The sequence below is a fragment of the Gobio gobio genome (assembly GCF_949357685.1).
Source record: "Gobio gobio genome assembly, chromosome: 8".
Taxonomy (NCBI): domain Eukaryota; kingdom Metazoa; phylum Chordata; class Actinopteri; order Cypriniformes; family Gobionidae; genus Gobio; species Gobio gobio.
The window spans coordinates 14,415,884-14,536,123 of record NC_137114.1 but is presented as its reverse complement, the minus strand read 5'-3'; the positions used below and the strand labels follow the sequence as shown (position 1 = coordinate 14,536,123).

The window sequence follows — 120,240 nt, the reverse complement described above, 5'->3', positions numbered from 1 at the left end:
ATATATATATATATATATATATATATATATATATATATATATATATATATATATATATATATATATATATATATATATATTAGGGGTGTAATATTCAAACCGAACCTAAAAACCGTGATACACCACCCACGGTGCGAACCCCGATACTCTCATGAGGAACCGAGCGCGCCCCGGCCCAGCTCTCACTTCACCTTATGCCACTAAATAATTTTTTCTTCCTTAACATTATATTCAATAGTAATTAGTACACTTTTAACAACTATTAAGAGCTGTATTTTTACAAAATGTTATAATAATAATAATATTATTTACTAAATATACACTAACTTTTGTCTTCCAAGTGTATGTCACGTTACTTGGGTGATCGCTCAAGTGGTGGAAGGACAAAGAAAGCCAGTTTATCACGCCGTATATGTGCAAGAGAAACTACGATCATGCAATGTTACGATGCCAATTTGTAAGTCATGAAATAAAAGTAAAGGACCAATAAATCCCGTAACTGGTTTGACGTGTGTGAGCTGGGAAGGATTTGCATGCAGTTATGATGTTCATTCTGTTCATCAGGAGCAGTTTTCATGTTTAATTAACAGTTCATGAAGTATTGTGTATTCGCCAACCTGGTCTCACAGATTTCCGTGAAATGAACATGGGCCCCTTAACTCAAAATCCGTGGCAGTTTCACGGAATCTTCCGAAAAATCTCACAGAAAATTCAGTGATGTGTCCACGGAAGTGATGCCAATGTAAGTCAATGACAGTAAAAAGTAGACATGATTTTATGAATTTATAGGCTACTTTTATCTTTTGGAGCAACTAACTCCACTCCTACCCTAAACCTACCCACTCTCAACAATATAAAACACATAACAGGCAAATAAAAGTACAGTCACAGGTATTTATTGCAAAAACTGACCAAAAACAGTATAACAGTATTAACTCTTAAAGTCTTCTGAAGTCACACGATGTCTTCATGTAAAGAACAGAGTTGATCTTAATGTTTTAATCGCTAAAATGATGATCTCACCGCTCCGTGAACACACTCATTCATATCTCATTCAAATGATACACACGACTCTTTAGCGTGACGCACTCTGTCACGAGACACACGAGAGCCAATGGCATTTTACAATCAAAGCCGACGTAATGACGCAATTGGTCACGAGACGTACGACAGCCAATGCTGTCAAAGCTGACGTAATGTGTCTTCCGGCGGTAAAATTTGAAATGTGTTTATGATCTTTGGCGGATGGACTCGACGCTGCTGATCGTTTTAGGGGATTTACTTCACACAAATCAATCGTTTGGCCTCGGAACACTTGGAATATTTGTACTTTTTGAATAAATTGTGCCTGCAGTCGTATTTGCCTGTTATATCCTGTTTTTTATAATACACAAATGGGTAGGTTTAGGCAAGGGACTGGGTTACGTGTTCAAAACGTGTCTGAATACTTAAAAAAAAAAGAAAATTATTGTAAACAAAATTATTCTGGCTGATTACATCGATAATCACACTTCATGTCATAATGGCAAAATCATAGTTTCATGATGATAACCATGCCCAACGCATCTGTATACTGTCATTGACTTACATTGGCATCACTTCCATGGACCCATCACAGAATTTTCGGCGATGATGAAATTATATATTGGGTTATGATTTTGCCATTATGACATTGGAGTGTGATTCTCAATTTAATCAGCCAGCATAATTTTATATACTTTTATTTTATTTATTTTTTATATACGCTATTTAGACACGTTTGAACACGTAACCCAAACGCATCCCTAAACCTACCCATTTGTGTATTATATGATATAAAACACCGGATATAACAGGCAGATACGACTGCAGGCACAATTTATTCAAAAAGTACAAATATTCCAAGTGTTTTGAGGCCAAACGATTTTTCATCCAAAAAGCTGTCATTGGGGCGGTAACCCTTAAAAAAAAAGGGTGCATATTACTACATTAAAGGTACATATTGGTACCAAAATGGTACATATTACAACCTTCTTAAATTGTATCGTCCCAGTGACAGTTTTTTTTTTGTTTTTTTTTGTGGAATTCTGGCTGACATTAGGGAAGTATATTCAGGTACTTTTAAATCTCATCTTCAAAGATTTTGCTTCTGGTTTTTAATTCTGTTGCTTAGTTTTTCCCTTGTTTGCATATCCTTGTGTTGTTTGTTTCTTCTTGCTGTGCTTTTGTCTTTGTTGTAAAGTGCTTTAAGAAAGCAACTTTTAAAAGAGCTATTTAAAAGAAAAAGTTGTTATTATAAAAGTTGTCCATATGGCTTGTGTGCAATCCTCACTGTGTATCTTCACTAAAATTCCTCCCTCTGTTATTAAAATCTTTCACATTAATGAGAAACATCCAAGAAAAGTCTATGCTTACATAGGTGTAGTGTTGTGAGTGCACTCTACACCATATAAGGAGAAGAATGAGGAAATTATCAGGTTGCAATGTGAGGAAATAAATGAGATTTGAAAACAATGGACCCGCATACTTTGAGATCCTTGAGAAACGTTGTTTTTTTTTTTTTAAGGTATTGTCACTCGCTGTCCTCTTGAGTTGAAATTACGGAAGTTAAAAAAAGGACCGTGGTCAGGGACCATTTCCTACTGTGATCACAAAGACACATTTAAAGACCCTTTAAAGGTGGATAGCCTTGTCAAAAAAGGTCAGTATGAACAGAAATCATTTCCAATCATAACAGAATCAGTTGTACTAAGGTGAGGGCCAAAAGTAAAAATCCAAAACTAGTGTTGGTTGAGTATGCTGCAAATTTATGAATGTATATTTGACAGCTCAAAATGAGCTTGCTGGAAATACAGTTGGAATATGTGATGAACTCATCACTTTGGAAATTTCATCTCCTGATGTGTGTGACCTCACTCTGATCGATCTACCTGGTATAACCCGTGTACCTGTACATGATCAACCTGAGGATATTTGCGATCAGGTGAGCGAATAGACATACAAATCTAAATGGTTGTTTGAAAGCATGTAAATATTTGATCAGTTGTGTGAACAGACATTTAATGTGTAAAACCCGCAAAAAATATACATTGCATTCAGTTTCAAATCAGGGGATTTAATCAACTCTTGTTTTTCATGGTCTTAGTGTATTTGTAGTTGACATAGGGCCCTATTTTAACGATCGGAGCGCATGGTCTGAAGCGTATGGTGCGGGTGCACTTAGGGCATGTCCAAATCCACTTTTGCTAGTTTAACAATGGAAAAAACGGTTGGCACGCCAGGCGCATAGTCCAAAAGGGTTGTACCTAGTCTCTTAATGAGTCATGGGTGTGTTTTGGGCGTAACGTGCAAAAAATCAATCAGTCTCTCACCTCCCATTCCCTTTAAAAGCCAGTTGCGCTTGCACCATGGCGGATTCGCTATTTACATGACGGAATATAGACACCCTCAACCAGAATAGTCAGTTTAAATAAATGTGTGTATTGGTAAAATAATGCAGGTTTTTTTTATCTTTCTGTACGCAATAATAATCTTTTACATTGTAATCCTTTTATTTTTAATGTTTGGCATGTTTGTGTGCTGCTGTTGAAAGCGTATAGGAGCGTATTACTAACACACCCTTTAAATAACACAAAAAATACTGTGCTATTGACTTGATTTTTGTTGGTCAATGGCGCAGTCATTTTCAGTTCCTCAAAATAGCAGCGCGCCAACAATGCGCCTGAACACACCTGGTTTTCAGACCAGCACGCCCATGGGTGAACAGATGGGCACGAGTGCATTTGCTATTTAAACAACGTGACACTGGATGTGAAAATTATGACTTTGTTGGGCTGAAACTAGCAAAAAACACTTGTGTCGCTCCTGCCGTCGCATTGTGCGGGCCCATAAAGTTGACATGAACTAGAGCAGAGAAACAATGTATACTTTGTTAATACATTTACATCGTTCATCATACACATAAATACACCTTCACATGTTATAAAACATTTTTTTATCCTGTATTAAGGAAGTATAAAGTATTGTTTCATGGTGGCCTAAAGATTCTCACCTTCTTAACCAAAGAAAATTACCTTTTATCTTTTATTTTAGATCAAAGACTTGATACTGAAATACATTGGCAAAAGTGAAACCATCATTTTAGTTGTTGTACCCTGCAATGTTGACATAGCAACAACAGAAGCACTACGTATGGCACAAGATGTAGATCCAGAGGGATACAGAACTCTTGGTTTGCCAACGTTATTTCTATATTATAGTTTTTTGCATTATTGTAGCATTGTGATTCATGCTTACCCTAACATTTATCTATTTTTTGTTGAATGCTTGAGGTAGCAATTCTCACAAAACCAGACCTCGTTGACAGAGGAGCAGAGAGTGATGTTTTGAACATTGTCCAGGGAAAAGTCGTTCCTCTCAGCAAGGGCTACATTATTGTGCGCTGTCGCGGTCAGAGTGACATTAATAACAAAATCCCTCTTGCTGAAGCCATGGAAATAGAAATGGAATTCTTTAGGAACCACCGTTACTTCAGGTAATTAAAACTTTTATAATAATAAAAATAATAATAATACTAATAATATGTTTATTTTATTTATTTTTCCATGGCAGCGCTCTACTGAATGATGGTAAAGCATCTACTCAATGCTTGGCAGACAAACTAACCAAAGAACTGGTTGATCATATCAAGGCAAGGACGCACTAAATGATTATGCTCTTAGCTCTTGTTTAATATAATATTCAGTGATATCCATAACAACATCTAAACAGTGATGATTTTAGTGGGTCAAGTGGTCACAGTTTACTAATTTAATAGGAGGGTTAAATAATATGTTAAATAAGTCAGCTAATATATATAACATTATATTTTCTTACACAGAAATCGCTACCCTACTTAACTGAGCAGATCCAGACTAGATTACTCAGAGTTCAAAGGGAGCTTAAAAACTACGAACAGGGTCCACCTGTTGAAGAAGAGCTGATGGGACCTTTCCTCGGTGAGGTAATGGCTCTGAAAGTACAGCACATTATCTATCCATCCGACACTCTAAAAAATGCCGGGATAAAAACAACCCAAGTTGGGTTGAAAATGGACTAACCCAGCAATTGAGTTGTTTTAAGCAAACATTTAACCTAACCGCTGGGTTAAAACGACCCATTCACTAGGCTGAAACAACCCAATTGCTGGGTGTTTTAACCCAGCATTTTTTAGAGTGTAGCATGTTATCTATCCATATCAATCCCGTACACAATCATGCTTCTTTTTTCTAATGTATTTTTCTTCCTATATAGATAATAATGGAGTTCAGCGATCAAATAAATGAACTGAGTAGAACAGGACATTCAAAAGAGAAAAATATTTATGTACTTCTACGTCCCGTGTTCAAGAAATGGGACATCTACCTAAGAGGCACTGAAATATCATGTGAGTCAAGATGATAAAAGCATGTGCATTTTGCAGGACTGTACCAAATAACACACACAGTTTCTGCCAGTCTCATGTTAATCTTGAGTACCTATAGCGTAGTATTGCATCCTTCATATCTCCGAAGAGTCTTTAGTTTGATCATATTTATAAAGGACAGATACGCTGTACCGATTCTTTCTGAAAACAGCAGAGCTTGTGCAGGCATGCAGTGGGCGAAGCTAAAGAGTCACGAGCACACAAACCTATGACACACACAATACATCATAGTATTATCCCTGGATAACTTTTGATTCACTATACGTTGTTGTTGTTGACATTATATGCACTTACGCGCTGATTGCCAACAAAACGGACATTTGATGCAGGTTTCAACTCATGACTGGGAACAAACACACACACTTGCAGAACTCTGTTGCTGCTCCGGAAAAACAAGCTGCATCCACTGTTTCCTTAATGCTGGGTTATTTGGGAAGCTGAACAAGGTTATCTTTCTATAAAAGATATGAATATATATATATCTTTCTCTTTATGAAGCTCGTTGATGGACGTGTTCTCGCTCTAGTTGATGTGCTCTTACAAGGAATTCTGCTCGGGTTATGTATATAACCCATGTTCCCTGAGAAGGGAACGAGCACTGCGTCGGAACAACACTTTGGGGATGCTCCCTTAGCATCAGCGAATCTGAAGTCAGAATGACAACTAGGCCAATCCGATTGGCGTGCGTGATGACGTAACTGTGACGGCATACCCAGAAGTATAAAACGGGAGCTGGAGCGTAATGTCGGCAGTAATTGCTCTAAAGCATGCGCTCCAGGCGTGCCGAGGTGTGGCGACGAGACGCAGTGCTCGTTCCCTTCTCAGGGAACATGGGTTTTAAACATAACCCGAGCAGTTCCCTTTCGAGGGAACTCTCACTGTGTCGGAACGACACTTTGGGGAACGAGTACCCACTAGGCCACACCGAGGGTAGCGCCTGCCCTAGTGTGAAGCCGGAGACCGGGCACAACTAGGACTGGAGCACCCTAGCACCAGGCGTCGTAGGGAGATCCAGGCTATAAAACCTGATAAAGGTGTGTGGGGTAGCCCACCCGGTCGCCTCGCAGATATCCTGCAAGGGGACCCCAGAAAGAAGTGCCACCGAAGAGGCCATGCCTCTGGTGGAATGAGCCCTCACGGCCACAGGTGAAGGCAAACTGCCCACCTGGTAGGCCATGGTAATTGCCTGGACAATCCAATTGCTGATTGTCTGAGTAGACGCAGGCAATCCCTTCCTGGGTGAGCCAGAACACACCAAAAGTTGTTGAGATCTCCTCCACTGTGCAGACTTCGTCAGATAAATTCTGAGAGCCCTAACCGGGCAGAGTAGGTGAAGTCTCCCCTATTCCGCCGTCACGTGAGGCGGAGGATGGAATGCCTGCAGAACCAACGACCTGACCACCCTTGATGGCACCTTAGGCACGTAGCCCGGGCCTAGGGTGTAAGATGGCTTTTACTCTGCCCGGGGCAAACTCCAGGCAGGTTGGCGTTACCACCAAGGCCTGGAGATCTCCCACTCTCCTAAGAGAGGTAATGGCGAGGAGAAAAGCCACCTTAAGGGTCAGGTTCTTTGGTTCAGCTGACTTCAATGGCTCAAAGGGGGCCTCAGCCAAGCCTTCGAGAACCACTGCCAGATCCCAAGATGGAACTCTGGAACGAGCCGCAGGCCTCATCCTCCGAGCCCCACGGAGGAACTGTACAACCAGCTGGTGCCTACCCAAAGGCCCATCACCCATAGGAGCGTGGAAAGCCGCAATGGCAGCCACGTACACCTTGAGTGTGGACGGGGTTAGACCCGCAGAGAAGCGATCTTGGAGGAACTCCAGCACTGAAGCCACTGGGCAGTTAACTGGGTCCACCTCACACTCCCTGCACCAAGTGGCCAGTGTTGGGAGCGTCCTGTTGCCGGGAATCCATTTCAACAGACGCCTCCCTCACTGGTTGGGGCACGGCATCAGGGGGGTTTGAGGTCACGCCCTCTATGCAGACTGGCGCATCACATCCTCCTGTGGTCCCAAGGGAAACTGTTGTCCATCAGGGCAATGTATGTCCCGGGGGTCCAAAATCACAAAATCAGGGAGCAGACATCCTGTCGAGGCAGGGGCCGAGGCCCGGGGAGTGGCAACTCCACCCAGAGGTGGTGGAGGCCATGTGCGAGAGGTTCGGCCCAGTGGAAGTGGACCTGTTTGCGTCTCAAGAGACGTCCCACTGTCCACTGTGGTTTTCCCTCACGCATCCAGCCCTGCTGGGGTTGGATGCCATTGTTCAGACGTGGCCGAGGCTGCGTCTGTACGCATTTCCCCCGATTGCTCTGCTCTCGGGAGTCCTGGAGAGGGTCCGGCGACAGGGGGTCAGCCTACTTCTGGTAGCACCCCGTTGGCCGACTCGAGTTTGGTTCTCGGATATCATAGCTCTGCTAGCAGGTCAGCCGTGGGAGATTCCTCTGAGGAGGGATCTCCTATCTCAGGCGGCGGGTATGATATTTTACCCCCACCCGGAGATTTGGAACCTGTGGGTCTGGCCCCTGAGGGGGCCAGGTACCTAGAGGCCGGCCTATTGGCAGAGGTGATAGAGACCATACTCAGTTCCAGGGCTCTGTCTACGAGGAGATTGTACAGCCTCAAGTGGAATGTATTTTCCACTTGGTGCAGGGAGTGTGAGGTGGACCCAGTTAACTGCCCAGTGGCTTCAGTGCTGGAGTTCCTCCAAGATCGCTTCTCTGCGGGTCTAACCCCGTCCACACTCAAGGTGTAAGTGGCTGCCATTGCGGCTTTCCACGCTCCTATGGGTGATGGGCCTTTGGGTAGGCATGAGAATCCAGCTCTTTAACAGTGTAAATAAGTCAGAATGGATGAAATAGCATTAGGACCCCCCTTTAACCAGACCTCTTTTTGTTATTACAAATGTAGTCAATGCAAGAGTGAAGGAAATGATAGACCAGTATAATGAGATGCATCGTGGCAGAGAATTGCTTACATTCAATGACTTCAGTGAATTTGAAAATGTCATTAAAGAACATGTGGCAGCTCTTCAAGAGCCAGCTATGGAAACACTGAAGCATGTACGAGGTCAGTATGTATTTTCTAAATATACAGTATAGTTAGCCATTATTAGTAATAAACAACTTTTTTATGCACTTCAGTGTACCTCTAAATTAGGCTTCAAGTTTCAGGACTCATAAAAGTAATAAAAAAAAATGTCATGTCTCGAATTCTGATTGTAAATGTTAAGTTTAATACATTTTGTTTTATATAACAATTTTCCCTCTTGTCATAAACTAAAATTTTATTTCAGAGATTATTCAAAATGTGTTCAGAGAGATATGTTATTTATCTTTTGACCAGTACCCTCCACTGAGATACATTGTATCTGTAAGTACAACTTATTATTATTATTATTATTATTAGTAGTAGTAGTAGTAGTAGTAGGTTTATATATGCAATGCATTATGTTGTACTCCTCAGAAAATGATTAATGACATTCAGTCAAAACAAGAGGTCAAAGTGGAGAAAAGAATCAACGAGTTCATTAATATGGAGCAACTGGTCTTCACCCAGGACAAGGTGTTACAACAGAAACTCGATGTCTCTGACATCCCTCAGAAGACTGGGATGGACTCTAGTGATGAGAACCTCTATGATGATGACATCATTTTAAATTCTAAAGGCTGTGCATTATTGGATACAAGAAATCTAGTTCCAGACAAACTGGTTCTCTATTATGAGGTGGGTTGCAACTCATTCTCTGAAATGTATTAATTTAATGACAGTGAAAGTAAATATATAGTCATTAGTTACTTACTGTACAAATATGGTTAACTGCTAATGTTGCGTACGCACTGTAATATCTAAAGGGGCTTTGAAATTGAAGTGTGTACTTTCAACACCACTAGTGTCACCAAATAAAATTTCAAAGAATCAACCCATCTGGCACTGTTCTATCTACGAATGACTTACTTAAGCCCTATTCGGATGTGATTAGTTTAACTTGGAGAGATGGGGTAAAGTAATTATTATCAGAGCTTCTCAGTGATTTTAGTCCCGTCCAAATGTGCCATCTCAGTAATCATTACGGACAATGTCAATGAAGATTACGGCGACTTTTACCTTCTGTAAAAAGGTCCGGAAAAATTACCTCAATACTAATCCCGTCTGAATAGACCTGCTGTAAATATGTACGTAAATATTCTGTAATTTCCTGTTTAAAAGTAGTTTACCTTGGTTTTTCAAATATGGAGGGTGCTTGAAAAAGCATTCAGTTGCGTTCTAGCTGGTGGGACAAGTCTGTGGCAAACCTCAAGTGTTTTCTACTTACCATTCAGATAAAAAAACGGTCAAAAGCACTTGTCAGAGGCACAAAACTTCTTTTAGCTTTAGGTAAGTGCCTATTACCAACAGAATCCAATCAGAATTCCATTAATTTAATTAAAGGGGTGGTAAAACACAATTTCACTTTTCTAACTTTAGCTAGTGTTTAATGTTGCTGTTTGAGCATAAACAACATCTGCAAAGTTACAACGTTCAAAGTTTAAAGCAAAGGGAGATATTTCCTTTTAAAGAAATCAATTTCTAAGGACTAAAGCAAATGGCCGGTAGGGACTACAGACATTCCTCCAGGGTCTCTGACATCACCAGCCCCAATATTTACATAAACCCCTCCTCCGAGAATATTAAATAAGCAGGGCGAGGCCATTTTGTATTGCTGTGGGGAAGAGTTGTAGTGGTATAGTTAGTAGGCTGGAATGGTGTTGCCGCAATGCAGACGAAACGCTGTTATTTTCATCCGGATTGCAGGTCCACTTTGTTCAGCCTTCCTAGTTAGGGATCAATGGTTAAAATTTATTTTTAACTCGGTCCCCCATAATTATTATCCAAATCTCACTCTCTGTGCTGCACATTTCACGGAGGAAAGCTTCAATTCAATGTTCAATGCAGGATTCGCACAACGGCTTGTCCTGAAAGATGGATTTAAAAACAGAAGCTGTTTACGGGCCACAACCTGTAAGGATGATTTATTTTTCGTCTATGTGTTTTCCTGTAATAGTTCGTATTGTTAATTGTATGTTGTAGCAAGGAAGTAAACAAATGACAATGCTGTTTGGCTCTGCAAACCAGTTTGGTAAATGCTCATTCACACAACGTTATCCAACAAACACCTAACGTTACAAACTTTTTTTAAATCTCAACAGCGAACTTGGAATTAGTGTAAATGATTCTTTGATTAGAGCTTGTATGTATTGTTTATCTACATGCTTGTTTATCTACAGGCATGCTAAACATGATTCTGTATTTGATTTGGCTACTATGGTAAAGCCAATGTTTAGTGTTAATTTTGGGTTAATAGTTCTTGCGACAGATATTTGGCTATAATCGTTCTAAAAATACAAAAGTAACAGTGCCATTCAGTAGCGATCACTATAGATCCGCAGTCTTTACTCAAAAAATCCCTTTGAGGACTGAACAGGGTGAACAGGTTCTGCTCGATCATCTTCACTAAAATTGTCTGACTAATTATTGACGCCATTGTTTCTAATACTACCAAAGCACAGACTACCGGTAAAGGTAAGGGGCGTGACGTTTCCTAAAAACATGCACTAGACGGTTAGCGAATCACAACACACTCTGTCACACCAATCTGAGCCCATTGCGTATTTTTGAGGGACTGGCTTCATACAATCCGGAAACCATCAGACCGTTTTTACAAGGAGGGACAGAGCAGTGTAGAATAAAGGTCAAATATATGAAAATGTATTTAATTTTTTAAAAACGAAGCATGAACACATGTTACAGTGCACCCCACAAACACAATCAAGCCTTCGAAAGAATGTGTTTTACCACCCCTTTAATAAATCGTTCGACCGGACCTAACTGTTATATATAGGTTATATTTAGATTATATATGTTTGCATATGTGATATCAGGAAGCAACTTAATACGCACATGATGACAGGGAGGTGTTGGCAGTGGTGCGTAAATCAAGTTACCCCTCCCACTTCTGCTAGTTTTACTGAGATTTTTTATCCCGTGCGAATTGGCCATTAAAATTACAGATGTCCTGTGGTAATATTACTTTACTCCATCTACCCTTGTAAAACTAATCCCATCCGAATAGGGCTTTAGTAGTAATGTATAGTAACTTTCTAAAGAAAGGATCTTTCTATCAATTATGTTCCACGAAGGACATATCGGTTACATATTTAACTTTGGTTCCTTGAATAGGTTTACTCAATGCTGCATCAGTAGCTGACACTTTAGGAAAACCCTCTGGTGTCATGATTGTCTGAAGCTCCTCAGAAGCTGAGGTGACAGTAGACAAAAAACCATCCCCATCCAAACTAAACGAAGTTTAGCACTGTGAGCCTCCAGACTTTGACACAAATCCTTGGGGGTTAGCTGGTCTTCCTTCCTCAAAAAGGAGATATGAGAACAAAACACTTTCACCCTAAAGTTTTTTGCAGTGTGGACAAATAGATGAGTTGCTAAGCATTCAGTGAGCATGCTGAAAACCCAAGAACTTAAGTGTGTGAAGACAATTTGTGTCTTCGCTCATAATGAAGCTAGTATACAGAGCCACACCCTTCTGAAATTACATCCCAATATGTCGTTTCAGAAGGGTGTGGCTCTGTATACTAACTTCATTATGAGCGAGGACACAAATTGTCCTCACACAGTCAATTAAGTTCTTGGGTTTTCAGCATCCTCATGAGAAAAGAAAAATAATACACTTGATGGTCACAATGAATTCTAATATATAAACCAACTAGCATAGGCAGATAAATCTTCTTGAAGAAGAGAAATCTGAGCTCTGATGACATAGGCGGTCCCTTATGAGCAGTCAGTGATGCAATGCTTCAGTGATTCTTCAACCAATTGCCATAATTCTTTTCACTAAAAAGTTCTTCAAGGAAGCAACAATGAGTCTTCATATGGTATCACTGAGAAATTTTGGTTTTGTTATCTGGCACTTTTATGTTTATGATCAGATCAATAATTTTAAATTGAGTCAGTATGTGCAACCAAACCACACATTGCCAGTGCATTGGCACTAGAGATTCATCAAAGCGATCATTGTAAAGGGCCACCAACCTCAAAAGGTCGATCAAATGTCTTTATTTCCCAAGTGAATGTTATAGTAATGCATGTCCTATCTCCATATAGATTGTCTATCAGCGCCTTACAGACTATGTGCCCATGCTGATAATTCTGTTCATGCTGAAAGATGCAGCGAAGACATTGCGGCATCAAATGCTAGAATTCAGGAATGGGGCAGATGTGGTCAAACTGCTGAAGGAAGACTCAGAGCAAGGACACCGGAGAGCTGATCTAAAGAAACGTCTGGAACGCCTCACACAAGCTCAAAAACTGATAAGCAACAGACTTTGAGACATCTTTATCAAACATAAGGGATATGCATAAATTAAGCATCAGGCATGCAGAAATTGGCCACCAGATTTACTATAATTACCTTATAATTAGTATAATTTACCTTATTTCAGTTTAGTAATTCTATCAGTTAAATCAGTAACAAACAATGTAAGATACATTTTAGAATGGAAATTGTACAGTAGGCTACTGTAATGTAGTCTTAGGTTATCACATTGGCTTACATTATCAAACCAAACTGACATACAATCCATAACTTTTAAACTCTATTTTCACACTCTCACTTAGTGTTTTTTTTTTTTTACAAAAAATATCCAACAGCATATACAACAATGTGTATACATGAATCATAGAATTACGTCATTGTTTTTTTTTTTTTTTTTAATCATTTCTACTACAGGTATTCTTGTAGATCAAAGATAGCCACATCATGATCATATGTTTAATTCCCATGGAACACATGAACTGATATGTGTATCTTGAATGCACTGTATTTGATATTTGATTCAAGTTTCTGCCAAATACATCCATGTAAATCTCACCCAAATCTTAAATTATGTTTGTTTTTTAATAATATTCCAATACAAAAGTTCTTATTGAGAATTAACAGAAGTTAAGTTCTAGCTAATGTTGATGTTTTATTGAAATTGTTTTATTTTATCACCAATATTGTGATCAGTTGTTCCTTATTTGGGCACTTGTGCCTTGCGTTTTTATTATAACCATTTGATCTTGTTTGATATCAGAATCAAATGAGATGGTTACTTATTGATAGTGACAACAACATCATCATCATCATCATCATCATCATCATCATCATCATCAAGTAGCCCAATTAGCGCTAATCTAGAGTGTGCTGTGAATTAAAGCATGTGAATTTTGCACAAACAGCCCTGTGATACTACAGTCAATAAAGACAATAAAAAAATATCATTGCTTTTATTAAATTATTCCAAACATATTAACCCTTGCATACTCTTATCACAACCACAATAAGTGGATTCTGCCCCAACTTGTTATGCAACATTAACAGATGTGTGCCAATAATAAAGTTCAATTTGCACCATCAGGTGATTAGAGGGGGAATTTCGGTCGACCTCCTTAAAATGGGTTTGGTCAATTCAGCAAATCGTCTCGGTTACGTATTGTAACACTTTCCCTCTTACATTTTTGCTGGGGTGCCAGACAGAAATATATTCTGCCAATATTTCCTTATATTTGCTTAAGGGTCGTTAGTCAAGTCAGAAGGAGAGTGAACACAGGACTCAGTAAATTAATATGAACCCTTAATATGTTAAGAGTAAACCAAAGGAAAAACCATTCTACTACAATTCAAATTTTAGTGTATTCACCATGACAGTGTACCAATTTCATCACACCACATAACACCATTTGAATAGAAATAAACATACACAAAACAATAGTATAGGAACACGGCTTAATCATATCAAAACCCTCTTCAACACAGTTTAAATAGTCTTGGAGTAGAATAGGGCTCGGGCGTCTGACGTCATTACTTTGCGTGGTGGCCATGTTGATGGCCTCATTTGCTGCTACTCGGACTACTGTGCACTGTTTATAGACGTGCTCCCTCTCAGTCGTGTGTCTTAATTTGGTGTTATTATTGGAAACCATGGTAAACCGTTGCTGCATTGTGGGGTGTAACACTGCATCACATAATCGCCATGGGAAAAAGGTCGAAAATGGATTAACTTTCCACCGCTTTCCTGCTTGGAGATGCAACCACGGAGACCAAGTATCTATGCAGGAAACCAAACATTAAACTCAACCCCTCAGTAATGTGTATACATGACATATAATGACTTATATATATACGACAGTAAAGTATACAATCTGAATAGATATATATATATATATATATATATATATATATATATATATATATATATATATATATATATATATATATATATATATATATATATATATATATATATATATAGCTTAAGTTAACATTGAACATTGGAAATAAAGGAAATTTCCCGGTAGGGCTGGGCGATATATCGCATGACATTGTTAGGCGCATCTCGTCAGTAAAGCCGGTTCCTTGATTAGTAGTAAATCGCCATCACCTGCTTTCAGATAGAGCGGCATTTACTACACAGAGCTGTAGTTCACTGACAAGCTGAGCCATATCGCCTTAATTATCACGGACGTATCGCCGTATTTTGCCTGCGACAAAATCCCCCCTGGCACATGGTGAGACATGGTATGGCCTAATGAGCTGGCTCCCCGATATAGGTCTCCTCAGCCCTTAGCCACTCCTTTCGCCCAACCAGGAAGGGACCGCCCCCAACAGTCCAGGTAACTCAACACAAAGAAACATGTGATTAGTGCACTCCCCGTACATCAATGTAAAATGTAATACCAAATAAACAAAATCAAAAGACTGCATTGTGTTCGTTATTTAGATATCCTAGTTTAGATGACTGTAAATAATAATCAGTACAATAAACTAAAGAGGTGAAATAATAAAATGGTAATCAAATGTTTAGAACAGAGGTGATGTTACCCTGTGTGGCCGTAGCCATCACAACGGCTCAGAAGTGATGAAACTGCATAACCACTGCTCACAAAACTCTCCTTCAATATCCCCGCCATCACTCTTTTCAGTGTTGTTAATCCATACGTCATCTTGCATCCGGTATTCCCAAACTGGACTGACATATCCACCATCTTAGTTGTGGCACTCACTTAACTATATATTACGTCGTTCAATCCATCCCATTCCTCTAAATATTAACTATTATTATTGACCAATGCACACTATATAAAATCACCTTTATGTCAGACTTATTAGAAGATGAAAGTGCATTGTCACAGTATGGTAACCCTCGTTCCCTGAGGGAGGGAACGGAGACATACGTCAAACGTGACCGACTGAAAGGGAAACAGGGTTGATAAGGTGTCATAATCCTTTACCTTCAAAAAAGCCTGTGCCTACCTCATTAGTGCCTGCGTGGATCATGGCGTGGATCGCTCGAATGAGGAATCTACGTATACGTTTTTGGGTTAACTATCCCTTTAAAGTGTACATACAAATGTTTTCTTCTAGCCTAGAAATCTAGACGCAACCTAGAGGCAGCAAATCTAATTTGCAGCCAGGGTAGTCTAGCAACTCTCCATAGACTTGCGAGCTGGAAAAAACAAACTCTGGTCAGGCCAATCACATTGGCCCTCATTTATCAATCTTGCGTAGAAACTGGCATATATGTTGGCGTAAGATTATGCTTACACTCCTCTCACCGCCTGATTTATGAAGCTGTGCGCACCTCTGAAATCCAGGTGTACGCAATACCTGCCCTTGATAAATGCCGCGGATGAAAACAATCGTCATTAGAATAACACGCCCTTATATATTCAAGTCTCTGCCTCCCCCATGCTCTCATTTTACGCCATGGACACACGGAAGACGGCAATGAAGCGAAACTTCTCCGACGTGGAGATTGAGACCATCACCAGGGAAATGGAAAAAAACTAAATTGTTTTATTTGGGAGTTCAAAGAGTGGGATTAAAAGCGGTCCGGACACGATGATCCTCGTCGCGGGTGATGTTCTGCGTACAGTCTCGATCAGGCTCCTGAAGTCCGTCTTCAGAACCTCCATCTGCCGCAGCCTGGTGTCGTTCACCCCCGCGTGAAGCACAACAGCACCGATGCTCTCGTCACCATTCAGAATCGCCGGTACCTGCGCAGCGACATCGAGAACACAAGCACCAGGAAACACCTTACCTTTAGCTGAGGTAGCATGTACATGCCGGACAATCGAGTCGCCGATGATCACAGCGTCACGTTCATGTCTCGAGAAGAGGGGAGAAACAGTTGCGGGTGGAGATATCGAAGACTGGTGGGGGCGGCAGCGAGGTCCTCGCCCGAGGCTTCGCTCGCGGCTTCCGCTGCTGAATCACCCAGGGCCCCAGTGAAGGAGGCCTGGAATGATCGCGTTCTGGGTGCTCGTGCCCTGAGCAGGGAAACACAAGGAGTAGAAGACATCGGAGTGATAACATTACTTACTGCGGACTTGTGAGCGTCAGCCCGCGATGTCTCTAACGCTGATTGTCGGTCCCTGAGTTCGGCCTGTCTCTTCAGGAGGTTATCAATCTGCTTCTCCAGAGCCTCCAGCTCCAGCTGTACAGCGTGGTAACGTTAGACATATATCCAATGCATTCGCCATTAGAACACACAGTAATTTCTTGAGTTTTGCGAGTGTAAACAGCGTGGCGATATGCAAGACCACGCTGGTGATGCTAGCGGGCTAAGGCTAGTAGCGGATGTTCGGAAATGTGGATATGAGTAGCGATATCAAAGCAATCCGATTGTTTGAGATATAAAATACTATCGAGGATATGTTCACCCACTATAAAATGAGAAAATGTACGTTTATTGAGTTGATATAAGAAGAAAAAATCGAGGATTTAGAATCAGCGAGGAGGAGCTCCAAATTCAAACCACGCGGCAGATACGAACGGTCAGGATATGTTGTTGTTGTTGTTTTTTTACAGTGGGTCATAATGTTGCACTGTATCTTTGTCAGTGCGTTTTGTGGTGTTAGGAATTGTTTTTCTGCGCATTATCGCACAACTCAAAACGTGCGTACACCACCTCCTGAGCTGGCGTAGGATTTGAGCGTGCCATACGGCAACGTCCATATTGATAAATTTCAAAGTCACCGTGGTTTTGGGTGTACGCCAGGTGTACGCTGGAAATTTGGTGTACGCACTTTTGATAAATGAGGGCCATTGTGTATAGAGTCAGTGGGCGGGCTTAACATAATGATGACAGAGTTGCGGCGGTTCCGCGTGCTACTTGTAAACAAAGCAGCTGGCGAACAGCAGCCTTTCGAATCGGCTTTGGTAGTGACTCTGGAAGACTTGAAGTTATGCTTTTCTTTGAGAAAAGAACAAAGAACGGCACTGAAGTCATTCTTAAGAAAGGAAGATGTGTTCGGATGGAGTTTTCCCGACTGGATACGGCGAAAGTTTAATCTATTAACTAGCTCCACTTAACGTTGCTCTGGTTGGTTGTAGCGCTATCCTATTGCGTGCAGAGGGAATTTGAAAGAAAACCGTCTATCCCGTCCCTCGGATTGAGCCCAGCCTTGGGCTCATCTTGATGTGGGTCTGGCTTGTCAGGCTAGTTTTCTTCTGTTTTAGCTGTTAATTTAATTCTGTTGTTTCTGATGTTAAAGAGCACCTATCATGGAATTTTTAAATTTACCTTTCATGTAGTGTGTAACATAAATATATGTGAACAAAAACATCCTGCAAAATTTGAAATATGACAGTGCACCGTATATATATATTTATTTTCTTTCAAAAGTAAGAGTCGACTCTGAGTCATTTTTAAGAATCGTTAGAAGACCGAAGCTTTTTCTCTGACTAGATGACGTCAACTTGTCAAGTTATTTGAATTCGATTCGCCCACTTATTTCGCTCCAAGATGCCAGTGAAAACTAGAAAACATCATGGCGACGAGACGCTGTGTTCTGAAGTGCGACACAAAAAAGAAAAGTTTTTTTATCTGCCCAAGGATGAGCATTTGAAGACTAAGTGGCTTGAAGACAAACAATACATAGTCGCGATTGTGTGTTTATTAGTCTTCAAATGTCTCTATTTGCATGTTTTGCGATCTCAGGAAGCTTTTATTATGGACTTCTATTATGGCACATGGTATCTTCTTCATCTGTCTGTACCATATATGGACTACATGTGCACAGAGCGCCCTCCGGCTGCCAGTATGAATTGAAAACAACACATAAGAGACTCAATTGCTCATGATTAGGCTATCTGCGCATTTGGAGGAAGTATTGAATAAAAAATTCGTCTCAGGTTACGTATGTAACCATGGTTCCCTGAGAGGGAACGAGACGCTGCGTCAAAACGCTTAGAGAACGCTTCTGCGTGATTGCGTCTTGAAGCACTTGTGGAATCAGTCCAATGGACAGACGGAACGTCATAGACGGGTGACGTCATAGACCGGAAACTATAAAGCACCCGTGAACACAGACAGAACTAGCTTCTGAAAAAGCCTGAAAGAAGTCGCTCACGGGCACACAGGGAATATGGCAGGGTGACGCAGCGTCTCGTTCCCTCTCAGGGAACCATGGTTACATACGTAACCTGAGACGTTCCCTTTCAAGGGAACTCGCGCTGCGTCAAAACGCTTAGAGAACGCAATACCAACGCCGCCATAAGAGCATGTGACCGTATGTGTGAAATCAAAAGTGCACACTACTACGATAGCACCTGCACCCCAGGAGTGGTCAAAGCAGATTAGTTTCCCTTGGTCTGACGCCGAGGAGGACAAAGGCCAGCAGTACTATAGGTATTACAATGCTAGTAGAATTTTTTCCCCAGCAACATAGCCTGGCCTAGGATGAAGAGAACTTTCCCTATGCCGGGCGCAAATCCTTGACTGCAGATCTATGCCTCAAAAAGCCACGAAGGAAACAAGTAACTAGCGGGTGTCTCCTCAAAGAAACCTCACCCAAAAGGAGCGTGGAAAGCAGCTAAGGCTGCCACATACACCTTCAATGTGGCTAGAATACAGTTTCCTAGTGGACGGAGCTCTGGAGTGATATATGGTCTCGGCAGCCTCGGCTGAGAGACCTGAACTTATGGGCTGGGCCCCCTCGGAGGCCAGGCCCAGTTCCACCCTCCTGGCAGGGGTGATGATCAAACCTCTCACTTAAGAGTTAAATTCCCTACTGAACGGAATCTCCAGCGGAGAGCCATCCAGAAGAGAAACTAGGTCTGGGCCCTACTCGGGCCCGCCAGTACGGAGCTATTAACAGCAGACGAGCCACGTCTCGGCGAATTCTCTCCAGAACTCCCAGAAGCAGAGCAATCGGGTAAAGGTGTACAGGGTGGCCTCGGCCATTCCCGTATCATGGTGTCCAGTCCCGGAGGAGCTGGATAACCACAAGAGCTCCGCCACCTCGGTGTGGAGTCTATATTTACCCGGGCCTCAGCCAGTGCCTCAGCAGGATCACTCATGATCGCTCCCCCAGCCCGCAAAGGAAGACTCTGTCGTTAGCGTAACGCGACGAACATGAGTCTCCAATACCGGCCTTTAGGACGTTAACCAAGGATCTTTCCACATAACTAGAGCACGAAGGCATCGCCGCGTGACTTCAATCATGCTGTGCAGGTATCCCCTCAGGGAAACCCCTTGGTTATGAGCCACCACTGTCATGGTCTCATGCTCAGCAGGCCAAAAAGGTATCCCCGTTGGACGCAACTGCCATGAAACCTAACAGATTCTGCCATGGTGCCAGTCCCTCAAGACTGACCTCTGACATACTGCGAACAGCAAGCGCAGTGCCCTGAAGCACGAAGGCGCAGGGAACAACTGGCCTGACTGCTCTAGGACCCTCCTCGGAGGGGGCGCACACCCCAGGGCCACTACGTTTCCGGGTGGAACCTGAGATAAGCTTGTTAGGGACCACTGCGCCCCGAAACACACGAGGTGGCGGGGTTAGCAGAATGGTCCCCCCCAGACATGATATTGATATCGTCGGAAATATTAGAGATACCAGTCTCTCGAGACTGGCCTCTGGTGTACCACAAGCAGCAAGCGCAGTGCCCTGAAGCACGAAGGCGCAGGGAACAACTGGCCTGACCGCTCTAGGACCCTCCTCGGAGGGGGCGCACATCCCAGGGCCACTACGTTTCCGGGTGGAACCTGAGATATGTGCTCGTTAGGGACCACTGCGCCCCGAAACACACGAGGTGGCAGGGTTGACAGAATGGTCCCCCTGAGGGCACCGAAGGGAGACGGGCACCGTATAATGAAGTAGAGACCGCCTTCCTATGGAGGGGATCCTCAGAGACATGATATTGAAATTGTCAGAAATATTATAGATACCAGTCTCTCAAGACTGGCCTCTGGTGTACCACAAGCAGCAAGCGCAGTGTCCTGAAGCACGAAGGCGCAGGGAACAACTGGCCTGACTGCTCTAAGACCCTCCTCGGAGGGGGCGCACATCCCAGGACCACTACGTTTCTGGGTGGAACCTGAGATGTGCTTCCTTCTTTTTCTTTCTTTTTTCAGACTGCATCTACACGCTGCCTCGGCAAAACATGAGATGCAGTGTTATATTGCTCTAGAGAGTGACCACTCATGATTTCTACCCCCAGCCCGCAAAGGAAACTCTGTCGTTAGCGTAACGCGACGAACATGAGTCCCCAATACCAGCCTTTAGGGCATAAACCAAGGATCTTTCCACACAACTAAAGCACGAAAGCATCGCCGCGTGACTTCCATCATGCGGAGCAGGTATCCCCTCAGGGAAACCCCTTGGTTATGAGCCACCACTGTCACGGTCTCATGCTCAGCAGGCCAAAAAGGTATCCCCGTCGGACGCAGCTGCCATGAAACCTAACAGATTCTGCCATGGTGCCAGTCCCTCAAGACTGACCTCTGACATACCGCGAACAGCAAACACAGTGCCCTGAAGCACGAAGGCGCAGGAAACAACTGGCCTGACTGCTCTAGGACCCTCCTCGGAGGGGGCGCACACCCCAGGGCCACTACGTTTTCCGGGTGGAACCTGAGATATGAGCTCGTCAGAAAGATTAGAGATACCAGTCTCTCGAGACTGGCCCGTGGCCACAAGCAGCAAGCGCAGTGCCCTGAAGCACGAAGGCGCAGGGAACAACTGGCCTGACTGCTCTAGGACCCTCCTCAGAGGGGGCGCACATCCCAGGGCCACTACGTTTTCCGGGTGGAACCTGAGACATGTGCTCGTTAGGGACCACTGCTCCCTGAAACACACGAGGTGGCAGGGTTGGCAGAATGGTCCCCCTGAGGGCACCGAAGGGAGACGGGCACCGTATAATGAGGTGGACACCGCCTTCCTACGGAAGAGACCCTCAGAGACATGATATTTATATCGTCAGAAATATTAGAGATACCAGTCTCTCAAGACTGGCCTCTGGTGTACCACAAGCAGCAAGCGCAGTGCCCTGAAGCACGAAGGCGCAGGGAACAACTGGCCTGACTGCTCTAGGACCCTCCTCGGAGGGTGCGCACATCCCAGGACCACTACGTTTCCGGGTGGACCCTGAGATATGCGTTCGCCAGAGACCACTGCGCCCCGAAACACATGAAATGGCGAGGTTGGCAGAATGGTCCCCTTGAGGGCCCCGAAGGGAGATGGGCAGCGTATAATGTGGTGAACACCGCCTTCCTACGGAGGGTTTCCCTCAGAAACCTGACATTGATGGCATCAGGAGTTTTACTTTGACAAAGCCCTCTTTATGACAATAACGGTCTTTCAATACCGCCTTGCCTGAAGAGAACTTCACTCTGCTTCCACATTTTGGAATTAGAAAGGGCATGAAGCACTCAGCGCATGCTCTTACCATAACCATGGATTTTTAGAAATATGTATATATATGTTCCATATATAAAGAATTCTCAAGCCACAAAGAAATATGATTTAATTTGTCAAAATGAAATGCATTCAAAACCACTCAGATGTTCACTCTTTTGGCTGAATATTATTGGCATAAAAAATGCAAAGAGGAGTCAAACATAGGAACAGAGAAAAAGGCTTCTCTTTTTCTTTTTCTCTTCCTTCTTTCCCCCATTTATAAATGCATTGTGGCAACATGATCTACGTGTTGCCTCGGCAAACACGAGATCCATTGATTTCTCTTATATTTCAGAATGTAATCTACGTGTTGCCTCGGCAAACACGAGCTCTGTCCATTATATATGTATTTTTTTTTTTTTTTTTTAAGCAGACCCTGATCTATGCGTTGCCTCGGCAAAACGCAAGATCAAACGCTACTATATTGCAGACTGTAATCTACGTGTTGCCTCGGAAACACGAGCTCTGCAAATCCGTTACATTCTTAGCAGTCTACACGCTGCCTCGGCAAAACGTGAGATGCAGTGTTTATATTGCAGACTGTAATCTACATGTTGCCTCGGCAAATATGAGATCCGAGTCATTATTTTCTCTTTTTCACTACGTGCTTTTCTTACACATTTGAGAAATTTATCAATGAATGTCCGCCCACTCCTTTTTTATGAAAGCTGACGCACATACATATGTCTCTGCGCTTCACCCGGGGTGGAAGGAACCGCAAGCGTGCTTCCAACCCTGAGATGAAACACTGGATCCGGCAGGTGAAGGCAGAGAAAGGGCGATGCCCGTCTCTAACCCCTCTGCCAGACCTATTTGCGATCCCCACGACTGAAGCCGCCGCTCTGCCTCGGCAGAAGGGACCTGAGCCGCGGGGAACGCGAGCCGAAGCGCCCTCGAGCGCCCGGCGGCTTAACGAACAGTCAACACACATAGAATATGCATCCCCACCCGTAATGAAATGAGGGCAGGGATGAACACATCCAGTGAATTGCTGTCACGTTTGTTTTACTTTTATGTTTTTCTTTTACAAGAACAAAGGTGGAAAACTCCTGCCTAACTTTTTTTTTTTTTTTTTAAAGACAGACAAAAAACACCAGTTTTTACAGACAAGATTCACACAGAGCGCTTCTTGAAGGCGAAGAAGCTAGTTCTGTCTGTGTTCACGGGTGCTTTATAGTTTCCGGTCTATGACGTCACCCGTCTATGACGTTCCGTCTGTCCATTGGACTGATTCCACAAGTGCTTCAAGACGCAATCACGCAGAAGCGTTCTCTAAGCGTTTTGACGCAGCGCGAGTTCCCTTGAAAGGGAAACTCCTCTGTTTAGAAATTTGACACAGACATATGAGAATCTATCAATATGTCTCCTCATCTGCACACTTTTTAACTAAAAGCCCTGAGGGATGTTGATTTGTCGCGAGTCTTCGTGAGGAGAATAGAGGAGTTTTTGGTAACACTTTATTTTGATAGTCCACTTTAGACGTTCAACTAACTATAAGTAACTTTGCAACTACATGTCAACTAACTGTCATTAGAGTATTTGTAGACTGTCCGCTTAATATTTACTCAAACTTTATTTTGTTGGTCCCTCAACAGACATTCTACTTACTATAAGTAACTTGGTAACTACAATTCAACTTATTCTACTAACCCGGACCCAAACACCTAACCATAACCTACCAGTCTACTGACAGTCAACTGATACTCTAATGACAGTTAGTTGACATGTAGTTGCAAAGTTACTTATAGTTAGTAGAATGTTCAAAGTGGACTATCGAAATAAAGTGTAACCGAGTTTTTTTATGAATGAGATCAGCTGAGGCTCATATTACAATCAAACGGTACCGACGCGGTTTTCATATTCATAACTCATGACACATATTAACAAATTACTGTCACTATAAGACTTTGATGGGCGTTCCGTTTCCGAAAATATCTGCACAGACAATACCAATCAAAAACTGACTGGGTCATCGGACCAATCACCGCAGATTAGCGTCACGTAAAGGCGGGGTTTTGAAAAGTGAATCACTAAAGGAATCATTTGAGAAACGCTGTCAAAACAGGTAAAAATAAATGCATATTATAAGAAAACTAAAGTCTTTTTTGTCATTGCATGCATGCAAAACTGTTGTTGGGGACTTCTAAAACAATATTTGGAACATTTTAAATGCCATAATAGGTGCTCTTTAAACTTATAAGTTATATTGCATAAATAGTTGTAAAGAGTGCTTTAAGTAGGCTAATGTATAGACCAATTTATTTACACATTTTAATTTATATGACAAGAAAATGAATCTATAGAAGAATGTGTTTAATGTACAAATTATAACTTGCATTTAAAAAAAAAACAATGTACAGAACAATCACTTCTCTTTTATTTAGCCCACAAATTTCAAGTTACACAATTTACAAATAACTTACATTACAAAAATAAATAACTTTGTTTAATTTTTTACTTATACATTACAACAACAAAAAAGAACAATGGACAGAAATTACTTTGTTACATTTACAAATAACTTGCATTACAAAAAAAATAAAAATAATAATAATAATAATAATGTAGGCCTATGGGCCTACGTTTAAGAAAAAATAATATAGAAAAAAATTTCTGTGCATCCCAGCCATGAGTTTAGACAGAACATTCAGCCTTTGTGGTCGGTTTTTGGAGGAGACTTTATATTCTAAAAGACCGTCGTCAGCGAGCGACATTCATTCATTCATAAAAGACTTAATTTTGCAGTATAGCTAGAAGCCAACAGTTTTCGTTTATTTGTATTTTGGCTTATAGTTTTGAGTGACAGATGTCGACAGAAGTCGTTGATTTTGCCTATTTTTCTCTGTGACATTTTTTACGGTGTTGACATTAACTATGATTAACACTAACATTTTACATTTGTTATCCCCAGTCTCTCTCTTTCTGAAGGGGAAATTTAAATGAGAGATTCTGGAAACAAAATCTAAATTTAGCGGGATCAGTCGGGTCAGGAATAAAATTATTCTAGCGGGTGAACACGGCGTGAATTTTAAGCGTGAGTGGGAGGGTGCGGAATAGATCCTATTGCGGGAGCGGGACGAAAAAACAGCCCTGCACAGATATTTAAAGGTCCTGTTCTTCGTGATCCCATTTTTCAAACTTTAGTTAGTGTGTAATGTTGCTGTTAGAGCATAAATAATACCTGTAAAATTATAAAGCTCAAAGTTCAATGCCAAGCGAGATATTTAATTTAACAGAAGTTCCCTTTCAAAGCCTACAGTGGACGGCCGGTTTGGACTAAATCCTGGTACATCCTGCTTTAATTAAGTCAGTAGAACAGTTTGTTGACTAACCTCCGCCCAAAAGAATACGCGAAAAAGGGGGCGTGGTCTTGTTGCTCCCTCGTGGAGAAGAGGAAGTGTTGCGTTCGGTTCGGTTCGGTTGCGTTTGTCGCCATGTCGTTCAGACGCTGTTATTTTCATCCCGGAGTCAAATCACCTTTGTTTGGCCTTCAGGGCATAGTTGCGTTAAGAAATCACGAGTCGCGGGTTGCGGTTTTTTGGGCTTATTTAAAAAATGTGGTTGCTTGTTAGGAAAATATAATAAGCAACTTCGTTTCTTTACATTTATGGTCGCTGTTTTGTCCAATACATTGACTGACACTGTCTTCTCACAGCTAATAGGCATTCAGTGCAACGATACAAGTGCTGTAATAATCCGTCCTCAAATATCCCGCTTCCTTCTCCCCTTCATTGAAGAAAAATTACATTCAACGTGCAGGTATGTGACGTTATAAATGCACGTAATGATAGTTAGTAGACTTAAATAGACGTATACATTTTTACAAACAATACCACCAGCAGTGTACAGAGATGGAGAGGAAACAGGGAGGAGAGGCACCTATAATTTAATTAAACAAATATTTTTGTAATGTATTTAAAATTACAGGCTATTATAAAAAAACAAGTCTACTAATAATAACAGTAGGTATGGTTCGAATTTATTTTATTTTAAATATGTGGCTATATTGCAGCGCTCCCTTAGTGCTTGTGTCCCAATGTACTATCCATCCTAAATAGTGTGACATTAGTAATTTTCAGTAGCCTACTATTTAGGGCAGATAGTGTGCACAATGAGACGCAGGGCTTGTCTTTTTCACGGTTTGCAGTGTGTGTGTTCACATTACTGCCCCTAATATGTGTGCACTAACTCCGACTATGGGTTACCATAATTGGCCTTCATGTCACTTTTTCTCTTTTTCCAACTCCAAACCTCTTCTGTTCACATCTGATCAGAGGATATTGTGTGTCCTTTATTGCAATTTGATGATTTTTGTAAAATCACATCTGTTTTTGCTTTTCACACTCTGAGAGGTTTCAGTTTCATATGTTGCTCATTTATTGATAAAAAAAATAATTAATTAAATAATATAATAATATTGGGCTTGTTTTGGGCTTGTTTTTGAAGCTGCGGTTGCTTATTTGTCTCGCGAGAGTTGGCAACACTGCTTCAGGGGCTGTAGTTTGAGCGCGTTCATCTCCCCGTTATGGTAAGAGGCGTGACCTTCCCGGGCAACATGCCCTAAGCTGCTGTCGAATCACAACACGGGCACCGCTGGCACAATCAGAACTCGTTACGTATTTCTGAAGGAGGGACTTCATAGAACGAGGAAATTCTCAGGCCGTTTTGAGGACAGTGAAAACAGCAGTATACAGATAAGTAAATTGTGTGAAAAATACTGTTTTTTTACACATGAAACATGAACACATGTTATATTGCACACTGTAAACACAATCAAAGCTTCAAAAAAACATGAAAAACGGGACCTTTAAAAGAATTTAAAGAAATTGTAGAAAAAAGAAAAAGAAAGAAAGAGCAGGGAGATAATGGACAGACCGTTGAGAAATAAAATGTATGCAAGTTAAAATTGAGAAATTAAACTTTATCTTGCCTGGTTGCTCAGGGCAGAGAACTGGGAACTGTGTGAATGCCACCACTACAAACCGTTCGAAGTGACCAGCCTTCACATTTGGACACAGCTAGTATAAGCACTGTAATTTCAGGATGAGTAACCCCTGCTGGCCTTACTAACACCTCTTCCAGCAGCAGCCTAGTTCTCTTTCGAAAGGGACGCTGACGCTACGGGGAACGCCTCCAGCGTGACAGGTGCCTGAAATCACAATCACAAAACGTCAATCCTATTGACTGGTGACAGCCTATGATGTCATCAAGGTGCGACCAGGAAGTATATAAGGGCGCCTTGTCAACATGACAGCATCTTTTCGTCTTCAGGGACTGTTTGCCTATTTCACGTGAAGCGTTGAAAGTGTATGCAGCAATGAAGTGTGCTCTGAAGCAACGCCACTTCCGCAGATGTGTGGACCCGTGTACCAGGTATCTTAGCCTGAGGATACACACACACTCTGTGTCTACTGTCTGGGTGAGGAGCATGCACGGGAAGTGCGGGTAGAACCTCCTCGTCTGCGGCTCTTCCAACTGAGCAAAGGATGGATGAAGAGGTTGGTGAGTCAGCTGAGGCTGAAACCTCACATCCATCCTGTCCCATGTACGGGGAGCTGGTGGAGGTCATGGAGCGCGCTGCAGGTAGACTGCAGCTGCCTGGGCAGCGAGCGAAGAGAGAGGTTGTGCGTCCGAATCGCTTGGACGACCGGTTTCTCTCCGCTCATGACCGCCCAGCTCCCGGGAGTCTTCCATTTCTTCCAGATCTCCATCAGCAGATCTCGAAGGGATGGAAGAAGCCTTATTCAGCCTGCATCCATCGGCATCAGCGAGCAAACTTTGCTGATGTCGAGGGACTGGCCGAGGCTGGATATGTGTCGTTGCTGCCTGTGGATGAGACGTTTGCAAACTATCTCACCTTTGGGCGGCCGTCGACACTGAGGGCTCCCACCCTGCCGACGAAACCTCTCAGAACAACATCACGTCTGAACGGCAGGGCGTACATGTCAGCGGGTCACGCTGGGGCATGCTACCAGGCGGACCTGCTGAGGGACCTCGATCAGGGGGAGGGACTAACCCCTGATGCGGTGACAGAGTTGCGCCGGACCATGGATCTCGCTCTCCGGGCTGCCAAACAAACTGTGTTTGCCATCGGTCGTTCGATGGCGGCGATGGTAGCCACGGAGAGGCATCTGTAGTTGAACCTGGCGGACATCGGGGAGAAAGAGAAGTCCTTTCTCCTTGATGCCCCGGTTTCGCCCTCTGAACTTTTCAGCACCTCCGTGGAGGTGGTGGTCGGAAAGTTCAGGGAGGCGAAGGCGTGCTCGGCTGCATTTAGAACATGCATCCCGCTGAGGTCCGGGACCGCGCCCAGGCAGTCGGGTGTCCCTGGCCCGTCACGGTCTGAGGACTGGAGACGGGACCAGCGAACCAGTGTCGCCTCTCGAGCGCCCCCTCCGTGGAGGACTGGTGCGCAGAGAAGGCGGGACACCCGCAACAAAAAGAGGAAGAAAGCCGGTGCTGGTTACCGGAACCAGTGTTGGCAGCGGACTCCGCCTCCTAGGGCGCGCAGATGAGCGCTGCCTTTTTCCCTTCCTCCTGTGCCTTCCCCTGGGCGCTTTACATCAGGCCCGTGGGCCAATGATGAGCAGGAAATGTAAGATTCTGACGGCCCGCCTGGTTTATTTGTTGAAAGCGCCCTCCTCAGGATGGTGGTCGTATATACTAGCTTGATGGCTGGGTTGAAGCGAGTGGTGAGTCCCCCTCGAGAAGGGTGAAACATTATTTACTATGTTTTTCAGGACCCCGTTTTCGCTCTCCTGAGAGGGTTCGGGGGATTATGGAACATCGTTGGACATCGCAAGGCCTGCAGCTCCCCGTGAGTAAGCTAAGAACGATCTTCTTTGCAACATTATATGCATTATATGTTTGTGCATAATGCTATACTTTAGCTAGTAGAGATCTACCGCCTCTCCGTGTTATCTCTCTCACTTATGTGAGTGGTTGTATTTGCCGCTCTTGCTCGCGGGCTTGTGGCGTGCGGGGGCGAGTTTTTTGTTTTCCTAGCTTTAAGTGTAAAGTAGCATTATGACCGGGTTAAGCACTAATGCGTGAGCTGTAGTGAGATCTGCGCCCAGCCCTGTTGGGCTTTGAGATGGGTTTCGGGGCCCCGTTGTTTTATGTAAGGGGTGATAATATTTCTTTCCCGAGCCCTGGGTAGATCTAGTGCAGGTTTAGCACCGCACCACTTGGCCTAGGCTTTGCTAAGGATGGGGGGATGTTTCCTTTAAAGGCAGGTATTGTCGCCCCGGGCCTGTCTTTTAAGTATAAGAACAGTGCTTGGTTTTCTACATCCTTGATTCAACCTCCTCTTATTACAGAGTAGTCCGGCCAAGGCCCGCCCCCTTTTCTGTGTTCTGGGGTTATTTAGTAATGCAGTGTAGGTGTTGCAGCAGGGATAGCGACCTTGCCAGTGGTCGTGGGGCGGGGTTGAGCGTCTTTCGCTGTGTGCGTCTAAGACTTTAGTTTTGCTGTACCCCGCCTTTCGGAGCTGGTGTGGCCGCCACCTTCTGGCGGCCCCGGCCTCGTCCTGGAGGATGGTATGGCCGGTGGGTTACATATTTGTATGATGTTTTTCACCCTCTGCTCTATGTCCTCTGCTCCACCTCCTTTAGGGCTCGGGTTGAGCTGAACATCGCAACCTTCTGCATGACGGTTTGATCGAATGCTCCCCTGACGCCCGAGCATTACCAATGGCTGACGTCCTTGCATGAACAGCAGACCGCTGTATGAGAAAGTAAGGCGGCCGCCCTGAAGCAGGTGACGTAAGTTGTACTCCCCTCGCTTTAGAGGGTTTCTAAGCATTTGTTCGCTGAGTGCACTGCGGTTGGCAATGTGATTAGGTTCATGTCTGTAGGCACTGCCCTGTAAGACTGCGCTATCGCGGAGGCCCTTTAGCCTCTGGGATGGAGCCAGCCTCAGGTGCGGGCGTGTAAAGGCCAGCTGGTTGTGAGTAGCCAGCTTGGGCAGTCTGGGCAGCAGACTCCAGGAGGGAGTCTCAACGTTGCGACTTTCCATCGACGTCAACTTCACCGAAAACCTTGTCAACTAGTAGGCCCTCTTTGGCCTCCTTTGGGATGAGTCCCCAGGTGATAACTGGATGTCCAGTTCTTCTTCAGCAGCAGACAGCTACCATCAGCCTGGGTGCAGCAGCCAGCCTTCTTCTGTCCGCGGCAGGGTTCATAGAACCTGCATACCTCCTATTTGGAGGTAGGCCCTGCCAGGCCTCCCTGAGGGGTAGGCTCCCATTTTTGGGTCACCTTGGCTCAGGTGGTAGGCCCCGCCAGGCCTCCCCGAGAGCTTGCTGTGAGTAGCGGGCCACACTCAGTCTCCCCCGAGGGGGCATTCTTGAGGCGTCAGTCCCTCGACGGCTGGCACGAGCTGCTTGTAGGTGGAAGGCGTTACCAGGCCTCCCTAAGGGTCTGCTGTGGGGTAAGCAGGCTCACTTGACCTCCTCTGAGGAGGTGTTCCCGGGCTCCAGGTGGCCGAGGTCCCTGGAGGCTAGCACATTCTGCCATCAGGTTGTAGGCACCGGGCCTCCTTGAGATCGTTCCCCGGTCCCCAGTTTCGGTGACACGTGGTAGCAGGGGTTGCTAACAGGTAGCAAGCGGCACGGGCTTCCCTGGGGGATTCGCTATTGGATTGTAGGCCTCACCTGGCCTCCTCTAAGGGCATGTTCCTGTTCGCTTTTCCTGTTGAAAAGCTATCGCTAGCGCACCTATTGTCAGGTGGTAGGCCTCACTAGGCCTCCCTGACGGAGCGAGTCCCTGTTCTCCCAGCTACCTCGAGGGCTAGCTCGACTGCTGTCAGGTGGTAGGCCTGCTAGTCCTCCCTGAGGGCGAGCTCCGCGGTTTTGACATATGAACAGTCAGCACAGGTTACCAGGTGGAGGCCCCTTCTGGCCTCCCTGGGGGACGAGTTCCCTAGGAGGGAACACATAACTGGCTTTGCGCTGACAGCTGATGGTCACCTGCTATCAGGCTCCGGTGTTCATACCCTAGCATGACGAGACGACGCTGCTACTATGCGGTCCCTACAGGAAGGGACTTTCATAGATCGCCTACAGCATGGTTACCTACCAGGCAGGCCTGGGAGCTCCTCTCAAGTGAGAGTCTTCTCTGAGCTTATAGCCGCTTGGCACTGATCTGTCGGTTGTAGGCCCCTCGAGGTCTCCCAGCTAGGATCAGCCCGTAGGCCTGTTCGGTCTCCTGAGCACGTTTTAAAATAAATGCTCGGTAGATTCTAGGATCGAGTGGCTAACTCCCCTCGCTAGCAAGGGTTAGAAAGCACTTCGCTGAGCGCTGCTCTCCAGGATAACCCGTCTCTGAGGTCCGGCTGGTGGAGAACACTGCCATTTTGCATTACCCTTGCAGGATGTCTCTCCGGAGGCGAGTACCAGAGGCTCTGTACTTAAACAGACAGGGATTGGCCGAACTGACGTGTCCCACATAGGGGTCGCTAGGTCAGGCCTCCCTGGTGGCATTCGGTGAATTCTTCCCGAATAGTGACTGGTGCGGGTTCCCTCGGGTCCCCTTGCCAGGTTCCCTTAAAGGAACCCCTTCTGTTGAATGGGCTGGTTCCAGGCATTTGAGCGGCCAGGGTAGGACTTCATGTCATATGTGAAGGTTCCTTCTCAGGTTTATAGCTTGGGCTTTGACCGTAGGGAGCGCTGTCACTAACAGCCTAATGTGACCAGAGGGGGAATGGTTCAGGCTTTTCAATTGAATTTGCTTGTCCTGACAGTTGTCACTGCCAGTGGGCATGCACTCCCTTTGGCATGGCGGCGTGGGTATATCGTTCCCCGTAGCGTCAGCTGACGCAGCGCGAGTTCCCTTTCGAAAGGGAACGTCTCTGGTTACGTATGTAGCCTATGTTCCCTGAGAACAGGAAACGAGACGTGTCGCTTTGCCATGCCTCAGGGCTTGCCTGCCAAACAGTCCCTTCAGACGATTAGATGCTGTCATGTTGACAAGGCGCCCTTATATACTTCCTGGTCGCACCTTGATGACATCATAGGCTGTCACCGGTCAATAGGATTGACGTTTTGTGATTGTGATTTCAGGCACCTGTCACGCTGGAGGCGTTCCCCGTAGCGTCAGCTGATGCAGCTTCTCAGGAAACATAGGTTACATACGTAACCAGAGACGTTTTCCCAGGTATCCGAGGTTTCCCATCCAGGTATTGACTAGGCTCAACCCTGCTTCAGTGGGTAACCAGTCTTGGGCTACAGGGTGATATTTTTGCACCAGCTCTGCGATTTACCGTCATCATGACGACAGATAAGGTATAATTAAAATTACACTGATAGTTTGATTACAAAGATAAAAAACCCTAGATAAAAAATGGGAACAACCCCAGATAAAAAAAAAAATTGGAACAACCATATAGCCATGGGCGTAAATCTCATCTAACAGTTGGGGAGGACAATACACATAACATTTCTCAAGGGCAATTTTTGAAGGGACACAAATAATACAACCAAAATTGTACTTGTAAGGATATGTGTGGCGGTTTGGTGCACTGAAAAATGATCTCTCGTCCGTTTTTCTTTTCTCTGTAATTTTATCTGGCCAAAAACACAAAGCAATAGTTGTTTAAATATGAGTTATCATAAGTTCACCACGTGGTAATTTATTATTCAATTATCTTGCTTCTTGCACATAGTATTGAGCAAAATCCAACGCAGTGGTAGAGCTACAATATTAGCCTAATATCAGTTCACATATAGGCTTATAGCCATGTTAGTTGTAATGGGTGACTTACAACAAGCTACCAAAACAACAATCGCTAAAATTTATGGAAACTTATGGGAAAATACATCAGTTATCTGAATTTTTTGTCTTTGTTAATGTATTAATAACTCAGCTTTGTCTATATATTAAAGGAAAAAGAATCACTTCATCCTATGTTTAAAGTGAATAAAACAGCCTTAACAGCTACTTACAGGAGTTCCACAACTACTGAAACACTTTGTACTCTTCCACCGGGTCGGTGAGATGCGCGGTGGACCAAACCACTGTGAGGCAAGAGAGGGGGGACTCAAAATGTTTCTAAACTTAAAGGTCCCGTTTTTCCTGTTTTTTTGAAGCTTTGATTGTGTTTACAGTGTGAAATATAACCTGTGTTCATGTTTCGCGTGTAAAAAAACAGTATTTTTCACACAATTTACTTATCTGTATACCGCTTTTTTCACTGTCCTAAAAACGGCTTGCGGATTTCCCTGTTCTATGAAGTCCTTCCTTCAGAAATACGTAATGAGTTCTGATTGTGCCAGCGGTTCCCGTGTTGTGATTCGTCAGCAGCTTAGCGCAAGTTGCCCGGAAAGGTCACGCCTCTAACCATAACGGGGAGATGCATGTGCTCAAAGTACAGCGTCCCTGAATGCCAAACAAAGGTGATTTGACTCCGGGATGAAAATAACAGCGTCTCGACGACATGGCGACAAACTCACTACAAACGCAACCGAACGGAACACTTCCTCTTCTCCACGTGGGAGAGCAACAAGACCACGCCCCCTTTTTTGCATATTCTTGTGGGCGGAAGTTAGTCAACAAACTGTTCTACTGACGTCATTAAAGCAGGATGTACAGGGATGTATTCCAAACCGGCCGTTCGCTGTAGGCTTTGAAAGGGAACTTCTGTTAAATAAAATATCTCGCTTGGCATTGAACTTTGAGCTTTATAATTTTACAGGTATTATTTATGCTCTAACAGCAACATTACACACTAACCTCTGTTGTTTGCTGTTCGCGAGGTCCCGCAAGCCTCCACGGGGTTTTCCCCCTTCAAGCTTCTTTATGGGCGCCAGCCTCGGGGGGTGCTGGATGTCCTTAGGGAGGCTTGGGAGGACGGACCTTCCGCGAGTAAGAATGAAATTCAGTATGTCCTGGACCTGAGAACAAAACTCCACACTTTGGGGCGGCTATCAATGGAGAATTTGTTACAGGCTCAGGACAGACAACGACAGCTGTACAACAGAGGGGCTAGGCTTCGTCAATTTGCACCGGGAGATAAGGTGCTTGTATTACTTCCAGTTCTAAATTACTCGCAAAGTGGCATGGACCCTTTGTGGTCACACGGCGAGTCGGGGATCTCAACTATGAGGTAGTGCGCTCAGATAGGGACGGAGCACGTCAAATATACCACCTCAACCTTTTAAAGAAATGGTCGGAGGCGGAGTCAGTGTTGCTTGTGACGGTGGTGAGCGGAGAAGATGATCTCGGGCCAGAGGCGGTTCAAAAGCCTCAATCACTCGCTCTGGCCCCGGGGGGGGGGGATCATCTCTCGCCGTCGCAGCTCACTGACGTTAAAACATTACAAGCAGAGTTTGCTGACGTGTTCTCGCCCCTCCCTGGTCGCACTGACCTCATTCAACACCATGTTGAGACAGAGTGTCGAAATTTGATGCGTACCCAATGCCAAGGGTGGACGAATTGCTTGATCGGCTAGGGACCGCTCGCTTTTATTCGACGCTGGACTTGACCAAGGGATATTGGCAGATCCCCTTGTCACCAATGTCCAAAGAAAAGACTGCTTTCACCACGCCGTTTAGATTTCACCAATTTGTCACCCTTCCTTTCGGCTTGTTCGGGGCTCCCGCGACCTTCCAGCGTCTGATGGACAGGATTCTCCGGCCGCATGCTGCATATGCTGCTGCGTACTTGGATGATATTATCATCTACAGTGCGGACTGGCAGTGGCATATGCAGCACCTGCACGCTGTCCTGAAGTCGCTGAGAAGGGCGGGGCTCACGGCCAACCCAAAGAAGTGTGCAGTTGGGCGGGTGGAAGTAAGATATCTGGGCTTCCACTTGGGTCATGGAGTGGTGCGTCTCCAAATTGACAAGACCGCAGCCATTGCAACCTGCCCACGGCCCAAGACCAAAAAGGAGGTTAGACAGTTCCTGGGGCTAGCGGGATATTATAGAAGGTTTGTACCTAATTATTCGGACCTCGCTAGCCCGCTGACTGATCTAACTAAAAAGGAGGTACCAGATACAGTTCAGAGGACGGAGCGGTGCCAGCAGGCTTTTACCCAGATAAAGGCTGCTCTGTGTGGTGGGCCGCTCTTACAGGCTCCTAATTTCTCTCTCCCTTTTTCCATACAGACAGACGCCTTGGACAGGGGGCTGGGCGCAGTCCAGTCCCAGGAGGTGGAGGGTGAGGAACGGCCGGTGCTGTACATCAGTCGCAAGCTCTCTAAGAGAGAGAGGATGTACAGCACCATAGAAAAGGAGTGCTTGGCTATCAGGTGGGCCGTTCTCACCCTCCGCTACTACCTCCTGCGGCGGGAGTTCACCCTATGTTTGGACCACGCCCCCTTGCAGTGGCTCCACCGCATGAAGGATACCAACGCCCGGATCACCCGTTGGTATCTAGCGTTACAGCCTTTTAAATTCAAGGTGGTCCACAGGCCGGGTGCTCAGATGGCTGTGGCTGACTTCCTCTCCAGGAGGGGGGGGGGAGGCTGGGGGTGGACTACCCTCAGATGGACTTTCTTGGACTGTTGAGAACTTTCTGGAATTTGGTATACATATATAGGACAGAGGAACAGAGAGAGAGAGGGAGCTTTATGAGCAAACAACTCAACTTGATACTTTTTGATATTTGTTTCAGTAGCAATATATAATCTCGCACAACATAAGTGATACTACCTTAAGTCAGGGACACACCAAGCATGTCGGCCATGGGGCAACGTCAGGCCGTTTTTGAAAGTTGGCAGACTTAATTTTTTCGGTGTGTTCGTGAATGCACAGTTGGCTCTAGTTGGATACCATTGTTTCTTTTTTTTGGCCGATTCACCATGTAGAATGAAAAGTGATGAAAGCGAGTCCCATGAAAGCAAGTAAGTCAAAATTGAACAGACAGAAGGCTGTTATAATTTTACATCATCTTACCTGAGCAACACGGTGCGCATATTTTCATAATAACAGCGGAGTGGAATAAAGAATGTGATCAGCGTTATTGATTTTCAAAATGGTAAGCAAGTTTATGGTTTGTATATCTTAGTTTCTCTTTCCTTATTGAATGACGAATATATTCGAATATATCTGCTTAAATAGATCCTTATCTACTTTGCACGCAGGTGCAGAACTCGTGTGCTTGTTGACAGTTGCCTGTAGTCCTTTTGGTGTGTTCAGGTGCTGTTTTTTTCCAGACGCAGGCGATGCGAGGCAACAACACAGTCGGCTTTCATCAGTGCTGGTGTTGGATTGGTGTGTCCCTACCTTTACAGAAGAACAAGGCAATCTGGGATTTCAGCAATCACATAGAAGAAAAGGAAGTGTGCCTTTAGAAGAATCTTTACTAGAAGAAAAGTGCAGAGTGCCACTCCAAATGAAAATTATTGGAGTGTATTAGAAATCAAAGCAAAAAAGGAGCGAATAGTGGACATTTCCATAGAAGTCACAAAATTATGGAAGCATAAACAGAATGGGAAAATTAAATTAATTCTTATTCAATTTATTATTATATGGTTATTCCAATGTTTTACCTTTTTTAACTTAGAGGAATTAGGGCACTCATTGTTTTTAAGCAAAAGTTCATCATTTTATGATGCAGAAAATATTTTGATTGAAAAATAGTCAAAAATGTATAACTCTAAATGTTCACACAGAGAACATGAGCTGTAAATCTTATGTTTACTGGTTTCAATTGGACTGTTGTAGCTCACGTGGGTTGCCAGCTTGAGGACACGCAACAAGAGCAAGTGCAATTGACAATGAAAGCCACACTGTACATTTATGAGTTGATTTAGCCACGTTTTAATAATAATACAAATCATTTCTTGTTCATAGAGATTTTCAGATGGATTTGTAGATTTTTTTTGGTCGGGTATGTTGGGGTAACAGCTTAGGACCCAGGACCAGTAGTGAAAAATGAAGACCAAGAGTCAGGAGTTTTAAGGAGAAATTAATTAAAGAGAGATTTACTGAAGAATAGTTTGCAGTTTCATCAGCAGAAGCCAGCTTCAAGTCTCACAAGGAGTTCGTAGGCCGCACTCCCTCTAACAGCCTACCCGCCTCCACCTATCGCACATACAATTTCTGAACAGTTATACTGTTTTCAAGGTCTAACCACGTCATTACTGCATGTTAAATGATTCTGATTGGCAGAGAAAATGCACAGTCATGGTAAATTTCCACACAAGGATAGATAGCCGAGCATATCACTAAACTAGGTAGACTAGTTGTCGCCCCATCACTAGAATTAGATCATTGTTGACGTCGGAGGTTGCAGAAAGGCAGAAAGAAAAGAAAAGTCTTCAGGTCTGGTGTCGTGTGCAGAAAATGTCCATCTTCAATATTGGGCCTGCACAGATCATGCAACGCTCACACACAAAAGCTCCCTAGAATCACAGCTCTCCCAAGGTTGGAGAGTCTTATCTAATTATCAACAAAACACTAAATCCATACTGGTCCCGTAGGACGTTTACACAGGTAAGGTCAACTAAAACAGATATATCGTTAACACATGCTGAGGGGTCCTTTCACTACTGTGATCTATTTTCTCACCCCCAGTGTGTTTTACTATCAAGGACAGCTGCCTGTCAGGCCTGGATACAGACATCAGAGTAGTACAACTTTAGAAAAAAATAAAGGAAGAAACAAAATCATAACTGGAGAGAATAATTAAAAATCATTTTAATATTATAGAAAGATAAATATTAATTAAGGCTTTGATTATAAATTTAATTAGGATATATACAATTATATTGAAGCAGTAGTGGATTTCAGAATCCAACCTTTCAGGTAGAATCTGCGATCTCTGACCTGGACAATATCAAAGGAAGCAAATAAAAACTGCAAATTATCTTTACTGTTTTATTGATAGCCATAGTAACTGCCCTAAAAAACATGATAAGGAGAAGGGAAACTAAGAATGTATCTTTGAATAAGTTCTGATTGAACCTGTCTTCAGATAATGCGTATGACAATTTATTGGTGTACATTCTGTTAATAAATAGTGAACAGAATGAAACACAGCCCTCATTTACCTTGCAGATCTTAAACTGTTCTTTACATAACACAAGTATAAGGTAAGGAGACAACAGTTTCTTTATTTTAGACTCTATTTGGGTTAAATGAAAGTACTGCATTAAACATGCTGGTTGCCATGATGACTTAACATGCTTGGCTTATTGCAGACACCTTAATTATTCTTTCTTATTATTTCAGTAATCTCAAATTTGAATTCTTAATTCATTTTCAGACAAACTATGGATAATCCGAACAAATTTAAAGACGATGACTCCCAAGACGAAAGGAGGTACAGTATTCAGATTTTACTGATCTTTGTTGCAAATTGTGCATGAAAATATGTAATTGTGTGTATATATATATATATATATATATTGTGCCAACTTTAAAATGAGTCTTAAGAAAATTAAATTTTCATCACGTAATTTCTACCACAGAATAATTTTAAACACAATACATAATTTAAAATGTGGTGGTGACATTTGTTGGTTTGAAAAATTAAAGATCAGATATATAAAAAAAAATGTATGATGCTTATACAGTATGTCCAATGTTAGACTCTTAATAGATAAAAATGTACATTTAAATAATCTAATAAGTGATCTAAACGATCTAAATAATGTCTCTGTTTCTCTCATTTTTATTATAAAGCTTGTCTTCAGACTCACAAACCCATGGAGCATTCCACAATCACTTCATTGAGTCTGTTCAGCCTTTGATTGAGTTGATTGACTCTCTGAGGTTGATCGGCATTGAAAATGATATAGATCTACCATCCATTGCAGTGGTGGGAGATCAGAGTTCTGGAAAGAGTTCTGTTTTGGAGGCTCTCTCTGGGGTGGCTTTACCTCGAGGAAGTGGTAAGACTCTGAAACTACTTCACCACCTTGTAACTAAATGAGAATGACCAGAATAATTTATTGCAGTGGTATTGCGATATGTTATTGCCATGCCCCCTATTAAAATAAAACTAATTTACATTTGTTTATTTAGCAGATTGTTTTGTCCAAATTTTGTCATAATTTTCCCACCCTTGTGTCATTGTGTCAGTAATTAATAGAACACAAAATGAGATGGAGTATAACAAAATGAGCATAGCATTCAATGCTAGAATGAGACAAGTAAGTGAGCATGGCTACATCATAAATACTACTACTTCATAAATATTTTTTGCCCCCACAGTCACAGCATGAAAATACTTTAAATATTTAAAATATTTGTATAATATATTAATATAATGCCTATTAATATAACATATTTTATATTAAAAATCTTTATATTAACTCAATTTTCTATAAATGAAATAGAATGAATGACTGTCTGTGTCTCCCAGTGGTTTATATTATGGACAGTATAGCATTAAGTGATTAATTTACAACAAAAGAAAACAATGCTTTAATCTTCAAAATATATTTTTTTCCTTGTGCTACATAATGAAATTGGACGAGTTCAGTGCCAATTAATTTTCCACAAATTGGAATGTATGCAGAGCATTATGGATAATTGGAGGACACAAAGAATAAACTTAATGCATCCTGCAAAATAAGAGAATGAAACGGCCAACTGTTAAAATAAGAAGGATTAGGTAGTCGAGGTCTTTTTTAACTAAATAATACAATTATAGAATTGTTTCACATTAAATTATACAGATTTTTTATTCTGTTTGTTAGTTTTGTCTCAAATTAGTTCTGTAAAATGCATTTAGCCTATTTCCTACACTCACACACTTTTTCTTTCCCAATGGGACTGAATTTTTTTTTTATAAACAGACACACACACACACACACGCACACAATAATTCTAAAATTAAATTAAAATAAAATGACAAATTAAATACATGTCTGTTTGTAGATTAAACGTTTTTACACCAAAGGGTTTAAATTTGAAAAAGAAGTCCACATTTCAGGCAGAAGGAACACAATGGCTCGTTCCCTATCTGTCAGTCACTTTAACGTTGTGTTGATGTACTGACACTAGGGGTCCCCATGGAAAATGTCACAACAATCTTAACCAAGTAACAAGGTTTTAGCAGTGCAGATGTCAGTAAGCTACTGCATGCCCGATAACAAGTGCACTCACAACATTGTAACCTTCCCAACACCCCACGCAAGTAGCATCGTTCCTCGTACCACGGGGGGGTGTTAAGGACTGTATTTACAGTAGGAATAGGTTGCTTCAGCTGTTTCTTGACCTTCTTTGAAAAAAAAAAAAGTACAGCTGAGTAGACCGGAAGTTAGCACAGGGGAAGAATTTCTTTCTGTGTGCAGTCTCTGAGGTAAGTTCTACCTGAAAAGGGAGGAGCTCTACAAACACAGTGACTGGTGGCAGAGCAGTGCCTAGGGGAAGACACAGGTTTACCATCATGGAAACTGTACCGTGGAAAATACATCATATGGGATTACAAACAGGGAATCACTACATATGGAGCACCTAGCCCAAGAACACAGGCATACTTCACAAGTACTTGGCCTGGTGTCGAATTCCTCTTTCAAATTTGACTGCCGACGGCTCGGGGAACTCATGCAGGCAAAAGTACTGCATGTCATCACTTGTGTACATGCAAAACAATTTACCTGTTCATACCTAATAGCACAGTGGACGATTATGAAATCTTGCAATGGTTTTGGGTGTAGCCAGCCTGCTGCTCTACAGATGTCTGTTAGAGAGGCACTGTTTGCTAGAGCCTAAGAGGATGCAACACTTCTCGTGGAGTATGCTTACACTCCTAAGGGGCACGGCATGCCTTGTGAGTGGTATGTCAAGGCATGGCATTCACAATTCATCCTCCATTTGGAGACAGTCTTCCCATTCTGTTTTACCCCAAAACAGACAAAGAGCTGCTCAGAGCTTCTAAAGCTCTCCATGCAGTCCAAGTAAACATGCAGGGTACGTACTGTACACAGCAACAACAAGGCTGGGTCATCACAAGGCAGCGGTTGCAAGTTCACTACTTGGTCACTAAAAGGAGTAGTGGGAACTTTGGACCTCAGCGGCCTGAAGGTGGCCTCCGTCTACTTCTTGACTGGCAAGAACTGCGAGGCAAAGTCCTCACCAGTGTTGCAGAATAGGCCACTTTGCAAGATGGGGGCATCAAGAAAATGGACCTTGTTGGCGTCAGCAAGGTTGAGCCAGAGATGGCGCTCACCTTAGTGGACGTGCCTTGACGTTCATCACGTAGAATGCAGTTCCTGCATCAACCCCAGCTTAGAACTACCTGGCAGTGAAAGGTATCTTCCATGACTTTGTAAGCGCTTAATGCACCTACGGGAAGAAAGGCAAGGTGCGGCTGTGAGTCGCGTTCCAAGCCTAGATACCAACCATTCAGCCGCGAAAGCTCGGGACAGGGTGAAGGATTCCATTCCAGTCTAATGTTCACAGCTGCCCAGGCAAGCATTGCTGCCGACTTTGCGTCGCTCTCAGACCGAGCTACCCCACCCGAGGGTAGGATTCCAGCCAAGTCCTCAGTATTGGAAGGCATCAGCCTAAAGACGAACCTCCTAACTCATCTAGGAACTTTAACGGGTGCACCGAACATGACGAAGAAGGGGAGGTCCGTGGGGATTTATCCAGCGGAAATGCTCCTATTGTTGCCCTCATTGTACATGGCAGAAGGACCAGGATTGGAAGCAACTAAAGTGACTTCTTCTCGAAACAGAAAAGAGAGTTGCGACTGCAACGTTGCCATAGTTTGCCACTCTTTCAGATTGCTGAAATGCTCAAGGGAAACTCTCTCTGCACTTATTTGTGTGAGGCGTGGAGAGAGACCACTAAACTGAGCTGTAACACCATCAAACTTCATCACAGGTGATTGGAATGAGGTCAAGTAATAAAATGGAATTGCACAGCTCCGAACAGCAAATGTGTTGAGTGTATGCACACAATCTCCTTTTATACCTGTATGTCCGAAGAAGTGGTGCATGTAAATTCCACTTGACATTTCTCATTGTTTGTCAGAGGTGTTTGGATCTCCCAAATGTAACCCCTAGTGTTAGTACATTGACACAACATTAAAGAGACTAACAGATATCCCATTTGTGCAAGGGAAAGGTAATATGGATGTTCTTCATGGAATCTTAATTGTATGCCATAAAGAACCTTTATTTTTAAGAGCGTACTTCACTGTCTAGTGCAGTGGTTTTCAAACCGTTCCTGGCACTGCATGAAAAGTGGGATTTTCGACCCCATAAACGCCTGTATACTCCTGGAAATCTCCCTAATTTTCGTCAGTTTTCGACAATTTAGAGGCAGTGAACGTCGCGTTCGTCTGTGCCACAAATTGTCGTAAACGAACCATGACGTAGGTGGAGAGCCCCCCGCTGAGAGACCGCGCGGAGGTGTGACGCCTCTAATTTGCATATGAATAGCAGCGAAACCAGAGAGTCAACGGCCAGACTTGAATTTACTCTCTCACTATTGGCTGAAGCCACTACATTTAAAAAAGAAAAATCCCTCGTGATTGGTTGGCAGATCACTGCAAACCAATCATTATTGGTCCCCCTGGCTCATTATAAATGTAAACCCCAATAATAATAATAAATATATAATTTATGTTGTAATAATTTGTTTCATAATAATGTTATTGTGCTATGAAGTATTCATACCATCAAGGAATATATGGGCAAATTATACGGACCGTGCCGTTTATTCAAACAAGGGGCTTCATTTATAAGCATACAGCTGTTCATTCAAAGAAAGGGCTTAATTTATAAAACACAGCAGTTTAACTGTTACTCAAAGAAAGAGCTTTATTGTTAAACACACAACTATGTACAGTGCAGCAGTAATGTCTCGTAATATAATGTAAAGTTCGTCGAGCTCCAGGCTGCGAGAGCGCGGTGGCCGCACAATCCATCCAGACACCCCGTCAACAAAGCCGTCTTCCTCGTCAAACATGAGTTCAATGGTCGCGGACTTCCAAACGTCCACCTCATCCAGCACACTCTCGCTTCCAGCAACTGTAATACAATCCATAAAGACAATAAGCAACCTGAAAAATACTCACATTGACAAAAAACGGATCTAATATAATAAATCTTACCCTTTTTCTTCTTGATCGACTCCGAGCTAAACTTCGCAGTTTCAGGTTGTTTGTATCTGAAGCTCCGGCGTGTCGATTAATAATACGTCTTACAGGCAGCTGGAAAACAATTACATGAGACTGGTATTAATAAAAACAGTCACGGTAAAATTAAACAAGGAATGAGAAACACATTAGAAGTTACTTACACACAATTTCGTCATGATCAGCGGTTAAATCTGGACTCGCGGAAATCGCTCCAAGCGGATAAGAGCTCACGGCTTCGTTATGAGGCGAGGATAGTCTGTGTAAACAAAATGTGCAGTTTTAAGCTCGGATCTATTAACGCATCCATTTCCTTATACAGCTGAATAAAAGCATATTCTTTATATCGTAACGTTACATTACCCATGCTGTGGTTCATAGCGACTGCAGTTTGCCTCAGAGTTATGAAGACGAAGACAGCCTCCTGAAAATGAGTCCAAAAAGTTCGTCGCGTCCATGCAGAGATTGAGTTGAAGACGGTGTCCTGTCATTGTTGATCACGAAAAAGGAAAGCAGCAAAAAACATAAAAAAATAGTTTAAAGCTCGTCTTCTACGCGTCATGGCCATGACCTCGACCTCGCACCCCATTGGACTAGGGCTCTGATATGGAACGCGCCCGGGGCCAAATCTCTTTATACGAAACGCGTGACTTATGATCGTTTCAACCTTCAACACGCCCTGTTTTCCGCTTCACGCACAGTTTTAACATGTTAAGAAGACACATTTGAACGTGTTTCTTAACGCGCACATTCTGTACATGTCGAAGTGTAATATTTTTTTTTAAAGCAGACTTACCTTTAGATGTAGCCTAGGCTACATACATATTAATATAAGATATTAATTAATTGCTTAACTGACTACTGTGCTAGAGTAAAGTAGCCTAATGTTACAATGTATATTAAGTAAATGCTTAATATTATACAATTATTATAATTTATCTATATGGGTTATTGTTTGTTTTTTAAAGTTAGGCTATATATAATTTCTAAAAGTATAGGCTAATTTACACAGCACATATTTATAACTGAAAACACACACCACTTTATTCACTTTCACATAATAATGTTTTTGTAATTTGGTGTTTAGTTTGTTGTATAGTTTGTTTATACTGTTCTGTCTCTGTTTTGTTTCCAGGAACATCTGATGAGTGCTATAATAAAATGACTTCATTATATTTAAAATATGTTTTGATATTAATTTTATTTATATTATTAATATTTTATTTACCCATAAACATGTCTTTAGGAAGCCATAAGTTATAGAGACAAGAATAACTTTTGCCATTTAAATGCCACATTCATTTACTGAGGACCCATACAGCCAATGATCATGTGTGAAAACACATACATAAATTGATCACTTAGAAATCAAAACTAAGGTTTGAGAAAGAAAGAATATGCATTCAACAAAATATATTGTTTCATAGCAGCTTCAGTAACAAGTTCAAAACAAATTCTGCTGTAAACCGGCTCTAACAAGCCAATATAGTGTCAATATTCAGCTCAAGTGACTTCAGTGTTGATTCAGTTCAGTTGATTTCAGTTCAACTGTAAATTCCTCAGTTGTGCATTGTGTGTAGTTACATATATGCAAAAACAACATTTTTGGAAATAGTTAAAATAGTTTTGCACAAAGTGTTGCTTTTGCAAGAGATGTCTGATGTTTTGTGTGTAGAGTTACAAGAAATGGAGCCATATTTTCAGAAATTGTGTGTAAGCAATTAGATAAAACTGTAAATGAATCCAGTTTATTTTAGTTCAGGACTCATAGTCCAGGTGTTAGTAATCTGTGCTTAATCTTTGTTCCAGGCAACAATTTTTTAACTCACGATTAAATATAGATTAAGGCCTACTCTTGGCATAATTTAAACCCTGTCCAGGAAACCACCTCTTGAAAATCTGCATTGATAATTCATAAAATGTGGTGTGAGCTCAATTTAAAGGACAATTACAGAAAAACACAATCTGACTTAACTATAAACACACAAACTTGTACTTTTCACATTTATGATTAATAGCCATTTAAAAAATCATTCACAGTGCAGGGTGGAAAAATTAATGTTGGTATGTAAACTATGCTTTACTTGATTTATTTGTGTGCTTTGGTTCATTGTCTTGTTGCATCACATAACCTCTCTAAAGGTTGAAGACATGAACTGCTGTCCTGTATTTTTTTATTTTTTTTACATAACATTGGTTATTGCTAATGACATACAGAGTAATTAATCTACACTGTGAGCCCGGACAAGTTGAATCTACTTAAAAAATTGGAGCAAACTGGTTGCCCTAAAAATTTAGTAATGTGTACTAAAACGAGTACATTTAACTTAAATTTAAGTTAACATTTTAACTTAAACTTTAAACTTGTTTTAGTCAAAAAAATTCAGAACCTAGATAAAACTCCCCCTGCTGCTACTCTGATTTGCATTTGTGTAGCTCACAGCATGTTCATTTACATGATAAAGCCTCCCCTAGAATTAAGGGGAGGGGGGGTCATGGGGGGACAACTGCCAAGCAAGGCCCACGTCAATTTCCGACAATTTACGGCAGTTTTCAGTGTTGCCTGCAAATTGCCGTGCACAGTCGTAAACCTGAAGTTTCACGGCAATCTACAGTGTCACATACTGACGAAAATCCCACTTTTCATGCAGTGTGGAGCACCCACAACACTCCACATTTTGCGTATCTCTCTAACCTGGCACACCCATTTCCGGTCTTGATGTCTCTACTAAAGAGCTGATGAGTTGAATCAGTTGTGAATGGGTGTGAAAACCACTGGTCTGCTGTATGAATGTGATATGGTTATTTTGTCATTGTATGAAGTATGCATGAAGTGTATGCATAAATTTGAGGTGCACTTCTTGTTGAAATATTAAGTGTAAGCAAACTATTTATAGTACAAATTGGCATAGAAAAGAGCACAAGTACACCAATTTGGACACACCTTATGTGTCAGCTGTGTTACTGGGTGTCACTTTCCTATGACATGTTTTGTGACGTGGTACATTTGTACATTTATTCTTTTTTTAAGGTATTGTCACTCGCTGTCCTCTTGAGTTGAAATTGCGGAAGCTCCAAAAAGGACCATGGTCAGGGACTATTTCTTACCGTGGTCAAAAAGACGCCTTTTATGACCCATTAAATGTGGATAACCTTGTTAGAAAAGGTGAGTATGAACGAAAATATCCCAAAGCGATCTCATAAGAAAACAACTATTTTATGTTGTGGTGATTTTGTATACATTTGTACAGTGTGATACAATATTCCACCTGTGTCAAACATGGTTGTGCAAATTCAAGATTTGGTTCCCTTTTGATTAATAGTATGCAATAAATTAGCCATGCTCAACGGTACAGCTGTGCTGAATTGAAATTTGTATTGGAAGGGAGGATTTATTGATTATCAACTCAAAGAAATTCAACAATTTACACTACTGTAAATTTACTAAAGTTTTGTCTCATATGCTAACCAAGGCTGCATTTGTTTGATAAAAGTACAGTAAAACAGTAATATTGTGACATAGTATTTACATTTAAAATAACATTTCTATTTTAATATATTTTAAGATGTAATATATTCCTTTAATGGCAAAGCTGAACTTCCAGCTGCCATTACTCCAGTCTTCAGTCACATGATCATTCAGAAATGCTGTTCTTTTGAACTTTCTATTCATCCTGAAAAAAATATCCAGCAGCAAAAACAATTTACAACATTGATAATAAGAATTATTAATATTTGAATAACAATAATAATTCAGCTCCAAATCAGTGTCACGGTGCAGGCAAGGGAAGAGTAGTAGAGGATCTAAATTGCAGCATGTATTGTTTATTTAGTCTAAGAAGGCAATCTAGAAGGCAGTAAACAACCTAACAGCTTCATTAACACTAAGACAATACCGGACAGTGAGCAGAACTAAACTGTAGTGATGTTACGAATTACACTGAAGATCTAATGCATGCATCGAGTACAGCTGTGCAATTTATGATGAAGCTTCATCTGCATCCAAAATCACATACTTCCATACTATTTAGTAGGTTAAAAACAGTATGTGAAAAATAAGTATGTCCGAATTCACAGAACTCATAAGAGTACCCAGATGATCTACTACTTATGTTGAGATTCTGAAATATGCATGGACCCTTTGGGAGAGTTTGACTTGAAGTGACTTTGACTTCTGCAGATTAGAATGAATTCTGAAGGATCACATGGCACTGAAGACTGGAGTAATGATGCTTAAAATTCAGCTTGCAATTACATGAATAAATTACATTTTATTCAAATACATAAGTTAAGCATTAAAAAAATCTTAATTATTAAACATTTTGACCGGTAGTTCTAATAAGGCATTGATTTCATAAGGTATGGATTTTCACCAGTATACCAAAACTATACTCCTGTGTGTTTATTGAAAACCTTTCATGTGTCTTCAACAGCTCAAAATGAGCTTGCTGGAAATACAGTTGGAATATGTGATGAACTCATCACTTTGGAGATTTCCTCTCCTGATGTGTGTGACCTCACTCTGATTGATCTACCTGGTATAACCCGTGTACCTGTACATGATCAACCTGAGGATATTGGAGATCAGGTGAGTATGTAGTGTGAAAAACAAGAGTCTTCTCTGACAGATCCTTTAAGTCCCATTATCTGTAAACCCGAAGAATAAAAAGGGATTTTTGACATATTGCCTTTTTGACATATCATATTCAGCTCCAGATTGATGAAAATCCCAGATGAGCACTTGTTTTTCATGCTTTATGTATTCTATTTGTAGCTGACTGCTCCAAAATGAGCATATTTAGTGTTTTAATCCATCTGATTTAATGCCCACTTCTCACTATGCAACCTTTTTTCCCACAAAACATTTTTTCATGTCAGGGTGTGGTACAAAGGAAAAGGAACGAGGACTGAAATGCAAGAGGATTTACTAAACAAACAAAAAAAATAAAATAAACAACAAAAAAAAACACACATGAAGGGAAAAAACCAAACTAGAATTACTGTAATGGTAACCCATAATGGGCACCAAATAAAATAGTGTGGCCAAATTAAACAGAGGCAGAGTGACTACAAGAGGTTTAAATTATAAATAAATGTTTATTTAAACATGAAAAGTAGGAATAACCCAACCCCAAAAAATAAAACATTACTAGAAAATAACAAATAAACTAGAAAAATAAGTATTCAATAAACATCCAAATTAGAATCAAAACAATAATGCAAAATACAATATTTTCAAAAATTAAGTTCCTCAAAGAAAACCAAAAAAAGAAATCAACAAAATAGAAAATGCCTGCAGCCCTCAGGCCACACTCTCCACTGCAGCAACCAACACAAAGGGCACACCGATTACAGGAAGGGGCTCTAAGGGGGCTCTAGGAGGACCTCTACTGGCAATCTTCTGGCACTGTGGACAAGTTCTACAAAACTCTGACACCTCTTTATTAATATTTGGCCAAAAAAAAAAGACTGCTAATTCAAGCTGATGTCTTTTGCCTTCCTAAATGGCCGGCCCAGGGTATGGAATGGCCCAACTCAAGCACAATATCCTTCAACTTCTGGGGAACCACAATCCAAGCATCTATTCCCTTCCCCTTATACAGCACGCCATCTTTAATAAACATCAGACTGCCTGAACTACCTGATGTAGGGTCATCATCTTGTACTTCTTCCTGAGCCTACCTATATAGGGGACCAATCACTGAATCCTCTTGCTGCAACAACCCAATCCCCTGGGACATCTACTGGGACTATATCCTGTTCTACAAGAGGTTCATCACTCTGTGCCACTGCAAAACTGAGTTTCTCTCGTCTCTTTTGCCTTTTAGGTTTCCTAGACTTACCTGGCTGAGATTCCAACTCTGCCCCAAAATAAGGTAACATACTAAGGGACTGAATATCTGCATTTGGTTTCTGAGCTCGAGCCTGGGTCAGAGCTACACTACATTCCTTACTACTGCAGTCATTGCCATCCGTGAGCAAGTCTACTAAAACAGGCAAGTCTCGACCTAAAATCATTGGATATGGCAAACCATCCACTACACCTACCTCCAACAAATAAGCCTGCCACTGTATATATTAACCAGGACATAATTCCGCCACAGCTCCAGCAGGTTCCTCCACCTCTGCTTGTACCGCTCACACTTTTTTAGGAGCCATTATGGACTGACACTTTTGCCTGCAGTGGAGAGTAGTAAAAAAAAAAACTGCAATCGGGGGGGGGGGGGGGGGGGGGGATCTCTGGACGCTGGTCAGTGGCTGGAGCCATCTCTGGACCCTGGTCAGTGGCTGAAGCTATCTCTGGGCGGTGGTCAGTGGCTGGAGTCATCAGGGCCAGGTGCCTGGGCGGCGCCTCTGGGCTTGGGACCCCCGGACCTGGAACCACCGGACTTGGGGACATTGGACTCTCGGAGATAGAGGAGCCCTTTCCTCTCCTCCTTCGTTTGCGCCGGTGAGTCAAAGGTTTAACAATAGCTGCATCTGAGGAAGCGGCAGCCTCATTGACAACCCTCCCGCCTGCCGAGCGACCAGGTTCACAAATGTCCCAAAATCCAGGTGATCTAGTCCTCTTATATACCATGCGTCGATGGGCTCATCAAGTGCATAATTGAAAAGGCCCTTAAGAGCCACGTCATTGAGCCCCAGCCCCTAAAGTTCAGGGCAAATTGTTTAGGATCCGCCCCTGTTGGGGGAGTAAACTCAATGCCCTGAACCATAGAATGCGCTCAAAATGAGGGCAGGTGTCCATTGTTGTTGGTGGCAGAGATGAGCCCTTCCTCTGCTGAGTCCTCAGCATTGCTGGATAGTTATGTCAGGGTGTGGTACAAAGGAAAAGGAACAATGATTTATTAAACAACAAATATAAAACAAACAAAAACACCCACGAAGGGGAAAACCAAACTAGATTTACCATAAACACCAGGAGCATTAAACATGAAACACGACAGGGAGCACACAACAACGATCCAGCCATGGAATGCAGATACAAGGGGATTATAAAGGGCACAACCAAGGCAGGAAATTAGGGAGAACAGGTGGGGTAAATTAACCAATTAGCAGATAACAAGATGGGCGGGGTTGACAAGAGACCAGAGACATGACGGCTGCGTCCGAAACCTGTAAAATGCTGCCTTCGGAGGACACATTTCAAAGCAGGAAGGCACCAAGGCACGTTCGAATCTAATGTTAGCTTCACTTCCTGTCTCCTGAGATACCTTCATCAGAATCAGAATCAGAATCAGAATCAGAATCAGAGAGAGCTTTATTGCCAAGTGTGCTTGCACACACAAGGAATTGTTCTTGGTGCTGAAGCTTTCAGTGCACATATACAATACAAACACAACAAGAACATAGTAATACAAATTCTGAGAATAAAAATATGAAAATAGCATAAAAAAATATTAGGTCACAGTTACGTTTAGTCAGAATAAACAATTACAGATTATAAACATATTTACAGTATGTGAGTAGTATGAATAAATATAAATATCTCCTGAGTTTAGAAGACATTGCACTAAACAGTGGGAGTATTGCACTTACAGGCATATGTCTTGGGGGGATTAAAACTGTTCAAGAGGGAAATGGCCTGTGGGAAGAAACTGTTCCTGTGCCTAGATGTTCTAGTGGCCAGTGATCGGAGTCACCGTCCTGATGGTAACAATTCAAACAGGAGGTGTCCAGGGTGAGTGGAGTCTGTGATGATTTTCCCTGCTCTCTTCCTCACTCTGGAAGAGTACAGGTTCTGGAGGGTTGGCAGGGAGGCTCCAATAATCCTTTCTGCAGTCCGGATTGTGTGTTGTAGTCTCCTAATGTCAGATTTGGTAGCTGAACCAAACCAGACAGTGATGGAAGTGCATACAACAGACTCAATGACAGCCGAGTAGAACTGAATCAGCAGCTCCTGTGGGAGGTTGAACTTCCTCAGCTGACGAAGGAAGTACAGTCTCTGCTGGGCCTTTTTCACAATGTGAGTCAATGTGATTGTCCCACTTCAGGTCCTGAGAGATGGTAGTGCCCAGGAACCTGAATGACTCCACTGCTTCCACAGTGCTGTTCATGATGGTGAGCGGGGGGAGAGCTGGGCTGTTCCTCCTGAAGTCCACTATCATCTCCACCGTTTTGTGCATGTTGAGCTCAAGGTTGTTATAACTGCTCCAGACAGCCAGCTGTTCAACCTCCAGTCTGTAAGCAGACTCGTCACCGTTTTGGATGAGGCCGATGACAGTGGTGTCGTCTGCAAATTTCAGGAGCTTCACAGAGGAGTCTTTAGAAGTGCAGTTATTGGTGTACAGGGAGAAGAGCAGTGGGGAGAGAACACACCCCTGGGGGGCGCCAGTGCTGGTAGTGAGAGTCCTGGATGTCAGTTTCCCCAGTATCACGAGCTGTTGTCGGTCTGTCAGGAAGCCGGAGATCCACTGACAGATTGAGGATGGCATGGAGAGCTGGGTCAGTTTAGCTGAGAGAAGATCAGGCATGATTGTATTGAAGGCCGAACTGAAGTCCACAAATAAGATCCTTGCATAAGTCCCAGGTCTGTCGAGATGTTGCAGGATATAATGCAGTCCCATGTTGACTGCATCATCCACAGACCTGTTTGCTCTGTAGGCAAATTGAAGAGGATCCAGCAAGGGTCCAGTGGTGTCCTTCAGGTGGGCCAGAACCAGTCTTTCAAACGACTTCATGACCACAGACGTGAGAGCGACAGGTCTGTAGTCATTAATTCCAGTGATTTGGGGGTTTTTGGGGACGGGAATGATAGTGGAGCGTTTGAAGCAACAGGGGCCAGGGACTGGGGCCAGTTGGTCAGCGCAGGGTTTCAAACAGGCAGATGAGATGCCGTCTGGGCCTGAAGCTTTCCTAGTCTTCTGTTTTTTGAAGACTCTGGTTACATCCTCCGTTGGATGGCAGGGGGGGGGGTGCAGGAGGTGATGGGGGACGTGTGAAGTGCAGATCAGAGTGGGTGTGTGGTGTGAGACTGGGCTTTTCAAACCTGCAATATAATGCTTCTTTTAGCAACTCTGATCTCCTTTGTCAGTCTGTTTCTGGCCTGGTTATCCAAGACTTTATCCCTACTTCTGTAAGCTTCCTCTTTGGCATGAAGGAGCTGTTTGAGTTTCCCAGTAAACCATGGTTTATCATTAGTGAATGATAAGAATGTCCTGGTAGGAATGCATGTATCCTCACAGAAACTGATGTATGATGTTACAGTATCTGTGAGCTCATCCAGATCAGTGGTAGCAGCTTCAAAAACAGTCCAATCAGTGCAATCGAAGCAGGCTTGTAAGTCCAGCTCAGCTTCATCAGTCCATATTTTTACAGTCCTTATTACAGGTTTAGCTGATTTCAGTTTCTGCCTGTAGGTCGGTATAAGATGAACCACACAGTGATCAGAGAGCCCCAAAGCTACCTGTGGGACGGAGTGATATGCATTCTTTATTGTTGTGTAACAGTGGTCCAGTATATTACTGTCTCTGGTGGGACATGTAACGTGCTGTCTGTATTTTGGCAGTTCACGGGAGAGATTTACTCTGTTAAAATCCCCAAGATTGATTAAGGGCGTTTTCACACCTACCTTGTTTGGTCCGGATTTTCGGACTTTTCAGTTTGGTCCGAATCAAAATGGCAGGTGTGAAACCTCCCCCGTACCACGGTCCGGACCAAACAGACGAAATTTGGTCCGACGAAAAGAGGTAGTCTCAGTCCGGATCAAACTGAACAAAGGTTCGGTTCGTTTCTAGTGTGAAAGCATTTTCTGTATGGTTCGGACTTTCAGACCATTTGCAGGAAGTTCCTGTTTATGTTTAAATATTATAACGTTATTTTTAAATTCAATCTAGGCTACATTGATTATGAAAAGTGAAAATATGCGCAATATGTCAGCAGACAGAAAGTCAGAAATAATTTTGAACGAAATTTTGTATGATTTTGCTTAGAAAGCATTTCTTTAATGGGAATTTCGTTTTGTATAAATTGTATCTTAATTTTAATCAACGTTTAATCAGATAATTGCCTGGATTTAATAAATAAGAAGCAAATAGTCTATAGCAGACAATAATCACGGGAGCGATCACATGCTTTACACATGAACTGGAGCGGGTCTCAAATAAACCGAAACTCAGCAGGCTACTTGCCTCACAAACATGAGAAATATGTGTATATAAATCTTGAAATGTCCACTTTTAAACGTAACGAATAAAAAAATAGTCAAGCAATGCGCACTGTTCAATAGTGGCAACGATATGCGTCCGTTCATCCAACTTGTCAAAGACGCTGACGTCAGACGCACGTCCGTTTACAAACCAATCAATGTCCAGATGCCGCCCACACAGATGATGACGAGTGGACGCAAGTGCGTCATGTAAAGTTCTTTAGTCCGCTCACATAATTGCAATGTGAAACCAAACCAAAACTAACCGAATATATAAAAAGTATCAAAACATGAACTTCGGTTCGGACCTTGGTGCGGACTTTCAGGTGTGAAAACGCCCTTCAAGAGAGTCTGGGTACCTTTGTTCAGTTTCAGCTATTTGTTCAGCCAGCTGTTGTAGTGCCGCGCTCACACACGCGTCTGGAGGAATGTAAACATTCACGAGAATGAACGGGGAAAACTCCCGCGGCGAGTAGAAAGGTTTACAGTTTATGAAGTGCGCCTCTAGATTAGGAGAGCACATCTTCTTCAGCGTTGTTACATCTGAACACCAACTTTCGTTAATGTAGAAACACAATCCACCATCTCTCGTTTTCCCTGTTAGTTCCGCGATGCGATCCTCTCAGAACAGCTGGAAGCCTGGCAGATATAGTGCGTTGTCCGATATGGCTTCACTCAGCCAGGTTTCAGTGAAGCACAGTGCAGCAGAGTTGGAAAAATCCTTGTTAACGTGGGTGAGGAGAAGAAGTATGTCCGTTTTGTTAGGAAGGGATCGGAGATTCGCAAGATGAATACTAGGGAGTGCAGTGAGGAGGCCGCGCGCAGGATGTCCAGTGGTTCCAAACCCTGGTCCTGGAGTACCCACCGACACTGCACATTTTGAATGTCTCTCTTAACTACCACACCCATATGAGTTCTTGGAGTCTTTGCGGGTACTCCAGGTACATGGATTAGTCAGTTATCTGGATGCTGGAAACAGCTTCACAAAGTCTTTTCAACTACACAGTGGGCTATATTTCTGTGTTGCAAACATAAAAAAAATAATGAAAGTATTGGGATAAAAGTTTATAGTCCGGATATAGACTTGATCAAAATGAGTTATTGACCTTTGAAACTAATGCTACGCTTCAAATAAAGATTGTATTGTTACATTATTACATTACAAGTGACTGTTAATGTATCACTGAATCATTCATTCAAGAGATTTGTTCAAAAACTCTGGACGAAATAAGTAATTAATTAATTAAAAAAAAGTATAGACTCATTTATAATATTTTAGGCATTTATAAATAGTCTCACTTATAACATTAAATAGAATATTGTGTCAGGACATCAAGAAAATAACATTATTTGGTTGGTTTGTCTACTGTTTTTTTTTTTTTTTTTTAATTAAGCTTAAGTGAATATAGGGCTATAATATATATGGCATCTGACTAATACTAATAGTACTGTTTCTAATATTAAACTGTACAGTCTTACAGACTAGGATGAAGTCTTTATGTACATTAACACCCACTATGGTTTCAGACAACACTAAAAATGACTGTTCCCTCAAATAGTGCTCTTTTTAAGGGTATGGGGGCGATTTCGGACACAGCCCAGGACCAGGGTTTGGAACCACCTAAAAAGACAACATATACTGCACATTTGTGGTCTGATCTAATGATTTATTATATCCCATGAACAATTCACTGGAATGCATGAAGAATCTCTCGTTTTTCTCCCCAAATCCTCACGTCTTTGTTTTCACATGGATGCTTTAAAATGTATTGTCTCCCCTTTTCACCTCTTATCCCTATTTGCAGTGCTTACAGGAATGTTTCTAAAGTAGGTACATACAATATTTGTTATCTGACAAAATAACAGAAATCACTTTGAAATATTATCACATTTTATTTATTTATTTTTTGCTTCTGAAATAATCAAGCATTTGGGGTTCTTTATGGTCTGTTGTAGCTTTTACATTTTTAAATTTCCTTTAATATTCGATGGTTGAAGAGTGAGTAGAATAATGTCATCTCATGAATAAAATTCCATCTGGGCTACATTATTAATTACAGTTTAATGGCAGTTACTCCCATAATTCGCACAAAGTGTAATGGAGCGTAGGAAAAAGGTGGATATTATGGAAGTATAATGGGTTCCATGAGTTTTTCATGTTGACTTTAACATTCTCTTCTCCCTAATCAAAGAACATTTCTTTTTTCATTTTTAGATCAAAAACTTAATACTGAAATACATTGGCAAAAGTGAAACCATCATTTTAGTTGTTGTACCCTGCAATGTTGACATAGCAACAACAGAAGCACTAAGAATGGCACAAGATGTAGATCCAGAGGGATACAGAACTCTTGGTTTGCCAACTTTATTTTATTTTTATATTATATTTCTTCACGACTTGTAGCATTATGAGTCATGCTTATCCTTTATCTCTTTTTTTGTTGAATGCATGGAGTAGCAATTCTCACAAAACCAGACCTCATTGACAAAGGAGCAGAGAGTGATGTTTTGAACATTGTCCAGGGAAAAGTCGTTCCTCTCAGCAAGGGCTACATTATTGTGCGCTGTCGTGGTCAGAGTGACATTAATAGCAAAATCCCTCTTGCTGAAGCCATGGACATAGAAATGGAATTCTTTAGGAACCACCGTTACTTCAGGTAATTAAAACTTAAAGTACTTTAACTGAAAATCAATTAATGGCTTATTATAAGAACTTTATTAATATTATTTTCTTTATTGACAGTTCTCTACTGAATGATGGTAAAGCATCTACTCAGTGCCTGGCAAAAAAATTGAGCAAAGAGCTGGTTGATAATATTAAGGCAAGTACTACATGATGACGCTTTTAAAGTGGAAATGAAGCAGTCAGTAAAGTTAACATTTATTAAATGGATTTCCACTCCAAACAAAAATGATATAACAAACAAGATACATGTAACCATTTAAAAGAAAAAAAGATGTTACCTATAACAAAACAACTTTTTTTGTGGCTGAAGCACGTGTTTAAACACAACGGCAACAATGTCATTGGCCAACAGTCCGTGATGTCACTACCGGTGCAACTGTGAGTATAAAAGGGAACCTGTATCAGACGTCATCAACTTCTTTTTCTGAAACAAAAGTGGATTCAGACATGCCCTAAGTGCACTTGCATTGTGCGCTTTAGAGCATGTGCTCAGATCATTTAAACAGGACCCTTAATCTTTAAGTGTTTAACAGTCAGTACACTACGAGTTATGCCAGTGACTGACGGAATGGGTGTTTCACTTAGAAACCAATCGACTTCGAGATCTACAAAACGAGCCAATGGCATGACAATGCCATGGGTCTGCAGAATTTGCATGTGGGTATATAAGGAGCTGTGCAAGCACTCTCGCATTATGTTTCTGCTTCGGAGCCGAGTGTTTACTTGCCTTTCCTGAGCTTTTCTACTCTTCAAGACGAGCATCTTTCCAGAGGGTCTCGCCTGTGTGTTTCTGGGTTCTGACGGGCATGATCGCGGTCTTGTGTGCTTGGGCCTTGTGCATGCTGAGAGAGCACTCATGGATGACTCATGTTCCCACTGTGGGAACATGACCATTGCAGTGTTGCGATCGAAACTCCATGACCTTCATCTAGGAGTCCCCTCTACCACACCCCAATCTATCTCCTCCACGAGAGGGGATACTTTGGCTGGTGGTCCGTGTGATCTGAGGGTCACGGTGTGGAACAATCCGATGAATCTTCCTCGGTCTACACCCCCCTCTAGCTCGTTTGCACGATCAGGCTTGGCTATGCGATTCAGTTTGCACGGTCTCCTCCCCAAAATACAGAGTCCGCTATACCATATAGTGGGTTGCAATGCCCCTGTCATGCATGCGGAGATCGATACCCTACTGGTGAAGAGTGCGGTCGAGACTGTCCCTCCAGCTGAGATGAAGTACAGCTTCTACAGCCCCTACTTCATTGTACCACCTGCGGCTGGATACCCCAGAATGCTCCATATGCAGCCCATACTTGGGACATATGTGTATTCTTAAGCCCTCCCTGCGGGCAGGCATTGTGTTGCATACTTCCAAGTAGGATATGCTTCCCAGTGTACCTTGGTATTGGCGTTGAGCCTAGCTCCTCATTCATGCTAATCTCACAGCCGGGAACTCAGGTCAGTGCAGGATGCTGGAAGACAGCCGTTGTGGAGAGATTAGATTGGGACCCCCATTCCGTCAGTCACTGACATAGCTCGTAGTGTACTGACTGAAAGGGAACGTCTCAGTTACGTATGTAACCCTCGTTCCCTGAAGGAAGGGAACGAAGACGTTACGTCCCCATGCCACAACTGCTGGTACAACTGGGGCGCTCAGCATCGGCTCCTCAGCAGGTAACATAATGTGAGAGTGCATGCACAGCTCTTTATATACCCATGAGGTGGGTCAGAGTTGCGCTATGCAAATTCCGCAGACCCATGGCATTTTCATGCCATGTGCTCATTTTGTAGAACTCGAAGGCGTTTGGCTTCTAAGCAAAACCCCCATCCCATTCCCCCATTCTCCAATCAGTCATTGACGTAACGTTTCTGTTCCCTTCCTTCAGGGAACGAGGGTTACATACGTAACCGGGACGTTCCCTCGCCTGTCACTTATGACCTAGGGGAGTTAAGCACTCTTAAGTTCAAGTACTTGATTCTGTCACTCTCAAAGAAACATACGAGAACTGAACAACCATGAGTGCATTGCTAAGAGTGCCTTCAACTCCCTCGAGAGCCAAACGTGCTCATGCAAACGCTAACTACTCTCCATCAAGACAGAACAGGAAAGACAAAGATCCTTACCTGTCTCTGTAGATAGTTTCGCGAAGGCATTCTTCCCAGCACATTCCAGCCTCCTCGACCAGTTGAAGGCATTCCACCCAAATGCACGTCCCACATCTGTAGAGAATAGGGATGACATGAACAGAGCTTTTCATTGAGAAATTCTCACAATAAGCACATTGTTTTCTCGAGAACTAAACGATTCCGATTCTGCTAATCAATTTCCGATTCTTATCGATTCCTAATTTTGATTCCAATAAGGTAAAAAAACACTTGGATATTCACATTTATTCTGAGTATTATTGAAAAAAACATTTAATTGTGGCTGAATAACAATGAACAAAAATGAACAGGCTAAAGAACACTTACACTAGAAACTTTTGCCTATGGTTTAAAAATACCACAGCAAAAACAACTATAGCAAAAAAAACACATACAATAGTTTTGCATTATACAAAGACAATACAGGACAAATGAACTCAAACAAACTGACGGCTTAAATACATTAAATACATGTTGCCCATTATATTTTGGTACTTCACTATCTCCTTGTAGCAGATCTTTGTTTATGTGTGTGATGGAGGAATTCCTGCCACTGTTTTTAACTCCTTTACACATTTCATAAGCTCTTCACGAGTTCTTCTCAGCTGGTCAAAATACCATAATATCCATGAACACACCCTAAAAATCCATGTCTCCATGTAACAAACAAAATGTTACGTATATTCATTCAAATATGTTTTCTTATTGACGCAGAAATCACTACCACACTTGACTGAGCAGATTAATACTAAAGTATTCAGTGTGCGAGAAGAGCTAAAAAAGTACAATCAAGGTCCACCTCTGGAAGAAGAAAAGATGGGACCTTTTCTCAGTGAGGTAAGAACTCTGTGAATAAAGCAAATTCAACCGTATCTATCCTTAAATAATGTTATGCCATTTTATTTATTTTGATTGAAAAATTATTGATTGATTGATATTTCCTATATAGATAATAATAGAGTTCAGCGATGAAATAAATGAACTGAGTAGAACAGGACATTCAAAAGAGAAAAACATTCATGCACTTCTACGTCCAGTGTTCAAGAAATGGGACATCTACCTAAGAAGCACTGAAGTATCATGTGAGTCAAGATATGTTAAAACCACTGGTTACTTTTGAGGACTGTACCTAGGTCCCTAAACCTGACTTTCTTTTATCATTATTACAAATGTAGTCAATGCAAGAGTGAAGGAAATGATAGACAAGTATAATGAGATGCATCGTGGCAGAGAATTGCTTACGTTCAATGACTTCAGTGAATTTGAACATGTCATCAAAGAACATGTGGCAGCTCTTCAAGAGCCAGCTATGAAAACACTGAAGGATGTACGAGGTGAGCATTTTCAAATTTTATAGTGAATCGTTTTTAGCAATAAACATTTTTTTTTTTTTTTTTTAACTTTAAACATTTAATTTTCAGAGATTGTTCAAAATAAGTTCAGGGAAGTATGCAATTTGTCTTTTGTTCAGTACCCTTCACTGAGCCACAATGTCTCTGTAAGTAAAACTCTTTTTATCGTATTATTATTAAACTCATATTACTATTATTTTTATTATTATTATTATAATTATATTTAATATATTGTTATACTCCTCAGAAAATGATTAATGACATTCAGTTAAAACAAGAGGCCAAAGTGGAGAAACGAATCAAGGAGTTTATTAATATGGAGAAACTGGTCTTCACTCAGGACAGGGTGTTACAAAAGAAACTCGATGACTCTGACATAAATCAGATGACTGGGATAGAACGTTATGAGAACCTCCGTGAGGATGATGACACAATTTTAAATTCCAAAGGTTGTGCACTTTTGGATACGAGAAATCTAGTTCCAGACAAACTGGCTCTGTATTATGAGGTGGGTACCAAAATCGCTGAGCCATTTTAATTTTTCCTGATGATATGCTACTTGCGTATTTTATTAGTTTTATGCATCCATCAGATCATCACTGTCTATCAGACATTACCACCTGGAGGAATAAAGGTGAATTGCAATTATTGAGACCTCAGAAGTACAATTATTGTTGCGCAGAAATAATTATACCGTCACTATTACATACCTCAGGTCGCTAGTGACTCTGGTAACACTTTATAACAACTACACGCTATGAAGCATTAGTTAAGCATAAAATAGTTAATTCATCATAATAGACATTAATAGGCGGTTTATAAATACTGCAATAAATGCTTTATTCTTAATTTATAAACATGTCTATAATTTGTTAAATAATTGTATTTTCATACTTTATAAATGATCAATTTATCATTTCTAAATGAAGTATTACATTATTTATAAACCAGTTACTTAGGAGTTGTCAGTGGTTCATCAGATCATTTAGAAAATGTAAGTAAAGGATTAATAAACTATTTAAATGTACATTTATACATCTTATTATTTAGACATAAAGTAATAGTTACTTAATTGATTTATTAACATGTATTTCCACTGTAATTCATGATTAATTCAGGTAGTTTTAAAACATTTAGTAATTGTCAGTTAACTATTTCTGTGAGCTCATCTAAATGAATAAAGTCCCGGGTCGGTAAAGAACCAAGGTATGCATTTAGGGGTTAAAGGTGAAGTGTGTTTCTTCTGTGCCACAAATGTCTCCAAACAAAAAATGAAAACAGCCAAATGATCTGGCACTGGTCAACCACAACTTCCTAAAATGATCGTTTTGTCAGTGTTGCTGTATCGCGTTGGTTGGGACACCAAACAAACAGTTATTTATATCATCACAGAGTGTTTACATGTTTCAGGGGACCTAAAATGGTTTACTTACAGTATAATTAAATAAAGGTTCTAAATAAAGGTTATTTGTTGGTATTATGAATAAACCTTTCATCCGTAAAACCTTTTCATTTTGCAAAGGCTTTTTGTGGTGGAAAATGTTTTTGGACTAAGAAAAAAGCCAAAAGGTTCTTTGGGAAACCAGATGTATTGGGTTAGTGCATTGGCACAAGAGGTTCACAAAAGTGGCAATCAAGTAATGCATGTCCTATCTCCATATAGATCGTCTATCAACGCTTTACAGACTATGTGCCCATGCTTATAATTCTGTTCATGCTGAAAGATACAGCGAAGACATTGCGGCATCAAATGCTAGAATTGAGGAACGGGGCAGATGTGGTCAAACTGCTGAAGGAAGACTCAGAGCAAGGACGCCGGAGAGCTGATCTAAAGAAACGTCTGGAACGCCTCACACAAGCTCAAAAACTGATAAGCTACCGACTCTGAGACATTTTTATCAAACATAAGGAATATCCATAAATTAAGCATTAGAAATTGACCACTGGATATTCTATAATTGAATAATTTATCTGATTTCAGTTTAGAAATTCTACCTGCAGCAAATACAAGACACATGTTTCAAATCCCCATTAGATTTGTTGAATAGAAATTGTACAGTACAGTAAATGTTGGCTCAAGTCATCACATTGCACTTACATATCTAAACTGACATAAAGTCCATAATTTCTGTCAAATCTATACTTTATAATTTATACGACCAGTGTTCCTGTATATCAAACAGTAGCCTATCCTTAGTTCAATTCTCAGGGAGTGCATTAACTGATAAGATGCATACTCAAATCTGCCAAATGCATAGAACTTGTTTTTAAATTTAAATGTAATTAATTGTTGTTAAATTTTCACTCATTTGTTTCACTGATTGTTTAGATTATCAAAGTTTAAACATGTAATAATTCAAATTAATAATGCATTTTTATGTCTTAAGATTGAAGATTTGGGTGTGGGGCTTTATATAATAAAATATATAAAAAGAAAAGGTTTCAGAGCCAGAGTCTGAAGGGCAGCAGCAACAGGATTGGGAAAGGCCTTTCTGAATCCTGTTCACTTCTCTCCTCTCTCAAAAACTTCCTGTCTGCCCCCATTGTCTCTGATTAAGAAAATAAATAAAACAAAACTTTAAAAAACTAGGAAGAATAAATGAATGCATGGTATAAGGTTTTCCAAGAATTAATGTTGCTTTTACATTACAAGCACCCATACACAGCCTTTAAATACATTTGTATAGCAACTTTATATTTTATGTATATATGATAATCATAAAATGTATGGCTTAGTTGTGTAATGAATAAATGCTTATGCACATGCTCATTCTATATGAATCTTCTTTATTTCTAGAATGGAATTTGACTGTGATACTGAATCTGTCATGCAAAAAAAAAAAAAAAAATCAGACAATAAGTATTCCATCATACAAATGAAAGCATGTTATTGTCAAATATGTTTTTTTTTTTTTTTCAGTAGATTTAAAGGTGTTAAAACTTGGACCTTCAAAGGTATTTTATGTAAAATCTGTTTTGTTCTAATGCTCTCTGATTGCAGGAAAAACTGACTTTGTTTCTCTTCAGAAATTCCAAGAGATGAAAGAACTTGTTTGATTTTCTGTTCCCATGCATTATAAGTGTGTTCTGGGTGTTTTTCGCTTTTTTTGCTTGCAAATAGATCCTTTTCTCACCTTGTTTGAACCAGCTGTGACAGAAGAACAGACCCAAAACATGGATCGAGCAAAAGTAAGTGTGGCGAGCAGCGAGGCTGAGGGACCGTGAGAACGGGACGAGGCCGCGGTCATTATTATGATGATGAGCGCCAGCTGCGTGCCGCATTGGCCTCGTGTCTCACGGAGGAGTGACGGGAGTATAAAGGAGGAGCGACGACAGTGAAGGACGAGAGAGGGCCAGGCCTGGACTTTAATTTGTATTTTGTTTACGTTTTGTTTATGTATGTGCGCGGCAGTCGTCCGTGAGGGGCTGCCGCTTTTACTTTCATTTTGTGTTCATTTATTTTATTAAAAGTTTGTTGTTTATTGTTCGCCGGTTCCCGCCTCCTTCTTCCCCGAACCTACATACCTCGTTACACTGGTGCCGAAACCCGGGAGGAAGGAGAGACATGCTGTCGAAGAGCCCTCGCTGCTGAGGGGGATCGCGGTGCTGAGGAGGTCGGGCAGCGCGGATGAGTGAAGACCGCGAGGAGCTGCTCGAGGCGGTGGTGCTGGAGCGAGTAAAGATCCGGTGGGACGGAGAGCTCGCTGCCATGCCCCTGGGTCGAGGTGGGGTGGCTGCCGTCCTAGAGGGAGCGGAGGAGTTGCCGGCGTTTGCCGTGGGCCGGAGCCTGCATCCGTCCGCCATGTTGGGGAGGAGCAGGGAGCGCGCGGGACTCGCTGCCGGCTGCCCTCGACAGGAGGAGCCACCGCCGGCCGCCAGGGGGCGGAGGAGGATCGAGCCATCCACCGAGCGTCCAGTGCCATCGCATGGCACCGCGAGGAAGAGCCTCTCGGCGGGCTGAAGACCGAGCGGCAGTGTGTCAGGGAACCGGACTAATTTTTCTTTCTTTCTTTCTTTTTTCTCCTCTCTCTAGTCTCTGCCGCTCCTCGTGCTCCCGGCTCCGTTCTCTCACCTCTCTGTCCTTACCCCCAGGTGCCACGGCCGCCGTGATCGTGATCGGCCGCCGTGATCGGAGCTCAAACGTGCTGCATAACACAAGAATGAACCTCATTGGTTCTTGCAGAAGCTCAAACGTGCTGAGTAACACAAGAATGAACCTCATTGGTTTCTTGCAGAAGCTCAAACGTGCTGAGTAACACAAGACTGAACCTCATTGGTTCTTGCGGAAGCTCAAACGTGCAGCATAACACAAGAATGAACCTCATTGGTTCTTGCAGAAGCTCAAACGTGCAGCATAACACAAGAATGAACCTCATTGGTTCTTGCAGAAGCTCAAACGTGCTGCATAACACGAGAATGAACCTCATTGGTTCTTGCAGAAGCTCAAACGTGCTGCATAACACGAGAATGAACCTTATTGGTTCTTGCAGAAGCTCAAACGTGCTGCGTAACATGAGAATGAACCTTATTGGTTCTTGCAGAAGCTCAAACGTGCTGCGTAACATGAGAATGAACCTCATTGGTTCTTTCAGAAACTCAAACGTGCTGCGTAACACGAGAATGAACCTTATTGGTTCTTGCAGAAGCTCAAACGTGCTGCGTAACATGAAAATGAACCTCATTGGTTCTTTCAGAAACTCAAACGTGCTGCGTAACACGAGAATGAACCTTATTGGTTCTTGCAGAAGCTCAAACGTGCTGCGTAACATGAAAATGAACCTCATTGGTTCTTTCAGAAACTCAAACGTGCTGCGTAACATGAGAATGAACCTCAATGGTTCTTTCAGAAACTCAAACGTGCTGCGTAACATGAGAATGAACCTCATTGGTTCTTTCAGAAACTCAAACGTGCTGCGTAACACGAGAATGAACCTTATTGGTTCTTGCAGAAGCTCAAACGTGCTGCGTAACATGAGAATGAACCTTATTGGTTCTTGCAGAAGTTCAAACGTGCTGCGTAACATGAGAATGAACCTCATTGGTTCTTTCAGAAACTCAAACGTGCTGCGTAACATGAGAATGAACCTCATTGGTTCTTTCAGAAACTCAAACGTGCTGCGTAACACGAGAATGAACCTTATTGGTTCTTGCAGAAGCTCAAACGTGCTGCGTAACACAAGAAGGAACCTCATTGGTTCTTTCAGAAGCTCAAAGTTGCTGTGAAACACAAGAATGAACATCATTGGTTCTTTTTAAGAAGCTCAAACGTGCTGCATAACACAAAATAAATCTAATTGGTTCTTTCAGAAGCTCAAACATGCTGAATAACACAAGAATGAACCTCATTGGTTCTTGCAGGGGCTCAAACGTGCTGGGTAACACAAGAATGAACCTCATTGGTTCTTGCAGAGGCTCAAACGTGCTGCGTAACACGAGATTGAACTTCATTGGTTCTTGCAGAGGCTCAAACATGCTGAATAACATGAGAATGAACTTCATTGGTTCTTGCAGAAGTTCAAACGTGCTGCGTAACACTCGTGAATGAACCTCATTGGTTCTCACTGAAGTTCAAACGTGCTGAGTAACACGAGAATGAACCTCATTGGTTCTTGCTGAAGCTCAAACGTGCTGCGTAACACGATAATGAACCTCATTGGTTCTTGCTGAAGCTCAAACGTGCTGCGTAATAAAAGAATGAACCTCATTGGTTCTTTCAGAAGCTCAAACGTGCTGCGTAACACGCGAATGAACCTCATTGGTTCTTGCAGAAGCTCAAACGTGCAGCATAACACAAGAATGAACCTCATTGGTTCTTGCAGAAGCTCAAACGTGCAGCAGAACACAAGAATGAACCTCATTGGTTCTTGCAGAAGCTCAAATGTGCTGCGCAACACGAGAATGAACCTCATTGGTTCTTGCAGAAGCTCAAACGTGCTGAATAACACAAGAATGAACCTCATTGGTTCTCGCGGATCAAATGAACATGCCTGAGTTTCCGTTTACCATACTGTTGTGTGCGTGTTGATGAATTTTGTGCAATTAAAAGACTTTTAATTTTTATGGCTATTTAGTAATGGGCAAAACCCTAGAATTGAATGTAAAGTAATCAATTTTAACTATAAAAATTGTTATAAAACTATAACTGCAAATAATACTTTGTTAAAACACAGTCACTCGTAATATTATGCCAGATATGTAGAAAATGGCTCCTGTATTGTTTCTTGTGTAGTCACATTCAGAAATGATTAGCATATATTTAAAATTTATAATGGTGAAATTTGACAAAAATAAATAAATCATAAATTAATTTGAGTCACTGATATTACTTTCTGTCGTGTAACATTTCCAGTGAGACATTTTGACTGAATTAACTCAGACTAAAAATGTATCTTTTTAAACATTTATTAAAGATCAAAATGATTATGTATGTTCCATGATAATATAAAAAAATTACAATAGAACATTATTAACAACCACAAAATTCAGTGTTTGAATTTATTGGGGTCTTTGCACTGCCTTGTTGAAAACATTGGGGGAGACTCAATTTCCCAGCATCCCCCATCTAAGCCCAACCCACCCATGAGTTCTCTACATCATCTTAGCTAGTAGTTTGATGGAAACAACATGTTTTATCTGAAATAAAGCCACAGAAACGCTCTTCCAGATCTAGAGATATGTTGACAAAAGTATTTTGTGACGTGACTTGCGTTCATAACGGAACTACCTCCGATCATCAACAAACGCACTCTGGATAAATCCATCCATGCTAACTGCATGTGGCTCACCAGCTGCTCTGTCTGAGGAAGTGTTGTTAGCTTTAAATGAAACTAATCTAGCTGCAGTGAATTTGGTGTTGAATTATTTTTGTTGTCAGCAGAAAATATAGTATTTAAAACGATTCGAAATGCGATTTGGTCGATGAATATAGATAAACAACAGTCTAATTTTGATGCGCAGATGTGCGATGAGTTGACTTGATCTGTCTGCCTGTCTCACGCTCGTTTGTGACCTATTTGAATGGTGGCGTCACGCCGTTAATCTTTAATTTCCGAGCACGCTGTGCGCAATAACATTCAGCCAGTTAGAAGCAGCTGGATTTGAACTTCGCGTCTGAAGTCTGGATCTACCGCTAAAATGGGGTCTAACGGAGACCTCAACGCAAACTCACAGTGTCTCAGTAGCACTGGGGACCTGGTCCTGGACAAAGCGATCAGTTTGTGGATGACCTGGGACAAGGTGAGAATGCAATGAGTTTTAAACATGACCACACTGACTGGTTGCCAACCATTGCCGCTTTGTAAAGTGTTTTCATATTGTTCAGACGTTGTTTGTTTTTGTGGGTCTGCTTATAAATTCAGTTCATTTTTGTGTCATGACCATAATACAAAGTTAAGAGGGAAAATCTCAGGATCATTCAAACACATTGCATTTCACTGCATTGCAGTACCAACTTGAGTCATTCAAATATTGAGCTGTGGTCTAATGTAAAACCATGGTCATTTGAAACACTACCATGGAGGCTACCATAGTAACGTTAGTAGTTACCACAGTGTTCCTGGAAGTACCTTGGAGTACCATGTAAATTCTGTGGCCTATGAATTTGAATACCATTGTATACATGATAGGAACATGGTATTTGTGTCTAATTTCATCACTGTACCATGGTACTGGTACCCCAGTACTATTTACAAAAAGTACTATGGTGAATGGAATCAGATTTCCGCTACTGTATTACTTATACATACTTTTTCGTAAGACCATTGTCCAAAAAGACTATACTATTACATTAGTAACATATATGAGTTATTTGAAGTACTATGAATCATATAAAAACAAATGTGCATGAAGTAGCTGAAGTGTCATCCTGCATGTCATATCATGTTACCATAATGGTGGAATGTCGTAGTCAGTGTGACCAGCCTCTCTGTTATCTCTGACCAACCTCATCTGTTATTATAGCGTACTGTAAAGAGAGGGAGATTTAATGCCAAAGTGAGCTTGTGTTTAAAAACATTAAAAACATTTGTAGCAGCTATTTTATTTTCAGATATTACACATTGTTTTGTATTGATATAAGTACAGTTTGCAGCTCTTTTTCAGGGTTTATTTTGTTATTTTTTGCACAGGCAAATTCAATAGTCATATGAGGCCTGGCTGACCTCCCACTGCAAATGTCAAACTCGGCTTGCACTGGATGACTGGTTTATATAGTAGTACAGCACAGAGCAAGCAGCTGTCAGCTGGCTGTTGTAATAAAAAGCCATTAGCTCAGCAAAAAAATAGGCTACATGTAAAGTGGCACATTTCCTTTTGTGATATGCTTAAGTGGTACTTTTACTGATTGTGTACTTCCAATGCTGTTTAGACATTCCTGTGTTCACATGTTTGGGTGGCTCAGCTAGCTTTCATGTTTGGATTATTTGAAAGCCTGTTTAGTCTAGGCAACAGAGATAAGCTTTCGGCAATGGAAAAAAAGGAATTCATTTTCCATCCTGACTGTTGAAAAAAATCTATAATTGGATTCATTTGCACTGACTCATTACTGATCCTGACATCCTAAATCAAATGCTAGGAAGAGTGTCTGGTGCTTTTTTCACTTTTTATATGCGAGGACATTATTTATTTTTAATCTGATCAATAGTTTATCATTTGCTATGGCCTGCAGTGTCCGAGAATCCTGTTGGTTCTTAAAAATCCCTTCCAAATAACAAATTAATGAGTTTATGCATGGGTTCATTTTTGTAAATTTTTATTTATTATTTATTTTTACATAATCAGTGCTGCACCTTCTGAGAATATAGTCCCCAGTATACGTTTATAAGATGGCTGTGTCTCATGTAGCCTTGTTATTTGTACACGCTGTGACTATACGCATCACAACATGTAAATCGGAAAATTTTGGCGTTATTTTGTCACTTATTGAGCAGTAGGCTAGCTGGAGCCGTTTACCTCCAGTCTTTTTGCTAAGCTAGGCTAGCGGTGGGTGCGTCAGACAGAGTTATGGCACGCACAGAGAGGAGAATGGTATGTATGGACTTATCTAACTCTGGGGAATACAGTAAGCCAAAGTCCCAAAAAGTTGGTGTGTTCCTTTAACATTCACACGAATCGCGGCACAGTTCGAGTGCAACTGAACTCAGGTTGTAGGTTCTCGGGTTCAGTACCTCAGTGCGCACCAAGCTCTGTATGAGAGCTTTCAGATTAGCAATTTTTCATGTTAACCATGCCCCATTTCGCCCCCTCGAGAACAAATTGTCTCACACGCACAGTGTAGACTTGTGTGACATATAACGGTTACAGTACCTTGGGGCGATGTCAAATAACACTCATGTTTCAGCATGTTTCAATAATTATATGGCTTGAGCAGGGCTGCGCAATATATAGAAATTATCGAAATATCGCAAAAGTACATATCGCAATATGCATATCGCAAGGGCACGCAATATCTGTGACTTGCTTGATGTTAAAAAGAGTTATTAAATGCAATAACTTGCGAAAAACAACACCTTGCAGTCTCGTGCTGTTTGCTGTCTGACACACACACCGAAACGTGCACACAAGCCGTTCTTTTTTCCGTGTCTTGTTACACACTCGAACTGTCAAATACACACACAGTTGTGTCAAAATGGCTGTTGATGAGTATTCATGTAAACACAGTCGGTTATGCTTTAAGTGAAAGATATCAGTTGGGGAAAGAAATAGATTTTACTAGGGCTGAAACGATTCATCGAGTTATTCGATTAACTCGATTACAAAAATTCCTCGAGGCAAAAATTCTGCCTCGAAGCCTCGTTAAATTCCTATGACGCGCACTATACGCGCAGGGAACTGATTCACAAGGACCGCTGTTCAATGGAAGCACACCATAGTGCGTGATACATTTTGAATTTAGTTTAGATTCTAGATGCCCAGAATCACTATAGTAACTGCATGTTTTACACAGTGTAAGTTGATCACCGTTCTTATAGCTGCCACACACACACACACGGCGCGTGCAAGCCCCGAAGCCAGATCGCTTTCACTTTCGTCCTCATAAAGTTTGTCAAGTAAATGCTTTTAAAGCCTTGCCAGTTTGAACATTGAAGCGATTGTGCACTATTAAAAAAAAACAATACGGAAAACTGCCAGTCAGACCAATCGTGGCAATGCATCACATGCTTAAACTTTTATGTAGCCACGCACCAATAATTTCAGCATTCACTGTATACACCGGGACGCCATTTTTTCGAACGGATTCTTCACCTAAAATGCACCGCAATGCAAGTGATGCAAGCCAAATGCAGCGTTCTATTGAAAATTAATGTATTTCTGCTGTACCAAACTGCAATGAAGCCTCACGCACACACACACACACACACACACACACACACACACACACACACACACACACACACACACACACACACACACACACACACACACAAGTTGCTAGGTTACCATAGCAAATAGGCTCACCCCAGAAATTATATATTATTTGTTAGTAGCCTAATGGTAGGTGTAGAAATCTACATAAAAGATATTTACTTTGATGTCAGGGCTAGATTACAGCATGAAACCTGTTGTGCATATTAATAAATTAAATTGCTTTTCCTCTTCATTTTCGTTATGCATTATTTGTTTTGGTTGTTTAAAAACAGATTTTTAATCAGATTAATCGATTAATCGATCGATTAAGTGCTAGATTAATCGATTACAAAAGGAATCGATAGCTGCAGCCCTAGATTTTACACACTTAAAGGAACACTCCACTTTTTTTGAAAATAGGCTCATTTTACAAGTCCCCGAGAGTTAAATAGTTGAGTTTTACCGTTTTTGAATCCATTCAGCCGATCTTTGTATCTGGCGGTAGCACTTTTAGCATAGCTTAGCATACATCATTGATTCTGATCAGTCCATTAGCATCTCATTCAAAAAATGACCAAAGACACTTTCAATATTTTTCTTATTTAAAACTTGACTCTTCTACAGTTACATCGTGTGCTAAGACCAACTGAAAATTAAAAGTTGCGATTTTCTACACCTATATGGCTAGGAACTACATTCTCATTCCTGCGTAATAGTCGCGGATCTTCGTGGCAGTACCATGGCTGCAGCGCCGCAATGATATTACAGCGCCTGAAAGTAGCCCAGCTAGTTAACTTTTAATGTGACCGGCACTAAGTTCGTGTAGTTGCAGAAAAAATTTCAGGCTTGCAGCTGACAAATTGTGTTGTGGATTTACCTGTGTGATTAGCCATGGTTCTGTGTGTTGTAAAGGGCTGTGATAGTAAGTCGAAGGTGTAACTACCACCATGTTTCACAGAATACCAATGACTCATTGCGCCGCTGCAGCCATGGTACGGTCGCGAAGATCCGCGACTATTACGCAGGAATGAGAAAGTAGTTCCTAGGCATATAGGTGTAGAAAATCGCAACTTTTCATTTTCAGTTTGTCTTCGCACACGATGTAACTGTAGAAGAGTCAAGTTTTAAATAGGAAAAATATTGAAAGTGTCTTTGGTAATTTTTTGAATGAGATGCTAAAGGACTGATCAGAATCAATGATGTATGCTAAGCTATGCTAAAAGTGCTACCGCCAGATACAAAGATCGGCTGAATGGATTCAAAAACGGTAACTCAACTATTTAACTCAAGGGGACTTGTAAAATGAGTGTTCCTTTAAAGCAATATCGTATCGAATATTGCATTATTTAACAAGGATATCGCATTTTTCTTCAATATCGCACAGCCCTAGACTTGAGTTAATATAGCCTATTCCCTACTAAATTAAACAGTTTGTTATCATACAGATTGAGAGCGTGAATGGTGTGTAGCCTACTTGCGTGTATGCGGTGGAGGAGTTGCGATTTTCGAATAATAATCGAATAAATCCCAGCGATCATCGAATATTATTTTTGCTTGAAATGCCCATCCCTATTACACACATCATGCACACGCGTTTGAGCTTCCATGTTATCGTACGTGAAATATGTATGGCATATGTTGATTATCTGTCATATCGTGTTTAGGTGTAAATAAAAGCCTACATAAAATCTGTTTATCATATAAAGTGCTTGTAACTCTTCAAAAGACTTGGATTAAACCGCTTGCATTCGTTTTACGACATTGTGGCAAGCAGTTGAGGCTGAGGGACCATGAGAATGGGGCGAGGCGGGTGGCGTGAGAGATGATGAGCGCCAGTTGCGCGCCGCACCGTTCTCACCGTTCTCACGGTCCCGACTGCTTGCCACAGATGTCTTTATGACCTTGATGGATGTTCTAGGTTTTGGTGGTCTAAACCTCTCAGGTTTCTTTGAAAGTATCCTAATTTGTGTTTAGAAGATGCTGTATGTGTGTGAAGATGTCTGTAGTATGTGACATGAGGGTGAGTAAATGATAACAGAATGAAATTTTAATTGACAACATTAGTTTTTGTGTCTATAGAATCCTCAGACACGGGAACAGATCGAGTCTCTGGTGCAAGAGGGGCGTGTGGTGGAGCTGAGGAGGAGGTTGTGCTCCAGGATGACGTTTGGAACCGCTGGATTGAGAGCCCCGATGGGAGCGGGGTTTGCTCGCATCAATGACCTAACTGTCATCCAGTCTACACAGGTAAGTCCAGGTTCACAGGATGCAGATGAGATCTCAACTGGTATTTCTTGAAAAAGATAACAAAAAAGGCATAATTCTTTGACCTTAAATGTGGTGAGGGCCTGTTTACATCAAGAGTGAAGCAAAAACACACTTTGCATTCTTCAATGCAAAATGCAAGTCGTCCAACAAACTTTGCATTTATTGCCTCTCATTTTTTTCTTGCAATTGCTAGCTTGTCTCACAATTCTGATCTTTTTCTGAAGAAAAAAAAGGTCTTAATTGGGAGAAGTCACAACTACCCTTTTTATGTATTATTCTGTGGCGGAAACAAGCTTCCATAGTAATGCACTGATATAGTGAAAGCAGAAATGTATACCATGATATAATGATGAAAATAAGGAGATGCTGTTAGAAGTAATACTAAGTGACCATTTTAGCAGTAAAATGGTGTTGTTCCAAATATCATCCATTACATACAGAAAATACATGTTATGTACCTGTCTATAATGTACTATGTATATGATAATACCATGTACTATAATGATTGGCTGACTAACTGTACATTATACTTTTATGTTTTATGTTCATTAAACTGGTAGACCAACAATGGACCCTTTCCACAGACTCTGATGACGCGTTAACATTGTAAATCTAACACTTTTTTTTTGCTATACATTTATAACACTATACGTTGTGTTTTATTACCCTGGATTTAAAATTCAGAAAGCTAGTTAAAGGGGTCATGAAATGCTTTTTTTTCTACTTCTCTGAGGTCCACTTATAAATTCACTTAATTTGTGTCATGACCATAAAATACAAAGTTAAGAGATTACTGTTAAGAGATCACTGTACTATGGTACAGATTTTTACATTAAAAAAAGACCCTCTTGTTCGAGCATTTTTTTTTTTGATAGGTGTGCTGCATTGAAGAGTTGGAAGTAAACACCCACTGCTATGATTGGGTAACAAACAGTTTTGCATATTCAAATAATTTTCGACATACCCACCATTACACGTGTGGAATTGTTTTGAAAGCTTACGATGTTGAAAATATCTCATCACATAGTTGGAACATTTGGCATCAATGTGAAACATTTATGCGCATGACATATGCTTTATAAGTCATGGTTGTGGAAAATAAAGTTTAGGTAACTTGGAGTTACCGCAGTTATAATTGACAAAGGGTAACTTTCAGTGTTTCATGTAAACAGAATTATGAATGAATGTACCATTGTTTGTCACACAATTGTTCAAATCGATTATTCATAGTTTAACCTTTTTGATAAAGTGAAAACTTATACATTGTCATTTGCAGTGTTGTGTTTTAAATAAAATAAAACGCGTTGTAATAATTTATCGATAACAAAACGGAATATTTCACTCACTGAAGCTTTTATTCAGGAATACAGCAAATGACTTGGATCAAAACAATAACAAAAGCAGCGTTCTCTATGTGCTTGCTTACGTATCTGATCATCCAACGCATAAACCCTATAAATGCAGAAGGAAAGAACAGCAAATCAAAACTATTTACAGTTTGACTGTGGCGCTACAGTATAAATACTCAGTACATATCAAATGAATAATAGTAACCGATGGTGAAAAGATGGTGACAGATGGTTACTCACACTAGTGTTTTGATATTACTGTCACATCCAATATAGTGGGCACTAGGGATGTCATGATAACAAAATTCCAGTAGTTGGTACCAATACCAGAATATACCGAATATACTCGGGAGTCGGTACTACTGGTACTACAGAGATGCTGGTATCGTCACATTTTTTTAATTTCAGTACCGACTTGGTATCGAAGTGCCAGTACTTGTGACATCCCTAGTGGGCACTGCATCATCTTATTTTTGGTCTCTCTAAATATCCTACGTCAAACTGTCTTGTTTAGAAACAAATCTGCAGTAAAATGAAGCGAACAAATTAAGTGTTTTACTGACGCGATCTGACTGAAATTAAAGTTATTCCGCGCTTTCTTAATGTTAGGATCACATGGATGGCTATTCAAAGGCTATTCATTTTTAAAACCTCTTGCAATCCTCAAAGGCATCTCAATGGATTTGTTGCTGGATTAATCCTGTGTTTGCGTCTGTCTTGTATTTACTACATGACATGCGCAAATCGGTGGGCGGGGCTAAAGAGGCAATGATGTAGAAGTAGGCATTGATCATTTTCAGAGGTGGTTTTTCGACTCACTATGACATATAAAATCTGAATCGAGTCATTTTCTGAGCTTGGTTTCAACAAAAGCTTGTTTTTGGACTAGCAAGGAGGTTTTGAGATCTGAAACTGAAATATTTGTATGTTACAATGACGTCTTATATGTCAAAGGATCAAGGAAATTGACCCCTTTAATGCTGCTGCGAGGGTGTTTCTAATTCAACAGCTAAGGGAGTGATGGCTAATTTGACATTTTTCTCTATTCTGACCAGTGTAATCAATCTCAATTTTTTTTCCTCCTGTGCAAAGTCACAGAAACGCTATCATGGATTTTTTTTTTTTCCCATTGAGGCAAACGAGAACACACAACCTATATTTGTTGTATGTTCCGTTTCAACACTATATAAATTTATCGTGTTATGACGACTTCCACTTCTGAGAACCCCAGATATGTGGAAAGGGTCCATCAACAGTGACCAAGTCCACATTTATCGGGAATACTGCTTATGGACACAAATCCAAAAACTGTTGTTGGTTGGTATTTATTTGACAGGTATTAGGCCATACATGTTCCATTCTGTTTTTATAATTATAAGTCTGTCTTTCCTTCATTGTTGTAGGGAATGTACAGATATTTAGCCAGATATTTCCCTGACCTGAAAACAAAAGGGCTGGTGATTGGTTATGACACTCGTGCCCAAGCAAGCAGTGGCTGCACCAGTGAACGGTAACAATCTCCACTCCATTATATGAACTGTCTACATGAAATTACACCTTCACAGTGTTTATAATCTGGCAAATTTCAAAGCTGCATCAACAAAATAGCCTTCTCCCATGTTCTTTCTTAAATATTTTCATTGGTTTTCATAAACTTTTGTTGCACATACAGTATATATTTTCAGGTAAACAAACCCTTTAAACCCACCTTCACCCTAATATATTTGGATTAAAGAGAAGAGAACATGGGTGGATGTAGTAGTAGATGTCTTGTTTTGCTAGTACAATTGTCTGCAAAATGAACCATCAAAGCTGCCTGTTGTGGGACAAGAGCAAAAATGCACTGAACAGTAGTACTGCATTCAGACACCATGTTGAGCACATTCATGGATTGCATTCTTTATGCAATAAAAGCACATTTCTACGGTCAGAACAATAGAGTTAGAGGTTACTGTTAAAATGTTTCAATTGGCCACTCTGCATAATATGTACTGCAATTTCTGTTATATCATGACCTTGACTGCATTTGTATATAATATTCTAATTAGTTATGTGTCATGGAAACACGTTAACTTAATTGCTCTAACCAGATTAGGCAGGAATTTTTTAGGGGCCAAGCACCGAAGGTACGTATTTGTCTTAGACTCAGCCCACAGACCGGTATGGTTAAAAGTTGCGAAATTTGGCACAAAGATGGAGGACAGTCCGAACATTACAGCAATTTTGGAGTCTCTAACTCTTTCCCTCTAGAACCACCAACTGTCCAAATTTGCACGTATGTTTATGCCAATAATGTTTTAACCGTAAGGGCCAGAAACAAAATTCAATTACAGCCTATGTTGTCAAGGCTATCTCCGCAACCCTTTAGCGTATTGAGACAAATCTTGGTACATGTCTTCACAAGCATGACCTGAAACTACATACACCATCTTGGCTCAGCGCTACCTACTGGTCAGGAGATATGAAAAAAAATGCTTGCATATAACTTTTCAACTATTTGTCCAAAAGTCATAAACTGGTCTCTTTTAATTCAGTGCAATAAACCGATTTGAATGATTTAACAAATTTTTCATAATTTAACGAAACTGGCCTTAATAGATTCCTTGAGTCATACCGAGAACAATGATACCAAATACAAATACCATATGAACTTGTTGTACGCCATTTTGAAACCTACTTTTTCAAACTCCTCCTAGACCGTTGGTCTGATTTTCACCAAAATCGTCTCAGAAAAAAGTCCTTAATCACTTTTCCGGCATGGTCCGAAACCGTTGGTGCAGTCTGAAAACTTGTTCTTCCTCATTTGTGCTTGGCCCCTTAATTGCTGCTTGCAGCTATATTTCAGAATTATATTTGTTTATGTCTATACAGTACACTACATTTGCTGTAATAAAATCTTTTACAAAAGAGAAAACATTGTAAATAACATTTCCCACCCTTTGGTTCATCTGCAGGCTTGCAAGGTTGACTGCAGCTGTTATGCTTTGTAAAGATATCCCTGTCTATTTGTTCTCTACATATGTGCCTACCCCGTTTGTGGTAAGAAAATGTTCTTGATAGATTTTTTTTCTTTTTTTTTAATTACAAAGTTTTGGGAATGACCCTTAGGAGCAATGACAATAAAGAAAAGATGTGAAAGTTATTGTCTTTCCATCTTTTTGTCCTCCAGCCGTACGCAGTGATGAAGTATGGAGCTGCAGCTGGAGTCATGATCACTGCTTCTCATAACAGAAAAGAGGACAATGGGTACAAGGTGAGCAGCTGTTAATGAATTCATTAATTAACAGAAATTACCTACAGTTTTCAGTTATTTCAGACAGTTCTACTGCATCAAAGTTAGACAATTGTCTTGAAAGTGTCAAATAAAAACAGCAACAAGACTAGCAAGTGTGAGAGTGTCTTTTGAAGGTAACAGAAGAGTGCATTCAAGTATGTCTTGTAGGGCTGGACCAGAATATTTAAATATTTGTTCGATGGGTTGGTATTCGATTTTCAAATTTGGGATTTCGAATATTCGTTGTTGTTTTTCTCGCACACCTGGCAATCCCCTCGAAATGGTTCTCATTTGCGCTTGCATATGTTTACACAATAAAATCTGGCGCAATACAATATATATATTTTTTTACAATTATTTTATAGCCTAGCAGTTTTTAATAAGATGGACAGTTGAATAGGAACCCAACCTCTTATACTTAATAATATATTTGCTTCTTAGTGTTCCCTAGAAGCTTATATGGAAGAAGCGCATGCTTGAGTTTGCATTTTGGGTTAAGCTGCGTTGCTTTGACATTGTGGAAAATAGAATAATAGAGTCAAAATGTATTATCCTTTTTACCCGTTAGGGATGTGATGGTGAGAATTTTCCCTGCTTGTGCACTGAGCGGCTGTGAATGAATGCAGCCGTGCGCAGTTTACTTTCGGTTTGCCAATTTGGGGACAGGTTGCTTGAATTGTGGGTTCATTAGCCTCTTATTCTTAATGAAAAATGTACAATGACAAACTCCCTTTAATAGGCGCTTTTACATTTCGATTTGAAACCAAATCTTCCGCGATCATCTTGTCATTCAGCTCCTCACTCTCGTGATGAATGCGATCTGACTCCTGCTGCTGCGGCGACTCTCGTTCGGCTCACACGGCACGTTCAGTTTTAAATTGTAGTTCATCTGTTCTCTAACTGAACAAAATGAGTTTTACTACTACAAAACTGGAACAGACCTGTCAGTAGTGGTGTCAACAATAATCGATTCAGCGATGCATCGCAATGCGGGGCATGCACGATTCAGCATCAATGCGGCAAAGTGCCATAATCGATTATGTCACCGTTTATTTTCTGGCCTTAAGTTGGACAATAAAGTTGTGAAGTTTAAATTACTTCCAGGGTCATAACAACAACAATCAAGATGGCTGAGGCGGAGGGAGATGACGGCAATAGACGGGTAATTAAAAACGCACCCAAAGCTTGGAAAGCGGACATCTGGGCACATTTCGGATTCTGACGCCGGCTTCACACCGCACGCGTTGGCAGGGCAGGAGCGGTGGGTATGGAGAGCCGGAGCCCGTGCCCCCATTGTGGATTCACACTGGCAGCGTTTGTCTCGCGCAGCTCGTATATTGCAAATACAGACAAATATAGTACATTATGTAACATTTTCCGGTCTTCTCCTCCGAGCCCCGTCTGTCTCGTGCTTTGATTTATGATGGGCAGCATATGCTGCAAATGCGACCGTGTTCCCCTCTGTCCCAAACACACATGCATATATAAGTAGTTCACATGATAAATGTAAGTTAACATTAAAGTGAATATATGCTTCTAGTTTTAATCATTTAAACAGGCTTTTGAAGTTTGGGCAAAAACTTCTGGCAGTGTTGTGTTTTTAATTTTTTTAACAGCTCTGGATGTCATATGGTGATTGTGAAACACACGGGGCACTTCACTACATGATTTCATGGTGAAATTTGTTATTTTCCATGTTAATCTGGTCAGTTTTGATCAAGAACAATCCACTGTGGCTTTAAATCAGCGTGAGCAGCGCGGCAAAAATAGACTCGGCGCCGAAACGATCGCGGCACTGCTGCTTCTGCTCCTGCGATGCGCTGCCGCGCCGCCTCTGCGTGCGATGTGAATGCTGTCTAATCTGTTAACATGGTCGGCGAAAAAAATATGCGCTGCTTACGCCCTGCTAACGCGCCTGCCACACTAAAATCAAGCACGTGAGCAATACAACTAACTTCACAAACCATGTTTATCGTTGGCATCCTGAGTTGGCTTCAACAACAACAACAACAACAACACAAAAAGTCGACACATCCCAGCCAAGAATTGACGAGTCGCTAGTGTCAACGTTACTGTGTGTGTTGCACTGAATATTTTTATTGCTGGGTGCCTGGGTGGTGGTTGTTGTTACAATAGTGTGACTGTAATTACGGATTAATATTTGCACAGGAGTTCATGAAGTGCCCTGTCTTAGAGCTTTTTACTGTGTAAAAAAAACCGCTTATATTCACTGCTGGAAAAAGTTGGCGCTTTTGGTTATTATTGCTCTATATAATTTCAAATGGTTCTAAAGCAGAGAGAAGAGAAACATTTATCATTCATAGCACTGAAAGCAGTGATGTATGTTATGGGATGTGGACGTCATGATTGACAGCTGAGATTGACGGCCTCTCTGAGTGAAGTTGTCACTGAGGCACTAACAGACTTTTTTCAGGATTTTTGGGAGGAGATTGGAGCTTTAGCTTTCATTTCTACATTTCCGTAACTCTTTATTTCACACCAACATAATGAATTGTTCTGCATCTGTGAGAGTGGGGGCGGGCTTTTGATAATCGCGCCTCTACTTCCTGCTCTCTACTGCGCAGACTCAGTCCCAAGATGTCAGCGCCGTGTGCGGCCTCCGAAAGCTTCAACTCAGATCAGCGGAAGTCAGTGAAGTCGCGTCGTCCATATTTTTTTACAGTCTATGATTATGGAGAGTGGTGGAGATGCAACATTGTTAACATTATTGTCAATGTTTTTTCTTGTATTTAGCCCTCAGGTATTCCTTATTAATTGGTCACACTCATACTCATTGGTGGTCAAATGTGACCATACATCTTAACTATTTTTCAATTAAATAAATTAGTTTAAATTTAGTTTAATAATAATTAGGCTATTGAATATTTTTAGGAGATCTTATGGTTCTATTTGTGCAATAATTATGGTCCATTAATGAACACTTCAAATATTTTTCTTCTATTATTTTATTATTTATATTACAATTAGTGTAGTAATTAAGGTTATTTTACATTTTAAAACCTTAATAACTTACATCCTAATATTTTTAATGATACTTATATAAGCACTCACGAGTGAATATTAATGAATGCGAGCAAATATAATTTAACCCAAGAAAAGTTTAAAATAGTGCTAAAAAGACAAACTTATTTTTCCTTATATGTAAAGTAGGAAATATACATATGAATTGATACTGAATCAAGATCGAATTCGATATTTGTGCCAATCAACCCCCCACCCATGCCCCCACCACCACAAATTGCTTTCTAATCTGTGGGAAACACTGAGATCAGCGTCCGTTCTCGGAGCATATAAGCCCTGCCCGCGTGAGGCACGCCACTTCTCGAGAGTCCTGCTTTTATTAGAGAGAAGAATACGTTCAGCCTCTTCCCTCCGAAGCTTCGAATATTCAATGATGATTACTACCAAAGCTTCGAAGCTCAAAAAATGGTATTCGGACCAGCCCTAATGTCTTGTACATACCTCAGAACAGGAACATTGTGTTCAATTGATGGGATTCGATCTTGTGGTTTTTCTATAGGTTTACTGGCACAATGGTGCCCAGATTTCCTCGCCACACGATAAGGAGATCTTGCATTTCATTGAGGAGAGTACTGAACCGTGGGCCGAGTCCTGGCATGCGGACCTAGTGGAGAGCAGCCTGCTAAGGAGTGACCCCCTGGAGGACGTCTGCCGCTGGTACATGGAAGAGCTAAACACTATCTGCTTCCACAGGTGCAGTCTCTCACCTGTACTTAGAGTGTACTGTTGATGTTTTTAAACTCTAAAAATAAAGTGCCATGAAGAACCAAAGAGTGTTTTTCGTAGCAATGATATAGATGAACTTCAGTGACGTGTTCTTAGAAGCATCTTTTGGTGCCATAAATATCACATTGAGTGTGAAATACCGTATGTCCTTTACAAAGAACATTTTGTGCAATTTGAAGGTTCTTCACACCCTGACAAATAAGCTTTTTTAAGAGTGTATATTACACTCTTCTAGGTTTTTTTAGGTGTACTTGCATCATTTTTCATTAAATCATTACTTGCACAGTCAATATGGTATGCTTATTTGTAAATATTTCACAGTATTAAAATTGTATTCGGTGATACCAATACCAGTTTTCTTCCCTATTTTGGTGTATTTTGGGTGTTGTATTTTGATCACTTTTTTTAAAATACATTCCTTCACAATGTTTTTTTTTTCTCATTGCAGAGAGCTTAATGCAAAGTCTCCCCTGAAGTTTGTGCATACATCTTTCCATGGTGTTGGTCACAACTTTGTCCAGAGAGCTTTTCAGCAGTTTGGTTTCCCACCTCCTATCCCTGTTCCAGAACAGAAAGATCCAGATCCAGAATTTTCCACTGTTAGTTGTCCTAACCCAGAAGAAGGAGAATCTGTCTTAGTAAGTAATTTTTTTTCCAGACTTGTATAAGTATAATATGTATGCATATAATGTTGTATAAATATTATGTTACATATTTTTTAATAACTATGACATTTATTTAATTACTATAACAATTACAAAAATATATACTTTATATAAATACTTATAAATACTATTTAAGTTTGTCTTTAAAAGACCATTTTGGGTGTTTCCAACAACTGCCAAAGCCAGCTACCCAAACCATGACCCCTTGGTTATGGCCAATTGACAAGGTAGAACCAACATTATCATCTGTCATTATTGCTTTGCTTTGGGAGCTGATGTTCCGAATATGAATATAAGAAGCGTGACATTTCTGTCAGACGCATTAGGTATACTTGGGCTCAATGAACTGGATCGCTGGCCAATCAGAGCACACCGTGCTTTTCAGGTCGATGAGCTTTGAGAGATGAGACTTGTTAGCCCATTTTAACGTTTGTTGAGAATCTCATCTCTTATCTCTATTTAGCTTTTCCTTATGAGGCATGTTTGTAAAACCATTTTGTTAAGCTTTTGTTAAATCACATATTCAGTAATATGCAGCACCTCAAGGCACCTTTGTTTTCTCTTTTAATTAGTGTTAATACTGTAGGCGAATCTGTAGGCAAACTTTTATTTCTTTGGGCCTAATGTGGTAAAACACCACTGTTAAAATTATTTTGTTTCAAGTATTAAAAGAGACTTTTGTACTACTGCTTGATTTGAAGGCCTGTTGCCCTGTTGATTACAATAAATAGGTCTAAAAATTATGTTTATTGTGTTTGACTGTTCAGTACTGTTCATATTTACATTTAAAAAGCAGACATAAAAGTAACTTAAGTTACTTTCCCTAGTAACTAATTACTTTTGATATACAGTAATTGGTAAAGTAATTCAATTACTTTTAAAAGAAGTAACTAGTAACTGGAACTAATTACCAATTTTCAGTAACTTGCCCAGCACTGTTATGGCACAATGTGGGAAAAATAATACTAATTTACCATCCGGATATAACCATTGAGTTCTATTGCACTGACTGTGTTGCAGGAGCTGTCCCTTCGCTTGGCTGAGAGAGAAGAGGCTCGCATTGTTGTGGCCACAGACCCTGATGCTGATCGCTTGGCTGTTGCAGAGCAGAATGACAAGTACTTTATCATTAATACCCTCAGCAGTAAAAAGCAGAAGTATCAGTTCTATTTGACAGTACTTGTTCTGAACTCTTGAGTCAGGTGGCTCATAAGTAATATTCTATGTTTTTTATGGGCAGTTGCAGTTGGAAAGTGTTCACGGGAAATGAGTTGGCTGCATTGCTCGGCTGGTGGATGTTGTTTAACTGGAAGGAAGCACATCCTGACCCAGCAGACACTGAGAAAGTATACATGCTGGCCACCACTGTTTCTTCCAAAATTCTTAATGCCTTTGCTCGTATTGAAGGCTTTCGTTTTGAGGTTAGTTCAAGTCTCAATTTGAAGTTTGTACTATACTAAGGCTTAAAATACACTCACCTAAAGGACTATTAGGAACACCATACTAATACTGTGTTTGACCCCCTTTCGCCTTCAGAACTGCCTTAATTCTACGTGGCATTGATTCAACAAGGTGCTGAAAGCATTCTTTAGAAATGTTGGCCCATATTGATAGGATAGCATCTTGCAGTTGATGTAGATTTGTGGGATGCACATCCAGGGCACGAAGCTCCCGTTCCACCACATCCCAAAGATGCTCTATTGGGTTGAGATCTGGTGACTGTGGGGGCCATTTTAGTACAGTGAACTCATTGTCATGTTCAAGAAACCAATTTGAAATGATTCGAGCTTTGTGACATTGTGCATTATCCTGCTGGAAGTAGCCATCAGAGAATGGGTACATGGTGCTCATAAAGGGATGGACATGGTCAGAAACAATGCTCAGGTAGGCTGTGGCATTTAAACGATGCCCAATTGGCACTAAGGGGCTTAAAGTGTGCCAAGGAAACATCCCCCACACCATTACATGGATCCATGTTCTCATTCTGTTTACGCCAAATTCTGACACTACCATCTGAATGTCTCAACAGAAATCGAGACTCATTAGACCAGGCAACATTTTTCCAGTCTTCAACTGTCCAATTTTGGTGAGCTCGTGCAAATTGTAGCCTCTTTTTCCTATTTGTAGTGGAGATGAGTGGTACCCGGTGGGGTCTTCTGCTGTTGTAGCCCATCCGCCTCAAGGTTGTGCGTGTTGTGGCTTCACAAATGCTTTGCTGCATACCTCGGTTGTAACGAGTGGTTATTTCAGTCAAAGTTGCTCTTCTATCAGCTTGAATCAGTCGGCCCATTCTCCTCTGACCTCTAGCATCAACAAGGCATTTTCGCCCACAGGACTGCCGCATACTGGATGTTTTTCCCTTTTCACACCATTCTTTGTAAACCCTAAAAATGGTTGTGCGTGAAAATCCCAGTAACTGAGTAGATTGTGAAATACTCAGACCGGCCCGTCTGGCACCAACAACCATGCCACGCTCAAAATTGCTTAAATCACCTTTCTTTCCCATTCTGACATTCAGTTTGGAGTTCAGGAGATTGTCTTGACCAGGACCACTCCCCTAAATGCATTGAAGAAACTGCCATGTGATTGGTTGATTAGATCATTGCATTCATGAGAAATTGAACAGGTGTTCCTAATAATCCTTTAGGTGAGTGTATATTGAGTGCTTTATTATTCTTAAAGGGTTCGTTCACCCAAAAATGAAAATTCTGTCATTATCTGTAATTACTCACCCTCATGTCGTTCGACACCCGTAAGACCTTTGTTCATCTTCGGAACACAAATTAAGATATTTTAGTTGAAATCCGATGGCTCAGAAAGGCCTCCATTGGCAGCAATGACATTTCCTCTCTCAAGACCCATAAAAGGTACTAAAGACGTCGTTACAAAGTCCATCTCACTACAGTGGTTCAACAGTCATTTTCAAGAATCGACAAGAATAGTGTGCGCAAAAAAAAATCTAAATAATGACTTTATTCAACAAGTTCTTGTCTTCCGCCTGGACCTTTGACGTGAACTCACGAAGCACCACGACGCATGCGCGAGAATAGAGCCGGTGTTCTGACACATGATCCGGAAGCGAGGAGCTTTGTTTACAAGCAGAGGAAGACGCGCCATATCCAAGCTGTTGAATTCTACATTGATTGTGCTTTAGGTCTTGGCGTAGTGCTCAAAATGGGAACAATTTCCTGGATGCCCGAACCCTGAGAAACGAACAAGTGCACGTAAAAGTGCCTTTTCAAATCCGCAAAATGAAAGTCATATTCTCGCGCATGTGTCGTGGTGCTTCGTGAGTTCACGTCAAAGGCCCAGTCGGAAGACAAGAACTTGTTGAATAAAGTCATTATTTTGATTTTATTTTCGCACAAAAACTATTCACGTCGCTTCAAAGGTCTAAGGTCACACGGGTGACATGAGGGTAAGTAATTAATGACAGAATTTTCATTTCTGGGTGAACTAACCCTTTAAATAGAGACTATGATCTAAATCTGGGGTTTGGATGTCCATATAAGGACTGCATGCTTACATTTAAAAGGCAGCTATACATTATGTATAAAGACCCAATAAAATATGTGCAAAATATTATGTGCATATTCTGTTTTTTTTGTTTGTTTTTTTTTAACAGATTTTAAATTTTTAATGTTAAAACCACTGATCTGAATGAATTAATTTATTAGATGATTTTGGTTTGCTAAAAGAATAGCCCACTGCTTAATAGTTTAACTTATTACTGTATTTTTACTTCGCTCCCCTTCATCCTAGGAAACATTGCCTGGCTTCAAATGGATTGGAAATAGAATCCATGAATTAACAAAAGCAGGAAAGGAAGTCATTTTTTCCTTTGAAGAATCCATTGGTAAGTGTGTTTAACTGCAGACACACATGAACTTCAAGCCGTGCTGTCGCCAGCATGTTTGTTTATTCTTTACATTTTTGGGATTGTTCATCCACAAATAAAAAGTTTGTCGTCATTTAATCATCTTATCGTTCCAAACCTGTTTTTCTTTTTTTCTTCTTTGAAACATAAAAGGGCTTTTCACACATTGCCAAACCTGTGCAGTGTGACACGATGCAGTGTTAAAATGTTAAGACTTGATGCTTAGCAACAGACAGCCAATCGCATGCTTCATATTCACATGCTTTGGACAGTCTTGGAGACACTGCGCATTGTATAAACAGTCATTTTATTTGGGGGGAAATGTCAAATGGTGATGGAAAACGTGTCGATTGGCGTAGAGAAAAGACTGTTTCATTCTTAACTTTTATAGTCTGAAAAATTACCCTCTGATCTCAGACCAGTAATAAACTCCTATATTAATAACATGTGGCAGATGGAATGGGATCAATGCAAAGGGAATAAGTTACATGAAATAAGTCCTAGTATAAATCTAGGTATGATCAAGTTGTTTTTACTAGATGCCATTTAAGTCATACAAGACTTTCACATGGTTAGTAAAACCATGCCTTCCATGTTAAACTACAATGACTATTAAACATATTTAACTGGACTGCAATGTTTTAATGTAAATAGACAACGGTTTTATTCAGAGATGTGTTTAGCTGATGTATTTTTAAAAAGTACCACCTGAATGTATATTAGAAATTCTATCTTGAATTAACCTGAAATGTCTAATGTAGTTGTTTTTTAATTTTATGAATTATGTTGTTTATTCTGTTTTCGCCATGAAAATAGCCTTGTTGCTGACATGGCGTAAATAAATAAATAATAATAGTCCGAACAGTCCATTCAGAAAAAACGTGGCAATATATAAAATGAGGATGCGCAACTCTAGAGCCTTAATGTAAATGTGACGTGTGCTGCGTTCATCCAATCGATGTTTCCATCACCCTGCGAACTTTGAAGAATAACATCAAAAACGATTGATGGAAATCCCAAATTTCACAAAAAAGTTAAATGCTTGCTTGTGGTGGTTTTTGACTTGTGCAAAAAAGAGTTAATGCGAATAATGGGACATGGAAATGCATTTGCCGAATAAATTCTGACGTATCGAACTTTAAACCCACATGACTATTCGTTTGTTTCCCCCAATGGGGACATTCTAAAACGCTTAATGTACTAAAAAAGTCATATTAAAAGACCAAACTCAGTAAACAAAATACTAATAAAGCATGCTATGTGCAGAAATGCAGATGATATGACGAAAGAACGCAAATTTGTGTTCAAGGTGAGAGAGCTTGTTGGAATAGTTCTCCCTCTGTGTTAATGACAATCTAAGTGTGACTTTGGTTTTTGCAAATCACTAAACCTGCTTTTGTTTTATTAATGTATAACATATTTATGTCTTTTTTATAACTGTTGGTCCATTAAGCCTCATTATAAGCGTGCTTTTCTGTACATAGTATGCTTTATTAGTTGCATGTTTACCGAGTTTGGTCTTTTAATGCCATTTTCTTAAGCCATGTTAAGCGTTTTTCACGTTAAGGTTAAGCTGAGGGTCTTTTATTTACTCGCTTTTTTCTTATCAGTGCCAAAGAGACTCAAATAACTAATTTTTATCATTCAGGCAAGTGTTATACATCATCATCATCTATCAAGTTTCTATTTTTTTTTGTACAGTCTAAAAAACGAATTGTTGTGATTTTTGCAAAATAAAGAAAACAAACATGATGCGCGATCTGCAGCCTCTCTGTAAATAAGCTACAGGTCATTTTCTGAAGAAAATCAGACTAGACATCAGTGAAAACTTATCACACAAATATGAGACATATGTCTAAAGAAACGTTGAAATGTTAGGTTTTAAATAATGTAAATCAAATCGAAAACAAATATTCTGTGTTTATGTAACCCTGGGTAAATCATAAGCAATGTGAAACATGAAGCAAGATAACACAGGATTCCATTTAACCGGGGTTAAGAATAACCCAGGGTTAACGATTTCAAGTGTGAAAAGCCCTAAAAGAAGATTCTTTGAGAAAAAAAGAAAGATTATTTTGTGGGGTCAAAACAGTTGAAATATTGTTCGAAATACCTTATTTTGTGTTATACAGAAGAAATGCAAACTGAAATGCGCTTTTCATAATCTACTCGATTCCCAAAGGATAAAGTCTGATTTTAGAGTTTTTTTTTAAGCTTCATGTGCCACTTTGAAATATGTCACAATGGGTTGTGAACACCATTTCATGTTGCTTGAAATTTAAAAGGGCTTGTAGTTTGTCCATACAAAGTCAAGGGCTTCAAAATAATGCTATATAGAACAATAAAGTTATGTCTCATCCTTTATCTTGATGCCAGGGTTTTTGTGTGGGAACATGGTTCTTGATAAGGATGGAGTCAGTACAGCAGCTGTTGTGGCTGAGATGGCTGCTTATCTGCACACCAAAAACCTTTCCTTGAACCAACAACTATGCAACATCTATGAAATGTAAGCATCTTTACTGCTACACTTTTTTTGGTTTTCTTTATTAAGTACTCAATTATTATTTCAAAGAAATGTGATATATTTTAGTGTGAATCTGTACATCGCTTTCACGTTTTACTTGGCTCATGTGTTGATTGTTCTCTTCACTGTTGTACCCCAGATATGGCTATCACATTTCCAGAACATCCTATGTCCTCTGCAATGATCCACCCACTATTTATAGAATATTCAGCCGTCTGCGCAACTTCAGAGGTTCAGGTGTATACCCAGAATTATGCGGTGATTACTGCATCACGCACATCAGAGATGTGACCACTGGTTATGACAGCGGTCAGCCTGACAAAAAATGTGTATGTCATAGCAGATCTCCTGAATGTTTCTTGATTTTAGAAACAGTTTCATTGGAATAAGTTTTCTTTTAATATTTCCTTTTAGGTCCTTCCATTGACAAAAAATAGCCAAATGGTCACATTCACATTTCAGAATGGCATTGTTGCTACACTTAGGACCAGCGGGACTGAGCCAAAGATCAAGTATTACACAGAATTCTGTGCACCACCAGGAGAACGGTTGGTATCTTCTATTAGAAGTTTTGAAATGGATCATATTGTTGGTACCAGACTACTTTACTGGATAGCTGGTTTTTGTTTTAACTCCAGTTTTTTTTTATCCTTATATCTATGATGGTAATTATTAATTAAATGTATGAATATCTTTGTTAGACAAAATGCTAAACCAAAATGTGGGTGACTTTATTTCGCTAGTCCACTTGAGACATTAGAATATTAGTCATTAGACTGTCTGCTTAAAGGGACATGTAAGGGATAATCCACGGCTAGCCATGCATTAAATTATTTTAATGCACGATGTAGAGGCAAAGAACCACCCGACCCGCTAGGTCGTGCATTAAAATCCTTTAATGCATGGCTAGCCGTGGATTATCCCGCTCTTACCTTGGTCATTTGCCATGTTAAAGCTGTAACTGATGTTTACATTGTCATTTTTTAACAGACGGCTTAAAATGATGGTTATTTTCTTAAGTATTTTCTTAAGTTACGGCACATTTGTTCTAGCACTCCGTCCGCTTTAAATAAAGTAGAGACATCGACAAACACCAAATTGATTCCTCATTGCTGTCTCCATGCACTTGAACAGACACATAGACACAAACTTGCCAAAATACCCATCTCGGCAAGTATTCTCTTAAACACAATCGTTTATGTCTTAATACTAATCTGATACTGATCTGATTTCTTTCTCAGCTGTTTGCGTTCACTTAACAGTTGAGAAAGAAATCAGATGTATATTGGATCCATCTTAAAGTGACAGCAGCCTATAAATACCTACTGCTGTCCATGTCATTTATGTTAATCAAACAACAAAACAGCTTTAACAGAGATTAATCTATATGTATAACACTGTAGTTTTGTTTTACATGTAATGATTACATTGCTGTACCTGAATACTACTGTAAGACCTTACTTTATTTGTAACTTTAATTTCAAGCATAGATAAATACAACAAAAAACAGTGTTCTTATTTCATTACTAACTTTTCACTTGTCTTTAATGATGTTTGAATTTTATTAGTTGGGCTAGTAGTTTTTGCTGTGGTATCGAAGTACTTAGTGTGCTTTTAATAATGAAAAAAGGGCAAATGTAACTTTGCTTTCCATTTACTAGGTTATTTATTTATTTATTTTTAATAAAAAATTTTTTGGGGCGGATCCCAAAAAATGTACTCTACTCAGAAGTCGAAATATGATCCAAACTGTGAGATTTGTGATACGTTGCACCACGAAGTTGACATGTATTTTCAAAGGTTAGGATACCTTTGTGATCTTAAAGGGATAGTTCAGCCAAAAACGAAAATTTGATGTTTTTCTGCCTACCTCTAAGGCATCCAAGATGTAGGTGTCTTCGTTTCTTCAGTAGAACACACATTAAAAATGTTTAACTCCAACCGTTGCTGTTTGTCACTCATATAATGCTTGTCAATGGAGACTAATTCTATTAGAGAATAAAAAAACATGGACAGACAACTTCAAATTAAACCCAGCGGCTCGTGACGACACATTGATGTCTTAAGACACGAAGCGATCGGTTTCTGAGAGAAACCCAACGGTATTTATGCAAATATATCACCTCATATCAGACGTATGTCTTCAGCTCTGCAGACTGCCATCACTTCCCGTGAGTGAGGTCAAAATATCGGCCGGGTCAGATATGTATACGTAGATTCCTCATTCGAGCGATCCACGCCATGATCCACACAGGCACTAATGAGGTATCTATGTATATATCGATGACCCGGCCGGAATTTTGACCTCACACACGGGATATGAGGTGATATATTTGCATAAATACCGTTCGGTTTCTCTCGTGTCTTAAGACATCAATGTGTCGTCACGAGCCGCTGGGTTTAATTTTAAGTTGTCTGTCCATTTTTTTTTTACTCTAATAGAATTAGTCTCCATTGACAAGCATTATATACTGAAACACAGCAACGGTTGGAGTTAAAAATCTTAATTTGTGTTTCTACTGAAGAAACGAAGACACCTACATCTTGGATGTATTAGGGGAAGCAGAAAAACATCAAATTTTCGTTTTTTGGCTGAACTATTCCTTAAAGTATATGACAACATGCATCCACTACTTTTTTCAGTTTATTAAATGTCATTGCTAAAATGGCTCATAAGATTAAAGCTGGTTCTGAGAGAGTCGAGCATCCTTTATGTGTGGCTTAAATGTTCTAACTTTTTGAGGCTTATCATGCAGACTTTTTTCTATTCTTAAATGCACTATATTGCCAATAGTTTTGGAACATCTGCCTTTACATGCACATAAACTTTAATGACATCCCATTATTAATCCGTAGGGTTTAATATGCAGTTGGTCCACCCTTTGGAGCTATAACGGCTTCAACTCTTCTGGGAAGGCTTTCCACAAGGTTTAGGAGTGTGTTTATGGGAATTTTTAAGCAGTCATGTTGGAACAGGAAGGGGCCGTCCCCAAACTGTTCCCACAAAGTTGCGAGCATGAAATTATCCAAAATGACTTGGTATGCTGAAGCATTAAGAGTTGCTTTCACTGGAACTAAGAGGCCAAGCACAACCCCTGAAAAACAACCCCACACCATAATCCCCCCCTCCACCAAACTTTACACTTGGCACAATGCAGTCAGGCAAGTACTGTTCTCCTGGCTACCGCCAAACCCAGACTCGACCTTCGGATTGTCAGACAGAGAAGTGTGATTGGTCACTCCACACGTCTCCACTGCTCTAGAGTCCAGTGGTGGCGTACTTTACCCCACTGCATCCCACGCTTTGCATTGCACTTGGTGATGTAAGGTTTGGATGAGCTGCTCGGTCATGGAAACCCATTCCATGAAGCTCTACTCACTGTTCTTGAGCTAATCTGAAGGCCACAGGAAGTTTGGAGGTCTGTAACTATTGACTCTGCAGAAAGTTGGTGACTTCTGTGTGCCTCAGCATGCGCTGACCCCGCTCTGTGATTTTTACGTGGCCAACCACTTCATGGCTGAGTTGATGTTGTTCCCAATTGCTTCCACTTTGTTATAATACCACTAACAGTTGACCGTGGAATATTTTAGTAGTGAGGAAATTTCACAAATGGACTTATTGCACAGGTGGCAACCTATCACAGTATCACGCTTGAGTTCACTGAGATCCTGAGAGCGGCCCATTCATTCACTAATGTTTGTAGAAGCGTCTGCATGCCTAGTGCTTGATTTTATACACCTGTGGCCATGGAAGTGATTGGAAAACCTGAATTCAATGATTTGGAGGCGTGTCCCAATACTTTTGGCAATATAGTGTATATAGGAGGCAATTTTACGAATACATTTGATCTCTGTGTACACACACACACACACACACACACATTATATAGTGTGTGTGTATGTATGTATGTATGTATGTATATATATATACAGTATATATATATTTTAATGTATTTATTATTTTTTATATATATGTATTCATTAATTAATTTATTTTTTGCAATTGTATTGCAGCGATATCTCTTGTCTGGAGGAGGAGTTAAGAAAAGTGACCACTGCTTTAGTTGAAGAGTTTCTTGAGCCTGACAAGAACAACCTGCTTCGCAGATCAGTATAGCTTTATTTAACTAGTAGTAAGATCGTTGTCCTCATGGGCATCTCATGTAAACCAGTCCCAAAGGCCTGTCAGTGTACCGTCCTGTGAATGTCGTTTTATCACTGTGAAATTATTTGGAGCATCACCTCATTGCTTTCAAACACAAAAGTAAATATGACCGCTTATTCATTTCAGTGGTTTATGTATGACGACAAAAATATTGTCACGATTGTTTTCTTTATCATAATTTAACGTCTTGATTCTTATTTCTGTAAAATGTTCTAGAAACTGACTTAACTTGATCTTTAAATGTCACATTATTACCATTACTTCTGTTGTTTTAGGCCCATCTGTTTTGATTGTGATGTTTGCTGGTGTACAAATTTCATGAATATCACTCCACATTATATTACATTTTATTTTAACCCATGATCTGCCCGTTGTTCTCCAAGGTTTTTGCTGAGAGTTGCTGCTGCTACCTTTTTAAAGCTCTGTGAGCATGTGTATTTGTTGTGCTCTCATAAACCTGTCCATATTATATAAATATATGTGTTGATGCTCACATATGTGTTGCAAGGTGTGTTGACGCTCACACCCTTTATATAGTGTTATATGCGTTGATAATCAGGAAGCAAGCAGGACAGCATCTTGTTGCTCCCCTGAACTTCTGGCTTTGTCATGCTGGATACGCACAGAGTAAAGATAATGAATGGAAGAATCTGCGTTTTGTTTTTGAATATGTTTTTGGCATATTTGTCTTTTGTTTTATATACACAATGTCCGAGTTGCAGTAAGTCATATCGGTGCTATTACCTCGCAAGCAAGGCATTACACTACTGATAGATTAAGACCTGGAGAAGGATGATAATCTCTTTAGCTGTTTGGTTACTAAAACAAGAACTTACAAACCAGTTAAGAAGAAAAAGTTTTATTTTTGACAGTTTTATTTCCTAACAGTTGTCCATCACTTAAGAAACAAATTATTTGGGCAGCTCTGTTGTTTTAGGTTGTTTTTCCAAATGCAATGAGAACTACACTATTTATTTATTTGGTTGTACTATGAGTATGCAGTCGGACAGCCATTTCTGCCATACCTTTGTTTTTGTCATTTGAATTAGATTTACCCTTGTCTCAATATTTTTTTACTTTATGCCATTTAATAACCTTGCTATTATATAATTATACTGAGTCTATATTAAAAAATATCCTCAGTGTACTAGTGTCTGATTGAAGACACTTCATAATCCTCTTCAGATTCACGAAATGTAAAGTATTTTAGTGTTTTGAAAGAATACATATTTTTGTTGACTTAACTAGTTGAGAGGGTCAATTAGTGTTCCTGATTTTTGAGGTGTAAAAAAAAAAAAAAGATTTTGTTTGTAATATTTTTTGGAAAATCAAAGGAAGTTTTCTTTCTGCTTTATTGTTTCAAGTAAAATATTTATTTGCAGTGCAACCTTGACATTCCTGATGTACACCTCAAATAAATTGATGTATTTGTAATGTGTTGTATTTATAACTTTCAATGAGTATATGACAGCAACATTTTTGTAAATATTTATGATTAGGAGCATCATTAATCTGGAAAATCTTCTGGCCACAGTAATCTGTGGAATGTATGCTATTAGCTATTACAGAGGAGCAACACTTTAAAATGAAATTAACTGCAGATAAACTGAATGTAACTTTTGCCCCAATTGAGCTTGGTGTGTTCTCCCTGAGATCCTAAAGTGATATATGTAAATATCGCTGAAACACAGACAAAATAAACTTTGAGGGTTTTCCTCTGTTGCTGTGTTTTACTGATTACCAGGTCAATGCCTGTTTATTATGTTAGCAACTGGACCACAAATCCATATCCAAACTGATGGAAATGGGTGGACCAGTGACCAAGAAGGTTGACAACCACTTCAATTATTATATAAACCTTGTCCACTTGGATATAATCAATTTCAGCAATGTCTGTACTAAAAATTAAAACGATATATGTTAGTGTTTAGTAGGTAGCTTTTAGCGGAGACATTAACCCCTAGAAGTCTGCACAGTTTTGGGGCCGTTTGGAAGTTGACATGCTCTGACATTTGTGCTTTTTTCAGTTGCTTATAAACACATTAATGACAAAAGTGTATTCAGCACAAACTGGGCTACCATAATACGTGAGCAACATGTATATGCTTGTATTTTTGAGAGAATAATGTTTATGCTTGGTTTTTGAAGAAAAAAAATTGTAAGTCTCCGAATTAAGCCACAAAACACACAATAGAGATAGCGAGAATTCAGGTTGGCTGGCCTTGGACACTTTTTCCAAGTCATCTCAATGGGAAAAAGAGTCCCAATCACCCTGAATTCACCCTGTGTCCACAAGACTTTTGACTAATGGGTGTTGTTGCCTAGAGTTTTTGCTTCAAACTGATGTGACAATCATTGTGCCTGCTAATTCACATAAAACAATATATTGATTTATTGTTAACTATTTAGTAATTAATTTGGTAAGACACTTTACTTTACGAAGCCCATATGTGAAGGGGTGTGAGAAAATGAATAATCATCGGACTTGTTTGTTCAGCACATCCCACAGATGCTCGATTGGATTGAGATCTGGAGAATTTGGAGGCCAAGTCAACACCTCGAACTCGTTGTTGTGCTCCTCAAACCATTCCTGAATCATTAACCATCTGAATCAAACCATGTCATGTCAACAAATGGAAAAGTCAGACAGCTGTTTATCATGTTAATTATTGTGTCTTTAGTCCGAACAGCAGGGGGCCTTTTACCCCAAATACCATACTTGTACATATTCTTCCGTTATTGACAAACTGTTGCTTTAATTACCTTAAACAAAACTGATAATCATTAAAGGGATAGTTCACCCAAAAATGCAGTATTGTGTACTAACATGTGGCGACCCGACCGGTCTAAAATAGTCTGAATATAAACACATAGTGATTCAGGATAAGACAAAAACACAGTATGGAAAATGGATTCATGATGTACTCGCTCATTATATACATTTTGTAAAATTTGAGAAAAAGAAAAAAAAAGTTATGGACTGCAGCTTTAAATGACTGGCGGCTCAATCAAACTTACCAACTTTAATGTATTGACAAAAATTTGTTTGGGACTGCAATTTAATAGCCTTACCTTATATGTATACTGTTTATTCATCAGTATTAGTCATATTCTTACAATTTATGTGTATGTTAAGTAAAGAAGTGTGTGTGTGTGTGTGTGTGTGTGTGTGTGTGTGTGTGTGTGTGTGTGTGTGTGTGTGTGTGTGTGTGTGTGTGTGTGTGTGTGTGTGTGTGTGTGTGTGTGTGTGTGTGTGTGTGTGTGTGTGTGTGTGTGTGTGTATAAGCATGGAATCACTTTTATTTTATTATCTTTTCTATTGACAATAGGTATAACTACACCAAATATCACTATTTGTAATTATTTGATATAAAGCATTTTAACAGATATTATTTGAATCACTCAACTGATTCCTAAATCCTTATTTATATATAAAAAGCCTAATTCAGTCTGACAATATGCTTCACATGCAGAACAACAAAATATTAAAATAATTTACCAGTTTAAAAAACAGACAATTATTATTAGTATTATTTTTTTTAGACAATACAATTATAAAGAATTTACAGACTCTAATATTATTTTTAAAAGATTTAATTGAAGATTTTCATAGAAGTTTTTCACAAAAAAAAATAAATAAATAAATATATAGGGCCTATATATATTTCCTGAGGAGGTCATTTAAAGAAAATCTGTATAGAATTCGGAGAGGTGAAAACTGTCACATTTAGTGTATATAGCTATAAATGCTATATGATTATCTTTAAATTTCTTCAAACTTGGTTTTCTGTGTAACAGTATTACAACAGAGACAAAGCAGGCTATTTGGAGGCTTTTATAAGATGCCAAAGTTTTTTGCGGATATCAGGAAGTTTTAGAGCATAAACAATAGGGTTTACAAAGGGTGGTATAACAATAAATTCAAGAGAAATGGCAACAGTTAGCGCTATAGGAAGTTCCCCAATCACAAATCGACTCAAAGTGAGCTCTAAAAAAATACCAACTGAGAAATTTAAAAGGATTACCATGTGTGGAATACAAGTTTGATATGCTTTGCTCCTGAACTTTTGTGTGCTTCTTTGACAAATTATAATAATTCTGATATAGGTGTAAAATATAAAACTCAAAGGGATAAAAATTGTCGTGATCGTAACAATCAGGCCATAAATATTATTAATAGTATTGTTCACACATGAGAGTTTGACAATTTCATAGTTGTGGCAGTACACCTTTAACAATTTGTTCCCACAGATTGTCAGCCTGGAAGTCAAAAGAGCACTAATACCAACAAAAATCGCTGGATAAAGCCATGCTATAAATATTGAAACAGTTAGAAACCGTGTGGTAATTATGTTGTTGTAATGCAAAGGTTTGCTGATTGCAACAAACCTATCGATTGCCATTAGCATTAATATAGTAAGCTCAAAAGCTGCATATGAGTAAATGACAAAACTCTGTACAAGACATGCTTCAAAGGAGATTGAGTGTGCATCAGACAGCAAGTCTGTCAGTAACCTTGGGAAAAAGCCAGCTGTACCATATACAGAGTTGATGGACAAGCATGAAATCAGAATATACATGGGCTGGTGCAATGTCTTTTCCATAAATATCACAAGAATAATAAGGACATTAAAGTATATGACAGCACAGTAAAAAATAAACGCCATAGTGAAGAAAGCATATTTTACGCACCCAATATTTTCAAACAACATTAAGTAAAAATATGTTCCATTTCCCATTTTCCTTACACAAGGAATACTTTCATTGACCTGAGGAAGAGAGCAAACAAAGTCCATATGGTTTTTAACCATAAATAAATAAACATACAATCAACTTAGAAGCTTTTAGCCACAGTGTCCTACCATGTAATGTGACCTTAAATGTAAAGTCTTAATAATATAATAATCATTCAATTAAATAAATGGCTAGCACAGTAATAATTCAACACAGTCTAAGAAACAGTTGTTGTTTTTTATATTACGAACTAATTCTATTTGAATTAGAATTATTAGATACCTTCTGTTGTATACTCTCAAATGACCGTCATGGCAGGTAATGATGGGCTCTGATTTAGTGGGACTGTGGAGTCATCAGTGCGTGCTAGTGCTTTTATAGTATCTAATTGTCTCAGGAGGCCTGTTGTGGCCTCTGAAGTCCCCTGAAATTTCACTGGAAACATAAATGAATATGTAAAACATAAACAAATTGAGCATATAAACTGAGCATAATTCTACCTCTAGTGTTTTCCAAACTTTCCACTGCAAATAATTATTTACTCCTTCCCCGCCAGCATTCTTTTTTTTAAAGTTGCCGAAGTTTTTTTAAATATATTTCACAAAACTTTCATGGCCCTTAGAATATTTTGTTGCATGAATATCTGAACATGCAATATATCAAAAGAAAGAACAGAGCTTCTACTTCAAAGAAAAAAATAAAATGTTTTTTTGTATCAACAATTGAATGTGGGTAAGTTTAATAAAAAAACGTTTTGAACAAAAAGTTGAGAAAATTGCGTAATTTTTCATTTTTAATTATTTATTTTATATTTTTTTCTTTTTTGCTGGGCCTGGTGTCTATACAAGCTTTTCTTTGACTAACAAGGAAGTTTTCAGCTCTGAAATCTCGCATTTCGTTTGGTGCTCCAGAGGATGATGCGATGTCGGTCACCGCATCACAAGGTGGGCTCGAGTCCTCTGAGGATGATGACTCGGCTGTGCTGCCGCCTTCGGGCGCGCCAGCATTGCCCGAGTCGTACCCAGAGCTGACAGCCATGTTGTCTCGGGCAGCCGCGAGTCTAGGGTTAGAGTGGAACCCTCCACCCTGTCCCGAACGCTCGCGGCTCGATGATTGGTTTTTGGGGACCCGCGCTGACTCACGTCAGTCCCCGCCCCCAATACCTTTCTTTCCCGAGCTGCATGAGGAGATTGCCCGGTCCTGGAAGTCCCCGTTGTCTTCCCATGACCGGTCTGCAGTCTTCTCCGCCTTTTTCACCCTTGATGGGGCCGCGGCCAAAGGGTACACTGGGGTCCCCCCGGTTGAACGTTCTGTTGCGATGCAACTGTGTCCTCAGAGCGCTTCAACATGGCGTGGTGATCCTAAGCACCCCTCCAAAGCCTCTTCGGCGGCGCGGTTGAAAACTTTGCCCAACAGTTTTCAACCGCCCAGAAGCAGACTGAGGCTATAAAACATATACTGCCCCGGCGGCCAGCTGCTGCCTCCACCTAGCCGCCGGCACAGTCGCCTCAGCCTGCTCGCCGCCGAGGACGCCCTCCTAAGGCTCCCGCCCCTCCCGCCCGGCCCAAGCAGCAGCCATCACCCAGGCCGGGTCGCGGAGGAAGCACAGCACAGCGCCCCGCTAAGCGCCAGGCCAAGCGGCGTTCCTGAGACGGACGGCTCAGGGATGGGAAATTCTTTCCAGGAGATGGTAGCAGGACCACTCCTTCCCCCGGTGGAGGGCCGGGGGAGAATCCTTCGTTCAGCTGCTGGCCCCTGGGTTAGCAGCACCCTAATTTGGTCAATGAAAGAATTAACACTCCCATCCCTGAGCCCCCAGAGATCGGAGGAGGGAACGGAGACGTACGTTCCTCTGCCACGTCAGCTGTGCTGCTGTAACGTGGAGTTCAGATCTTGGCTCCGCAGCAGATACATAATGCGATGTTGCTAGCGTACTTCCTTATATACCCACGAGGTGGGGCGGAGTTACGCATGCAAATTCCGCATGCCCATGGCATTGGCACGCCATTGGGCGCTGTTAAACACCTCGAAGGTAATTGGCTTCTAGGCGAAACCCCCCTTCGTTAGTCACTAACGTACTTCTCCGTTCCCTCCCCCACATACGTAACCGAGACGTTTTCTGGTAACCGACAAACATGCCCCTATTTTGATAGCTCAGCCCCACACATACGTAACCCAGGCAACGACTAGCCGGCAGAGGGTATGATGTCATCAATAAGTGAAAGCAATGTGTGTTACTATGGTAATCCAGGTCGAATGTTCCATGAAAAAGTCATCCCTTCCATCCCAAAAACAGAAACACCGTTATCTTGAACAACTCGATAGTACGAGCACGACAGACCAGCTAACGAACATATTACAATTATGACGAGATTAGAGGGTTATATCGATCACGAAAAGAGGAACCAAAGTAAACAAACATATTAGGAGTATATTATCTTACTTTTCGGACACACTTTGGGAGCTGATGCTTGAAACAGACAGTGAGGAGGTTTAGACACTCCAGGCTTATACGGTGTGGAAATGAACGGGTCTTTATCATCGCTGAAGTGAATGACAATACGACGATCGCGAATGGACAAGCAAGCAAACATGACACATGAGCAAGGCAAGGCAAGTTTTGTTTGTATAGCACATTTCATACACAGTGGCAATTCAAAGTGCTTTACAGAAAGGAAATTAAAACATTCGTAAGTGAATAAAATAAAATAAAAATATATAGTATAACCCCTATCTGGAGTAGAAGAAAATGGAGAGTCAGGTTTACGTAAAAAATATTTGTCAGGTAACTTTGCATTTAAACTTTACCCTAGATCTTCCTGGACTGAACCACCAGGGCTATCTCTACAGATCTATCCGTCAGAGCAGATCTAAACAGATCGTCCTCGCGCCGGAGGGATTTCGATATATTGCGCTCCCATCTCTCAACCTCTTCCACCCAGACAGCCTTAACAAAATAATAAAAATAAAAAATAAAAGTAAAAAGTATAATTAAAACAGTTATAATAGGAAATATAGCTGCAAGCAGCAATACCGGGGCCAAGCGCAAAGAAGAAGACAAGACATGCCAAAAATGCTGGCAATGTCAGATCAACGGCAGCAATGAGCAATTAAAGACCTATTAAGGTGATTTTAGGCAAAATGGCTGTAAAATGATAAATACAGTCAATAATATTGATTTAATGATTTATCACTTTCAACCAATAGGTGGCACAGTTACGAAATTGATGTGGTGTGGTCAGAATAAGGGAACAATGACACATGCAAAGTTTGGTGTCAATATAGTGTCTATATGTCATTGCAGAGATATAGCCTCAAGAGTTCTTTTCATTATAAGTATGGACCACATGGCGGTGCTGTTTTGAAACCTTTTAAGTAGCTTAAAGGCATGGTGTTGATGGCACAAACCAAGTTTCGTAATGATACACCAATTCATTTGTAAAGTATAGCATTTTATATCATAATTCTGCATTGTAGTCAATGGAAATTTCATGTTTTGTTCTATTATAGCGCCACCAAGAGGCACAATCCTACCATTTTTTTATGTGTCCTCGGAGTGAGCCCATACATGTGTGTGTCGATTTTGGTGAAAATATCTCATTTTGTTTTGGAGTTATAGACATTTATATGAAAAAACACATGAAAAATGACTGACACCTGACTTTGATTGGATTTTACTCCCCCTTACTGTCAATATTTTGACATTTGGTATTAACACTTGGCTATCGACCTATGTTTCAGAACTTCTGACGCTGGTTTCGTCTTGGTCAGTCTAGCAGTTTCGAAGATATCCTGTAACTTTTTTTAGCGCTAAGTTACCACGCTGCCCAAACAATGCGCAAAACCTGGCAAGTCTGGTATTGTTGGACTTGGCAAGGATTCAGGAGACAAAAAAAGTTACTCCTATGAAAACAAGTTAACCACACCCAAAGTTATAAGCATTTGAGGGGGGGAAATCTCCACTAGGTGGCGCTGTTTCAAAACTACTCAGGCTACCTCAGGGCATCGTGGTGATGACCCATACTGAGTTTTGTCAAGCCTATGTCAACCTAAAATGTATTACTGAGACCACAAAATATGGCGGAAAATGAATACTTAAACAATAATACTTAAACAATAGGCTTAAACAATAATATTTTATACAGACTAAAGATGCTCACACACACAAACACACATTTTGTTGTAGATACAGATATGTGAAATATATGGTGGAAACTAAATGTTTACTGCAAGTCTTTTTCAGGTTTCACATTACTCATCATGTGGCACAATTGTCAATACCAATACTTCAATAGAAAGGAAGTGATGCATTTTACAAAATGTGATTGTAAATGTTATAATAGTGATTTTATAATGTCTAAATATGAATTACAGATCAATATTAGGGAGTAGTATGAGCACAAATTGATGACAATAACTTAGTAGAAGCTGTATCGTTAGATTTTAGCTCAGCATTTTATGTAATGGATCATAAATTATTGCTGGATAAATTGAAATGTCAGAAATGTACTTCTTACTGTGTGCATTGGTTTAAAAGTTATCTGTTTAATATGTGACAATGTTTATGTTATTATGGAAGTTATTCAGATTTAAAAGAGCAATGTGGTGTTCCTCAAGGAAGTTGTTAAGGACTATTATTACCATCATTATTTTACAAATGATCTTCCTCCTGTTTTAAACTGTGCACAGAATGTCATGTATTTTGTTTTGAAAACCACTGGACAACAATGGACTATAATATCTGGAGGAATGAAAATATTGAATGATTTACTATCAGATATTACACATTTTAAGAAGTAAAATGAGTTTTTAAAGGAAGGAACATTTAATGGGATTTGTATGTTTCATTTTATTGTTGTTGATTTAATTAGGGCCCGAGCACCGATGGCGGTCTACATGCCAATATTTAGTCAGTTATAGTGCCACCTGTGGGCAAAAGTAAACTGTGATTAACTCCTCATTAAGACTGAACCAGAATCATATTTGGTCAGTCTAATCTTAAGCCTTAGTGATGTTAAATTTCAAAGATCTTGAGTTTTGTTGAACAACGTGTCTGTGGCATCCTGACAAAGTCTGATGTTTCTGCAAAATTTTAGTTAGTCATAGTGCCACCAGCTGGTCAAGTCAAGTCACCTTTATTTAAATAGCGCTTTCAACAAGTCCAATTGTTTCAAAGCAGCTTCACAGTGTTAACTATCCGACTATCTAACTATCCAGCTAATACTTTTCATATAGTGTCAATGCGGGCAGAACGGTAATATAGTTGAAATTTAGGTGTCCCCAACTGAGCAAGCCAAAGGCAACAGTGGCAAGGAACCAAAACTGCTTCATAGCCAGAAAGGAGAAAAAAAAACCTTGGGAGAAACCAGTTTGGGTGCCAGTTCTCCCAAACAGTGTATGATTATAATTCTGGCAACATTACAGTTCAGAAGTCATATTAGATAAATAGATATTCGTAAGATTATTCGATAGATTGGAGTCGTCGTGCTGGGGACGGGTTTATACCTCCTATTTTTATATACTTAAATGCATATTGGCCACCGTGCTCTGTGTTCCTAAAGCCCCAAGGTGGTGGTTGCACAGGTGCGAGATCCCTTTCATTGCTCTTGCAGCTTTAATGTAGTTTTGTAGTTTTTACTTTCTGTGACCTCATGAAGTGTAGTCACTGCCTAGGTACTGGCTAATGGGGATCCAAATAAACAAATAAACTTAGATCATAGATCGGAAAGAGCATTCACAGCAATACAGGCAATTTAACTATGGAAAAATATGTTTTTTTTTTACAGTTATAACACATCTCTGCTTTTTTTTTTTTTAGGTGTCCTCAAAGTGTGCCCATAAATATATGTGTCAAATTTGTTGTAAATATCTCATTTTATTTTAAAGTTATAGCCAATTAATATTTATGAGTGAATGGGCTGCATTGATTGGAATTTTTTTTTTTGCCACTTCCTTCCAAAATATTGGCTTTTGGTCATTATTGTCTAGCTATTGACCTATGTTTCCGAATTTCCTGTTGTGGTTTTTTGATTGGACTAACTGTCTCGGAGACATTCGCAAAGGTTTTTTAGGTGCTAAAGTACACCTTTTCACAAACCATAAGGTGAAACCTAGCATGTTTGGTATCATTGGACTCGGCATGGATTCAGGAGTCTAAGGATGTGAATGCTGTGAAAAACGCTGGCTTGAAATTTCTCCGAGTTTTTTTTAGATACACCAGTGTCCTCATAGACTATCATGGCACCCTGGACGAAGACAATGAATTCCCATTTTCATCTGACTAATGTTTGGGTGCATATGTTGCCATTTTCATGTGTTTTCCCCTGTTATAGCACCACTAAGTGGTCAATTGTTGCGATTTTTTTCATGTGATCTCAGACTGAGCTCACACACATGTGACCTGAATTTGGTGAAAATATCTCATTCCGTTCACAAGTTATAACCATTTTAGTAAAATAGGTCCCAGTCACATCAAACATTTTGGCTCCCCTTAGTAACTATGAATCAAAATGTTGTTGTTTTTTTTATAATTATTGATATTCACTCTCCAGAGAAAATTTCTGCAGTGGTTTGGTTCCGATGAGGCAAATAACCTGGGAGTAATTTGCAAAAGTAGGTTTTACAAAAAACTAAAATTATCTCAAATTTGGCGCCTGAAGGGCATGCCCGAGGCATGCATTTTGTCCGTCTTGAGCCAAGGATTCCAGCGATATAAGGCACTCGAGGCTACGCCTTACGGTTGAGGAGTTATGAGCCGTTTTGTACTTTTGATCGCCGTTTCGTACTTTTGATCGCTGTAGCGCCCCCGTCAGGCCGATCGGGGCGGGCTTTGGTGACGTCATTAGTCGTAGTGAGTACTACCAGCCCCGAAAGTTTCATGTCTCTACGACTTACGGTTTGGTCTGCCCGATCAGTTTTAGCTGGAGAATGATGCATCATGGGAAAATTAACAGTTACAATAGGGTTTCAGCCTTACACCTGGCTTTGATTGGATTTTACTACCCCTTACTATCAATATTTTGACATTTGGGTCTGCGACCGTGCCTAACGACCTATGTTTCCGAACTTCTGACGCTGGTTTCGTCTCGATCGGACTAGCGGTTTCGAAGATATCGGCAAAAAAGTTTTAAGAGCTAAATTACAACGGTGCACAAACCATACAGCGAAACCTGGCAAGTGTGGTATCGTTGGACTCGGCAACGATTCAGGAGTCTAAGGAGATGAGTCTCGTGAAAATAAGTCAACCCCACCCAAAGTTCTAAGCATTTTTACAAAAAATCTCCACTAGGTGGCGCTGTTTCGAAACTTGTTGGGCTACTTCAGGGTATCGTGGTGATGACCCATACCGAGTTTCGTAACAATGTGTTCATGCGTTGATGAAATACAGCATTTTAACACATAATTCAAGATGGCCAAAATGGCCGATATGGTAAAATTGGATATCAGTCGACTCGGCATGACGTCCCGAATCTAACGAGACCACTTTTATGATTTTTGGACAAACGGTTCAGCAAAAAAAGCAAACATATCCATTTTTCGTATCTCCGGACCAGTAGGTGGCGCTGCGCCGAAACGCTGCAGGTTGCCTCAAGACGTGCTTGTGCTGACATGTAGCAAGTTTGGTCTGAATACGATAAAGTGTTGCGGAGATACAGCCTTACGTCTGTTTTTGCAAGCGCTACGTAAAATTTGTTTGCGCGTTTATCGGAAACAATTTGACGAATCAACTTGATTTGCTAGATTTTTTGTCAATATTGTCTGAAGATGATCTGGTTCAATTTTCGTGCAAATTGGATGAACCGTCTAGGACGAGTTCGCAAAAGTAGGTTTTTCGGTTAATTGAAAATGGCAGGGAAATATCCAAGACAGAAAATGACGTCATAGGGTGCAATCGAATTGGCATGAGCTCAGAAATTAGAGGAAAAAGGGATTTCGTTTCTAGCCCTTACGGTTCAAAAGTTATTAGCATAAACATGAGTACACATTTGGACAGGTGGTGGCGCTAGAGGGATTGAGATAGAGACACCAAAATTGCCATGGTGACATACCAGACCGTCCTCTATTAGTGTGCCAAATTTCACAACTTTTTACCATACGGTTCTATGGGCTGCCATAGACTCCCATGGCGGAAGAAAAAAAGACGGGAACGGTTTCAATAGGTGCCTTCGCACCTTCGGTGCTTGGCCCCTAATTAAAATAAATAAAAATAAACTCCAGACTCCTATCGGGAGTGGAAGAGAACTTCTTTACTTTAAAAATATTTGTCAGGTAACTGCGTTTAGACAGTACCCTTGCAGACAAATCTTCTTGGCTTGAGGGCGTTCTCTGGATGTTTTACCCATCAGAGCAGATCTAAACGGGTCTTCCTCGCACTGGAGGGAGTACTCAATAAAAATATTTGTCAGATAACTGCATTTAAACATTACCCTTACAGACAAATCTTCCTGGACAGGAACACCAGGGCTATCTCTACTTTGTTTGACCGTCAGAGCGGATCTACACGGTCCTTCCTCTTACCACCAAGATGTTACATCTCATGTTGGCATAGAGGTAGGACTGATTCACATAATATAAATGTCAACACTCTTTAATTCTGGTCTCTGGGGAGTAACTGAGGAGGAATAAACCAGGGACAAACGAGGTAGCGGTAACGATAAGTGCTTCACTTTATTTACACAGACAGATCATTTATACCAAGGAAAACATAAACCAACCCATATTTACAGCTATATACAACCAAGCAGAAAGAAATAAAAAGAAAAACAAGATATAATAAATTGAACCAGACCACAGAGAGAAGGAAAACGAGCAGTGCTAAATAAACAAAACAACAAAACCAAAGCCCGTTACTAAACAATCCCCGCCACAACAAAAAGAAATATACAGCGCTCAACACGCCATAACTAAACGTCACTGACTAAAACAAAAAAATCTTCCGTTCCACCATGTGTCCTTTATCGTGAAGCACAGTTGATGATTGGCCAATTTCCAGGTCCATCACGACGAATGATCTCGAGAAGCAACCAAACACAGCACCTACAACCGAGCGACGGGAGAACAGGAAAACAAGACAACCAAAACATAGCAAAGGGGAGAAACACAGCAACCAATAATAAAAGGGGGAGGGAAACTAAATCATGTAACACCCCCACCCTTGCAATCCAACATTATGGAAATTATAATGTTTGTACACAGAATTACCCCTCACAGGAGTTACACCCTCGAAAGGGCATCCGCGACCACATCCACTCCCTTCTTGTGCCGAATCTCAATATTATAATCTTGAACCACTAGAGCTCATCGCATTAGCCTTTGGTTTTGGTTGTATATACGACCCAGGAATGTGAGAGGATTGTGATTGGTATAAACCACCACAGGATACGAAGAAGACCCGACATAGACTTCAAAATGTTGCAATGACAACAATAAAGCCAACGCCTCCTTTTCAATGGAAGAGTAGTTAGACTTATGTCTGTTAAACTTCCTAGAAAAAAACTAATTGGATGGCCGATACCCTCCTCGTCTTCCTGCAGCAGCACAGCACCTGCTCCAACTGCGCTCGCGTCAACCTCTAGCTTAAACGGGACAGAAAAAATTAGGAGCGGACAACACCGGAGAGCTACACAACAAATGTTTGATGACTTCAAAAGCACTCTGGCCCTCAGCTAACCAAATTAATTCCTTTGCAGGGCTAAGCAAGTCGGTCAAGGGTTTCGCAACAGAAGAGAAATTCTTGCAGAAACTTCTATAATACCCTGCCATGCCTAAGAACCTCCTCAACTCGCGACGAGTAGTGGGGGCAGGGAATTCTTTGAGGGCATCTACCTTTTCCTCCACTGGACGAACTTGGCCTTTGCCTACCTGCTTACCCAAATAGGTCACTGTGGCTTTACAGAACTCGCATTTAGCCAAATCTATACAGATCTATCCGTCAGAGCAGATCTAAACGGATTGTCCGTGCGCCGGAGGGATTTCGATTTATCGCTCCCCTGTCTCTTCAACCTCTTCCACCCAGACAGCCTTAACAAAAAATTAAAAAAGTATAATTAAAACTAAAAATAAAAACAGGGTTAAATTGAAACATATAAATTAAAGTGCAAGCAGTTCGGACAAAGCACAGTGCTCATTCAGTAAATGCACAGCTAAACAGATGTGTTTTGAGCCTGGATTTGAAAGTGGCTACTGTTGGAGCACATCTGATCTGTTCAGCTACGGCTGGCATAATAGCTAAAAGCAGACTCTCCTTGCTTTGAGTGAACCCTTGGTATTTCTAATTGACTTGATCCTGATGATCTGAGTGATCTGATGGGTTTGTATTCAGTGAGCATATCTGTAATGTATTGAGGTCCTAGGCCATTAAGTGATTTATATACCAGTAATAATACTTATCTATTCTAAATGTAACTGGAAGCCAGTGTAAAGACCTGAGGACTGGTGTGATATGGTCATATTTTCTGGTTCTGCTCAGAATCCTGGCAGCAGCGTTCTGTATGAGCTGCAGCTGTCTAATGGTCTTTTTGGGAATGCCGGTGAGAAGACCATTACAATAGTCCACCTGCTGGTGATGAAAGCATGAACAAGTTTCTCTAAGTCTTGTCTGGAAACAAAGCATCTAATTCTTGATATATTTTTCAGATGATAGTAAGCTGATTTAGTTATTGCTTTGACATGACAACTGAAACTCAGGTCTGATTCCAAAATCACACCCAGATTCCTGACTTGATCTTTAGTTATTTGACCCCTAGCTTCAAGGTATGCGTTCACCTTGAGAGTTTCATCTTTGTTTCCAAATGCAATGAGTTCGGTTTTGTCTTTGTTTAACTGAAGAAAGTTTTGGCACATCCAGTTGTTAACTTCATCAATGCATTTGCACAGGGAGTCAATGGGGCTGTAGTCAGTAGGTGATAGGGCTAAGTAGATCTGGGTGTCGTCAGCATAGCTGTGGTAAGCAATTTTGTTCTTTTTCATTATTTGGCTCAGTGGCAGCATATACAGGTTGAATAGGAGTGGAGCAAGAATTGACCCTTGTGGGACTCCGCATGTCATGGATGTCCACTCAGACTTATGGTCACCTATACTCACATAATAACCTCTCCCTTCTAAGTATGACCTGAACCATTTAAGGACCATCCCAGAAAGCCCAACCCATGGCTGCTCGGCCATGGAAACCCATTCCACGAAGCTCTCTACACACTGTTCTTGAGCTAATCTGGGCTGCATGAAGTTTGGAGGTCTGTAGCTGTTGACTCTGCAGAAAGTTGGTGACTTCTGCGCACTGTGAGCCTCAGCATGCGCTGACCCCGCTCTGTGATTTTACGTGGCCTTCCACTTCATGGCTGAGTTGCTGTTGTTTCCAATTTCTTCCACTTTGTTATAACACCACTAACAGTCGACCGTGGAATATTTAGTAGTGAGGAAATTTCACGAATTGACTTATTGCACAGGTGGCAACCAATCATGGTACCTTGAGTTCACTGAGCTCCTGAGAGAGACCCATTCTTTCACAAATGTTTGTTGAAGCGTCTGCATGCCTAGTGCTTGATTTTAAACACCTGTGGCCATGGAAGTGATTGCAACACCTGAATTCAGTGATTTGGAGGGGTGTCCCAATACTTTTGGCAATATAGTGTATATAGAAGGCAACTGTATGAATAAATTTGATCTCTGTGTATAAATATACACACACACATTATATATATCACTGTATTCAGGTGTTCCAATCATTTTCATGGCCACATTATTTTAATGTATTATTTTTTATATATATATATATATATATATATATATATATATATATATATATATATATATATATATATATATATATATATATATATATATATATATATATATATATTAGGGGTGTAACGGTTCGCGTATTCGTACCGAACGGTTCACGGGGTGAGTTCCAAATGGAATCAGTATTCCCTATTTGATCATCCCTATGTGAGCAGGACACGGGAATCAGTATTCCCTATTTGATCATCCCTATGTGAGCAGGACACGCGTGTGCCGTATGTAGCAGTTTGGAATGCACTTGGCAAAGGGAGCGGCGTAATTTCCTCATTATCTTCAGCTGGGATGTTCCCGTGACAACGCAGCGCCGGCATAAATAAATATACAATTCATATTTTTAAGAGTTATATTACTTTTTATATACAGTATTACAAAGCATATTTTTATAAACATTTTAAAATAAAAAATGTTTATTTTTATTTGCAACAGTTAGGCTAAAAAAAAGAAAATGATGCAGATAAAACTGCGACATCTGCTGCAGTGTTGCCAAGTTCATACATGTCCGCAGGTTGAAGCGACCCCAATTGTGTGATATTTAGCACCGGGAATGCGTATTTCAGCAGGAAACCCTGCCAAAAAGACATATATTTTACCCCCCATAAGAGATTTTTACCAAAAAAAACCCCCACTGAAATGAGACTGGGCTTGTTTTGGGCTAGTTTTGAGTAGCGATTGGGCGGGTTTTGTTGTGAATATCTGGCAACCCTGATCTGCTGACGGACACTGTGCTGCGTTGTCACCGGAACATCCCAGCTGAAGATAATGAGGAATTTACGCCGCTCCCTTTGCCAAGTGCATTCCAAACTGCTACATACGGTACACGTGTGTCCTGCTCACATAGGGATGATCAAATAGGGAATACATATATATATATATATATATTTAGCTTTCCTGTAGCTCAAACAGTAGAGCATGGCGCTTACAACGCCAAGGTCATGGGTTCGATTCCCAGGGAAAGCAAGAACTGACAAAATGTTCAAAAATGTATACCTTGAATGCAATGTAAGTCGCTTTGGATAAAAGCGTCTGCCAAATGCATAAATGTAAATAAATGTATTCATTCATTTATTTATTTTTTCAATTGTGTTGCAGCGATATCTCTTGTTTGGAGGAGGAGTTTCTTGAGCCTGACAAGAACAACCTGCTTCGCAGATCAGTATAGCTTTATTTAACTAGTGGTAAGATTGTTTTCCTCATGGGCATCTCATGTAAACCAGTCCCAAAGGCCTGTCGGTGTACCGTCCTGTGAATGTCGTTTTATCACTGTGAAAGGATTTGAAGCATCACCTCATTGCTTTCAAACAAAAAAGTAAATATAACTGCTTATTCATTTTAGTGGTTTATGTATGACGACATAAATATTATCATGATTGTTTTCCTTTTTCTTTATCATAATTTAACATCTTGATTTTTATTTCTGTAACATTTTTCTAGAAACTGACTTAATTTGATCTTTAAATGCCACATTATTACCATTTCTTCTGTTGTTTTAGGCCCACCTGTTTTGATTTTGATGTTTGCTGGTGTCCAGATTTCACTGAATATCACTTTTGCTGAGAGTTGCTGCTGCTACCTTTTAAAGCTCTGTGAGCATGTGTATTTGTTTTGCTCTCATAAACCTGTCAATATTATATAAATATATGTGTTGATGCTCACATATGTGTTGCAAGGTGTGTTGACGCTCACACCCTTTATATAGTGTTATATGCGTTGATAATCAGGAAGCAAGCAGGACAGCATCTTGTTGCTCCCCTGAACTTCAGCTGGCTTTGATACACACAGAGGAAAGATAATGAATGGGAGAATCTGCATTTTGTTTTTGAATATGTTTTTGGCATATTTGTCTTTTGTGATTTATATACACAATGTCCCGAGTTGCAATAAGTCATATAGGTGCTATTACCTCGCAAGCAAGGCATTACACTACTGATAGATTTAGACCTGGAGAAGGATGAAAATCTCTTTAGCTGTTTGGTTACTAAAATAAGAACTTACAAAACTTTTTGACAGTTTTATTTCCTAACAGTTGTCCATCACTTAAGAAACATATTATTTGGGCAGCTCTTTGATGGTTTAGGTTATTTTCTAAATGCAATGATAACTACTCTATTTATTTATTTATTTGGTTGTACTATGACTATGCAGTCGGACAGCCATTTCTGCCATACCTTTGTTTTTGTTTTTGTCATTTGAATTAGATTTATCCTTTTAATTATTTTTTTACTTTGTGCCATTTAATAACCTTGCTATTATATTGTTATACTGAGTCTATATTAAAAATATCCTCAGTGTACTAGTGTCTGATTGAAGACACTTCATAATCCTATTCAGATACAAGTCAAAGTTCACAAAATGTATTTGTGTATCTGAAAGAATAATAAATATTTTGTTGACAATTAGTTCAGAGGGTCAAATAGAGTGTTCCTGATTTTTGAGGCGTAGATTTCATAGATTTTCTATGATTGATATTTTTGGAAAATCAAAGGATGTGTACAAGTACATAATTTTTTTTCTTTCTGCTTTATTGTTTCAAGTAAAATATTTATTTGCAGTGCAACCTTGACATTCCTTATGTACACCTCTCTACAAATAAATTGATGTATTTGTAATGTGTTGTATTTATAACTTTCAATGCATATAGGAAATAGAAATTTCCCTTTCGAAAGGGAACTCGCGCTGCGTCAGCTTGACGCTACGGGGAACGCCTCCAGCGTGACAGGTGTCTGAGCTACAATCGAATCACATCAGTCCTACTGACCGGCGACAGCCGATGATGTCATCAGGGTGCGACCAGGAAGTATATAAGGGCGCCTCTGCCAACATAACACCGCTTCTTCGTCTTCAGTGACTGTCTTGTCTGGTGTATACATAGAAAGAGAATCACGTTAGTTGAAAGGATGAAGTGCTCACAGAAGACGCGGCACTTTAGGAAGTGCGCGGATCCGTGTCCGAGGTATTTGACGCCTGAAGACACGCATAATCTCTGTGTGTACTGTCTGGGGGAAGAGCACGCGCGGGAGGTTCTCGAGGGAGCCTCTTGCGCGAATTGCGAGCGTTTTCCCATCCGAACGCTCCGCTCTCGCCTGGCCCTCTTCTCGAGGGAAGAGGGGCCAGCGTCTGGGGACGGTCCCGCTCACGCTGAGGCTGAGTGGCGACGTAGGTCCTGGGGTTCCCAGACGGACCTGGCTCGTTGTCTGGAGGAGGGTGTGGTCCTCACAGACGATCAGCCAGGTCGCGAGGGGCGGCTGGCGGAGGAGGAGTCGGATCTCTCCTCCTCGTCAGCCGATGCTCTTCCAATCGAGCAGAGGATGGCTGGGCAGGGTGGTGATGAATCGGTTGAGGCCGAACCCTCTCAGCCATCTTGCCCCGTGTATGCGGAGTTGATGGATGTTATGGAGCGCGCCACCAACAGGCTGGAGTTACATTGGCAGCGTGCTAGGAGAGAACCCGAGCGTCCAGGTCGCCTGGATGATCGCTTTCTCTCTGGCCATAACCCATCACCTCTAGGGAGCCTTCCATTCCTCCCCGATCTGCACGGTCAGATCGTGGGGGCATGGAAGAACCCATACTCGGCCAGGTTAATTCGGCATCAGCGTGGAAACTTCGCTGATGTCGAAGGATTGGCCGAGTCTGGGTACGTGTCGATGCCTCCTATCGATGAGACGTTTGCGAACTATCTCGTATCGGGGAGGCCATCGACACTTAGAGCTCCCACCCTGCCGTCTAAAGCGATGAGAAACACCTCGCGCTTGAATGGCAGGGCGTACACGTCAGCGGGTCAGGCCGCTGCAGCACTGCACACCACTGCGGTGCTGCAGGCATACCAGGCTGACTTGCTGAAGGATCTTGATCAGGGGGAGGGCCTACCCCCTGACGTGATGGCTGAGCTCCGCCTCACCACAGATCTGGCTCTCCGTGCTTCCAAACAAACGGCGGTCGCCATTGGGCGTTCAATGGCGGCTATGGTAGCTACGGAGAGGCATCTGTGGCTGAACCTTGCGGACATCGGGGTGAAAGAGAAGGCCTTTCTCCTCAATGCCCCGGTTTCGCCCTCTGAACTCTTTGGCACCTCCGTCGAGGCGGTGGTGGAAAGATTCAGAGAGGCGAAGGCACGCTCAGCTGCATTTAAATCATGCATTCCGCGGAGATCCAGAGAAGTTCCAGCGAAGAAGACCACGCTGGGACAGGTCTCCTCCCCCTAGGGCGCGCTGAGACTAGGGAGGCGTCCTTCTCCTAGTTCTTTCTCCCCAGGCGCTTGTACACCAGGCCGGGCGGGCCCATGATGAGCGGAGAATCCGTCAGACTCTGACGGCCTGCCTACCTTGGTGCGTGAGTGCGCCTCCCTCAGCCCCGTGGTAGTATTACACCTAAGCATTCATATGGGAATAAAGCTTGTGGGTCGATATCATGGTGTGCCGCAGGAGAGCGGGTAAGTCCCCTATAAATGGGAAATTATTTCATATATTTCTGACTTATGCTCCCTGATGAGGTCTTCGGGGATCGCTGGATATGTTCTAAAAGGGCCTGTAGTTCCCCTGTTAGGTTGGCTAGAATGATTACCAGTTGCTTAAGCTCTGTATAATTGAGCTAGTATTGCTAGTGGAGGCCAGCAAATATTATATATGCTACACGCTGTGTGTGCTGTACACCCCTTTGTTATTCCCAGTTCTAAAAAACCAAGAAAATGCGTTAGAATTAACGCTGGGAATGCTGCTTATTCCTGAGGGTTTGTAGCAAAAAAAAAAAAAAAAAAAAAGAGGGGCTTGTTTTTCTGAGGAAAGGTTTGGCATTTTTTCTCCTAGTATTAAACTACTAACTGGTAGCCGCCTCAGGGTAAGGCGGTCTGTTGGTTCTCTCAGTGTAAATTTCTGGAGAGTGCAGGATCAGACTATGCTAGAACTACAGTTAGATCTAGGGCCTGATCTATGTAATGACTGGCACTTCTACTCGAGTGCCCCTTTTTGCTATGATGCAATAGTAGTGGCCCTGTTCGGGACCTCGGGTATAGATCTAGATTGGCCTAGGCTTTCTAGGGATTACGGAGTCGCGCGCCAAGAAGCGCTAGCGCTCCGGGTAGCTGTTCCTTTTTTGAACTTAGCTTTATTATTTGTCCCTAATGCAGCCTCCTCTTACGCAGAGTAGTCCGGCCAAGGCCCGTCCCCTTGCCTGCGTTCTGGGGCCTTTGCTAGTAATGCAGGTTGGTGCTGTGGAGAATTGATAGCGACTTAGCCAGTAGTCGTGGGGCAGGGTTAAGGCGTTTTTTCATGCAAGTACGAAAATTCCGTATGCATACTCAACCCGGCCCTCCAGAGCTAGTGTTTAGAGGCTGCCAGTTTTTTGGCAGGCGCTGGCCTTTCTAATGTATTTTCATGGCCAGTTGGTCGTACTCCCCTGACAAAGCAGGGTAGATTTGAGTACCTCCACATCCAGCTCTGTATCATTCTGCCTCACCCATGGCTCGGGTTGAGCAGCACTTCACAACCTTTTGGTTTATGTAGGTTTGGTCGTGAGCTCCCTTGTAGCCAGAGTATTGCCATGGCTGACGCCCTCACACGGTATGATAGGCGCTATTAAAGCTAGGACCTTCATGAGGTGGGTGGCGTATGTGGTACTCCCCCCGCTTAGGGGGTACAAGGCGTTTGGTTTGCCGAGTACCCTGCTATGGACAATGTGATTAGGTTCCAGTGTTTGTAGGCGCTGCCGATAAGATTGCACCATTGTACAGTTGGCTCCAGAAGGAATTGGAGGCCTTCGGGATGGGTCACCCAGCTAGGCTGGGATGATTTTTTAGGCCAGCTGGCTGTGGGTAGCCAGCTGGGGCAGTCTTGGCAGTAGACTCCAGGTCAGGTGGTAGGCCTCAGAGTTAGGCCTCCTTGCGAGTGAGTCCCGACGTTTGGGGAGGTTGGCAAATTACTAGCTGCAACCTTGAACATAGGTAGTCAGCCTTGGTAGGCCTCTGCAAAGTTCGGCCCCTTGTGTATTGCTGTATATATTACTCCCCAACGATGTCGGTTTCAAGTAGCAGTTCCCAACTATAACCCTTGTCAGCAGTTGGATGTTTATTTTTGTCAGCCAGCAGAGAAGCTACTGTCAGCCCAAGGTTATAACATTGCAGTTTTTCACTCCTGTCACCAGGAAGCTGTCCCTGCAGGCCTGCTGTGAGGTGGTAGGCCCCATTAGGCCTCCCTGGAAGCAGGCTCCCATTCGCCAGTCGCGGTGTCAGCTAGCATGGGCTGCTAAGCTGTTGTTGGGTGGTAGGCCGCACCAGGCCTCCCTAAGACTGGTCGTAAGGTAGTAGGCCTCACCGGGCCTCCCTAAGGGCATGTTCCTGGGCTCCAGTCACCTGAGAAACAGCTAGCACGAGTCGCTATCAGGTAGTAGGCCTCACTAGGCCTCCCTGAGGCTTGCTATCAGGTAGTAGGCCTCACTAGGCCTCCCTGAGGGCGAGTTCCCGAGTCAGGATACTCGGCTAGCTGGTGTAGCTTGACCTTCAGGTAGTAGGCCTTCACTAGGCCTCCCTGAGAAAACGAGTTTCCGTTTTCCAGCTACTTTGACAGTCGGCTTCAACTGCTATCAGGTAGTAGGCCTCACCAGGCCTCCCTCTAAGCGAGTTCCTGAGCATGACCTCTCAGGCTTCTCTGGCATACACTGGGCCTCACTAGGCCTCCCTAATGGGTCTTTGGATCTCAGTTCAAAGACTATTGACTGGCATGATGCTGACAGCTAGTGGTCACCCTAGCGCGACTGGTGTCGCTTCTGCTACTTGGTCCCCAAGGAGGGGATTTCAGCCTGCAACCTGGTTTACCTACCGGGCAGCCCCCTTTAAGCTCCCCTCCTTTCGGAAGGGTCATATGTGAGCCAAGGCTGCCTGGGCCTGATCGGGTGGTCGTAGGCCCCTAGGGTGGCCTCCCAATTAGATCAGCTTTTAGGCCAGTCTTGCCTCCTGAGTGTTTCTATCTGATAATAGCTCAGTAGATCCTAGGATTGAGCAGATTACTCTCCTCGCTGGCAAGGGTAGAAAGCGCTAAGCTGAGTGCTGCTCTCCAGGATTCCCGTCTCTGAGATCCGGTCCGAGGAGGCCACTGCCATTCTGCAGTCCCTGGGATTGGATGCCTCCTCAGGAGGCGAGTGTCCAGAGGCTCTGTTATCGAACAGACAGGGATGGCCCGGCTGAAGTGCCCGTTGAAAAAGGCACCAAGCTAGGCCTCCTTGGTGGCAGTAGTGGCTGGCTGGGGCGCCCTAGGGCCCCCTAGCCACATTCCCTTAAAGGAGCCCCCTTCTTTCGAATGGGTTGGATCCGGGCCTTTGAGCGGCCTGGGTAGAACTTCTCTAAGTGTTCGAAGCTTCCTACTCGGGCTCATAGCTTGGGCTATGACCGTAGGGAATGCTGTCACTGACAGCCTTATGTGACCAGAGGGGGAGTGGTTCAGGCATTTCAGTTGAATTTGTTTGTTCTGACAGTTGTCACTGCCAGTAGGCATGCACTCCCCTCGGCATGGCGGCGTTGGTATTTCGTTCCCCGTAGCGTCAAGCTGACGCAGCGCGAGTTCCCTTTCGAAAGGGAACGTCTCCGGTTACGTATGTAACCTAGGTTCCCTGAGAACAGGGAACGAGACGCTGCGTCGCTTTGCCATGCCTCAGGGTTTGCCTGCCGGACAGTCCCTGAAGACGAAGGGCGGTGTCATGTTGGCAGAGGCGCCCTTATATACTTCCTGGTCGCACCCTGATGACATCATCGGCTGTCGCCGGTCAGTAGGACTGATGTGATTCGATTGTAGCTCAGACACCTGTCACGCTGGAGGCGTTCCCCGTAGCGTCAAGCTGACGCAGCGTCTCGTTCCCTGTTCTCAGGGAACCTAGGTTACATACGTAACCGGAGACGGTTTTTTTGTAAATATTTATGAATAGGAGCAGGGGCATCATCCACTTTAAAAATCTTCTGGTCCCAGTAATCTGTGAAATGTATGCTAATGGCTATTACAGAGGAACAACACTTTAGAATTAAATTTTTTTTGCAGATAAACTGAATTTAACACTGTCCAATGACGACCTCTTTTGCCTCCATTGAGCTTGGTGTGTTCTCCCTGAGATCCTAAAGTTTTATATGTAAATATATAGCTGAAATTCGTACAAAAAAAAAAACCCCTGAGTTGAGGCTGTTCCTCTGTTTGCTGATAACCAGGTAAATGTCTGTTTAATATGTTGGCAACTAGACCACAAATCCATATCCAAACTGATGGAAATGGGTGGATTAAACCTGTTTCTCAACCAGTGAACGAGAAGGTTGACAACCCCTTCACTAATTATAAAAACCTTGTCCACTTGAATATCACCCTTTTCAGTGATGCCTGTACTAAAAATGAAAACAAACTTGTTAGTGAGGTATTTTTTTGCGTATACATTAAAGATGCACCTTGATGCCTGCACAACCAGTACATTTGTGGTGTTTACATAAAAGTTATAAAATTAGACTTTATTTTTTATATAATTTAAACTATAGGTTAGAATTAAACCTATCAGAAAAATTGTTGGTACGGTGCCTTAGATGGTTAAAGTGCCTGTCTAGTAGAGAGGAGATCCTGGGTTTGTATCCCAGAAGTGCCTATTGTCTCGTGACTGCTCATGAGGTGCTTGCTTTTTCCAAAAACGTACAATGTTTGGAAACCAGAGGCCGAAAGCCCTTCTGATTAAGCTTAGCAGACTAGCAGCCAAGCCCGGCTCCAGCTTTGAGTTTTTTATTTATTTTTTCTGCTTTAAAGACAGCAGCCAGGTACAGTATACACTGATCAGGCATAACATTATGACCACCTTCCTAATATTGTGTTGGTCACCCTTATGCTGCCAAAACAGCCCTGACCCATCGAGGCATGGACTCCACTAGACCCCTGAAGGTGTGCTGTGGTATCTGGCAACAAGATTTTAGCAGCAGATCCTTTAAGTCCTGTAAGTTGTGAGGTGGGGCCTCCATGGATCGGACTTGTTTGTTCAGCACATCCCACAGAAGCTCGATTGGATTGAGATCGGGGGAATTTGGAGGCCATGTAAACACCTCAAACTCGTTGTGCTCCTCAAACCATTCCTGAAGCATTTTTGCTTTGTGGCAGGGCACATATATAAATAAAATAATGGTTTGTTTTTTTATTTTTACGTGTGTGTGTGTCCGTCCAGCATGGAATCACTTTTATTTTTATTATTATATTTTCTATTGACAATGGGTATAACTACACCAAATATTGGTAAAACTTTAGAATAATGGTCTGTCATTAATAGGTAACTATGCAGGAAGTAATGCAGGACTAATGAGTATTACTACATTAACACTTCAGCTACTACTATTAACTAATATAGAAACAAGATAAACTAATCAGTAAGTAATATCGATTTTTAGGAGAGTTCTTTGTTAAGTAATCAATAATTACTGAATGGGATTAGCCTCATTAATAACTATTAAATAACTGACAAATTATAAAGAACATTATTGTGTGTCTGAGACATAGTTAATCATCTTTTTTACTCTGAGTAAATTCATAAAATGCATCACTATTTACTCAAAGGTTACCTAGTCACTATGCAGGAACTACTAGTGATCTGGACCATTATTTTAAAGTGAAAAATGTTTTTTCACTTTAAAATAATGGTCCAGATCACTAGTAGTCCTTGAAGAGGTAATAGAGTAATTAGTGATGCATTTTTTGACCACACTGAGATTTAAAAAAAAAGACAATTTCTCACATCTCAGACACATTAATGTTGTGATTAGTAATTAATTAGTAATTCTTTATAATTTGTCATAGTTACCTATTGGTTCTTAGTGATGCCAATCCCATTCAGTAATTATTGATTACCTAATAAGGACCTATCTTAGTCTTAAATTTGATATTACTTACTGATTAGTTCATCTTGTTTCTATATTAGTTAAAAGTAGCAGCTGAAGTGTTAATGTAGTACTACTCATTAGTCCTGCATTACTTCCTGCACAGTTACTTATTCATGACGGACCATTACTCTAAAGTGTTATCTTTGTAATTATTTGATATAAAGTATGTAAACAGATTATTTGAACCTCTCAACTGATTCCTAAATCATTATACATATATATTTCCCGAGGAGGTAATTTAAAGAAAATCTGTATAGAATTCGGAGAGGTGAAAACTGTCACATTTATTGTACATAGCTTTAAAAACCAAAAGGTGAGGGATTATCTTTAAATTTCTTCAAACTTGGTTTTCTGTGTAACAGTATTACAACAGAGACAAATCAGGCTATTTGGAGGCTTTTATAAGATGCCAAAGTTTTTTGCGGATATCAGGAAGTTTTAGAGCATATACAATAGGGTTTACAAAGGGTGGTATAACAATAAATTCAAGAGAAATGGCAACAGTTAGCGCTATAGGAAGTTCCCCAATCACAAATCGACTCAAAGTGAGCTCTAAAAAAATACCAACTGAGAAATTTAAAAGGATTACCATGTGTGGAATACAAGTTTGATATGCTTTGCTCCTGAACTTTTGTGTGCTTCTTTGACAAATTATAATAATTCTGATATAGGTGTAAAATATAAAACTCAAAGGGATAAAAATTGTCGTGATCGTAACAATCAGGCCATAAATATTATTAATAGTATTGTTCACACATGAGAGTTTGACAATTTCATAGTTGTGGCAGTACACCTTTAACAATTTGTTCCCACAGATTGTCAGCCTGGAAGTCAAAAGACCACTAATACCAACAAAAATCACTGGATAAAGCCATGCTATAAATATTGAAACAGTTAGAAACCGTGTGGTAATTATGTTGTTGTAATGCAAAGGTTTGCTGATTGCAACAAACCTATCGATTGCCATTAGCATTAATATAGTAAGCTCAAAAGATGCATATGAGTAAATGACAAAACTCTGTACAAGACATGCTTCAAAGGAGATTGAGTGTGCATCAGACAGCAAGTCTTTCAGTAACCTTGGGAAAAAGCCAGCTGTACCATATACAGAGTTGATGGACAAGCATGAAATCAGAATATACATGGGCTGGTGCAATGTCTTTTCCATAAATATCACAAGAATAATAAGGACATTAAAGTATATGACAGCACAGTAAAAAATAAACGCCATAGTGAAGAAAGCATATTTTATGCTCCCAATATTTTCAAACAACATTAAGTAAAAATATGTTCCATTTCCCATTTTCCTTACACAAGGAATACTTTCATTGACCTGAGGAAGAGAGCAAACAAAGTTCATGTGGTTTTTAACCATAAATAAATAAATAAACATACAATCACCTTAGAAGCTTTTAGCCACAGTGTCATGTAATGTAAAGTCTTAAGTTAGCTTAATAATATAATAATTATTAAATTAAATGAATGGTTAGCCCAGTAATAATTCAACACAGTCTAAGAATTTTTTTTTTTTTTTTTTTTTTTTACATTACAAACATTATTCGAATTAGAATTATTAGATACCTTCTGTTGTATACTCTGAAATGACCATCATGGCAGGTAATGAGCTCTATGGGCTCTGATTTAGTGGGACTGTGGAGTCATCAGTGCGTGCTAGTGCTTTTATAGTATCTAAATGTCTCAGGAGGCCTGTTGTGGCCTCTGAAGTCCCCTGAAATTTCACTGCAAACATAAATGATTATGTAAAACATAAACAAATTGAGCATATAAACTGAGCATAATTCTACCTCTAGTGTTTTCCAAACTTTCCACTGCAAATAATTATTAACTCCTTCCCCGCCAGCATTCTTTTAAAAAGTTGCTGACGTTTTTTAATAATTTTCACAAAACTTTCATGGCCCCTAGAATATTTTGTCGTAAGAATATCTGAACATGCAATATATCAAAAGAAAGAACAGCGCTTCTGCTTTAAAAAAAAAAAAATACATATATAT

At 41.0% G+C, this 120,240-nt stretch overlaps 5 protein-coding genes across 5 annotated transcripts; 3 read left to right on the top strand and 2 right to left on the bottom strand.

The window, feature by feature from the left end:
* Positions 1-2,788: 2,788 nt before the first annotated feature.
* On the top strand, positions 2,789-13,734 carry LOC307130303 (interferon-induced GTP-binding protein Mx-like; the record flags this gene model as incomplete). The annotated part of the gene is made up of 10 exons (XM_079823271.1): positions 2,789-2,962; positions 4,072-4,210; positions 4,315-4,513; positions 4,591-4,669; positions 4,859-4,981; positions 5,272-5,404; positions 8,353-8,511; positions 8,738-8,814; positions 8,908-9,168; positions 12,601-13,734. The coding sequence occupies 10 exons, from the start codon at positions 2,789-2,791 to the stop codon at positions 12,823-12,825; spliced, it is 1,569 nt and encodes a 522-aa protein (XP_079679397.1). The 3' UTR covers positions 12,826-13,734.
* A 24,731-nt stretch (positions 13,735-38,465) lies between these two features.
* mxf (myxovirus (influenza virus) resistance F) lies at positions 38,466-61,475 on the top strand (the record flags this gene model as incomplete). Its single annotated transcript, XM_079823269.1, has 13 exons — positions 38,466-38,487; positions 38,861-39,058; positions 46,292-46,426; positions 47,694-47,848; positions 55,623-55,761; positions 55,866-56,064; positions 56,151-56,229; positions 58,950-59,072; positions 59,185-59,317; positions 59,411-59,569; positions 59,657-59,733; positions 59,835-60,095; positions 61,251-61,475. The coding sequence occupies 13 exons, from the start codon at positions 38,466-38,468 to the stop codon at positions 61,473-61,475; spliced, it is 1,905 nt and encodes a 634-aa protein (XP_079679395.1).
* Positions 61,476-66,162: 4,687 nt separating this feature from the next.
* Positions 66,163-93,558, top strand: pgm2l1 (phosphoglucomutase 2-like 1). Its single transcript, XM_079824124.1, has 14 exons — positions 66,163-66,823; positions 72,011-72,178; positions 74,952-75,058; positions 76,503-76,587; positions 76,718-76,801; positions 80,364-80,557; positions 81,039-81,228; positions 82,276-82,373; positions 82,496-82,676; positions 85,018-85,111; positions 87,509-87,638; positions 87,796-87,985; positions 88,071-88,204; positions 91,671-93,558. The coding sequence occupies exons 1-14, from the start codon at positions 66,722-66,724 to the stop codon at positions 91,771-91,773; spliced, it is 1,860 nt and encodes a 619-aa protein (XP_079680250.1). The 5' UTR covers positions 66,163-66,721; the 3' UTR covers positions 91,774-93,558.
* Positions 93,559-95,642: 2,084 nt separating this feature from the next.
* LOC307130300 (olfactory receptor 51I2-like) lies at positions 95,643-96,560 on the bottom strand (the record flags this gene model as incomplete). The annotated part of the gene is made up of 1 exon (XM_079823268.1): positions 95,643-96,560. The coding sequence occupies one exon, from the start codon at positions 96,558-96,560 to the stop codon at positions 95,643-95,645; it is 918 nt and encodes a 305-aa protein (XP_079679394.1).
* Positions 96,561-118,613: 22,053 nt separating this feature from the next.
* On the bottom strand, positions 118,614-119,531 carry LOC307130299 (olfactory receptor 51I2-like; the record flags this gene model as incomplete). Its single annotated transcript, XM_079823267.1, has 1 exon — positions 118,614-119,531. The coding sequence occupies one exon, from the start codon at positions 119,529-119,531 to the stop codon at positions 118,614-118,616; it is 918 nt and encodes a 305-aa protein (XP_079679393.1).
* Between the last annotated feature and the right edge of the window lie 709 nt (positions 119,532-120,240).

Coding starts and splice junctions, on each gene's coding strand:
- pgm2l1 (XM_079824124.1), top strand. CDS start 66,722: ATGGGGTCTAACGGAGACCTCAACGCAAACTCACAGTGTCTCAGTAGC. Junction 85,112..87,508: donor TTCCTTTGAAGAATCCATTG/GTAAGTGTGTTT, acceptor TCTTGATGCCAG/GGTTTTTGTGTGGGAACATG. Junction 88,205..91,670: donor TGTGCACCACCAGGAGAACG/GTTGGTATCTTC, acceptor ATTGTATTGCAG/CGATATCTCTTGTCTGGAGG.